Source organism: Heterodontus francisci, chromosome 25 (genome assembly GCF_036365525.1).
Source record: "Heterodontus francisci isolate sHetFra1 chromosome 25, sHetFra1.hap1, whole genome shotgun sequence".
Classification (NCBI taxonomy): domain Eukaryota; kingdom Metazoa; phylum Chordata; class Chondrichthyes; order Heterodontiformes; family Heterodontidae; genus Heterodontus; species Heterodontus francisci.
The window spans coordinates 47,927,448-48,046,697 of record NC_090395.1 but is presented as its reverse complement, the minus strand read 5'-3'; the positions used below and the strand labels follow the sequence as shown (position 1 = coordinate 48,046,697).

General features: G+C 43.2%; 2 protein-coding genes across 4 annotated transcripts; both read right to left on the bottom strand.

The window, feature by feature from the left end:
* Positions 1-37,753: 37,753 nt before the first annotated feature.
* On the bottom strand, positions 37,754-93,960 carry LOC137384093 (peptidase inhibitor 16-like). 3 transcript variants are annotated; one of them, XM_068057695.1, is made up of 10 exons: positions 93,799-93,960; positions 91,559-91,777; positions 82,652-82,761; positions 82,213-82,301; positions 80,317-80,337; positions 78,368-78,397; positions 73,267-73,299; positions 56,399-56,428; positions 51,613-51,642; positions 37,754-40,017 (listed from the first exon to the last, which is right to left on the bottom strand). In XM_068057695.1, exons 1-10 carry the CDS (start codon positions 93,958-93,960, stop codon positions 39,917-39,919), a joined length of 825 nt encoding a protein of 274 aa, XP_067913796.1. In that variant the 3' UTR covers positions 37,754-39,916. The 3 variants fall into 3 exon arrangements, with proteins under 3 accessions (XP_067913796.1, XP_067913797.1, XP_067913799.1); XM_068057696.1 differs by lacking the exon at positions 80,317-80,337; XM_068057698.1 differs by lacking the exons at positions 51,613-51,642; positions 56,399-56,428.
* Positions 93,961-96,617: 2,657 nt separating this feature from the next.
* Positions 96,618-115,433, bottom strand: LOC137383864 (peptidase inhibitor 16-like). Its single transcript, XM_068057195.1, has 6 exons — positions 113,489-115,433; positions 107,177-107,395; positions 105,868-105,977; positions 105,409-105,497; positions 100,486-101,013; positions 96,618-97,625 (listed from the first exon to the last, which is right to left on the bottom strand). The coding sequence occupies exons 1-6, from the start codon at positions 113,639-113,641 to the stop codon at positions 97,534-97,536; spliced, it is 1,191 nt and encodes a 396-aa protein (XP_067913296.1). The 5' UTR covers positions 113,642-115,433; the 3' UTR covers positions 96,618-97,533.
* Between the last annotated feature and the right edge of the window lie 3,817 nt (positions 115,434-119,250).

Genomic DNA, 119,250 nt, shown 5'->3' with positions numbered 1-119,250 from the left:
AGATCAATGAACATTCACACCCAGGTCCCTCTGTTCCTGGACTGGCACCAGTACTGGGAAAGTGGGGGCTGTACCATTGAGACAGACTTCACCTGAACTGTACTGGGACCAGTGTTCTAGTGAGTCATACAACTAGGGAAGTAGAGAGGGCTTTACACTAAATAGAAGGGGAAGGGATCATGTAGGGGAAGATTGGATAATTTAAAGGGAAATGACAAGGCAATAGATCAAGGTAGCTGTTACAATTAGGTGCGGAAGTGTCAGAAGACTCCCCTCTTGTCCTTCTCCTTATTTGACCACAACAGGGTTTATTCCTTTTTAAACAGTGGAGGTGCTTACTGCTTCAGTGCATGTTTAATCTTTTACCTTTGTTATGATCATAAAAGAACAAACTGGATAGGTTTTCTTGAATTTAAACAAGAAAGAGGTGAGTCTATTGTACTTAACCAAAAACCAGATATAAATAAAATAATAAATTAAGCTACACTTTCACTCACACATACACAGACACACACACGCGCGCACACACACACCCGCACACACACACACACACACAAACGCATGAGAACCACACACAGAGTGATGAGGGATAGTTTGGGGTTGGATTAGAGTCCAGAACAAATAAAAAAGGACATACAGTTTGTGGTATGTGTTAACTCCATTGTCTTCCAGCTGAAGTTGTGATCTTGAAGTTTCTGGCTGGTAGAAGTGTACTTTGCAGCTGGCCCACCTGGTTCAGGTTTTTCTTGGAGACAGAGTTGTAGCTGGCTTTCTTCCCCTGAGTCTATGTCTGTAGCAATGGTAGACTTGGATATTTCACAGTCGCAGACAGGTTTCAAAACTTGCAGTATATCTGGAGAAAAAGAGAGAGACAGAGAGAGACACAGCTCCATTGGGGTCTTATCTGGTTAGCACTTGAAGCTTATCTGCTTCAAAGGCTCAGGAGCTTTTCCTTTTGCAAAAGACTGCTAACTTTTCACAGTTGGGGAGGCAGTTACATTGTTGTCCAGTGTCCTTGTTTTCAATTTATATAGATTCAATTAGAGGAATTCTCAATCTCTCTTGGGTCTCATTGTTTCAATGTTAACCTGCTGGAGGTACGTCTCCACTGCTAATGTTCCAAGATGGCTTTGAATGTTTTTTCATTAGAAGTGAAGCCGTTAGCTGATTCCAAATTCATGAGGCATTGTCCTGGATGGGACCTCATCTGAAATGCTTCTCCAATTCGATGTCAAACAAAGAACAAAGAACAGTACAGCACAGGAACAGGCCATTTGGCCCTCCAAGCCTGCACCGATCTTGATGCCTGCCGAAACTAAAACCTTCTGCACTTCCAGGGACCATATCCCTCTATTCCCATACTATTCATGTATTTGTCAAGATGCCTCTTAAACGTCTCTATCGTACCTGCTTCCACCACCTCCCCCGGCAGCAAGTTCCAGGCACTCATCACCCTGTGTGACAAGAACTTGCCTCGCACATCCCCTCTAAACTTTGCCCCTCTCACCTTAAACCTATGTCCCCTAGTAACTGACTCTTCCACCCTGGGAAAAAGCTTCTGACTATCCACTCTGTCCATGCCACTCATAACTTTGTAAACCTCTATCATGTCGCCCCTCCACCTCCGTCGTTCCAGTGAAAAGAATCTGAGTTTATCCAACCTCTCCTCATAGCTAATGCCCTCCAGACCAGGCAACATCCTGGTAAACCTCTTCTGTACCCTCTCCAAAGCCTCCACGTCCTTCTGGGAGTGTGGCGACCAGAATTGCACACAATATTCTAAGTGTGGCCTAACTAAAGTTCTGTACAGCTGCAGCATGACTTGCCAATTTTTATACTCTATGCCCCGACCGATGAAGGCAAGCATGCCGTATGCCTTCTTGACTACCTTATCCACCTGCATTGCCACTTTCAGTGACCTGTGGACCTGTATGCCCAGATCTCTCTGCCTGTCAATACCTCTAAGGGTTCTGCCATTTACTGTATACTTCCCACCTGCATTAAACTTTCCAAATGCATTACCTCACATTTGTCTGGATTAAACTCCATCTGCCATTTCTCCGCCCAAGTCTCCAACCGATCTATATCCTGCTGTATCCTCTGACAATCCTCATCACTGTCAGCATTTCCACCAACCTTTGTATCGTCTGCAAACTTACTAATCAGACCAACTACATTTTCCTCCAAATCATTTATATATACTACAAACAGCAAAGGTCCCAGCACTGATCCCTGCGGAGCACCACTTGTCACATCCCTCCATTCAGAAAAGCACCTTTCCACTGCTACCCTCTGTGTTCTATGACTGAGCCAGTTCTGTATCCATCTTGCCAGCTCACCTCTGATCCCGTGTGACTTCACCTTTTGTACCAGTCTGCCATGGGGGACCTTGTCAAAGGCTTTACTGAAGTCCATATAGATAACATCCACTGCCCTTCCTTCATCAATCATCTTTGTCACTTCCTCAAAAAACTCGATCAAATTAGTGAGACATGACCTCCCCTTCACAAAGCCATGCTGCCTCTCGCTAATAAGTTTGTTTGTTTCCAAATGGGAGTAAATCCTGTCCCGAAGAATCCTCTCTAATAATTTCCCTACCACTGACGTAAGGCTCACCGGCCTATAATTTCCTGGATTATCCTTGCTACCCTTCTTAAACAAAGGAACAACATTGGCTATTCTCCAGTCCTCTGGGACCTCACCTGTAGCCAATGAGAATGCAAAGATTTCTGTCAAGGCCCCAGCAATTTCTTCCCTTGCCTCCCTCAGTATTCTGGGGTAGATCCCATCAGGCCCTGGGGACTTATCTACCTTAATGCTTTGCAAGACACCCAACACCTCCTCCTTTTCGATAATGAGACGACTGAGACTATCTACACTCCCTTCCTTCGGCTCATCATCCACCAAGTCCTTCTCTTTGGTGAATACTGATGCAAAGTACTCATTTAGTACCTCACCCATTTCCTCTGGCTCCACACTTAGATTCCGTTCTCTGTCCTTGAGTGGGCCAACCCTTTCCCTGGTTACCCTCTTGCTGTTTATATACATATAAAAAGCCTTGGGATTTTCCTTAATCCTGTTTGCCAATGACTTTTCATGACCCCTTTTAGCCCTCCTGACTCCTTACTTAAGTTCCTTCCTACTGTCTTTATATTCCTCAAGGGAATCATCTGTTCCTAGCCTTCCAGTCCTTACGAATGCTTCCTTTTTCTTTTTGACTAGGCTCACAATATCCCGCGTTATCCAAGGTTCCCGAAACTTGCCAAACTTATCCTTCTTCCTCACCGGAACATGCTGGTCCTGGATTCTAATCAACTGACATTTGAAAGACTCCCACATGTCAGATGTTGATTTACCCTCAAACAGCCGCCCTCAATCTAAATTCTTCAGTTCCTGCCTAATATTGTTATAATTAGCCTTCCCCCAATTTAGCACCTTCACCCGAGGACTACTCTTATCCTTATCCACAAGTACCTTAAAACTTATGGAATTATGGTCACTGTTCCTGAAATGCTCCCCTACTGAAACTTCGACCACCTGGCCGGGCTCATTCCTCAATACCAGGTCCAGTACGGCCCCATCCCTAGTTGGACTATCTACATATTGTTTCAAGAAGCCCTCCTGGATGCTCCTTACAAATTCTGCCTCATCCAAGCCCCTAGCACTAAGTGAGTCCCAGTCAATATAGGGGAAGTTAAAATCACCCACCACTACAACCCTGTTACCTTTACATCTGTCCTGGAATATGAGGTATTTCAGAGAAAATTGTGATGGTCATTTTGGCTGCCAGCTTTTGAAACGTTAATTGTAGGATCCCAGTTTTCCATTTTAAAAGTTTAATGTAGATTTCCAACCGATGAATTAAAAATCCTCATTTGGCATAGCATGTTTTCTTGACATAGCAATAAAGGTAATGATAATCAGAGTATAGCAGGAAGGGACAGTGATTACAAACTTAAGAATGTGCCAGCAGATAGAGTCACAGTTAACAAAAACAGTAGAACAAACTGAATTAAGGGCTCTGTATCTGAATGCCCACAGCATTTTCTCAGCTCAAAAAGAAATTTATATGTATGACCAGATAGAGGATCTGGATCGGCGCAGGCTTGGAGGGCTGAAGGGCCTGTTCCTGTGCTGTAATTTACTTTGTTCTTTGTTCTTTGACCTGATAGCCATTACCGAGATGTGGCTACAAGGAAACCCAAGCAGGGACCTGAATATCCAAGGGTACGGGAAGGACAGGAAGCTGGGAAAAGGTGGTGGGGTGTGTTAATTAAAGAGGGTATTAATACAGTAGTGAGAGATGACCTTAGTTCTAAAGATCAAGATGTAGAATCAGTTTGGGTGGAACAGCAAAGCACAGAAAACATTGGTGGGAGTTGTTCATAGGCCAAAAAACAGTAGTGGTAATGTGAATCACAGTATAAATCAGGAATTTACAGGTGCGTGTAACAAGGGCAATACAGTAATCATGGATGATTTCAATCCACATATAGATTGGGTAAATCTAATTGGTACTAATGTTGTGGAGGATAAATTCTTGGAATGTATGCAAGATGGTTTTCCAGAGCAGTACGTTGAGGAACCAACAAAGGAACCTGCTATTTTAGATCTAGTATTGTGCAATGAAAAAGGGATAATTAATAATCTTGTTGTAAAGGAGTCTTTAGGAAAGAGTGCCCATAATATGATAGAATTTTACATTAGGTTTGAAAGTGATGTAGTTCAATTGGAAACCAGGGTCTTAAATCTAAGCAAAGGAAACTAAGAAAATATGAGGGGCAAATTGGCTATGCTGGTTTTGGAAACTACGTTAAAATGTATGATAGTAGACAGGCAATGGTTAACGTTTAAAGAATGAATACATAGTTTACAACAAAAATACATTCCTTTAATGCACAAAAACCCAGCAAGGAAAGTGTTTCAACCGTGGCTGACAAAAGAAATCAAGGATTGTATTAGATCAAAGGAAGAGGCGTATAAAGTTGCCAATAAAAGGTAAGTCTGAGGTTTGGGAGCATTTTAGAATTCTGCAAAGGAAGACCAAAAAAAAGAGTAAGAAAGGGAAAATAGAATGTGAGAGTAAACTAGAGGAAAATATAAAAATGGACTGTAAATAGGTATGTAAAAAGAAAAAGACTGGCAAAAACAAATGTGGGTCCATTACAAGCGGAGTCAGAAGAATTTATAATGGGCAATAAGGAAATGGCGGAGAAACTAAACAAATACTTCGGGCTGGATATTATTCTCCCCCAGGCATTGGGTTCCGTGGCAGGGAAGGGTGGGGGGCGGAAAATACCTCCGGGAGAGGACTGCCAAGCACCCCGTGCCGGGAGGGCCTGGCGTGATATTACCAGAGACGGCGAGGCCTCATGGTGGCTCCTCTGCCGCTCGGCGATGGGATCCCAGTTTGAATATTTAAATAAATTTAAATGATTGAATTAATGAAGTTTACATCGCTGCCTCATGTCCCACTACAATCTTCAGCCCAACTGCCAGCACTCCCCGCCATCGGATCCTTGTCCAGGGAAATGAAGCACCACACTGGTGGGGAGTGGGGGAGGTAAAGTTATCAGTGCAGGGGTGGTGGGGGGGGGGGGGGGGGGGTGGCGGGGAAACGGGGTCAAATTAACGTCATGGGTGTAAGGGATCGTGGGAAGGATTGTAGTTTAAAGTTTGTGCAGTTTTGGGGGGGTAAGGTCAGATGGTAAAGGTAAGTATTTTGGAGGGGAATAGGGCAAATAATTCATTTAATTGTTCTGGGGGGTATGGGAGGGGCAAAAGAAATGTTTTTATTTAATTTCATTAAATCTATCTTTAATAATTAAATATGCCAGTAGCGCTTACAGCCCTTTAAAAATGGCGTCAGCTGCCTGCACACAGGCAGCTGACACCATTGCTGGGGACGGACAGCCTGCCCCTCCATGCCATTGGCGGGGGGGGGCCCACCCAGGGGGGGGGCCCACCCTGGCTATTTAAATGAATCACCACAATCTGTGACATGCGGGCCGCCATTTTCTTGCCTGCCGCCGAAATCAGCAGCAGGCATATAAAATTCAGCCCTTCGTGTCTGTCTTCACAGAGGAAAATACTAAAATCTCCCAGAAATAATGGAGAAACAAAGGACGAGTGTAAATGAGGAACTGCAAGATATTAATATTAGTAAAAAAAAAGTACTAGAGAAATTAATGGGACTTACGGTAGATAAATCTCCTGGACCTGATGATCTACATCCCAGAGTGTTGCAAGAGGTGGCTGTAGAGATAGTAGATGCATTAGTGATCAACATCCAAAATTCTATAGACTGTGGAATGCTTCCTGCAGATTGGAAGGTGACAATTGTAGCCCCACTCGTTAAGAAAGGAGGGAGAAAGAAAAGAGGGAACTACAGATGTTAGTCTAACATCAGTCATAGGGAAAATGCTAGAATAAAGGATGTGATAACAGTGCTCTTAGAAAATAATGGTAGGATTGGGCAGAGTCAACATGGATTTATAAAAGGGAAATCTTGTTTAACAAACCTGTTGGAGTTTACTGAGGATGAAACTACCAGAATAGGTAAGGGGAATCGGTGGATGTGGTATATTCAGATTTTCTGAAAGCTTTTGATAAAGTCTCACACAAGAGGCAAGAGGTTAGTAAACAGAATTAGAGCACATGGGATTGGGGGAATACACTGGCATGGATTGAGAACTGGTTAACGGACAGAAAACAGTGAGTAGGAATAACTGGACCATTTTCAGGTTGGCAGACTGTGACTAGCGGGGTAGCGCAAGGATCAGTGCTTGGGCCCCAGCTATTCACGATCTATATCAATGATTTGGATGTGGGGATTAAATGTAATATTTCCAAGTTTGCAGATGCCACAAAACTAGGTGGAAGTGTGAGTTGTGAGGAGGATGTAAAGACGCTTCAAGGGGATTTGGAGATGGTAAGCGAGTGGGCAAAAATTTGGCAGATGGAGTACAATGTGGAGAAATGTGATGTTATCCACATTGGTAGGAAAAACAGAAATATAGAGTATTTCTTAAATGGTGAGAGGCTGGGAAGTGTTGTCCTTCAAAGGGACTTGGGTGTCCATGTTCATGAGTCACTGAAAGCTAACATGCAGCAAGCAATTAAGAAGGCAAATGGTATGTTGGCCTTTATTAGAAGAGGATTTGAGTATCGGAGTAAGGATGTGTTACTGCAATTATATAGAGCCTCGGTGAGACCGCACCTAGATATTGAGCTGGATTTTAAGAGCCTGCTACCGATCGCGGCTATTTGTTATATTTTCCATTTCTAGATGTCATCGGCCTCGGATCTGTATACTCTAATGAGACAGAAATAGTGGCTTGTTAATCCTGAAGCACTCTACTCACAGTCATGTCATACCTGGAGCTGCGTTTTGGCTCACAGATTAGCACCGACTTGGAAGCTACTTTTGTGCGGTGAATACAAATAAAGTGTTTATTGGCAACAACTGCAAATGTCCAGCAGACAAAGCCCAAAGTGAAATTCCAACTTGAAGCCCAAAACCCAAAGTGAAGGCTTACATAAGGAAAACTTCTTGAAGACATTTCTAGTATTAAATGGCCACTTTCTGGAGGCTTTAGAGCATGGTTTATTTTTATTGTTTGTTGCGTTACAGATATTTTATGCACTGACTTGAGTGAAGAAGAAAAAGGGCAGGCAGAAACGTAGTCAAGAAAGTGTTTAAACGGTTTGATTGTTTTATTTTTTGGTGGTTTCTCTTTTCAGAATTTGGCGTTTGAAAAAATTGTTAAGTTGTTTGGCTTTGAAGTATTTGCTTCAAATTTTTCCAAAGTATTTAGTGAACGGAAATTTTCTTTGATTGCTTCACATTTAGTAAATGGAATATTTGAGCCAATCAGTATTGCTCGCTTCATAGAAAATGGCCATTTGAGCCGATCGTAATTTGCCCTGCAGACATGTGACACTTGAGGTTAGTTTAGTTGTGAAGCCTTTGAGTAGTTTGATTCTAAGGATCCATGCTAGATGCAAGGGGCTAGAAATTGGATAATCCCGTTTTTTGGGCGCGGGGCACAATTTGCGGCCTGCCCGTGCCCATTCAGATCAAGGTGAGCAACATGCAAACGGTGTACCCACCTCATCTGATTGTAGCATTGCCCAAGTAGCTCCAATGCTGCTTCTCTCTGTTCCATGCTGCCTGTGGCCTCTGCACTCTTCAGGGGGCTCAGAAGCGTTGTTTGCAGACCACATGGTACAGCCAGCCTCCTCCTCTTAAAGGCTCACTCCCTGTTAAAGGGAGTGTGCACATCTAAACTGAAGGCTGCTCGAAAATCCATTTGGAAGAGTGCAGGATCCAAAATGGCACAGCACAGAGGACACAAGGGAGCACGCTCCCCAGTTCAATGACAATGTCTTGGAGGCTCTGGTGAGCAAGGTGGACTCAAGGGCAGGAAGTCCTCAGGCATCAAACTGAAGAGGGAGTGAAATCGCATCGTCAGGGAGGTCCAATGTCCAGAGTCTAGCCCCTAGAACATGGCAGCAGTGCAGGAAAAAGTACAATGACCTCACATGGGTGGTCAATGTAAGTGAAAGCATCCTCACATTACATCTCATACCCACCGCATCACCAACCTTTCACTCTGCTCAATGCACGACACCCCCATCACTCACCCAGCAGTACTTCCTGGCACTCAGGACACACATCTAACATTCACATACTGAATCTCACCAAAACACAGCTTCCATTGTTGTCAGCATTACACCCACCTCTCACTACCTCCACACGCCTCCAGCTATTCAGCTATGGCAGGGACAGCACCCAAGCACTGTGCCAAACAATCATTGACTGTCTGCCCTCTTCCTTGAATGAAAAAATAGAGCAAAACAACCAGGAGACCCAGAAAACTGGAGTGGGTTCTCCAAGACTCCATAACTTGAATCCCCTAGAGGAGATGGTGCTCAAGATCATGGGCCCAGAGGTGACACAGTCAATGGTACCTGCTGTCACAGGGGCTGTCCAGGATGAAGGTAAGTCACTACCTTATGCCCTTTCCAAACCTCCTTCTCACCCTCATCCTCAGCCTGAGATGTGTCAACAAGTGGAAGCTTCAGATGGTGTGGCCATGGAAGGCTTGTTTTCCTCCCCACCAACTCTTCCATCACTCTAACCCTCTCCTTCTGTTTATGCTTTCAGATGGCCAAGACCTGCTGCCTGTACAGCCTCAGCACAGCACAGGCAGAATCCTTGTGATGTCTCACTGCTGCAGTAGAAACTCAGACATGGGCCATGAGATCCATGATTGCTGCCACTATGGGTGAGGATCTCAAAGAGCTCAAAGGGACATTCAGGCTCTCACTGCAGTCCAGCAATCTGTCCTCCAACAGATTACTAGGATTGCTGAGGTACTCACTGGGGGAGTGGCAGTGACTCCATGGTGCACAAATCTGTTGTCCTCTCTCTCAGGATGACTGCATTCATCCTTCAATGACTGCCACTCTGCCAGTGCCCTTGCTCTTACCTGTCAGACAGCCAGTCCAGACTGCTGCCCCCCATGCTGAGGTGGTGCAGTCTGAAGCCAGGCCCTCAAGGCTCAGAGCTGCTCAGAGGTGTTCTGCAAGGCCATCTGCAGTCTCCCCCACTGAAAGCAGCCTTCCAACAGCCATGCTACCACTACTGGGGTAGCACTGCATCGGAGCACTAGTCCAGGCAGAGGCTTCCGTAAGACAGGCACTAAGGAAATGACAAGAGTGATTAGTTCATTGTTGTTTGTATAATTAGAGGTGTTGTTCTATGAAGATGTTTTGTGAAAGTTCTTGATGGTGGCTTTTATTGTTCAATGTTGGCCGAGAGGATGTTGTGATGGGGAGTGTGAAATGGATGTGATAGTGGGGAATGGAGGCTCTGTGTTAGGATGAGGAAGTTATTGAAGTGGAAGCGGAGCCCCTCAATTCACTCTCTCACAATACATTCACTTATGAGGGGTACGGGATGCTTCCTCCAGATCTCCTCCTCCTCCTGCTTCTTCCTCGCTGATCCGCCCCTTTCTGACTCCTCCATTCCATTTCTTTCTCATGTTGCAGACCAGGAGGCATTGCAACAACTGCTCCTACACCTGGGTCAGGTAGTCATCTCTCCAACTTGGCTGCATTTCACAAATGGCAAAGATCACTTCCAAGAACCCAGCACAGCTTCCATCAATTTTGCCTAAGCAAAGCATACTGAGAAGTGCCTCGGCTGCAATTTGCGGAGTGGCCTTTAATTGGCACAGTTTCCAATACCATCTTGCAGCTGCATGCATGATCTTTGTTGAATGATGAATGAATTTGTGGGTGGGACCTGCAAAATTCAAATTTCCAATCCTGGTGCTGCATCATCCGGTGATATCAGGATAGTGTCCATTCAAGATCTTCCTCCAGGGGACGTACCTGCATGCACCATTCTAATGCAGCAACATCACACTGATCACACAGAGAGCAACGTGCCCCCAGGAAGTGAGGTAAGCCTCGGTTGCACCACTCAAGGCAGTGCTTTGCCAATGAATTTCTAGTCCAAGATACTTAATTATAAATTATATATGCACATTTCTCAATTTTGTCTTCTACTGTTCATCCCGAGCCTGAAGGACTCTTGCCAAGGTATGGTTTCACAGTGGTCAAGAGCCATCTAATAGCTTGCCTATATTCTTTCTGAGTGAAATAAAACAGTGAATATTGGAGAACATTGCAGCCAAGGCTTCTCTAGTCCAGGAGAGTTGAGAGTCCAATTGTTGTTTCAGTTGAGTTCAGCTCCTCAGCAGAGATTGTAAATTGAGCTTGGGCACTTCTGATCTGTATGGAACCTGGGATCTTCAGGTCATATGGCAATTTAAACTTTCACATAGTAAAAAGAGAAGGGAACCAGGTAACTTCATGATTGAACATCACTGTAGAAAAATATTACTTTAAGTATAAATTACAGAAGAACCATCCTATCAAGTATTCCCCTATTTAAATCTAAAAGTAACACAATTCTAATTTCAGGCTACAATAAAACTTTAAAGCATAGCTTTTATCAGTGGCCAATTAAGTACAATTGAAGGTTAATGGCAATGTTGATTCAAGAATAAAGTTAAAAGTCCTGCCTTAGTGACAAACCAGGTTGGAATTCTGACGGCAGAAGCTAGTGTGTGGTGTGAAACGTTTAGTTCCAAGAACAGGTTTTCCACTACAGTACCTGCTATGTTGAGTCTGGCTAAGTAAGGTTCTCTAAGACCATTACCATCTGTTAGTAAGTGGATCAGTTCATCTCCTTCCCCTGGGCTAAGTTCAAAATAGGGTGCGTGATGTTAAAGTGTAGCCACATACTGTGCCTTGCAGCCAACTCGCAATGTTTAGAATTCTGTGAAACGGTAATCCTGACAGTTATTAAAAGAGAAAAGAAACTACAGTGTTGCTTATGAGTGTTAGCATAGAAGCAAGTGTTCCTAAGTGACATTTGTAACAAAGGAAAGTTAATATTCTCAAAAGGTTAATGTTCCTGTTTATGTAAGAGATGCCAGAGTTATGATGTTGCCTTGGATGTGTTAGTCAAATTCCTTTTGCTTGAACAAGGAACATTTTAGTAAACGAATTTAAGTTTAATGTGCTTATGTTCTATTTTTACAAGTTATAATTTTCTGAAGATTGAATCTTGATGAACTTATAAAGGCTGTAGAAAGATACAGACTATTAAATGCAAATTCTGGAATGTTATAGGACCATCTTACACTGTTTAACATTGTTTTGCTAGGAAAACACTGGCAAAGCTGTCTGTTCCACTGCTTAACTTTACCATATATGGAAAATGTAAACAAAAAGTGGGCTTAAAATTGCTCGTATTCTCTGAGAATCCTGGGGATAAAACATAGATTAAAATCCTATCATGCTGTATCTTTCCTATAAAGCAGCAATGGGAAACAGTGGCATGTGGTTAAATACATGATATTTAAATTCTGCCAAACATCCTGGGCGAGATTTTAAACATCAGATGGCCAATGGGTGGTTCCACTGGCTGGCTGATAATGTCAATGGCAGGCTAGGTCCAGTTGGATAACTGGCCCTCCTCGGCATCAGACCAGTGAGCTGCTGGTGGAAGTGAAGTACTCTGGGACAACCCAACGACTCCAGTAATATTGGAGCCCAAAGAAAATCGGCGGGAGATTGAGGGGGAGTGTTCGACCTTGGGGTAACCTGGAGTGACAGCAGCCGAGGCTGGTTTTGTGGAGCCTGGAGAAGCACTTCTACTCCTTTTGATTCTGCAAATATAAACACAGACTTGCCTGTGGGATCCTATTTGGCTAGATGCCTGCTGATACTAGATGGAGCATGCCCGACACCCATTACTTTCCAAAAATTGGAATCTGGGTCCTTTGTACTTCATGGGACCATGATTTGTATTTTATGTGGGCCTACAACTGACTCACAGGGACAAGATGACTACTCAGTGGTAAGCAAGAACGGACCAGCAAGTCATTCCCCAACATTTTTGGGGCACTACTGCCCTGTTCCATTGGACAGGAGGCCTCACATTCTACCTCTCTGTTTCTCTTCTGCCGAAATATTTTTAAACAACAGGAACAAAAATCATACTCCCAATGCAAAGCTCCCATTTCGATTATCAGTTTTGTTGCTGTTGCAAAGTACTATGGAAGTGACAGCTTGCAGATTAAATAGAAATCTTTGCAACAAATGCCATTCTCAAAGATAAACAAAAACAACATGAATTTATACAGTGCCTTTTACATAATAAAACGTCCCAAGGCCCTTTATCAGCGCACTAAGTAAAATTGGTCACCGAGACACATAGTGATATTAGGACAGATGGCCTAAATCTTGGTCAAAGGGAGGTTTTAAGGCGCATCTTAAAGCAGGAAAGGGAGATAGGGAACCAGAGACATTTAGGAAGGGAATTCCAGAGCTTAGGGCCTCAGCAGCTAAACCACGTCCACCAATGGTGGAGCAATTAAAATCGGACTGCTCAACAGGCCAGAAATAGATGAGTGCAGGTATCTTAGAAGTTTTTTGGGCTGGAGGAGATTACAGAGTTAGGGAGGGTTGAAACCATGGAGGAACTTGAAAACATGGATGAAAATTTTAAGATTGAGCTATTGCTTGACCAGGAGCCAATGTAGGTCACACAGCGAGCACACAGGGATGATGGGTGAATGGGACATGGAGTGAATAAGGACATGGCAGTAGTATTTTGGATGACTTCAAGTTTACTGAGGATAGAATATGGGAAACCGGGCAGGAGTGCATTGGAACAGTCAAGTCCAGAGATACCAAAGACATGGATGTAGGTTTCAGCAACAGATGAGTGGAGGCAGGGGCAGAGTTGGGCAACATTACGTAGCTGGAAAGGGTGGTCTTAGTGATGGTATTGATAAGCGGTTGGAAGTTCATCTCAGGGTCAGATATGACACCAAGTTTGTGATCAGTCTCTTTCAACCTCAGACAGTTGCCAGGAAGAGAGATGGAGTCAGTCACTAGGGAACAGAGTTTGTAACGGGGACCAAAGACAGTGGGTGGAATATTATGCTCCCCATTTGGCGGGTTTGGAGGTGGCGAGAGCATAAAACCAGGTGGATGGTGGCTGGGGGGATGCCACCACTATCCGGCCTCCACCAAAATTTATTCTGTGGTGGGAGGGCCTGTGAACGGCCTTCCCACCACACCGGCAATTGAGGCCCTTAACTGGATAATTAACCCCCAATTAAGGGCCTCTTCCTGCCACAGCTGAAATTACCCATGCAGCGGGAGGCCCTGTTGCCACACAGGAAACACAGCACAAAAAATTGTGTGGGCTGCTTCCCAGCTCCGCAGGTGGGATGTTGGTTCCCTAGCTCAAAGGCACTTCGTGCCTGAACAAGGGACCTGGTATCGGGGTGGCGGCGCAGGATCTGCTGAGGGTCAACCCCTTCCATTGCTGCCTCCCTCCTCTGCACTCCCTCCTCCCCTGCGAGACCCCTCCTCCCCTGATCTACCTTAAGCCTGGTTCCAGTGCCGCTTCTCAGTGTCTGGTTGCTACAGCTACAGCAGCAGCCACCACTTCCGCGGTGGCACTGCAACTGCCAGCCTCCGATTGGCCAGCAGCTCTGCAAAGTCGGGATTTTTGGCGACGAGGTCCTAAATCCTATGGAAGGCCTGCTGCTGTCGTTAAGTGCCTGATTAGCACTAGATTCGGCGGGACTTCCGTAGAAGAGGGGACGTGGGGATCTTGGCATCGGCTTGCCCAGACACTGAGAACCTCGTCGCTAGCATAAAATTCCCCCCACTGGCTTCAGTCTTTCCAATATTTAGTTGGAGTAAATTTCGGCTCATCTGCTACTGGATGTCAGAAAAGCTATCCAGTAACTTAGCATGGGTGGAGGAGTCGAGAGAGGTTGCGGCGAGGTACAACTGGATGTCGTCAGCATACAAGTGAAAACTAACATTGTGGGAGAATTTGATGCTCTCTCCCATGACGGGTTTGAAGGCTGGGAGAGCATAAATTCGGGTGCGATGGTGGGGGGAGGGAGGTTGCCGCCACTATCCACCTCCACCAAAATTTAGTCCATGGTGGGAAGGCCTGTAATCGGCCTTCCCACTCCGCTGCCAATTGAGGCTCTTAGTTAGGCAATTAACCCTTAATTAAGGGCCTGTTCCTGCCGCAGCCGCAAATACACGTGCAGCAGGCGGCCCCGTCATCACACAGGATGCACGGGCATAGAAAAGCATGCGGGCTGCTTCCCGGCTTTTGGGGGGGGGTGGTGGTGAGTGATTGGAGGGTCTGTCTTTCAAAGGCACAGTGCCTGAACGAGAGACCCGGCATCGGGAAAGTGATGGGGGGCTAACTGAGGGCCATTCCCCTGCTCTTGCTGCCAATCCTCCCACCCCCCCCCCACTGTCTTCCACGACTCCCACCCTGTGAGACCCCTCCTGTTCTGACCTACTTGAGGCCTGGCTCCAGCGCTGCTCCTCGGCCTCCAGTAGGTGCAGCGACAGCAGCAGCCACTGCCTCCATGGTGGCACTACAGCTGCTGGCCTCTGTTTGGCTGGCAGCTCTCCAAGGGCAGGACTTCCGGCAACGGGGTCCTAAATCCTATGGAAGACCCGGGGCTGTCCACTTAAGTGCCCGATTGGCACTAAATTCAGCGGGCCTTCCAGAAAAGAGGCGAAGCGGGGATTTGTCCAGATTGCCGCCGCCAGCATAAAATTCCCGCTTGTATTTTGGATGATGTCACCAAGGGACAGCATGTAGAGGAGAAATAAGAAATAAACACATATTAAATACTGATGCAAATAGTAAGAAATATGTGGCCAATAAATCAGTTGAAGGAATACTCTTATCTCACATACATCGAATATGGAATTTATTTTTGTGCATCTTACAGAATCATGGACAAGACTATTTAAAGAATGAGTCAGAACATGCAATTATCATTCCTTTCACATTTTATTTATCACTGTCAACTTTTGAAAATACTTTTGCTGAACAATATAACAGTTAGATGTTACTGCAAGAGTTCCTGAGCCCAACAACATGAAGGAGATGGATTATGAGCAGCAAAGATGCAGTCAGTCCTCAGTCAGATCCCCAGTGATTTCATCATCACTTACTGTTCAAACAATCTTATTGTTAGAAAAAGAGACGATCAAGAAAACAATCATAATTTCTTGTAAGTGATTTGTAATGAGGCCCTGATGTTGAACCTCCCTTTGTATGATTCAGTCACCCAGAACAACTCCCAGAGTTTGTACATACACTTTGCCAATCAAAATAATAAAGAAAGGTCTCACACACAGAATGTTATTACAAAGTTACTGGCATGACCTGGAAAATATGTGCCACACAGAATATAGCCTGCTTCCTTTGATAGAGTTTAAAAATCAAAACGCAACCCTAAAAAGAAATAAAAATGGACTAAATATTTCACAAGTAAATAACTGATACTCGTGACACATGTACAATGCATATGGGGTCTGTTCATGCCTGGTGAGTAAACATTGATGGAGAAAAATTGTAGATCGCAGATCTGAGACCCATAAATGGGATAGAGATACAAATTATATATTTGATGAAGCTACTGTACATTTTGATTACAGTGTTTTTGCTGGAGGAGAGTGTTGATACATGCAGAATTCATGGCATGGCTGTGCAGATCAGAGGGTTGAAGCAGCATGTTTGGTCTTCAGTTCTGGGAATTAGTTAGGACTCAAGAGGGTGGGTGAAGGGAGTTCTGTTGGTTGAAGTTTTTGGCCTTCATGATAATGCAAGGGTTGCCTCGAGGCCCCAGACTATTTGGTGTTATGCCACTTCCAGTTGAAGCCAAAAGGATGTTCTTTAATTGCTATTTATCCCACATATGCTTCAGCCACATTTGCCATGAGGAGGGCTGCACTTTGCCAAACTGGGGAGATGAACCTTCTTGCAACTAGAAATAAGAATTTTTTTGCCTATTCATTACAGGAAACCCTTGCTCTCCACTAGGCAGGCCCAGGATGATATGAACCGTGTTCTCCGGGACTGCATGACTGGTTATTTCCCAGACTACCGTCCAGAATGTTTGGATGCTTAAACATGACCACAATATGTGAAAGATTCCCTTCTGGCCACAGCATTCCACCAGTCATATGTTTATGGAATGGGGTGGAACTTGTGGAGCCTGTGTGGGGTCCAGTACGTATGATATATGATCCGATTTGTCCTTCATGCAGATGGTAGTATTGAAGATCTATCTCCATGCCTCTCAACACTCCTTCACTCTTAACTAACAGCTTGAACGTTGTTCCCATGCTTTCTGCCCTGTCTTTGGTCTTTGTAGTGAGCATGGGACACAGTGTGGAAATGCGTCCATCACAGATTGTTGTGGGTGGGGGGGGTGGTGGTAGAGGAATAGTAGTATGTCACCAGTATACAAGAATATTTTGCATTTAGTCCTACTGCCTGTACTCTGTGGATACTTGGATTTTCTCTGATGAAAATTGCCAGAAGTTCCTTGGCCACAGCAAAGTAGAGGAGGAGATATGGGCCCATACTGCCTGGTCCCTCAGTGGAGTGGGAATGCCATTGCTATACAATCTGGATTACATGTTTGAGTACAGGACTTGAATCCACTTTTAGAATGTGTCACTACAGACCATTTTCTTGATTATTGCAAAGAGGAATTTCCAATCATCCCAGTTGAGGGCCCTTTTCTGCATCCAGGGAAGAGTACCAGGGCACGGTGTTGTATTATAACAACAACGTGCATTTATATAGCATCTTTAGCACCAATACACTTTGCAGGAGCATTATTGAACAAAATTTGACAGTAAACCACAGAAGGAGATATTAGGACAGGTGACTAAAAGCTTGGTCGAACTAATAGGTTTTAAGTAGTGTCATAAAGGAAGCAAAAGAGATCGAGAAATGCAGCGGTTTAGGGAGGAAATTCCAGAGCTTAGGATGGAAGATTGGAAGCCAGCCAGAACAGCGTTAATAGTCAAGTCTAGAGTGAACAAAGACATGGATGAGGGTTTCAGCAGTAGATGAGCTGGAGTTGAGCTATGAAATGGAGGTGGAAGTAGCTTGTCTTGGTGATAGCGTGGGTAGGTGACTGGAAGCTCACCTCGGGGTTAAATATGACACCAAGGTTTTGATTGGTCCAGTTCAGCTTCATGACGTTGCCAGAGAGAAAGATGTTTTCCGTGCCTAGGAAACAGAGTTTGTGCTGGGGCTCAAAGCCAATCGTTTCAATCATCCTAAGATTTAGTTGGAGGCAATTTCTGCTCATCCAGTACAGGATGTCAGGCAAGTATTGTTACAGAGAAGAACCACTTGTTTGCTGTTTCTTGACCTATATTGGCTCCCACTTTCACAATGCCTCAATTTTTAAAATTCTCATTTTTATTTTTAAATCCCTCCACAACTTCACCCCTTACTATCTCTGTAACCTCCTCCAGCCCTACAACCCTCCAGGAACTCTGGGCTCCTTCAATTCTGGTCTCTTGCGCCGCCCCGATTTTAATTGCTCCACCATTGGCAGCTGTGTCTTCAGTCGTCTAGGCTGTAAGCTCAGGAATTCCCCCCCAAACTTCATTTCATCTCCTCCTTTCAGACACTGTTTCCATTAACAAATGGTGCAAGGACTAGGGGACACAGATTGAAAGTTTTGTGCAAAGGATGCAGGGGAATATGAGGAAGCACTTTTTTACGCAGCAGGTGGTAATGACCTGGAACTCGCTGCCCGCAAGGGAGATGGAAGCGGAGATGATCAATTACTTCAAGAGGAAGTTGAATGGCCACTTGAGAGAATTAGACTTGCAGGGCTACAGGGATTGAGCTGGGGAGTGGGACTCACTGCATAGCTCTGTGGAGAACCAGCATGGACTCGATGGGCCGAATGGCCTTCTGTGCCATAAATGACTCTATGGTTCTATGACACTCCTCAAATTCTACTTCTTTGACTGATTGTACCAATAGTTTGTTATGTGGTTTGCCATTAAATTTTGTTTGATAATGTTCCTTCGAATCGCCTTGGAATGTTTTACGATATTAAAGATGCTATATAATTCCAAGTTGTTGTTGATTCCTACACTTGAATGACAGGGTAGATGAATCTGTCAACCATGAAAACTGTATTATCTTTAAGTTGTGCCTATCCTGTATTAGATATGAAATTGCTGTTTCTATACTTGTGGAATGTCGAAATAATGTTATAAAGCCTTCAATTAACTCAACATGCAGGGACCACTGTTTTGGATGCTATAAAATCCTGAAAGCCCTTCATATTATGACTAAGGAGTGACTACTGTTCATCAGGGATAACATTCAGCAATGTTCTCAGTTCTAGAGACAGCAAGGAACTTCATACCTGTGTTATGACCTATTTCTGCTGTTCACTCTTAAGGCTGTTGAGTCAGAAGCAGCCTAGGGATATGAAGCTAGCAGGAAAGATGGAAGATAAGATATTGAATGGAAAATGGAAAGGCTCCAGGTTATGAGAGTGTTGTAGTTTTTTTTATTTTCTTTCTGCATTGAATCTTCGGGGGATCTGTATGTAACCTAGCAGTTGCTACTGCAGCCTGACTCTGCAAATACTTTCATTAATATGTGCCCTCTGGTAAAATATTAATGGAACTGATTTATTTTTTGGCATTAATAGAACTATAGTATCTAGTGCATTTATTCCCAGTGGTTGGCAAATCTATATTTATAACTGCTTTAGTCTTCATTGCATAAAAAGCATGCTTGGCAAAACAGCACTCTTGAAAGATATGTAAACTGTAATCTATATATAATGAACAGGTGTTTTCCTATGAATAAGCTAGGAGTTTGATTTAAGCTTAAGAATAAAATGAAGTTGCATTTGTGAGATAACTAATTTCTTAAGAAGACATACATCTGTTTCTTTGACACAGTAAAAATGATTAACCATTAGAAAGCTGGTGATAAGTTTACAAATTTGGCTCCAATCAGGCTGTGTGGGCAGTCAGTGAATATACTCATCCATTGGCAACACTTTCTGTTTCAATGTGCTTTTACATGATATCACATCATAGAGCTAACTGGTCAATTACTATGACCAAACATGAAAAGAGCAGGAGAGGAAACAAGAGAAATTAAGAAATGGTTAAGTAATGTCAAAATTGGATTTTAGAAGACTGTAGATGAAAGAAAGGAAAAATAAACAGAAAAAGAAAGACCTTTATTTCTTTTCTTTCTTTCTTTTGGGCCTCCTTATCTCGAGAGACAATGGATACGCGCCTGGAGGTGGTCAGTGGTTTGTGAAGCAGCGCCTGGAGTGGCTATAAAGGCCAATTCTGGAGTGACAGGCTCTTCCACAGGTGCTGCAGAGAAATTTGTTTGTTGGGGCTGTTGCACAGTTGGCTCTCCCCTTGCGCCTCTGTCTTTTTTCCTGCCAACTACTAAGTCTCTTCGACTCGCCACAATTTAGCCCTGTCTTTATGGCTGCCCGCCAGCTCTGGCGAATGCTGGCAACTGACTCCCACGACTTGTGATCAATGTCACACGATTTCATGTCGCGTTTGCAGACGTCTTTATAACGGAGACATGGACGGCCGGTGGGTCTGATACCAGTGGCGAGCTCGCTGTACAATGTGTCTTTGGGGATCCTGCCATCTTCCATGCGGCTCACATGGCCAAGCCATCTCAAGCGCCGCTGACTCAGTAGTGTGTATAAGCTGGGGATGTTGGCCGCTTTAAGGACTTCTGTGTTGGAGATATAGTCCTGCCACCTGATGCCAAGTATTCTCCGAAGGCAGCGAAGATGGAATGAATTGAGACGTCGCTCTTGGCTGGCATACGTTGTCCAGGCCTCGCTGCCGTAGAGCAAGGTACTGAGGACACAGGCCTGATACACTCGGACTTTTGTGTTCCGTGTCAGTGCGCCATTTTCCCACACTCTTTTGGCCAGTCTGAACATAGCAGTGGAAGCCTTACCCATGCGCTTGTTGATTTCTGCATCTAGAGACAGGTTACTGGTGATAGTTGAGCCTAGGTAGGTGAACTCTTGAACCACTTCCAGAGCGTGGTCGCCAATATTGATGGATGGAGCATTTCTGACATCCTGCCCCATGATGTTCGTTTTCTTGAGGCTGATGGTTAGGCCAAATTCATTGCAGGCAGACGCAAACCTGTCGATGAGACTCTGCAGGCATTCTTCAGTGTGAGATGTTAAAGCAGCATCGTCAGCAAAGAGGTTATGTCTTATGGTTATGTCTTTCATAACCATAGGATGTCCCAAAGCACTTTACAGCCAGTTAAGAACTTTTGAATTGTGGTCGCTATTGGAATGTCGGGATACACAACAACCAAATTGCCCACAAACAGCAATGAGATAATGATCAGTTTATTAACTTGCTTGTAACTGTCCTGTGTTAAATTCCACCCCACAGTTTTGAGGTCATGAGAAAGAATGAGTTAGAATGGGACACAGTAAAATGAGCCCGGGTTTCAACACACTGAGGGTGTCAGGAGAAAGAAGAAACTCTTGGCATTGCATTTAAAACCTTGAAGAAAACAAGAGAGGAAGGTTCAATAGGACAATGCCCACAACAATGTGCTCCAATATTTAGATCAATTACCTATGAAAGCAGCAAACAATGGCCATGTGAATTAAGTGGAGAAGAACCAAATATGATTTGGGTAGCATTTGATAATTTAAAAATCCTCAGGCTTAAAAATTGAATTTAAAAAAGCTTAAAAATTGAGTTTAAAAAAGCTTAATTTATGAATATGATTCCTTCTTTTGAGGTAGTTACTGAATAATAACTAAGGTGCTGCAAGTTATAACTTTGACTTATTTCATTTACAGAATTTAACATTGGGTGTGACAGTATATAATATGGTAACATATGAAAATACTGGGCATGAAATGACAAGACTAAATTAATGTACTAAAGTAGTGACAGATCCTGTTTTTTTTAAAATGAAAACTTGCATTAAGACAGAACATCTGGATGCCCCAAAGAATTTTACAACCAGTGAATTACTTTTAAAGTCAGTCCCTGCTGTGAAATTGGAAAACAAAGTAATCAATTTGAAGATAGCATGATCCCAGAAATAGCAAATTAGTAAATGACCAGATAATCTGTCTTTTTATTTTGGTAGTGTCTGTTGATTGAGAAATGTCAGCCAAGACGCTGTTTCTGCAAATAGTACCACAGTTGCAAGCTGCCTCAATGCAGCTCACGCCTCTAAATCAGTAGATTGTGGGTTCAAGCCTAACTTCAGAGACTTAAACACATAATTCACTTCAATGCAGTACTGAGGGAGTGCTGCACCACCTTTCGGAGGTGCCGTCTTTCAGATGAAATGTTAAACTGCTTTCTAAGATGGATGTGAAAGATTCCATGGCACTATTCGAAGAAGAGCATGGGAATTTTCCACAGTGTTCTGGCCAACATTTATCCCTCAACCACAATATCTAAATTATGATCTGGTCATTATCACATTGCTGTATCTGGGAAATTGTTGATTGCAAAATTCCTACATTATCATTGTGAGTATGCTTCAAAAGTACTTAATTGGCTGTAAAGTGCCGTAGGACATCTTGAGGTTCTGAAAATCATTTTATTTCACAATATCTTTTGTGTCCAACTGAACAGACTGATAGAATTTCAGTTTTCATCCAAAAGACATTTTTTTCTTATGTTAGTTAATTTAACCTGCTTTTAGAATGGTGCTAGAGTGGCATACGAAGGAAGTCAGAAAGTAAGCCCAAAAAAGGCACGAAGGAATTGATACCAATAAATTCAATAAAGAACTCAGGATAAACTTATTTTCCAGAGAGTGGTCAGAATGCTTACCAGTTGAAGTGAATAGCATAGAAGCATTTAAGGGGAAGCTACATAAGTACATGAGGGAGAAAAGAATAGAAAGATATGCAATAGTGTTAGATGAAGTAGGGTGAGATGAGGCTCCGAAGAAGGGTCACTGACCCGAAACGTTAACTCTGCTTCTCTTTCCACAGATGCTGCCAGACCTGCTGAGTGAATCCAGCATTTCTTGTTTTTGTTTGAGATGAGGCTCTTGTGTGGAACATAAATACTAACACAGACTAGTTGCGCCCACTGGCTTCCTTCTGTGCTGTACATTCTATGTAATTTAATTCACTGCTGAATTTATGTTTAGGACCAATATTCAGAGTTCAGTGCTCATAAACAATACATCAACTGCCTCAACTCTAAGAAATGAAACACTAGGATTCCATTTTTTATACTTATGGCATAGTTAATAAAAAATAAAGTAATGGACCACAATTTGCTGTATCAGGGCAACTAATGGCATCTAAATTAAAAGCAAAATACTGCAGATGCTGAAAATCTGAAATAAAAACAAGAAATGCTGGAAATACTCAGCAGGTCTGGCAGCATCTGTGGGGAGAGAAGCAGAGTTCTGATGATGGGTCATTGACCTGAAACGTTAATTCTGTTTCTCTCTCCACAGATGCTGCCTGACCTGCCGAGTATTTCCAGTACTTTATGTTTTTATTACATCTAATGGCATCTGTTGCTAGCTGGACTTACCCTTGCACGTTTGCGTTTTCAAATTTTTTGCATGGCAAGCTGCTGAAAGTGAACTGATAATGTCGCAGGGAGGGAGACAGGACATTTGGGACCTGAATGAACGGGGAAACAGCTGTGTATCTCATTTACCAATAAGAATAAAGGATTGTGAAATTGACAGTGCAAGAAGTGAGAGGGAATTGTAAGTTAGAGTGGGTGAAATTAATGTCAAATCAATTACAGAAAGAAAAATAAAGAAAGGAAAAGAAAGACTGGATTAACAGAGAAAAAAGAAACAAAAAAGAAAAGTAACAGAAAAATAAAATTTTAAAACCTCCAAGACTTAAAACCTGAAGGAATGTAGCTTCCCACTTGTAATAGTTAATTTTCAGTGCCAGCAAGATTGACTGGCAGCAATTAACACTTCTCACATTGTTAAAAGGGTGCTTAGACTTGAAATGAATTGACATAAATTTCTGTGGTGAGTTAGTTTTTATCCACTGTGCAAATACATAACTTCATGCTGTTTAATATATTTCATGGTGAGACAGTCAGCGATATGCCATTTTTGCAAAGCTAATGGCAAATGAGACAGCAACTTTTGGATTTCTGCATTTAACCTCACATTTGCCATAGCATCAAGTTGTAGCATTTGCACAAATAGTGCCATTAGCCTCACCCTTATTTTAACAACAAATTATGGAGCATCATTGTTTTTTAAATAAATAAATTGTACAGTGCCACTTCATCCAACAGGGTCACTTGTAAATGCTTCCATTTTTCCTTAGTCACTCCTCTTCATTTGAACTTTTACCTGATTGCTCTGACTGAGTCAGATACAGTTATGTTTTGGCATATCCTTGTTTATGGGAAATGGACACCACACAGTCAGCTCGAAATAAACTGCAGAGGTCAATTTACTGCCACGTGTTTGCCCGGATTCTGTAAAAAAAAAAGCATGCAAAACTTCCCAGAAGTTCTACCATTTTTTAGATTTCATTAACAATCAGCGTTATCTAAAATTCTTAGTTTTTTCTAGGGAAATCCTTCACTCATTTTAATAAAATTGTATGATAAATAAAATAAGCAACTTTTTTTTAACAATGTATGTTTATCTGTCTGGTAACAACTGGTCATGAGTGAAGTTTTTTGCAGCATAACAGTTAATGTTGTACACATCTAGTTCCACATCTACTTCGTCCACGTGGACATCCAACAGTATATCAGTCTTCTTGGGATTGGGTAGCCTGCTCAATGTGTCAGATGGAATTATGAGGTTTCCAGGTTTGTATTAGACCTCGCAATCATACCACTGTAGTTTGATTAGCAGTCTTTGGAGTCGAGGTGGTGCGCTGGTGAGTGGCTTTTGCCAAGTCATTGCTAATGGCTTGTGATCAGTCTCGACAACAAACCCAAAGAGCTGCAAAGAGAGACTCCCGGAGATCCTGTCCTCAGTGCGTTATGGCAGCTCATCATCAGCGGATGGCCAGGTAAAATGCAAGAGGTTCTCACAGACCTCAGAACTTTTTGGCTGTATCGTAACAAATTAGGGATATTAAATTGAGTCATTTTCAAAGGCACACAAGTATTGATACCAAAAGCAGTTCATCAAGCTATCCTTACCTAATTACATCAAGGTCACATGGGCATTAAAAGATCGAGACAACTTGCATGTGAGACAGTTTATTGGCCAGGGATCAATAATGACATAGAATGAACAGTGAGGATATGCGATGCATGTCAGGAGCATCAGCCAAGTCAATGCAGAGAACAGCTCCATCCTTATGGTGTTCATCACATCCATGTCAAGAATAGCTACTGACTTATTTACTGTCAAAGGTGATGACTTCTTACTTATTACTGCTTACTTCTCCAAATTTCCTATCATTCACCAACTGAGGGATACATCAAGTTCATCAGTAGCAAACACGATGAGTGCAATTTTCAGTCTTTGTGGTTCCCTGGAGGAGATAGTGCTGGAGAATGGTCCACAGCGCACCGGTAAACAATTCCAAGACATGTGCGCAAAGTGGGCTGTAAATCATGTTACTTCATCTCTACACTATCCAAGGTCAAATGGACTAGCAAAAAAAATGGTGTGGACAGTAAAGTTACTAAACTTGCAATGTAAGGAGCCTAATCAAGACATGCAAAGAGCAATGATGCACCTATGAGCAACACCACTAGACATGGGATTAGTATCCCCAGCAGTGATATGTTCAGAAGACAAGCCAGGACAACTCTTCTGAGTCACAATTTGATCATATCATCACCAGTCCAAGATAAATTATTGGTAAGACAAGAGAAAATGAAAATCACTCATGACAAACATGCAGCTGTGCAGTTGCCTCCTCTGCAGGTAGAACAGAAGGTCAGAGTGATCCACCCACAAGAGAAGACATGGTTCCCTGCAGAAGTGTCAAAGATCTCTAATGAACCACAGTCATATGAGGTAACCATCCTGAATGGAGTGATGTTGAGGAGGAATAGATGTCAGCTGAGAGAGTTATCCAACAGCATCAAACCAAACACTCCTGTAGTGTCAAGAACACATTCAAGTTCTAAGAGTGGAGTTAAGAAAGATGATACATATAACACTCAAGTACAAGATAATTGTCAGTCTAGACCAACGAGTCAAGAGAAAGGAATTGATAATTCCAGATCTCAGCAAATTTTCACTGCGACCAGATCAGGTCGAGTCAGCAGACCACTTGAACATTACGGAGACACTTGAATAATTAATGTGAGAGTCCACACATGTGTAAATACTGTTCACAATTAGCTTATTTCATTATGTTATGGCTTATAACTTATGTAATCTTTTTATTTAAGGAAAGGGGTATGTTGTGATATTACTTTAATTCTTTTAATACTAATTAACATACTACTGAATATGTTGTAGGGGAGGCGGTGGTATCGTGGTATTATCGCTGGACTCGTCACCCAGAGACCCAGGGTATTGATCTGGAGACATGGGTTTGAATCCCACCACAGCAGAAGGTGGAATTTGAATTTAATTAATAAATCTGGAATTAAAAGCTAGTCTAATGATGGCCATGAAACCATTGTTGATTGTTGTAAAAACCCACCTGGTTCACGAATGTGAAGGAAGGGAAACAAAGGACATAGGGAAGGAAATCTGCTGTCCTTACCTGGTCTGGCCTACATGTGACTCCAGACCCACAGCAATGTGGTTAACTCTTACATGCCCTATGAAATGGTCTAGCAAACCACTCAGTTGTACCTAACCGCTACGAAGTCAATAAAAAGGAATGAAACCGGACGGACCACCCGGCATCGACCCAGGCACCGGAAATTACAACAGCAAACCCAGCCCTGTCGACCCTGCAAAGTCCTCCTTACTAACATCTGAGGGCTTGTGCCAAAGTTGGGACAGCTGTCCCACAGACTAGTCAAGCAACAGCCTGACATAGTCATACTCACGGAATCATACCTGACAGACAATGTCCCAGACACTGCCATCACCATCCCCGGGTATGTCCTGTCCCACCGGCAGGACAGACCCAGCAGAGGTGGCGGCACAGCGGTCTACAGTTGGGAGGGAGTTGCCCTGAGAGTCCTCAACATTGGCTCCAGACCCCATGAAGTCTCATGGCATCAGGTCAAACATGGGCAAGGTAACACCCTACTGATTACCACCGACCACCCTCCCTCAGCTGATGACTCAGTACCCCTCCATGTTGAACACCACTTGGAGGAAGTACTGAGGGTGACAAGGGCACAAATTGTACTCTGGGTGGGGGACTTCAATGTCCATCACCAAGAGTGGCTCGGTAGCACCACTACTGACTGAGCTGGCCGAGTACTAAAGGACATAGCTGCTAGACTGGGTCTGCGGCAGGTGGTGGGGGAACCAACACGAGGGAAAAACATACTTGACCTCGTCCTCACCAATCTGACTGCCGCAGATGTTTCTGTCCATGACTGTATAGGTAGGAGTGACCACCGCACAGTTCTTGTGGAGACGAAGTCCCGCCTGCACATTGAGGATACCGTCCTTCCTGTTATGTGGCACTACCACTGTGCTAAATGGGATAGATTTTGAACAGATCTAACAATGCAAAACTGGGCATCCATGAGGTGCTGTGGGCCATCAGCAGCAGCAGAATTGTACTCAACAACAATCTGTAACCTCATGGCCCGGCATATCCCCCACTCTAGCATTACCATCAAGCCAGGAGACCAACCCTGATTCAATGGAGACTGCAGGAGGGCATGCCAGGAGCAGCACCAGGCATACCTCAAAATGAGGTGTCGACCTGGTGAAGCTACAACCCAGGACTACTTGCAAGCCAAACTGCATAAGCAGCATGCAATAGACAGAGCAAAGCAATCCCAGAACCAACGGATCAGATCTAAGCTCTGCAGTCCTACCACATCCAGCTGTGAATGGTGGTGGACGATTAAACAATTAACTGGAAGAGGTGGCTCCACAAATATCCCCATCCTCAATGATGGGGGAGCCCAGCACATCAGTGCAAAAGATAAGGCAGAAGCATTTGCAACAATCTTCAGCCAGAAGTGCCGAGTTGATGATCCATCTTGGCCCCCTCCTGAAGTCCCGAGCATTACAGATGCCAGACTTCAGCCAATTCGATTCACTCCATGTGATATCAAGAAACGACTGAAGGCACTGGATACTGCGAAGGCTATGGGACCTGACAATATTCCGGCAATAGTACTGAAGAACTGTACTCCAGAATTTGCCGCGCCCCTAGCTAAGCTGTTCCAGTACAGCGACAACACTGGCATCTACCCAGCAATGTGGAAAATTGCCCAGGCATGTCCTTTACACAAAAAGCAGGAAAAATCTAACCTGGCCAATTACCGCCCCACCAGTCTACTCTCGATTATCAGCAAAGTGATGGAAGGTGTCATCAACAGTGCCATCAAGCAGCATTTGCTTAGCAATAACCTGCTCAGTGATTCCCAGTTTGGGTTCCGACAGGGCTACTCAGCAGCTGACCTCATTACAGCCTTGGTTCAAACATGGACAAAAGAGCTGAACTCAAGAGGTGAGGTGAGAGTGACTGCCCTTGACATCAAGGCAGAATTTGACCGAGTATGGCATCAAGGAGCCCTAGCAAAACTGGAGTCAATGGGAATCAGGGGGAAAACTCTCTGCTGGTTAGAGTCATACCTAGCGCAAAGGAAGATGGCTGTGGTTGTTGGAGGTCAATCATCTCAGCTCCAGGACATCACTGCAGGAGTTCCTCAGGGTAGTGTCGTAGGCCCAAACATCTTCAGCTGCTTCATCAATAACCTTCCTTCAATCATAAGGTCAGAATGGGGATGTTCGCTGATGATTGCACAATTTTCAGCACCATTCGCGACTCCTCAAATACTGAAGCAGTCCATGTAGAAATGCAGCAAGACCACAACAATATCCAGGCTTGGGCTGATAAGTGGCAAGTAACATTTGCACCACACAAGTGCCAGGCAATGACCATCTCCAACAAGAGAGAATCTAACTATCGCCCCTTGACATTCAATGGCATTAACCATCACTGAATCCCCCACTATCAACATCCTAGGGGCTACCATTGACCAGAAACTGAACTGGAGTAGCCATATAAATACCGTTGGCTACAAGAGCAGGTCAGAGGCTAGGAATCCTGCGGCAAGTAACTCACCTCCTGACTCCCCAAAGCCTGTCCACCATCTACAAGGCACAAGTCAGGAGCGTGATGCAATACTCTCCACTTGCCTGGATGGGTGCAGCTCCAACAACACTCAAGAAGCTCGACACCATCCAGGACAAAGCAGCCCGCTTGATTAGCACCCCATCTACAAACATTCACTCCCTCCACCACCGACACACAGTGGCAGCAGTGTGTACCATCTACAAGATGCACTGCAGCAACGCACCAAGGCTCCTTAGACAGCACCTTCCAAACCCGTGATCTCTACCACCTCGAAGGACAAGAGCAGCAGATGCATGGGAACATCATCACCTGCAAGTTCCCGTCCAAGTCACACACCATCCTGACTTGGAACTATATCACCGTTCCTTCACTGTCGTTGGGTCAACTCCCTTTCTAACAGCACTGTGGGTGTACCTACCTCACATGGACTGCAGCAGTTCAAGACGGCAGCTCACCACCACCTTCTCAAGGGCAATTAGGGATGGGCAATAACTGCTGGCATAGCCAGTGATGCCCACATCCCATGAATGAATAAAAAAAAATGTAAATAGTTTAGGATACATTATCACAGGAAGTGATGAAAGTTAACATGTGATACAATATTTGGAGCAGTGTTAGTCAGCTGGTAGTACGTATATTGAAGAGCTCTCCTAGAATCCTGTTATTCTTCAACAAAGAACCCTTTGTTTAGTTTACCAATCCTTATTATAGTGTTCAATACGTTTGTGTTAAGAGCCAATAACACAAAAGTGGGCACCAATTCCTTTTTGATGCTTTCTCTATTAGGATATAGACACCAGGGTTTAAATGTTTCCTTGATCTAACATGGGTTAAAGTATGTGTCAGTTACACACACAAAAAAAAGACAGGCAGAAGAATTTTACAAATTTTTATGGAATTTCTATTCTTTCATATTCTCAGTCTTTGGCCTCGAGGCAGTATTATTTCGACTTTGCCCAGATTTTTGGACATATCAAAAGTCATGACATCCTTTTCTTCAAACTTTTACATGCCCAATTAAAATATATTTAAGTAATCCAAACACCAATACCCTCAGTCCCCATATGAATCAACCTTCCGTTTACAATGGCATGAGAGTCAAAGTTGAGAAACTGAGTGACTTGCTTCCACATCACTATCCTAATTATTCATTTTGACCAGAAACTATCTATGTATATTAAATAGTCATTAACAAAGAAACTGAAATACTTCCTATTAAAGCCCATGTAGTTCCCAGTGATTTACTTCTGGTGATATACAAATATCCAATGCAAACAAAACACATCCATTATTCACGACGACAACATGATCGAGAGTTCTTCTGATTTCCTCCAACATGTGGAACAGTTCCTGGGGGTTTTTACAATTCAGTTTGAATATTTAAAAAGCCTGCTTGGCTTGTGATAGTCACACATTTTACCTGTGATAGTTTGAGCTGCATTGATCTTTGGGACTCCAGGAACAGTAAATAAGTGAGATTCTAAACAAAGCTGTTTATTAGTTTTGAAAAGGTATTTCCCAGCACAAATAACACTTACTATGAAAAAATAACATGTACTAATCTTTCAGTTGAATTGCAAGGAGATTTTATCATGTTATGTATTCATTAATTGTTTAAAACTGATTATCGCTTAAGCCCACATTCAGTTTTAAGTATTCGCCACGTTGTTTGAACATTTACCCAGAAATTGCAGTAATAATGCCAACAACAACAACTTGTGTTTATCTTGTGGGGTGGGGGGAGGGGTTGGAAATTCACTTGCATAGTTCCACACAGAGAGTGGCTGGTGGCACTGCCTGTCCCCGGGGAATTGGTGTAAGTCTGTGTAGCACCGTAAGAAGTGGATGAATGAATTTATTCTCCATAGTGCCTTCAATGTAATAAAATGTCCTGAGGCACATCACAGGAGCATTATCAAACAAAATTTGACCCTGAACCATATAACAAGATATTAGGACTAATGACAAAACAAGAGGTAGGTTTTAAAGGAGATCTTAATGAGGAGACGACGTTGGCAGAGTAGTAATAGTACTGAATTTGTAATCCAGAGGCCCAGGCCAATGCCCTGGGGACATGGGTTCAAATCCCACCACAGCAGCAGGTGGAATTTAAATTCAAGTAATTAATATGTTCAATTAATTAATATAAAGTTTAAACGCTAATCTCAGAAGGGTGCCATATTCATTGATTGTTGTAAAAACCCATCTGGTTCACTAATGTCCTTTAGGGAAGGAAATCAGCTATCCTCAACAGGTCTGGCCTACATGTGACTCCAGACCCACAGCAATGTGGTTGACTCTTAACTGCCCTCTGAAATGGCCTAGCAAGTCACTCAGTTGTCAAGGGCAATTTGGGATGGGCAATAAATGCTGGCCTTGCCAGCAATGCCCACATCCCAGGAAAGAAAATTGAAAGAACAGTAGAGAGGCAGAGAGATTTATGGAAGGAATACTAGGGCTTAGGACCTGGGCAGCTGAAAGCATGGCTGCCAGTGGTGGAGCAATTAAGATCAGAGATGTTAAAGAGACCAAATTTGAGGAATGTTGTTGGGCTAGAGGAGATTAGAGAGATGGGGAGCAGCAAGGCCATGAAGGGATTTGCAAACAAGGATGAGAGTTTTAAAATTACTTAACCGGGAGCCAGGGTAGATCATCGAGCGCAGGGACAATGGGTGAACAGAACTTGTTACGAGTTAGGACATGGGCTGCAGAATTTTTACCAAGTAAAACTGACGGCAACTTCTGCCATCCACACAAGTGCAGTTTAATGCATTAATCCAGAAGTTGGTGTCAGAGATACCCTGCTCCTCCACAGGGTGCGCTGTTGCAGTGTTTGCAAATGGAATCAACATAGAAATTACTGATTTGATATCAAGTTAAACAAATTACACATTATTCTCATTGTAATGACTGATGATAAAGTTAAGCCCTGTTCCATCAGGAGTAACTGAATTTTTAATTGTATACTAAGTCATAATTGCCACTGAGAAACCTCTACGGCCCTCAAAAATGAATCTTTCAAATATGCAGTCTCACTCACTCAGACGATAATTTATTTAAAATTTTAAAGTTTGTCATTTGCTATTTAAGTTTCTCCTTTAATCCCATTTGTATGTCCTAATATTTATTTCACTTCCTGTACAATGATTTAAATGTGATTTATCTTCCCTGCCTTTTACTTTTTGCTTTGCCATCTATGAAAATTCCTCAATGTGCCTTCCCTGTTCCTGAACACCACAGATCCACTGTAGAGGGTATCAAATTCAAACTGACATTGGAATAGAGCATAGTGGGGAAAGTCTTTGCTCGAGTCGCTCTGAACAGGCTCCAGAAGCTGGCCGATCGCGTCTACCCTGAGGCACAGTGTGGCTTTCGTGCAGAGAGATCGACTATTGACATGCTGTTCTCCCTTCGTCAGATACAGGAGAAATGCCGTGAACAACAGATGCCCCTCTACATTGCTTTCATTGATCTCACCAAAGCCTTTGACCTCGTCAGCAGATGTGGTCTCTTCAGACTACTCGAAAAGATCGGATGTCCACCAAAGCTACTAAGTATCATCACCTCATTCCATGACAATATGAAAGGCACAATTCAACATGGTGGCTCCTCATCAGAGCCCTTTCCTATCCTGAGTGGTGTGAAACAGGGCTGTGTTCTCGCACCCACACTTTTTGGGATTTTCTTCTCCCTGCTGCTTTCACATGCGTTCAAATCCTCTGAAGAAGGAATTTTCCTCCACACAAGATCAGGGGGCAGGTTGTTCAACCTTGCCCGTCTAAGAGCGAAGTCCAAAGTACGGAAAGTCCTCATCAGAGAACTCCTCTTTGCTGACGATGCTGCTTTAACATCTCACACTGAAGAATGCCTGCAGAGTCTCATCGACAGGTTTGCGTCTGCCTGCAATGAATTTGGCCTAACCATCAGCCTCAAGAAAACGAACATCATGGGGCAGGATGTCAGAAATGCTCCATCCATCAATATTGGCGACCACGCTCTGGAAGTGGTTCAAGAGTTCACCTACCTAGGCTCAACTATCACCAGTAACCTGTCTCTAGATGCAGAAATCAACAAGCGCATGGGTAAGGCTTCCACTGCTATGTTCAGACTGGCCAAGAGAGTGTGAGAAAATGGCGCACTGACACGGAACACAAAAGTCCGAGTGTATCAGGCCTGTGTCCTCAGTACCTTGCTCTACGGCAGCGAGGCCTGGACAACGTATGCCAGCCAAGAGCGACGTCTCAATTCATTCCATCTTCGCTGCCTTCGGAGAATACTTGGCATCAGGTGGCAGGACTATATCTCCAACACAGAAGTCCTTGAAGCGGCCAACATCCCCAGCTTATACACACTACTGAGTCAGCGGCGCTTGAGATGGCTTGGCCATGTGAGCCGCATGGAAGATGGCAGGATCCCCAAAGACACATTGTACAGCGAGCTCGCCACTGGTATCAGACCCACCGGCCGTCCATGTCTCCGTTATAAAGACGTCTGCAAACGCGACATGAAATCGTGTGACATTGATCACAAGTCGTGGGAGTCAGTTGCCAGCATTCGCCAGAGCTGGCGGGCAGCCATAAAGACAGGGCTAAATTGTGGCGAGTCGAAGAGACTTAGTAGTTGGCAGGAAAAAAGACAGAGGCGCAAGGGGAGAGCCAACTGTGCAACAGCCCCAACAAACAAATTTCTCTGCAGCACCTGTGGAAGAGCCTGTCACTCCAGAATTGGCCTTTATAGCCACTCCAGGCGCTGCTTCACAAACCACTGACCACCTCCAGGCGCGTATCCATTGTCTCTCGAGATAAGGAGGCCCAAAAGAAAGTCATAATTGCCACTGAGAAACCTCTACGGCCCTCAAAAATGAATCTTTCAAATATGCAGTCTCACTCACTCAGACGATAATTTATTTAAAATTTTAAAGTTTGTCATTTGCTATTTAAGTTTCTCCTTTAATCCCATTTGTATGTCCTAATATTTATTTCACTTCCTGTACAATGATTTAAATGTGATTTATCTTCCCTGCCTTTTACTTTTTGCTTTGCCATCTATGAAAATTCCTCAATGTGCCTTCCCTGTTCCTGAACACCACAGATCCACTGTAGAGGGTATCAAATTCAAACTGACATTGGAATAGAGGACATCTGCATTCTAGAGCCCATTGAACCTTTCTGGGCAGCATTTCTCGAGGTCAAAGGTAAACACCATTCGTTCGCTCACTGCAATATCTGGGCTATTAAATTTCACAACTAGTTTCAATGCTATGACTTAAATGGATATAATTCAGAAACAAATTGTGGCAGAGATAAAATAAGCAACAATTAAAGCAACAGACAGAAACATTCATGATAACAAATGTGATTAGTGAACTATCTGAATTTATTTAACAATAATGCCCCACTCCTCCAAATCAGTCCAAATACACAACTTGCATATACATAGAATCATAGAAAGTTTAAGGCACAGAAATAAGCCATTTGGTCCATCGTGTCTGTGCTGACCATAAAACAATCCACCCACTCTAATCCCACTTTCCAGCATTTGGTCCATAGTCCAGCAGATTATGGCACTTGAGATGCATATCCAGACTCCTTTTTAATGGGTTGAGGGTTTCTACCTCAACTACCCGTTCAGGCAGTGAGTTCCAGACCCCCACCACCCTCTGGCTAAAAAGAGTTTTCCTCGTCTCCCCTCTAATCTTTCTACCAATCACTTTAAATCTATGCCCCCTAGTCACTGACCTCTCTGCTAAGGTACATAGGCCCTTCACCTCCACTCTTTCCAGGCTCTCAAAATTTTGTACATTTCAATCAGATCTCCCCTCAGCCTTCTCTGTTCCTAGGAGAACAGCCCCAGCCTATCTAATCTTCCCTCATAGCTGCATTTTTCCAGTCCCTGCAATATCCTCGTAAACCTCCTCTGTACCCTCTCTAGTGCAGTTACATTCTTTCCATAATGAGGTCAGAACTGCACAGTACTCAGATTGTGACCTAACCAATGAGTTACACAATTCCAGCATAACCTCCCTGCTCTTGTATTCAATACCTCGGCAATAAATGAAAGGATTCCATATACCTTCTTAACCACCTTATCAACCTGTCCTGCTACCTTCAGGGATCTATGGGCATTCACGCCAAAGTCCCTCACTTCCTCTACACTTCTCAGTATTTTCCTATTAATCTTGTATTCCTTTGCCTTGTTTGACATCCCCAAGTGCATCACCTCATACTTCTCTGGGTTGAATTCCATTTGCCACTTTTCTGCCTATCTGACCAGATCATCAATATCTTCCTGCAGCCTACAGCTATCCTCCTCGCTATCTACTGCATGGCCAATCTTTCTGTCGTCCACAACTTCTTGATCACGCCCCCTACATTTACATCCAAATCGTTAATATATACCACAAAAAGCAGGAGAGTCCCGCGAACGCTGCTGGAAACAGCCCTCCAGTTGCAAAAACACCCGTCAACAATTACCCATTGTTTCCTGCCACTGAGCCAATTTTGTATCCATCTTGTGGCATTTCCCTGGATCCCATGGGCTTTTTTTTTAAACCAGTCTGCCATGTGGGACCTTGTCAAAAGCCTTGCTAAAATCCATGTAGACCACATCAACTGCACTACCCTCATCCATCTTCCTTGTTACTTCTTCAAAAAATTTGATCAAGTTGGTCAGATAAGATCTTCCCTTAACAAATCCATGCTGACTGTCCTGTATTAATTCATCCCTTTCTATAACCTTCTATAACCAACACTTGCAGAACACAAGAAAATTGCCTGACAAAAAACAGTTTCAATAATTAATTACTAACTTTAACAAATTTTTACAATGATTTAATAATGATTTACAAGAGTATTTAATATAAACATGGATGGTAAAGAAAAATTACCCCCTTGTCCACATTTTGAGGACATTTTCAAATTATACATTTTGCCTACTCTGATCTAGCCTTTTCTTAAACACCTTATACAAAATGGAATGAAACCTTTTGAAGAGCTTGGAGTATGATTTAATTCTGACAGTCTACAGGTAAGGGGTTTGCTCTACAGTATTAGAGATTAGGCCACTTTACCCATCGATCCACAGAATAATGCAACTTAATTTACATAGAAAACACAGATCCTTTGTAGTTAGTGAACCCCTGAACCTCCTTCAAATTGAAAAAGCTAATTATTCTGTCTGAACAATTAGTTATCTTATTTAATCATTTAAGTTTTTAGGGATAAGATCTATTTATTTGTGTGTAAGGCAAAGAAATAAACTGTAGTTCAGTATATTCTACTCTTTCTATACTAAAGTGCGATAATGTCACTGGAGGGAGCTGTAATATTTCATGTAACTCAAGGGAAGCCTCTAGTGGTGACAACCTAATACTACAAAAAATGCAATAACTCACGTCTAAAGAACTGAGTCCAATAAATATTTCAGCTGTATATTTTGCTCAGTACAATGGTAAATGTTAATTATATGTTAATTGTATGCAGAGGTGGACAGTAACTGGGTTACACTTGTGCCCCTATAAAAAGGAACACAGTGGTTGCTGAGTGAGGAGGGTGCATATTTGTAATGTGTATCTCTGTAAATAAATGCATATAAAAGTGTGTGAAGTTTGGCTCTAATTCTATCCTTTCACCTCCTGGCTTTTTGGAATATAACAGTAAAGTCACAGAATAAGCCCATGCTGTGCCAAGCAATATTACGCATATCACAATAATACAATAATATAAATTAGACTAATGTACAGTTAACTTTGTTCCATGGATCACAAAGGATCTATTTTCTTTATTTAGACACTCCAGTTTCTTTACCTGATTCACTTAACAAGTTCTATTCATATAAAAAGATTCTACGCTATTAGTCAATTACATTAAAATAAACCTGGATGGAGTAACAGTTCAACTTTGTACAGCATATTGTTCTGTCACAGGCATCAAAAAACATAGTAGTACAATCTTTTACAGTACAAGTCATGAAGTAGCATAACTACCTGGTAATTAGACTATCTTCCCAATCATACAGTACTATTAAGGCGGAATACCATCACCTTCTCATGCCTTCTTCGCTACATTGTCTGTCATTTTGAACACCATTCTATGTTGTGACCCCTGAGAAGTTCATGTTCCCTCTGTCTGTTATTGGGCTAGTTCTTGTTAGTACAATAGCATTTAATCAGATGATCATTATACCTCCAAAAGTTGTAGAGCAATGGCACTAACAACACATCATGGGGCTACGTGTAGTTCACACGCCACTCACCAAAATACTTAAGAGGCATTGATAGATTTCTTCTTCAATGTGCTTCTGGGCCTCCATTTACTGCCTATCTAACTGACAAAACAGTTTGGGAGAACATTGGGAGAACTCTAATGGAATTTCAGGGTCACCTTTAGGAAAAGACCAGGGCATAATGGACTCGTAAGTGCTCTGTCAAGACTTAGCATAATTTCTGGAGCCTTACATTTTACTATTCTAACTACAAGTACGAGCATTTTACTAATTGTTTGTTCACTTTGATATTTTCAATATCCAAATAAAGTGAAGAAGCAATTTTTAAAATTAATGCTATGATCATATGTGTCGTCAGAACAGTAGAATGCAAGACTCCAGGCTTTACAATACACTGATTCTTAGAGTATTGGGTTCAGGTTTCATCACCTCACAACAAAAACGGAATATAAACATCGGAAAGAGTATGGGGAGACCAACAATGATAATAACAAATATAAAGAACATTAAATATGAATAAATCTCAGAAGCTCAAATTGTACAAATTTCATCAAGTTGAGAAAGATAGTGGGTGGACATGAGGTACCTCCTTAAATCATATGGAACTGTAAATAGATATAAAATAGTCTTAGAACTATGTGCATTTGACTGGCTTTGAATTTTCAAGATATAGTTTATTACCTATGCAAATTCAATTGATTCCCCTAAATTCTATGTGTAGCCTCACTAGGGTGTTGCAGAGTTTGTCACAAAGTATTCTTGGAGTGGTGATACCCGCCCCCCACCCCCCACCCCCACCCCACCTCTCCAATCCTGATCTGTTCAATCAAGGCAGGACCACACATTAGAGTTCTATTGCACTCTCTTTTTCAATCCTGGCTTTGGAGCTGTTGCTGCAATATGAAAATATCCAAGGACCATGGGTTGATAGAGAAATACCAGATGTTCCCATATGTGTATATTAGTTTCCTTTTTGCAGTTGATCCAACTGAAGATACCCTTGATTTGCTTGATGTCTTTGGTAAATTCAAGAGACTTTCTAAATGCAAAACTAAATAGGACAAATTTGAGATGAAAGCAATCACTACCTTTGCTCCCCAAAGGAATTAGTTTCTGTTCTAATGGTGGACGAAACAAGACATGAGATATCCTAGAATCACTTTAAATCTCTTCAGGTGATTAAACATGAACCCTCCTATTAAACCAACAGTAAAGGATAATGAATAATCCTAAAACCCCTATTGTATCTTTAGTTATATATTGAGTCTGTTTCCCCTATCCAGGTTTCATGTATACATATAGTATGTTGAGGTGTACAAAATTATGAGGGGCCTAGATAAAGTAGACCTGTTTCCACTAGCAGACAGGTCAATTACCAGGGGGCACAGATTTAAGGTGATTGGTAGAAGGATTAGAGAGGACATGCGGAAAAGCTTTTTAATACAGAGGGTGGTGGGTGTCTGGAATTCACTGCCTGGATCGGTGCTGGAGGCAGAAACCCTCAATTCAATTAAAAGATACCTGGACATGCACCTAAAGTGCTATCATCTGCAAGGCTATGGACCAGGTGCTGGAAGGTGGGATTAGCTTGGGCAGCTAGTTTTTTCAGCCGGCGCAGACACGATGGGCTGAATAGCCTCCTTTTCTATGGTGCTATATTGAGATTACTTTTTACAGTGGGAATTCACCTCAACAGTCACACTATCCTCCCTGTTCTTTAATCTTTAGGAAAATTTACAATATATAATTTATCTTTTTGCTTCCTTCATGTGCCTTCTTTAGCCTTGTAATGAATATTCCTTCAAGACCTATTAACTTCAACATGGCATACATTAAAATATTATAAACATAACTTGCTAAGAATTGTACATGACAAATTACAAAATATTGTGTGTAAAGTTCTTTGGTTTGGTGGCAGGTTTGCTTTCAACATTTTTATATTTTTGTATATGTCTTCAATACCTCTAGGTCCCAGGGACAGGGGTTGCTGGTGCCTCACTGACTATTCCAGCAAAGGTTGGTGACCTAGATTTTGCAGTAAAAATAATGGCGAGGATGACAGCGTTCACCATTATTAAAGAGTAAACCAGACAGCAACTTCTGGCAACTGCACATGCATTTAAACACGGAAATCAGGAAGTTGCTGTCCGAGTTGCCCTGCTCTTCCAGAAGCTTTGCTTTACCAGTATCTCATTAAGAGACTCAGCATTGAAACACATGGCATGAAGTTGCTCTACCTACCTACTTGATACCCATTAAACTCACTGGAAAATGTTAGGGCTTGTCCGAAGTACATTTTTAACTGCATTTTAAGTTTTAATTTACTGCCAAACAAGCTCTCGGGCACTGAAAATTATCTTTTACAAGTGTGGAATCTCATTCTTTCAGATTTTAGATATTGTTGGAGATTTTTTTTAAATTTAAAAATGTAATCTCTTTTTCCTGTCTTTTATCTTTCTCTTATTCCCATCTTTCGACCCTTCTCTTTATTTCACCCTATGTACAAGATTTGGCATTGAATGAACTATTCAAACAGGCACTTCCTGTTTCAGACTCTGCTTACCTTAAGTAAGGATTCTTCAGTCTGATTGTTAAGGAGATACACAGTTGTTTGCCCTCTTCACACTGGTCCCAGATCCCTAATAGAGGGCACTACACAGAAATGGATTTCTAATCGCAGAAAGTTTTAATGCAAACATCTGTGGGCAAGTGTAAGTGTTATGAATGGCTCGTGCCATTCCTTCGCCACACACCACAAAATCTGGGCCAATAATGTTCATAAGAGGAGGGAGCAAAATGTAGGAAAAATACAGACTCTCCAACCAATAACAGAGATAAAATTGATAGCAACAAGTTTGAGAGGCAAACATTCTTTTAGTTTTTTTCTTATATACTTTTTAGGACTTGAGATTCTTTTTGATCAGTGTATCTATTCGCACTGATCAGATTATCCATTTAAACTTCTCCAAGAAATCTCTCATCAGGAAAACTAAACAAAATCATATTGAGCGTACATTAATTCTAACATATACTGCTCTCTAACTTTATACAGAATATGAAACTGCTAACATCACAAGTGCCAGAACAAAATTATAGCACAGTGCTGAATTCCCATTAGGACGGGTGCTTTCTTCTCCATGAGTATCTGTTGAACACAAAATGGAGATGGTAAGTTCCTCACATTTCACCCAATCTGAATTCTAAAATCAAGCATTACAGTGAAAAATGCAGAATTTGAAGGTAATGCATGCTTTTTTTCCACAACTGTTTAATTTTTTGTGGAAGCCACAAGGAAATATCTGTGCAAGACTGAAATGTTCCCTAGTCATAGTCAGAGGATATTCTGTGCTTGATGACAAAATAACAGAGCTAAGGCTGCTTTTATTCTTGGCTAGTTTAATAATTTAGACATTTTTGGAACTGTTGTAATTTTCTCTTTTTCTCTGAAGCTATTGATTCATGCTGGATTACAGCTTCATGGAAACCAGCAGCTCTCCACTGCCTCGTCCACATGATGATTTTCCTGTGCAATCCCAGAGACTAAGTAGTGACAGGCTGTTCAATCAAGGTAGGAATCACAGCCATGCCTGAGATTCCAGCACGAGATAGTTGATTTTCCTCATCCCTCACCCCACCACCCTCCATCCCTAACCCAGAGATAGTAAAGCCAATTGTAATCCCCAGTTGTTATCTCCCCAACTTCCTACTCTGAATGGCTTAGTGCTAGACAAGGCAGTGACTGTTGTTCATTAATTCGTTAAGTTAGTCCACAGTTGAATACAGAGTAACATTCTCCCTATTTTAATTCAATCACGTTCCTTAATTCCTCCAATCTCAGAAGATCTTCTATAGCAGCTATACAGCGTTTCGGTTCCCAGATCAACTGTGAGAAAAGTATGTTTCTTTTCAGTTGTACAGGCCTTTTAGATTCAAAGCTGTTATCGTTAGCAGTTTTTGTAACTGTCCTAATACAGCTATATCAGAAGACTTTTCATCTACCGTTCATCTTACATTATAGGATCATAGCATGGGAACCATAGTTGACTGTTTCTGCCTATTTTGGAATGTGCAAGGGTGATTAGAAGGCTGCTTGGCTTGGGGAAACATTGAAATCTATTGACATACAGAAACAATAGCAGATTGTGGTTCCTATAACATAATGAGTGATTTAATGTAGATAAGGCAGACATAAAGCATAGAATAATAGAAAATTCTTCGAGCAAAACAGGACATCCTCACATATTATCACAAGACCATTTGAGATCGATCACCTCAAAACTTTGTAGATGCTGACAGGTTGTATCTGCCTTATTTTACCTTGCGAGAAGTATAACCTTCGTATTTTAACATTTTAACTTTTTACTTCTTGTATAACTGTAATAAAACACACTTGTAAAATGCTCCTTCTAGTCTTTAAGTACCAAATATTGAATGTAATATATATTACTCATCCCAGCTATTAATATTATAATGTTAATTGCCACTTTAGGAATAGGTAAGATCTCCCCAAAAAAAACTCAGGAAATGGAAATAGAAATGATTCATATGGTGGAGCTGTCTGGAAAATATGTACCAATAGTAGAGACTGTCAGCAGTTCTTGAGTTGGAGTCATTTTAATATATTTTTTCTATTAATAACCTCAATAACAGTCATTTAGTCTTCAAACAATGACATCCTGCCTATGAATGGGAAAGGCAAATTTGTGCCAAGTATTTGTATTCATTAGAAACTAGGTTTGGTCCGTGGAACTCCCAGAATTCAAACCTATCTTAAATAAGAGAGCTAATTTAGTGTGTTAACTCCCTGCAGCGCCCATTTCCCTTCAGAATAAATATTTTAAGCTTGAATATATTTTGCATAGGGCCACAACTCTTTACAACAGCTAAAAATAGCTGCAAATATTAGATACAAATTTGGCAAATTTCTTAACTAATGAAATTTGATATCACAATTACTGGGAAAATATTGCAGCAAAATTGATATAACAAATCTTGAAGATGGAAAATCTCTTTTTCTTACTTAAGCTTCAAGGTTGTAGATTTTTTATGACTATTATATTTCTCACTGATGTACACTTCACCGTGAATAATTAATCAGAGCCACTGAACAAAATCATATTGAGTGTTCATTCATTCTAGATACAACCCGTGCCTCTTACTTAATATAAATAACATTTTATCATTATGAATTTCAGAATAAAATCATAGCACATTAAGGTCACATCTTCAGTGTTAGTTCATGGTTTTTTGATGCCAATTACAAAATAGAAAGTGTTTGGGTGAGCTACGCACACGATACATTTTCGTAATGCTAAGATTGGAGAATTGCAAGCTAAAGCCTGGTTCGGGTATAAAATTAAAATCCGACCCAGGCCCGACCCAACAACAGCCAACCCGAAGCCGACCCAGACCCAAGCCCTTCAATTTTTTTAAATGCCGGACCCAACCCAAACGCGACACATGTAGTCGGGTTTGGTTGGGTAGCCAGGCTTTACTGCAGAGTGCGGAGTCCGGACTGCACGTTTCCCGCCTTGATGTCCTGAATGTTCATTTGAAGATTGCTTCCCGGAGCAAGGCAGCACTGTCCACGTCCAGCCCAACCCGACCCGAGCCCGAATGCTGGACCCGGAAGAGAGACCCGACCCGAACCTGACACATGTCGTTGGGTCTGGTCGGGTTCGGGTCGGGTAGCCACGCTTTATTGCAAGCAGTCTTCATAGATTGTCACATTAAAATGAAGCTGTCACACACAGGTTGACCTAAAAGGCCAGGTGAAAGATGAACTACTGGGAGGTTTGAGCAGAGATCTGGTGAAAGATCTTCACTTGATTCCTTAGCTTTTGTTCATCTGTTCCATATCAGCATGAATGACCTCACCAAATAGAAAGTAGCAGAGTGCATAAAACACTCCCCATTCATTGAGATTAGGAGGAAATTCTTAACTTGATCCTACACATTTAATGTTCACTGTGGCTTTTTATTTATTTAGACTGAAGTGCATCTTGGCTTTCCTTCCTATTTTGACTATTTTTATCTTGCTCAAAGCAATTCTTACGGGTTCCTTTAAGCTCAGCATATGCAGTGCTTCATGAGATACAATACTGCCAACCTTCAGGATGTAAAAGCCATGTGACAGTATAGACTTGGTCTGTCATGAAGACCATTTTTTCCTCTCTATTAGCACCGCCTTCCCTTTTGAATTCTTTTTCATTACAGCAGAATACTAGTGAGGTATACATGCACAGGTTTGTTCCCAAGTGGCCAGTAAAAGTTAAGTAAATTTATGAATTTTGTCATAAAGTCTGCCCATCATTGCAGTTATACCTCAGTCTGAGATTGACAGATATGAAGTGAAAAACACAAACAACAGGATGAAAGATATTACACACATAGGCAGAACTCTGCTCCTTGAATGCTTTTTTCAATGTCAGGAAAGAACAGGCTGGAGCGTCCAACACTGAGCATCATTAACATTGAATAAGACAAGCACTAAGTTTCCAACGTTCTTAATAATCTAACAGATCACCTGAGCACTTTTTAACCTAACTTCATTTTGTGTTAGAGATACACTCCACCTGGATAAAGTTCAAGTGATGTACGACGACTCCCCGGACATCTGGTTGTCATGCGCTGGGCTGATCAAGACCTGATTTATACTGCCAGTATTACATCTGAAACCACTCCTTAGTGATGCAAAAGTGGCAATAATTATCATGTAAGCTTAAATGTCTACTTTCCACAGTGAGATTCTTTCGAATGAGATTTCTCCATTTTCTCTGGACTGTCAGACTCTAAGAGTATAGCCAAACAAAAACTATCCTTAAATTCAAACTCATGTCCCAAACATGAAAGGACAGAGTATAATTACAGTACACCCTGTCCCCGTGAGAACATCCATTTTAAGGTCACTTATGTTTTGCATTCGACCACAAATCTTTAAAACTATTTCAAAATGGTTGTGATTGCAAAGTACAAAATGATAAATGGCTCTATATGTATATAACCAGATATCAATCACATTTTAGTGGAAATATATTCCTAAACATTAAAATGCAACAACTAAGAAATTCCAATCAATGACACACAAATAAACTGTGCGCAAGAGGTTTGGGAGGTAGGGGTTCTATTACTCTTTCCTTTGCAGTTCAATTATTTGAGTTTCTTTTTATGATCATACAATTCTCACTGAACAGTTTATCTATATACACTTTTACAAGAAATATTCGTTAGCAAGCAAGGCTAAGAGAATAGGGCCAATTCTCTAACTCTTTACTCAAGGAGCAGGTCCACAGATGCAGCACACATGAATCGTGGAGTTGAGCACCTACAGCCCCACACCCTCAATTCCATAATATAAAATTTACAAGTTTTTATGAGCTGCACTGATGGCAAGTTTGGGCTTCATTATATCGCAGAATTTGATGCAAATTACGACTAATCACCCCCATGAGAAATTCCCTGGGGTTTCTTGGCTCCTCGCTCACTGTGTTTGTCCATTCTTGGTTTACATGTTTTTCAGTAATGCACTTCCATTGGAGTCACAGAGTCATAGAGTTATACAGCACAGAAACAGGCCCTTCAGCCCATTGTGTCCATGCTGGCAATCAAGCACCTATCTATTCTAATCCCATTTTCCAGCACTTGGCCTGTAGCCTTGTATGCTATGGAATTTCAAGTGTTCATCTAAATACTTCTTAAATGTTGTAAGGGTTCCTGCCTCTACCACCCAGTCAGGCAGTGCGTTCCAGATTCCAACACCCTCTGGGTGAAAAAAGTTTTCCTTAAATCCCCTCTAAACCTCCTGCCCCTTACCTGAAATCTATGCCCCCTGGTTATTGACCCCTCCGCTAAGGGAAAAAGTTTCTTCCTATCTACCCTATCTATGCCCCTCATAATTTTGTATCAGGACTCCCTCAACCTTCTCTGCTCCTAGGAAAACAACCCTAGCCTATCCCGTCTCTCTTCATAGCTGAAATGCTCCAGCCCAGGCAATATCCTGGTGACTTTCTCCAGTGCAATCACATCTTTCCTATAGTGTGGCAACCAGAACTGTACACAGTACTCCATCTGTGGCCGAACTAGCGTTTTATACAGTTCCATCGTAACCTCCCTGCTCTTATATTCTATGCATCGGCTAATAAAGGCAAGTATCCCATCTGACTTCCTAATCACCTTATCTACCTGTGCTGCTGCCTTCAGTGATCTATGGACAAGTACACCAAGGTCCTTCTGACCCTCTCTACTTCCTAGGGTCCTACCATTCATTGTATATGCCCTGGCCTTGTTAGTCCTCCCAAAATGCATCACCTCACACTTCTCAGGATTAAATTCCATTTGCCACTGCTCCACCCATCTTACCAGCCCATCTATATCGTTCTGTAATCTAAGGCTTTCCTCCTCACTATTTACAACACCACCAATTTTCGTGTCATCTGCGAACTTACTGATCATACCTCCTACGTTCACGTCTAAATCATTAATGTACACTACAAACAACAAGGGTCCCAGTACCGATTCTTAAAGCTGGAACTGACAGTTATTTACCTAGCAGACGTTTGTTGCGTCCTTTGACTTGTCATCTTGTGGTTGCTGCATTATTGATTTTGCATTGCTTTTTGTTTGCTGTTGTCTGCTGAACTTTTGCAACATAGACTCCTGCAAATATCTCTAGTCATAGCATTCGTGCTGCCAGATGTGTCAGTCACATGTCTAACACCATGCTCAGCATGGAGATTTTATTGGACTTGCCAATAGCTGTCATGCATTAGGAGGAAGAGGATTTTACACACAGGTACATTTGTTCACACGGTGTCTGGCACCCTCTAGGAATTGGCCCAAGAACTACATTTGTAGATCGAGACAGACCCACTTAGTCATTTCTCAGGAGGCCTGTTTTCACAATTTCTGTTTCATCAAAGAAGCTGTGTAATGCTGTCTGCTGGGGTCAGACCAGGAGGCAAGATGAAGCAGAGGAACAGCCCTGTATGTTGCCGTGAAAGTCATCACATCATTAAATGTGACTCTTTCAAGCTACCACTGGTGACATTTGCAATATTAGTCAGACTTTGGTTCCTGATGCACAAAGCAGGTTGCACACGCTGGCTTGCCAGGTCAACGTGTTTGTCACGTTCCCCGTGGAAAGGAAGCAAAGGCACATGAAGTGGCTGGTTCCCTGGAGTAGAGGGCCTCATTGATATCACAGACATAGTCATAAAGGCCCTTATCAGCAGCCCTATGGCCTATATGAATAGGAAAAACTTTAATTCTAACAGCGAATGCACAATATTCTTGCAGCAGCCACAATGCCTTCAATTTACTAACCTTACTAACATCTGGGGGCTTGTGCCAAAGTTGGGAGAGTTGTCCCACAGACTAGTCAATCAACAGACTGACAAAGTCACACTCATGGAATCATGCCTTACAGAAATTGTCCCAGACACCACCATCACCATCCCCAGGTATGTCATAGAAAGATACAGCATTGAAACAGGCCCTTCGGCCCACCGAGTCTGTGCCGACCAACAATCACCCATTTATACTAATCCTATATTAACCCCATATTCCCTACCTCATCCCCACCTACCCTCAATTCTCCTACCACCTATCTACACTAGGGGCAATTTACAATGGCCAATTTACCGAGCAACCTGCAAGTCTTTGACTGTGGGAGGAAACCGGAGCACCCGGTGGAAACCCACGCGGTCACAGGGAAAACTTGCAAACTCCACACAAGCAGTACCCAGAACTGAACCCGGGTCGCTGGAGCTGTGAGGCTGCGCCACTGTGCAGTCACAGACCTGAAACGTTAACTCTGCTTCTCGCTTCACTGACGCTGCCTGACCTACTAAGCATTTCCAGCACTTTCTGCTTTTATTTCAGATTTCCATCATCTGCAGTATTTTTCTTTTATTTCTGTCAGTATCACTGTTTCTACTTTAACTGCGCTGGATTAATAAATAATGCAGCAATCATCAAAGAGGAATTTAAGTCACTTTTTCCATGCACTTCACAAACATCAATTTTTAAAAAATAGACACCAAGATTTAAGGAATAAGAGCTAGATGGGCTGAATGGCATTTGTTTGTTTCCCATGTCCTTATGGTCAGTGATTCACAGTTTTAAACTGAAGAGCCAATATATAACAATTACATACAAAGAACATTTGTTTGGGGGTCCAGAACATTACTGCCAAAATCATATTATTTACATTCCAATGACATAACAGAATGGCTACCTTATGGACCTTAGCCCAGAACAATGAAGATGCAACATATGTCCTGTCCCACTGGCAGGACAGACCCAGCAGAGGTGGCGGCACAGTGATCTACAGTAGGGAGGGAGTTGCCCTGGGAGGCCTCAACATTGACTCCAGACCCCATGAAGTCTCATAGCATCAGGTCAAACATGGGCAAAGAAATCTCCTGCTGATTACCACCTCCTGCCCTCCCTCAGCTGATGAGTCAGTATTCTTCCATGTTGAACACCACTTGGAGGAAGCACTGAGGGTGGCAAGGGTGCAGAATGTACTCTGGTGGGGGTAGCACCACTACTAACTGAGCTGGCAGAGTCCTAAAGGACATAGCTGCTAGACTGGGTGTGCAGCAGGTGGTGAGGGAACCAACACGAGGGAAAAACCATACTTGATCTTGTCCTCACCAATCTGACCACCACAAATGCATCTGTCCATGACAGTATTGGTAGGAGTGACCACTGCACAGTCCTTATGGAGATGAAGTCCCGCCTTCACATTGAGAATACCCTCCATCATATTGTGTGGCACTACCACCGTGCAAAATGGGATAGATTTTGAACAGATCTAACAATGCAAAACTGGGCATCCATAGAGGCTCTGTGGGCCATCAGCAACAGCAGAATTGTACTCAACCACAATGTGTAACCTCATGGCCCGGCATATCCCCCAATCTACCATTACCATCAAGCCAGGATACCAACCCTGATTCAATGAAGACTGCAGGAGAGTATGCCAGGAGCAGCACCAGGCATACCTCAAAATGAGGTGTCAACCTGGTGAAGCTACAACACAGGACTACTTGCATGCCAAACTGCATAAGCAGCATGCAATAGACAGAGCAAAGCAATCCCAGAACCAACGGATCAGATCTAAGTTCTGCAGTCCTGCCACATCCTGCCGTGAATGGTGGTGGACAATTAAACAACTAACTGGAGGAGGTGGCTCCACAAATATCCTCATCCTCAATTATGGATCAGCCCAGAACATCAGTGTGAAAGATAAGGCTGAAGCAATTGCAACAATCTTCAGCCAGAAGTGCCGAGTTGATGATCCATCTCGACCTCCTCCTGAAGTCCCCAGCATCACAGATGCCAGACTTCAGCCAATTCGATTCACTCCGCGTGATACGACTAAAGGCACTGGATACTGCAAATGCTATAGGCCCTGACAATATTCTGCAATAGTACTGAAGACCTGTGCTCCAGAACTTGTCGCGCGACTCGCCAAGGTGTTCCAGTACAGCTACGACACTGGCATCTACCCAGCAATGTGGAAAATTGCCCAGGTATGCCCTGCCCACAAAAAGCAGGACAGGTATAACGTGCCAATTACTGTCCCATCAGTCTACTCTCGATCATCAGGAAAGTGATGGAAGGTGTCATCAACAGTGCCATCAAGCGGCACTTGCTTAGCAATAACATGCTCAGTGACGCTCAGTTTGGGTTCCACCAGGGCCACACAGCTCCTGACCTCATTACAGCCTTGGTTCAAACATGGACAAAAGAGCTGAACTCAAGAGGTGAGGTGAGAGTGACTGCCCTTGACATCAAGGCAGCATTTCACCTAGTATGGCATCAAGGAGCCCTAGCAAAACTGAAGTCAGTGGGAATCGGGGGAAAACTCTCCACTGGTTGGAGTCATACCTCGCGCAAAGGAAGTTGTTTGTGGTTGTTGGAGATCAATCATCTCAGCTCCAGGACATCACTGCAGGAGCTCCTCAGGGTAGTGTCTGAGGCCCAAACATCATCAGCTGCTTCATCAATGACCTTCCTTCAATCATAAGGTCAGAAATGGGGATGTTCGCTGATGATTGCACAATGTTCAGCACCATTTGTGACTCCTCAGATACTGAAGCAATCCGTGGAGAAATGCAGCAAGACCCAGACAATATCCAGGCTTAGGCTGATAATTGACAAGTAACATTCGCGCCACACAAGTGCCAGGCAATGACCATCTCCAACAAGAGAGAATCTAACCATCTCCTCTTGACATTCAATGGCATTACGATCGCTGAAGCCCCCACTATCAACATCCTAGGGACAACCATTGACCAGAAACTGAACTAGAGTAGCCATATAAATTCTGTGGCTACACGAGCAGGTCAGAGGCTAGGAATCCTACGGCGAGTAACTCACCTCCTGAATCCCCAAAGCCTATCCACCATCTACAAGGCACAAGTCAGGAGTGTGATACTCTCCACTTGCCTGGATTGGTGCAGCTCCAACAACACTCAAGAAGCTCAATACCATCCAGGCCAAAGCAGCCCGCTTGATTGGCACACCATCAACAAACGTTCACTCCCTACACTGCCGACGCACAGTGGCAGCAGTATGTACCATTTACAAGTCGCACTGCAGCAATGCACCAAGGTTCCTTAGATAGCACCTTCCAAACCCATGACCTCTACCACCTAGAAGGACAAGGACAGGAAATGCATCGGAACACCACCACCTGCAAGTTCCCCTCCAAGTCACATACCATCCTGACTTGGAACTACACCGCCAATCCTTCACTGTCGCTGGGTCAAAATCCTGGAACTCCCTTCCTAACAGTGCTGTGGGTGTACCTACCCCACATGGGCTGCAGGGGTTCAAGAAGGCAGCTCACCACCACCTTCTCAAGGGCAATTAGGAATGGGCAATAAATACTGGCCTAGCCACATCCATGAATGAATAAAAAAAAAAATTTCACCAGTCCATAGTGCCAGCAATACTTCAAGAGTTCAAAAGACTGGCCAGATAGCTGCTGGGGGACGAGGACAATTCTTGGAGTCCTGGCTATTAACATTAGCGAGACTCACCCAAATAGAGCTCAATAGGCAATAGAACGAAGCCGATGCCTCTATTTAAATCCTGATGGAGCATACAATTGGCATGTTAAATCAGAGATTCTGCTCCCTGGACAAATCAGGTGGTGTATTACTCTACAGCCCTGAGAAAATGTCAAAACATTTTAGCAGCTTGTACATGCAGCATAATTTTACTTTTCACAGAGGGGAACCCATTCAGCCAGAGGACCAGGCATCAAGAAATAAATATTTGTAACAGCTAATCATACACTGGGAGGGGAATCAAGTAATGACCAGACTAAAGAAAGAGCGATAGAGAGTTAAAAAAAAACATTCAGACACAAAGAGATAATGACACTTGTGACGGAAACCACACCTGCCAAAATGAGACATATTAATTTCGTCATATGGAACATTATATTTGAACTGTTACCGGACATTGAAATAAGATGTTTAGAAAGTCCACAGAACAGTGGAGTGGCTGAAATCATGGCTGCATATTTGCATTATAAAGGTCAGTGGCATGGAGAGACAATGGGAGTATTCCCTGATCCAAGCAGCCAGATGGGTTTTGTCAACAGTGATGATCAAAAGACATTGAGAGTCATTGAGCCAGCATTCCACACCACCACCCCCACCACACAGAGTATCTGGTAAGCTTGGAGGAATCCACAAATCTCACAGGCAAGGCTGCTCCAAACAAGGAGCCAGAGACATGACTAACCTGCTGGCCACCCTGGGGTTTTTTGAATTGTGCCTGACACAGAACAGTTTTTGGAAAGACTGCAATTGAACTTCAAGAAGAGAGCACCTCTCTCTCTCTCTCTCTCATGCAAAGTTCCAGGGACCCATGGAAGTAACTTAAGCCTCAAGACAGAAGACTCTTGTAACCTTCTAGTACAAGCTAAACAAGTTTGAAAGTGTGCACTGGGCCCCAACGAGAACTACAAGACTTAATCAAAGACTTCAATCAAAAACTTTACATCCAACCCAGAAACAGTAACTGAATTCCATCTATTACTTAAAACCTTTCCCCCTTAATCCTTTCTCTTCCTCTGTCTCTGTTTGTGTGTGTTTATCGTGTATGCATGCTAGTGTAGTCGCATCGCGTATTCTCAGTAGTTTCAATTGAGTTAGAGTTTTAAGGTTAATAAACTTACACCTTTCTTGTTTAAATCTGAGGAAACCTGTCTGGTTGATTTCTTTGCAATTACAATTAGACAGCAGTGAGCAACGACTCACTGAGGGGAAGCTAAAAACACGGTGTTTAAAAAAAAATTAAACCCTGTTACGATCAAACCAGGAAAAGGCTGAGAGGGGAGCCTGAGATCCCTGCTTCACCTGGTCATAACAAACCACAATGAGAAAAATATAGAGAGCCCTATAGAGAATGAGAAAAAGAATGTGTAGAAATCAAATTAAAAGTGAAGAAAAAGAGAGGGTGGGAAAGAAATACAGAAGCAGTCATGGAGACACAATTTTTACTTTGTCAGCTCAACTAGCTCTCATAAAATTATAATCTAAAATTGAAAATGTCTATTAGATCATTTACAGGAATAGATAGTTTTTTTTTGTATAAACTGTTAAGATGGAATGGCCCATGTTGTCAATGGATAGCCCTAGCCCCCAATACACAGAATGATGAAGAGTGGTCTAAAGCTATTGATAGGTAAAAATATAGCACATTGCTCAGTTCTCACCTGTTGTGGTGGTTTGTGGTTTGTTGATACCTATTGAAAAATCAGATAAACGTCACTTTGTAACCAATTTCAAACAGTGGCTGAAGTGACATTTCTGAAAAGGTATTCACCCCTTTCCCCAGCCCAGCAAAATCTTTGAACTGCCCCTTCAATTTACTAACCTTACTAACATCTGGGGGCTTGTGCCAAAGTTGGGAGAGTTGTCCCACAGACTAGTCAATCAACAGCCTGACAAAGTCACACTCATGGAATCATGCCTTACAGAAATTGTCCCAGACACCACCATCACCATCCCCAGGTATGTCCTGTCCCACTGGCAGGACAGACCCAGCAGAGGTGGCGGCACAGTGATCTACAGTAGGGAGGGAGTTGCCCTGGGAGGCCTCAACATTGACTCCAGACCCCATGAAGTCTCATAGCATCAGGTCAAACATGGGCAAAGAAATCTCCTGCTGATTACCACCTACTGCCCTCCCTCAGCTGATGAGTCAGTATTCTTCCATGTTGAACACCACTTGGAGGAAGCACTGAGGGTGGCAAGGGTGCAGAATGTACTCTGGTGGGGGACTTCAATGTCCATCACCAAGAGTGGCTCAGTAGCACCACTACTAACTGAGCTGGCAGAGTCCTAAAGGACATAGCTGCTAGACTGGGTGTGCAGCAGGTGGTGAGGGAACCAACACGAGGGAAAAACCATACTTGATCTTGTCCTCACCAATCTGACCACCACAAATGCATCTGTCCATGACAGTATTGGTAGGAGTGACCACTGCACAGTCCTTATGGAGATGAAGTCCCGCCTTCACATTGAGAATACCCTCCATCATATTGTGTGGCACTACCACCGTGCTAAATGGGATAGATTTTGAACAGATCTAACAATGCAAAACTGGGCATCCATAGAGGCTCTGTGGGCCATCAGCAACAGCAGAATTGTACTCAACCACAATGTGTAACCTCATGGCCCGGCATATCCCCCAATCTACCATTACCATCAAGCCAGGAGACCAACCCTGATTCAATGAAGACTGCAGGAGAGTATGCCAGGAGCAGCACCAGGCATACCTCAAAATGAGGTGTCAACCTGGTGAAGCTACAACACAGGACTACTTGCATGCCAAACTGCATAAGCAGCATGCAATAGACAGAGCAAAGCAATCCCAGAACCAACGGGTCAGATCTAAGTTCTGCAGTCCTGCCACATCCTGCCGTGAATGGTGGTGGACAATTAAACAACTAACTGGAGGAGGTGGCTCCACAAATATCCTCATCCTCAATTATGGATCAGCCCAGAACATCAGTGTGAAAGATAAGGCTGAAGCAATTGCAACAATCTTCAGCCAGAAGTGCCGAGTTGATGATCCATCTCGGCCTCCTCCTGAAGTCCCCAGCATCACAGATGCCAGACTTCAGCCAATTCGATTCACTCCGCGTGATACGACTAAAGGCATTGGATACTGCAAATGCTATAGGCCCTGACAATATTCCGCAATAGTACTGAAGACCTGTGCTCCAGAACTTGTCGCGCGACTCGCCAAGCTGTCCCAGTACAGCTACGACACTGGCATCTACCCAGCAATGTGGAAAATTGCCCAGGTATGCCCTGCCCACAAAAAGCAGGACAGGTATAACGTGCCAATTACTGTCCCATCAGTCTACTCTCGATCATCAGGAAAGTGATGGAAGGTGTCATCAACAGTGCCATCAAGCGGCACTTGCTTAGCAATAACATGCTCAGTGACGCTCAGTTTGGGTTCCACCAGGGCCACACAGCTCCTGACCTCATTACAGCCTTGGTTCAAACATGGACAAAAGAGCTGAACTCAAGAGGTGAGGTGAGAGTGACTGACCTTGACATCAAGGCAGCATTTCACCTAGTATGGCATCAAGGAGCCCTAGCAAAACTGAAGTCAGTGGGAATCGGGGGAAAACTCTCCACTGGTTGGAGTCATACCTCGCGCAAAGGAAGTTGTTTGTGGTTGTTGGAGATCAATCATCTCAGCTCCAGGACATCACTGCAGGAGCTCCTCAGGGTAGTGTCTGAGGCCCAAACATCATCAGCTGCTTCATCAATGACCTTCCTTCAATCATAAGGTCAGAAATGGGGATGTTCGCTGATGATTGCACAATGTTCAGCACCATTTGTGACTCCTCAGATACTGAAGCAATCCGTGGAGAAATGCAGCAAGACCCAGACAATATCCAGGCTTAGGCTGATAATTGACAAGTAACATTCTCGCCACACAAGTGCCAGGCAATGACCATCTCCAACAAGAGAGAATCTAACCATCTCCCCTTGACATTCAATGGCATTATGATCGCTGAAGCCCCCACTATCAACATCCTAGGGACAACCATTGACCAGAAACTGAACTAGAGTAGCCATATAAATTCTGTGGCTACACGAGCAGGTCAGAGGCTAGGAATCCTACGGCGAGTAACTCACCTCCTGAATCCCCAAAGCCTATCCACCATCTACAAGGCACAAGTCAGGAGTGTGATACTTTCCACTTGCCTGGATTGGTGCAGCTCCAACAACACTCAAGAAGCTCAATACCATCCAGGCCAAAGCAGCCCGCTTGATTGGCACACCATCAACAAACGTTCACTCCCTACACTGCCGACGCACAGTGGCAGCAGTATGTACCATTTACAAGTCGCACTGCAGCAATGCACCAAGGTTCCTTAGATAGCACCTTCCAAACCCATGACCTCTACCACCTAGAAGGACAAGGACAGGAAATGCATCGGAACACCACCACCTGCAAGTTCCCCTCCAAGTCACATACCATCCTGACTTGGAACTACACCGCTGTCGCTGGGTCAAAATCCTGGAACTCCCTACCTAACAGTGCTGTGGGTGTACCTACCCCACATGGACTGCAGGGGTTCAAGAAGGCAGCTCACCACCACCTTCTCAAGGGCAATTAGGAATGGGCAATAAATACTGGCCTAGCCACATCCATGAATGAATAAAACAAAAAATTTCACCAGTCCATAGTGCCAGCAATATTTCAAGAGTTCGAAAGACTGGCCAGATAGCTGCTGGAACACGAGGACAATTCTTGGAGTCCTGGCTATTAACATTAGCGAGACTCACCCAAATAGAGCTCAATAGGCAATAGAACGAAGCCGATGCCTCTATTTAAATCCTGATGGAGCATACAATTGGCATGTTAAATCAGAGATTCTGCTCCCTGGACAAATCAGGTGGTGTATTACTCTACAGCCCTGAGAAAATGTCAAAACATTTTAGCAGCTTGTACATACAGCATAATTTTACTTTTCACAGAGGGGAACCCATTCAGCCAGAGGACCAGGCATCAAGAAATAAATATTTGTAACAGCTAATCATACACTGGGAGGGGAATCAAGTAATGACCAGACTAAAGAAAGAGCGATGGAGAGTTAAAAAAAAACATTCAGACACAAAGAGATAATGACACTTGTGACGGAAACCACACCTGCCAAAATGAGACATATTAATTTCGTCATATGGAACATTATATTTGAACTGTTACCGGACATTGAAATAAGATGTTTAGAAAGTCCACAGAACAGTGGAGTGGCTGAAATCATGGCTGCATATTTGCATTATAAAGGTCAGTGGCATGGAGAGACAATGGGAGTATTCCCTGATCCAAGCAGCCAGATGGGTTTTGTCAACAGTGATGATCAAAAGACATTGAGAGTCATTGAGCCAGCATTCCACACCACCACCCCCACCACACAGAGTATCTGGTAAGCTTGGAGGAATCCACAAATCTCACAGGCAAGGCTGCTCCAAACAAGGAGCCAGAGACATGACTAACCTGCTGGCCACCCTGGGGTTTTTTGAATTGTGCCTGACACAGAACAGTTTTTGGAAAGACTGCAATTGAACTTCAAGAAGAGAGCACCTCTCTCTCTCTCTCTCATGCAAAGTTCCAGGGACCCATGGAAGTAACTTAAGCCTCAAGACAGAAGACTCTTGTAACCTTCGAGTACAAGCTAAACAAGTTTGAAAGTGTGCACTGGGCCCCAACGAGAACTACAAGACTTAATCAAAGACTTCAATCAAAAACTTTACATCCAACCCAGAAACAGTAACTGAATTCCATCTATTACTTAAAACCTTTCCCCCTTAATCCTTTCTCTTCCTCTGTCTCTGTTTGTGTGTGTTTATCGTGTATGCATGCTAGTGTAGTCGCATCACGTATTCTCAGTAGTTTCAATTGAGTTAGAGTTTTAAGGTTAATAAACTTACACCTTTCTTGTTTAAATCTGAGGAAACCTGTCTGGTTGATTTCTTTGCAATTACAATTAGACAGCAGTGAGCAACGACTCACTGAGGGGAAGCTAAAAACACGGTGTTTAAAAAAAAATTAAACCCTGTTACGATCAAACCAGGAAAAGGCTGAGAGGGGAGCCTGAGATCCCTGCTTCACCTGGTCATAACAAACCACAATGAGAAAAATATAGAGAGCCCTATAGAGAATGAGAAAAAGAATGTGTAGAAATCAAATTAAAAGTGAAGAAAAAGAGAGGGTGGGAAAGAAATACAGAAGCAGTCATGGAGACACAATTTTTACTTTGTCAGCTCAACTAGCTCTCATAAAATTATAATCTAAAATTGAAAATGTCTATTAGATCATTTACAGGAATAGATAGTTTTTTTTTGTATAAACTGTTAAGATGGAATGGCCCATGTTGTCAATGGATAGCCCTAGCCCCCAATACACAGAATGATGAAGAGTGGTCTAAAGCTATTGATAGGTAAAAATATAGCACATTGCTCAGTTCTCACCTGTTGTGGTGGTTTGTGGTTTGTTGATACCTATTGAAAAATCAGATAAACGTCACTTTGTAACCAATTTCAAACAGTGGCTAAAGTGACATTTCTGAAAAGGTATTCACCCCTTTCCCCAGCCCAGCAAAATCTTTGAACTGCCCCTTCAATTTACTAACCTTACTAACATCTGGGGGCTTGTGCCAAAGTTGGGAGAGTTGTCCCACAGACTAGTCAATCAACAGCCTGACAAAGTCACACTCATGGAATCATGCCTTACAGAAATTGTCCCAGACACCACCATCACCATCCCCAGGTATGTCCTGTCCCACTGGCAGGACAGACCCAGCAGAGGTGGCGGCACAGTGATCTACAGTAGGGAGGGAGTTGCCCTGGGAGGCCTCAACATTGACTCCAGACCCCATGAAGTCTCATAGCATCAGGTCAAACATGGGCAAAGAAATCTCCTGCTGATTACCACCTACTGCCCTCCCTCAGCTGATGAGTCAGTATTCTTCCATGTTGAACACCACTTGGAGGAAGCACTGAGGGTGGCAAGGGTGCAGAATGTACTCTGGTGGGGGACTTCAATGTCCATCACCAAGAGTGGCTCAGTAGCACCACTACTAACTGAGCTGGCAGAGTCCTAAAGGACATAGCTGCTAGACTGGGTGTGCAGCAGGTGGTGAGGGAACCAACACGAGGGAAAAACCATACTTGATCTTGTCCTCACCAATCTGACCACCACAAATGCATCTGTCCATGACAGTATTGGTAGGAATGACCACTGCACAGTCCTTATGGAGATGAAGTCCCGCCTTCACATTGAGAATACCCTCCATCATATTGTGTGGCACTACCACCGTGCTAAATGGGATAGATTTTGAACAGATCTAACAATGCAAAACTGGGCATCCATAGAGGCTCTGTGGGCCATCAGCAACAGCAGAATTGTACTCAACCACAATGTGTAACCTCATGGCCCGGCATATCCCCCAATCTACCATTACCATCAAGCCAGGATACCAACCCTGATTCAATGAAGACTGCAGGAGAGTATGCCAGGAGCAGCACCAGGCATACCTCAAAATGAGGTGTCAACCTGGTGAAGCTACAACACAGGACTACTTGCATGCCAAACTGCATAAGCAGCATGCAATAGACAGAGCAAAGCAATCCCAGAACCAACGGATCAGATCTAAGTTCTGCAGTCCTGCCACATCCTGCCGTGAATGGTGGTGGACAATTAAACAACTAACTGGAGGAGGTGGCTCCACAAATATCCTCATCCTCAATTATGGATCAGCCCAGAACATCAGTGTGAAAGATAAGGCTGAAGCAATTGCAACAATCTTCAGCCAGAAGTGCCGAGTTGATGATCCATCTCGGCCTCCTCCTGAAGTCCCCAGCATCACAGATGCCAGACTTCAGCCAATTCGATTCACTCCGCGTGATACGACTAAAGGCAGTGGATACTGCAAATGCTATAGGCCCTGACAATATTCCGCAATAGTACTGAAGACCTGTGCTCCAGAACTTGTCGCGCGACTCGCCAAGCTGTTCCAGTACAGCTACGACACTGGCATCTACCCAGCAATGTGGAAAATTGCCCAGGTATGCCCTGCCCACAAAAAGCAGGACAGGTATAACGTGCCAATTACTGTCCCATCAGTCTACTCTCGATCATCAGGAAAGTGATGGAAGGTGTCATCAACAGTGCCATCAAGCGGCACTTGCTTAGCAATAACATGCTCAGTGACGCTCAGTTTGGGTTCCACCAGGGCCACACAGCTCCTGACCTCATTACAGCCTTGGTTCAAACATGGACAAAAGAGCTGAACTCAAGAGGTGAGGTGAGAGTGACTGCCCTTGACATCAAGGCAGCATTTCACCTAGTATGGCATCAAGGAGCCCTAGCAAAACTGAAGTCAGTGGGAATCGGGGGAAAACTCTCCACTGGTTGGAGTCATACCTCGCGCAAAGGAAGTTGTTTGTGGTTGTTGGAGATCAATCATCTCAGCTCCAGGACATCACTGCAGGAGCTCCTCAGGGTAGTGTCTGAGGCCCAAACATCATCAGCTGCTTCATCAATGACCTTCCTTCAATCATAAGGTCAGAAATGGGGATGTTCGCTGATGATTGCACAATGTTCAGCACCATTTGTGACTCCTCAGATACTGAAGCAATCCGTGGAGAAATGCAGCAAGACCCAGACAATATCCAGGCATAGGCTGATAATTGACAAGTAACATTCGCGCCACACAAGTGCCAGGCAATGACCATCTCCAACAAGAGAGAATCTAACCATCTCCCCTTGACATTCAATGGCATTACGATCGCTGAAGCCCCCACTATCAACATCCTAGGGACAACCATTGACCAGAAACTGAACTAGAGTAGCCATATAAATTCTGTGGCTACACGAGCAGGTCAGAGGCTAGGAATCCTACGGCGAGTAACTCACCTCCTGAATCCCCAAAGCCTATCCACCATCTACAAGGCACAAGTCAGGAGTGTGATACTCTCCACTTGCCTGGATTGGTGCAGCTCCAACAACACTCAAGAAGCTCAATACCATCCAGGCCAAAGCAGCCCGCTTGATTGGCACACCATCAACAAACGTTCACTCCCTACACTGCCGACGCACAGTGGCAGCAGTATGTACCATTTACAAGTCGCACTGCAGCAATGCACCAAGGTTCCTTAGACAGCACCTTCCAAACCCATGACCTCTACCACCTAGAAGGACAAGGACAGGAAATGCATTGGAACACCACCACCTGCAAGTTCCCCTCCAAGTCACATACCATCCTGACTTGGAACTACACCGCCAATCCTTCACTGTCGCTGGGTCAAAATCCTGGAACTCCCTTCCTAACAGCGCTGTGGGTGTACCTACCCCACATGGACTGCAGGGGTTCAAGAAGGCAGCTCACCACCACCTTCTCAAGGGCAATTAGGAATGGGCAATAAATACTGGCCTAGCCACATCCATGAATGAATAAAAAAAAAAATTTCACCAGTTCATAGTGCCAGCAATATTTCAAGAGTTCGAAAGACTGGCCAGATAGCTGCTGGGGGACGAGGACAATTCTTGGAGTCCTGGCTATTAACATTAGCGAGACTCACCCAAATAGAGCTCAATAGGCAATAGAACGAAGCCGATGCCTCTATTTAAATCCTGATGGAGCATACAATTGGCATGTTAAATCAGAGATTCTGCTCCCTGGACAAATCAGGTGGTGTATTACTCTACAGCCCTGAGAAAATGTCAAAACATTTTAGCAGCTTGTACATACAGCATAATTTTACTTTTCACAGAGGGGAACCCATTCAGCCAGAGGACCAGGCATCAAGAAATAAATATTTGTAACAGCTAATCATACACTGGGAGGGGAATCAAGTAATGACCAGACTAAAGAAAGAGCGATGGAGAGTTAAAAAAAAACATTCAGACACAAAGAGATAATGACACTTGTGACGGAAACCACACCTGCCAAAATGAGACATATTAATTTCGTCATATGGAACATTATATTTGAACTGTTACCGGACATTGAAATAAGATGTTTAGAAAGTCCACAGAACAGTGGAGTGGCTGAAATCATGGCTGCATATTTGCATTATAAAGGTCAGTGGCATGGAGAGACAATGGGAGTATTCCCTGATCCAAGCAGCCAGATGGGTTTTGTCAACAGTGATGATCAAAAGACATTGAGAGTCATTGAGCCAGCATTCCACACCACCACCCCCACCACACAGAGTATCTGGTAAGCTCGGAGGAATCCACAAATCTCACAGGCAAGGCTGCTCCAAACAAGGAGCCAGAGACATGACTAACCTGCTGGCCACCCTGGGGTTTTTTGAATTGTGCCTGACACAGAACAGTTTTTGGAAAGACTGCAATTGAACTTCAAGAAGAGAGCACCTCTCTCTCTCTCTCTCATGCAAAGTTCCAGGGACCCATGGAAGTAACTTAAGCCTCAAGACAGAAGACTCTTGTAACCTTCGAGTACAAGCTAAACAAGTTTGAAAGTGTGCACTGGGCCCCAACGAGAACTACAAGACTTAATCAAAGACTTCAATCAAAAACTTTACATCCAACCCAGAAACAGTAACTGAATTCCATCTATTACTTAAAACCTTTCCCCCTTAATCCTTTCTCTTCCTCTGTCTCTGTTTGTGTGTGTTTATCGTGTATGCATGCTAGTGTAGTCGCATCACGTATTCTCAGTAGTTTCAATTGAGTTAGAGTTTTAAGGTTAATAAACTTACACCTTTCTTGTTTAAATCTGAGGAAACCTGTCTGGTTGATTTCTTTGCAATTACAATTAGACAGCAGTGAGCAACGACTCACTGAGGGGAAGCTAAAAACACGGTGTTTAAAAAAAAATTAAACCCTGTTACGATCAAACCAGGAAAAGGCTGAGAGGGGAGCCTGAGATCCCTGCTTCACCTGGTCATAACAAACCACAATGAGAAAAATATAGAGAGCCCTATAGAGAATGAGAAAAAGAATGTGTAGAAATCAAATTAAAAGTGAAGAAAAAGAGAGGGTGGGAAAGAAATACAGAAGCAGTCATGGAGACACAATTTTTACTTTGTCAGCTCAACTAGCTCTCATAAAATTATAATCTAAAATTGAAAATGTCTATTAGATCATTTACAGGAATAGATAGTTTTTTTTTGTATAAACTGTTAAGATGGAATGGCCCATGTTGTCAATGGATAGCCCTAGCCCCCAATACACAGAATGATGAAGAGTGGTCTAAAGCTATTGATAGGTAAAAATATAGCACATTGCTCAGTTCTCACCTGTTGTGGTGGTTTGTGGTTTGTTAATACCTATTGAAAAATCAGATAAACGTCACTTTGTAACCAATTTGACACAGTGGCTAAAGTGACATTTCTGAAAAGGTATTCACCCCTTTCCCCAGCCCAGCAAAATCTTTGAACTGCCCCTTCAATTTACTAACCTTACTAACATCTGGGGGCTTGTGCCAAAGTTGGGAGAGTTGTCCCACAGACTAGTCAATCAACAGCCTGACAAAGTCACACTCATGGAATCATGCCTTACAGAAATTGTCCCAGACACCACCATCACCATCCCCAGGTATGTCCTGTCCCACTGGCAGGACAGACCCAGCAGAGGTGGCGGCACAGTGATCTACAGTAGGGAGGGAGTTGCCCTGGGAGGCCTCAACATTGACTCCAGACCCCATGAAGTCTCATAGCATCAGGTCAAACATGGGCAAAGAAATCTCCTGCTGATTACCACCTACTGCCCTCCCTCAGCTGATGAGTCAGTATTCTTCCATGTTGAACACCACTTGGAGGAAGCACTGAGGGTGGCAAGGGTGCAGAATGTACTCTGGTGGGGGACTTCAATGTCCATCACCAAGAGTGGCTCAGTAGCACCACTACTAACTGAGCTGGCAGAGTCCTAAAGGACATAGCTGCTAGACTGGGTGTGCAGCAGGTGGTGAGGGAACCAACACGAGGGAAAAACCATACTTGATCTTGTCCTCACCAATCTGACCACCACAAATGCATCTGTCCATGACAGTATTGGTAGGAGTGACCACTGCACAGTCCTTATGGAGATGAAGTCCCGCCTTCACATTGAGAATACCCTCCATCATATTGTGTGGCACTACCACCGTGCTAAATGGGATAGATTTTGAACAGATCTAACAATGCAAAACTGGGCATCCATAGAGGCTCTGTGGGCCATCAGCAACAGCAGAATTGTACTCAACCACAATGTGTAACCTCATGGCCCGGCATATCCCCCAATCTACCATTACCATCAAGCCAGGAGACCAACCCTGATTCAATGAAGACTGCAGGAGAGTATGCCAGGAGCAGCACCAGGCATACCTCAAAATGAGGTGTCAACCTGGTGAAGCTACAACACAGGACTACTTGCATGCCAAACTGCATAAGCAGCATGCAATAGACATAGCAAAGCAATCCCAGAACCAACGGACCAGATCTAAGTTCTGCAGTCCTGCCACATCCTGCCGTGAATGGTGGTGGACAATTAAACAACTAACTGGAGGAGGTGGCTCCACAAATATCCTCATCCTCAATTATGGATCAGCCCAGAACATCAGTGTGAAAGATAAGGCTGAAGCAATTGCAACAATCTTCAGCCAGAAGTGCCGAGTTGATGATCCATCTCGGCCTCCTCCTGAAGTCCCCAGCATCACAGATGCCAGACTTCAGCCAATTTGATTCACTCCGCGTGATACGACTAAAGGCACTGGATACTGCAAATGCTATAGGCCCTGACAATATTCCGCAATAGTACTGAAGACCTGTGCTCCAGAACTTGTCGCGCGACTAGCCAAGCTGTTCCAGTACAGCTACGACACTGGCATCTACCCAGCAATGTGGAAAATTGCCCAGGTATGCCCTGCCCACAAAAAGCAGGACAGGTATAACGTGCCAATTACTGTCCCATCAGTCTACTCTCGATCATCAGGAAAGTGATGGAAGGTGTCATCAACAGTGCCATCAAGCGGCACTTGCTTAGCAATAACATGCTCAGTGACGCTCAGTTTGGGTTCCACCAGGGCCACACAGCTCCTGACCTCATTACAGCCTTGGTTCAAACATGGACAAAAGAGCTGAACTCAAGAGGTGAGGTGAGAGTGACTGCCCTTGACATCAAGGCAGCATTTCACCTAGTATGGCATCAAGGAGCCCTAGCAAAACTGAAGTCAGTGGGAATCGGGGGAAAACTCTCCACTGGTTGGAGTCATACCTCGCGCAAAGGAAGTTGTTTGTGGTTGTTGGAGATCAATCATCTCAGCTCCAGGACATCACTGCAGGAGCTCCTCAGGGTAGTGTCTGAGGCCCAAACATCATCAGCTGCTTCATCAATGACCTTCCTTCAATCATAAGATCAGAAATGGGGATGTTCGCTGATGATTGCACAATGTTCAGCACCATTTGTGACTCCTCAGATACTGAAGCAATCCGTGGAGAAATGCAGCAAGACCCAGACAATATCCAGGCTTAGGCTGATAATTGACAAGTAACATTCGCGCCACACAAGTGCCAGGCAATGACCATCTCCAACAAGAGAGAATCTAACCATCTCCCCTTGACATTCAAGGGCATTACGATCGCTGAAGCCCCCACTATCAACATCCTAGGGACAACCATTGACCAGAAACTGAACTAGAGTAGCCATATAAATTCTGTGGCTACACGAGCAGGTCAGAGGCTAGGAATCCTACGGCGAGTAACTCACCTCCTGAATCCCCAAAGCCTATCCACCATCTACAAGGCACAAGTCAGGAGTGTGATACTCTCCACTTGCCTGGATTGGTGCAGCTCCAACAACACTCAAGAAGCTCAATACCATCCAGGCCAAAGCAGCCCGCTTGATTGGCACACCATCAACAAACGTTCACTCCCTACACTGCCGACGCACAGTGGCAGCAGTATGTACCATTTACAAGTCGCACTGCAGCAATGCACCAAGGTTCCTTAGACAGCACCTTCCAAACCCATGACCTCTACCACCTAGAAGGACGAGGACAGGAAATGCATCGGAACACCACCACCTGCAAGTTCCCCTCCAAGTCACATACCATCCTGACTTGGAACTACACCGCCAATCCTTCACTGTCGCTGGGTCAAAATCCTGGAACTCCCTTCCTAACAGCGCTGTGGGTGTACCTACCCCACATGGGCTGCAGGGGTTCAAGAAGGCAGCTCACCACCACCTTCTCAAGGGCAATTAGGAATGGGCAATAAATACTGGCCTAGCCACATCCATGAATGAATAAAAAAAAAAATTTCACCAGTCCATAGTGCCAGCAATATTTCAAGAGTTCGAAAGACTGGCCAGATAGCTGCTGGGGGACAAGGACAATTCTTGGAGTCCTGGCTATTAACATTAGCGAGACTCACCCAAATAGAGCTCAATAGGCAATAGAACGAAGCCGATGCCTCTATTTAAATCCTGATGGAGCATACAATTGGCATGTTAAATCAGAGATTCTGCTCCCTGGACAAATCAGGTGGTGTATTACTCTACAGCCCTGAGAAAATGTCAAAACATTTTAGCAGCTTGTACATGCAGCATAATTTTACTTTTCACAGAGGGGAACCCATTCAGCCAGAGGACCAGGCATCAAGAAATAAATATTTGTAACAGCTAATCATACACTGGGAGGGGAATCAAGTAATGACCAGACTAAAGAAAGAGCATAGAGAGTTAAAAAAAAACATTCAGACACAAAGAGATAATGACACTTGTGACGGAAACCACACCTGCCAAAATGAGACATATTAATTTCGTCATATGGAACATTATATTTGAACTGTTACCGGACATTGAAATAAGATGTTTAGAAAGTCCACAGAACAGTGGAGTGGCTGAAATCATGGCTGCATATTTGCATTATAAAGGTCAGTGGCATGGAGAGACAATGGGAGTATTCCCTGATCCAAGCAGCCAGATGGGTTTTGTCAACAGTGATGATCAAAAGACATTGAGAGTCGTTGAGCCAGCATTCCACACCACCACCCCCACCACACAGAGTATCTGGTAAGCTTGGAGGAATCCACAAATCTCACAGGCAAGGCTGCTCCAAACAAGGAGCCAGAGACATGACTAACCTGCTGGCCACCCTGGGGTTTTTTGAATTGTGCCTGACACAGAACAGTTTTTGGAAAGACTGCAATTGAACTTCAAGAAGAGAGCACCTCTCTCTCTCTCTCTCATGCAAAGTTCCAGGGACCCATGGAAGTAACTTAAGCCTCAAGACAGAAGACTCTTGTAACCTTCGAGTACAAGCTAAACAAGTTTGAAAGTGTGCACTGGGCCCCAACGAGAACTACAAGACTTAATCAAAGACTTCAATCAAAAACTTTACATCCAACCCAGAAACAGTAACTGAATTTCATCTATTACTTAAAACCTTTCCCCCTTAATCCTTTCTCTTCCTCTGTCTCTGTTTGTGTGTGTTTATCGTGTATGCATGCTAGTGTAGTCGCATCGCGTATTCTCAGTAGTTTCAATTGAGTTAGAGTTTTAAGGTTAATAAACTTACACCTTTCTTGTTTAAATCTGAGAAAACCTGTCTGGTTGATTTCTTTGCAATTACAATTAGACAGCAGTGAGCAACGACTCACTGAGGGGAAGCTAAAAACACGGTGTTTAAAAAAAAATTAACCCTGTTACGATCAAACCAGGAAAAGGCTGAGAGGGGAGCCTGAGATCCCTGCTTCACCTGGTCATAACAAACCACAATGAGAAAAATATAGAGAGCCCTATAGAGAATGAGAAAAAGAATGTGTAGAAATCAAATTAAAAGTGAAGAAAAAGAGAGGGTGGGAAAGAAATACAGAAGCAGTCATGGAGACACAATTTTTACTTTGTCAGCTCAACTAGCTCTCATAAAATTATAATCTAAAATTGAAAATGTCTATTAGATCATTTACAGGAATAGATAGTTTTTTTTTGTATAAACTGTTAAGATGGAATGGCCCATGTTGTCAATGGATAGCCCTAGCCCCCAATACACAGAATGATGAAGAGTGGTCTAAAGCTATTGATAGGTAAAAATATAGCACATTGCTCAGTTCTCACCTGTTGTGGTGGTTTGTGGTTTGTTAATACCTATTGAAAAATCAGATAAACGTCACTTTGTAACCAATTTGACACAGTGGCTAAAGTGACATTTCTGAAAAGGTATTCACCCCTTTCCCCAGCCCAGCAAAATCTTTGAACTGCCCCTTCAATTTACTAACCTTACTAACATCTGGGGGCTTGTGCCAAAGTTGGGAGAGTTGTCCCACAGACTAGTCAATCAACAGCCTGACAAAGTCACACTCATGGAATCATGCCTTACAGAAATTGTCCCAGACACCACCATCACCATCCCCAGGTATGTCCTGTCCCACTGGCAGGACAGACCCAGCAGAGGTGGCGGCACAGTGATCTACAGTAGGGAGGGAGTTGCCCTGGGAGGCCTCAACATTGACTCCAGACCCCATGAAGTCTCATAGCATCAGGTCAAACATGGGCAAAGAAATCTCCTGCTGATTACCACCTACTGCCCTCCCTCAGCTGATGAGTCAGTATTCTTCCATGTTGAACACCACTTGGAGGAAGCACTGAGGGTGGCAAGGGTGCAGAATGTACTCTGGTGGGGGACTTCAATGTCCATCACCAAGAGTGGCTCAGTAGCACCACTACTAACTGAGCTGGCAGAGTCCTAAAGGACATAGCTGCTAGACTGGGTGTGCAGCAGGTGGTGAGGGAACCAACACGAGGGAAAAACCATACTTGATCTTGTCCTCACCAATCTGACCACCACAAATGCATCTGTCCATGACAGTATTGGTAGGAGTGACCACTGCACAGTCCTTATGGAGATGAAGTCCCGCCTTCACATTGAGAATACCCTCCATCATATTGTGTGGCACTACCACCGTGCTAAATGGGATAGATTTTGAACAGATCTAACGATGCAAAACTGGGCATCCATAGAGGCTCTGTGGGCCATCAGCAACAGCAGAATTGTACTCAACCACAATGTGTAACCTCATGGCCCGGCATATCCCCCAATCTACCATTACCATCAAGCCAGGAGACCAACCCTGATTCAATGAAGACTGCAGGAGAGCATGCCAGGAGCAGCACCAGGCATACCTCAAAATGAGGTGTCAACCTGGTGAAGCTACAACACAGGACTACTTGCATGCCAAACTGCATAAGCAGCATGCAATAGACATAGCAAAGCAATCCCAGAACCAACGGACCAGATCTAAGTTCTGCAGTCCTGCCACATCCTGCCGTGAATGGTGGTGGACAATTAAACAACTAACTGGAGGAGGTGGCTCCACAAATATCCTCATCCTCAATTATGGATCAGCCCAGAACATCAGTGTGAAAGATAAGGCTGAAGCAATTGCAACAATCTTCAGCCAGAAGTGCCGAGTTGATGATCCATCTCGGCCTCCTCCTGAAGTCCCCAGCATCACAGATGCCAGACTTCAGCCAATTTGATTCACTCCGCGTGATACGACTAAAGGCACTGGATACTGCAAATGCTATAGGCCCTGACAATATTCCGCAATAGTACTGAAGACCTGTGCTCCAGAACTTGTCGCGCGACTAGCCAAGCTGTTCCAGTACAGCTACGACACTGGCATCTACCCAGCAATGTGGAAAATTGCCCAGGTATGCCCTGCCCACAAAAAGCAGGACAGGTATAACGTGCCAATTACTGTCCCATCAGTCTACTCTCGATCATCAGGAAAGTGATGGAAGGTGTCATCAACAGTGCCATCAAGCGGCACTTGCTTAGCAATAACATGCTCAGTGACGCTCAGTTTGGGTTCCACCAGGGCCACACAGCTCCTGACCTCATTACAGCCTTGGTTCAAACATGGACAAAAGAGCTGAACTCAAGAGGTGAGGTGAGAGTGACTGCCCTTGACATCAAGGCAGCATTTCACCTAGTATGGCATCAAGGAGCCCTAGCAAAACTGAAGTCAGTGGGAATCGGGGGAAAACTCTCCACTGGTTGGAGTCATACCTCGCGCAAAGGAAGTTGTTTGTGGTTGTTGGAGATCAATCATCTCAGCTCCAGGACATCACTGCAGGAGCTCCTCAGGGTAGTGTCTGAGGCCCAAACATCATCAGCTGCTTCATCAATGACCTTCCTTCAATCATAAGGTCAGAAATGGGGATGTTCGCTGATGATTGCACAATGTTCAGCACCATTTGTGACTCCTCAGATACTGAAGCAATCCGTGGAGAAATGCAGCAAGACCCAGACAATATCCAGGCTTAGGCTGATAATTGACAAGTAACATTCGCGCCACACAAGTGCCAGGCAATGACCATCTCCAACAAGAGAGAATCTAACCATCTCCCCTTGACATTCAATGGCATTACGATCGCTGAAGCCCCCACTATCAACATCCTAGAGACAACCATTGACCAGAAACTGAACTAGAGTAGCCATATAAATTCTGTGGCTACACGAGCAGGTCAGAGGCTAGGAATCCTACGGCGAGTAACTCACCTCCTGAATCCCCAAAGCCTATCCACCATCTACAAGGCACAAGTCAGGAGTGTGATACTCTCCACTTGCCTGGATTGGTGCAGCTCCAACAACACTCAAGAAGCTCAATACCATCCAGGCCAAAGCAGCCCGCTTGATTGGCACACCATCAACAAACGTTCACTCCCTACACTGCCGACGCACAGTGGCAGCAGTATGTACCATTTACAAGTCGCACTGCAGCAATGCACCAAGGTTCCTTAGACAGCACCTTCCAAACCCATGACCTCTACCACCTAGAAGGACAAGGACAGGAAATGCATCGGAACACCACCACCTGCAAGTTCCCCTCCAAGTCACATACCATCCTGACTTGGAACTACACCGCCAATCCTTCACTGTCGCTGGGTCAAAATCCTGGAACTCCCTTCCTAACAGCGCTGTGGGTGTACCTACCCCACATGGACTGCAGGGGTTCAAGAAGGCAGCTCACCACCACCTTCTCAAGGGCAATTAGGAATGGGCAATAAATACTGGCCTAGCCACATCCATGAATGAATTAAAAAAAAAAATTCACCAGTCCATAGTGCCAGCAATATTTCAAGAGTTCGAAAGACTGGCCAGATAGCTGCTGGGGGACGAGGACAATTCTTGGAGTCCTGGCTATTAACATTAGCGAGACTCACCCAAATAGAGCTCAATAGGCAATAGAACGAAGCCGATGCCTCTATTTAAATCCTGATGGAGCATACAATTGGCATGTTAAATCAGAGATTCTGCTCCCTGGACAAATCAGGTGGTGTATTACTCTACAGCCCTGAGAAAATGTCAAAACATTTTAGCAGCTTGTACATACAGCATAATTTTACTTTTCACAGAGGGGAACCCATTCAGCCAGAGGACCAGGCATCAAGAAATAAATATTTGTAACAGCTAATCATACACTGGGAGGGGAATCAAGTAATGACCAGACTAAAGAAAGAGCATAGAGAGTTAAAAAAAAACATTCAGACACAAAGAGATAATGACACTTGTGACGGAAACCACACCTGCCAAAATGAGACATATTAATTTCGTCATATGGAACATTATATTTGAACTGTTACCGGACATTGAAATAAGATGTTTAGAAAGTCCACAGAACAGTGGAGTGGCTGAAATCATGGCTGCATATTTGCATTATAAAGGTCAGTGGCATGGAGAGACAATGGGAGTATTCCCTGATCCAAGCAGCCAGATGGGTTTTGTCAACAGTGATGATCAAAAGACATTGAGAGTCATTGAGCCAGCATTCCACACCACCACCCCCACCACACAGAGTATCTGGTAAGCTTGGAGGAATCCACAAATCTCACAGGCAAGGCTGCTCCAAACAAGGAGCCAGAGACATGACTAACCTGCTGGCCACCCTGGGGTTTTTTGAATTGTGCCTGACACAGAACAGTTTTTGGAAAGACTGCAATTGAACTTCAAGAAGAGAGCACCTCTCTCTCTCTCTCTCATGCAAAGTTCCAGGGACCCATGGAAGTAACTTAAGCCTCAAGACAGAAGACTCTTGTAACCTTCGAGTACAAGCTAAACAAGTTTGAAAGTGTGCACTGGGCCCCAACGAGAACTACAAGACTTAATCAAAGACTTCAATCAAAAACTTTACATCCAACCCAGAAACAGTAACTGAATTTCATCTATTACTTAAAACCTTTCCCCCTTAATCCTTTCTCTTCCTCTGTCTCTGTTTGTGTGTGTTTATCGTGTATGCATGCTAGTGTAGTCGCATCGCGTATTCTCAGTAGTTTCAATTGAGTTAGAGTTTTAAGGTTAATAAACTTACACCTTTCTTGTTTAAATCTGAGGAAACCTGTCTGGTTGATTTCTTTGCAATTACAATTAGACAGCAGTGAGCAACGACTCACTGAGGGGAAGCTAAAAACACGGTGTTTAAAAAAAAATTAAACCCTGTTACGATCAAACCAGGAAAAGGCTGAGAGGGGAGCCTGAGATCCCTGCTTCACCTGGTCATAACAAACCACAATGAGAAAAATATAGAGAGCCCTATAGAGAATGAGAAAAAGAATGTGTAGAAATCAAATTAAAAGTGAAGAAAAAGAGAGGGTGGGAAAGAAATACAGAAGCAGTCATGGAGACACAATTTTTACTTTGTCAGCTCAACTAGCTCTCATAAAATTATAATCTAAAATTGAAAATGTCTATTAGATCATTTACAGGAATAGATAGTTTTTTTTTGTATAAACTGTTAAGATGGAATGGCCCATGTTGTCAATGGATAGCCCTAGCCCCCAATACACAGAATGATGAAGAGTGGTCTAAAGCTATTGATAGGTAAAAATATAGCACATTGCTCAGTTCTCACCTGTTGTGGTGGTTTGTGGTTTGTTAATACCTATTGAAAAATCAGATAAACGTCACTTTGTAACCAATTTCAAACAGTGGCTAAAGTGACATTTCTGAAAAGGTATTCACCCCTTTCCCCAGCCCAGCAAAATCTTTGAACTGCCCCTGTAATCTTCATTCTCATCTCCACAACATTTTGTACTATGAACTATTTGCCTTCAGTAATCATTCAATAAACTACATCATAACGATTTATTTTCTTAAAAGGAAATGATAAAGTATGAAAAATTCCTCCATGTGAGTTGGTAACAGGAAAAATCACATTGAGGAATGGCAGACCAAGAGGGGAAGTCTGTTTAATAGAAGCCTAAGAGCTTTTATCTCAAAGGGGCTTGAAATTCAAAGGTGAGCAAGTGATGCTTCAGTTGTACAGAGACTTGGTTGCATTCAGTTTTGGGCTCAGGAAAGATGTATGGTCCTTGGAAAGGTAGGTCATGTCCACCAGAATGATACCAGGGCTAAAAGGGTTAAATTATTAGGTTGCATAAATTTGGCTAGTACTCCCTTAAGATTAGAGGTTTTAGCAGTAATCCTGGTGCTATATCTCTGTGGCTGGAATTTTATGGTGGGCGGTGAGGGAAGCTGTCCACCGACCGAAAAGTCGATGGCAATCCCGTCTCCCCCGGACCTGGGGATCCAGACCGGATTTTACAGTCCCCAGGCCCTTAATTGGTCTTGGGCGGGACTTCCACCTCATTGAGGCAGGAAGACCCGCCTAATGGAGCTGCCGGCCAATCAGAGAGCCAGCAGCTCATTGTCCCAGCAGCGCCACTGGGAACGGTGGCCACTGCTGGAACTACGACCCAGCTGAAGAAAGATGACAAAAAGTACCGGAAAATGGGTACGTTTTTGGGGTGTCACCCGGAGCAATCGGTCGGGCCCCGGTGAAGCAAGGGGGCTCAGTTAGGGTGGGCAGGGGGCGCTTTGGGCATTGGGGGCAGTTGGGGCTTCGGGGGCGGCCCTCTGTCGGGTATTGGGAGCCCGATCAGGAGGGCCCCCCTCTTGAGCCGTCAGAAGACCACCTACTTTTATCAGGCGGCCTCAGCCGCCCACCTGCCAACTGTAAAATCCCCGTGGCAGTGGGCTGAGGCCCTTAAGTGGCTATTAATTGGTCAGTTAAGGGCCTTGATTGGCCTGGGACGGGCAAGCAGTTTCTCGCTGCTGCTTCCCTGCATAAATTGGCAGCAGAAGTGGGAACGGTTTCAAAAGGGCCCCCTGAGCCTCCCACTCCATTTTACGCCCCCGCTCCACCACCAGCCCACCCTTTTGGGGAGCGTAAAATTCTGGCCTATGTTTCTAAAAAACTCTGACTGAAATTTAGAAAACATTTCCCCTTTTGGTTACACAATCTCAATGTGGAGTCATGTTAATGTGATATTGAAAAGTTAAGAACTTGCCACCCTTTATTAGTCTAAAAAAAGAAAAAATGTGAATCTTTCTTAAAATTTCCAAAAGATAGACATATGAGTAGGCCAAGGAAGTGAACAATTATAGATCATTGAAATTGGTGCCATGGTACTCCTTAAAATAAAGAGTCAACATAGGGAAATATAGGCATTTTGACACACCAGTGGGGGAAAAAATCAGCAGAATGTAGAGGATAGTTACCCAACACTTGTTCATCCTTGAATGCACAGCACAATACCTCCAATCTGTGCAGTTACACAGGCCCAGAACTTGCTCTGACCTTTATAAAATGCTGCATACCTAACTCAAACACCCTACCCAACTGTCTCCAAACTGCATGCTTTAATGAAGGGAAGACCTAGAAACTGATAACAGTGAAAGGACATTTTTGAGAGTGACATAAAGAAATTAGGAAAGATAGAAAGTAAAGGGTGGACTTACAGGAAGAGTGATCTCGTGGACAAACATCCAGTCATATATGCTGTCGATTCTCATTTAAAAAAGGAATTTCACTTCCATGTGCTTAACTCCAGTTTCAGAAAGCCACTTTCTGTTGTACCACTGTGCCTTTTCCACTTCCTATAATCATAGTCTTTCTAAATGGGGCAGTCAATTTTGACCAAGGAATGTGCTGATTTGGAACTTGACTGAAACTCACTTCTGTCGGTTTCTTAGAGCTGGGACAAAGTGGGGACTTTTATTCAAGCACAAGTCTCAGACAAGAAAAGATAATTGGAGTCATTCTCTCAACACACACTATTGCTGTTAATGTTACCCGCTCACCACATGTATTAGCAAATCTGGGGCACCGCTCACAGAAAATAGACCCTAGTTTTTTAACTCACTGCATAACTTGGCACCTTGGTCTAAAATGAAAAATGACTGGACGTACACACAATCAGATATCACGCATAATTGGGTGAACATATACAGAGAAGCAGATACGATCTGTGTGTCTTACTTTATACACAATACAAAACTGTTGACCTTACAGTTGTCAGAATAAAATATAACACAGCGTTGGATTCTCACCTATGGTGGTGGTTTGAGGCGGTTTGGTGCCTGCTGAAAAATAGAATGAAGTTCACTTTGTAACCATTTTGGAACAAAAGTCAAAGGGATAGTTGTTATGGAGGAATATTCACCCCTTTCCCTCAGCCCAGCAAAATCCTTGACCTACCTGCGAAACATTTGTTGTTATCCCCATAACTTTTGTACTATAAAATATTTGTCTTTAGCATTCATTTGGTAAGTTTCATCATGGTGTTTTTCTTCTTAAAAGGAAATGATAAAGCATGAATATTTCTTCTGTGTGGATCAATAACAGGAAAGATTACAGGGAAGAAGAGGAGAGAAGTCTGCTTAATATTCCAGTCACTTCCAGTGTTTGCCTAGAACATAGAACCAGACAGCATAGGAGGCTATTCAGCCTATCGTGTCTGTGCTAGCTCTTTGAAATAGTTATCCAACATTTGCTTAACTTGTTAGAGAAGCACTTTGGGACATTTTATCTGCTTTAAAGGTGCTATATAAATATTGTTATTATAAGTTGGTCACAAAAAGCTAGATTGTTCAATTATTCATAGTCAATTTAAACAGAGACAGAAAATCTAAGAGAATCTGACTGTCAACTTCTCTCTGTTATGCACATAGTTCCTTTATTGGTCTCACAATATTAATGTAGTCATGTTGGTAAATGATTTGACAAAGTACATGAAGATCCCCACACCTTGATTTATTTAAAAATAAAGTGCAAATCTCTCAAGGGACCAGATTTTATTCTGGCGACGGGGGTCGTGGCGACAGCCCAGAAGGCGGGAGGAACCGCGCCTCCAGTGTTGTGGGACGACCTTAAGAGTGCACCACGTTAAGGATCTGTAAGTGAAGATCACCGGAGGATGTGATGTTGGTCACACATGACCAGTGAGTTGTGGGTGGAGCCCGACAGAGAAAGAGGTGTTTAGATGTAGCTTGTGCAATAACTGTTTGTATATATATGTTCCAGTTAAAGTACAATGTTTTCTTTGGATATTACTTGCAGCCCTGTGAGTCTTTGAATATTCACACAACAAACAAAGTAATATTAGTCAGACCCCCATTGTTAGCACACAGTGGGCAGCCAATTAACTGCCTGCTGTTGGGGTGTTGTGCCTTTAAGGGACGAGCTCCCACTTCCAGAGCTGCTGACCAATCGGAAGGCTGGCAGATCTGCAGTACTGGCAGCACCACCAGAAGTGCAGTTCAAAGGGTTGCATTGTCTATGCCATGTTCCATTGTTTCTGTGTTCTCAGAAGATTGTCAAATTTAGAAACTGTTTCCTCTGTTGGTCTCAATGTGAAGTCATGCTGATAGTGATATAATAAAGACATGAAGAACTCTACACCCTCTATTATTCTAAGAAAAAATTATGAATCTTTCTTAAAACCTCCATATAAGATATAGATATACACGCAGATCAAGGAAAGGAAACATTTATAGATCATTGAAATTGGTGCTGCAGTGTAGCTTGTAGATGGTACACATTGCTGCCACTGTGTGCCAGTGGTGAAGGGAGTGAATGTTTAAGGTGGTGGATGGGGTGCCAATCAAGTGGGCTACTTTGTCCTGGATGGTGTTGAGTTTCTTGAGTGTTAGGTGAGCTGAACTCATCCAGGCAATTGTAGAGTATTAGGGAGGGAGTTCCAGAGCTTATGGCCTTGGCAGTTGAAGTCACGGCTACCAATGTAATTAAAATCAGGGATGCTCAAGAGACCAGAATTAGTGGAGTGGAAATATCTTGGAAGGTTGTGAGGATGGAGGATATTACTGAGATAGGGAGGGACCAGGCCACAGAGGGATTTACAATCAAGGATTAGAATTTTAGAATCAATGCATTGCTCAAATGGGAGCCAATGTAAGTCAGCGAGCACAAGGGTGAACAGGACTTGGGCCGAGTCAGGACATGGGCAGCAGAGTTTTGGATGAACTCAGGTTTACAGAGTAGAACGTTGGAGGCCAGCCAGGAATGCATTGGAACAGTCAAGTTTAGAGTCAAAAAAGGCACAGATGGGTTTCAACAGCGGATGAGCTGAGGTGCTGCAGAGTCAGGTGCTGTGACAGACGTAGAAATAGACGGTCTCGGTGATGGTGTGGATATGTGATCAGAAGCCCATCTCAGGATCAAATATTATACCAAGCTTGCAGACAGTCTGGTTCAACCTCAGTTTGTTGCCACGCAAGCCCAGCTTGGTGTCACACAGGCTCCAACTGCTGTCATCATGGCAGTGGATGCCAGTGTTCAAAGGGGCTTTCAGGGTTTCATGGCAACCCAGCAATCTGTGATCCAGCAGATTACTAGGATTGCTGAGGTGCTGTCTGGGGGAGTGGCAGTGGCTCCATGGAGCATAAACCTGCTGTCCTCTCTCAGAATGACAGCATTCATGATTTTAACACTGCCACTTGACCAGTGCCCCTGTTGTTGCCTATTATACAGCCAGTCCAGACTGCTGTCAGCCATGCCAAGATGGTGTAGTCTGAAGTCCCCTGAGGAATCCGGGAATTCCCCTTCACAGCACTCAGAAGCCTTCTCATCCCAGAGTTGCTCGAGGGTGTCCTACGAGACCATCTGCAGTGTCTCCCACTGAAAGTCAGCAGATTTGCACCGGCCATGCTGCAGCCATTGGGATAGCACAACGTAGGAGCATGAGGCCAGGCAAAGTCATCCACAAGACAGGCACTAAGGGAATGATTAGTTGACTTCTGTATGGAATATTGAATGGTTTGGAGTAGCTGTTTTGTGATGGCTTTTATTTCAGCATTGTAGCCGGGAGGACGATGTGATGGTCAGTGACAAAGGGATGTAAGGTGTGTGACTGTTGTACCATGGGGATTTAGTTTTGTGTTCACTGGAACTGTAGTCAAATGAGGCAATCACAGATAGCTCGGCTGGAAAGGGGATGTGTCGGTTGCCTCCTACTTTCCTCCTGCTCCTTCTTATGTTCTTCCTCCTCCTCCTCATCCTCCTCTTCATCCTCCTGCTCTTCCTCATCCTTCGCCTGCTCCTTCACCTCCTCCTGAGCTGCTTTTCATATCACTGGTGGCAAAAGCTGTGGCCTCATGATGGCCAGGTTGTGGAGGATACAGCAGACCACTTGAACTGGAACACACATTCTGGCGAGTACTGGAGGGCTCTTCTCGAGCTGTGGAACTGTTGTTTAAGCACGCCAGTGGTCTGCTCTATGATGTTTTATGTGGTAGCATGACTGTCATTGTACCCACGCTGGTAACGTGTGGTTGGGTTGCAGAGTGGAGTCATGAGCAAGGTGTTAAGCGAATATCCCTTGTCACAGAGCAGCCACCTTCTGGTTTGATGTGGCGTCTCAAATACTGAGGGAATAGTGGACTGGCACAGAAAAAAGGCATCATGTCTGCTGCTAGGATAGTGCACATGCAACCAGCATGATATGTTGAGCACGGTCACACACCAACTGTAAATTCAGTGAGCGGTAACCTTTGCGGTTGCCGTACATCTCAAAATTTAGATGCAGTGCCTGTAAGAAAAAAAAATGAAAGACTTGCATGTAGATCGTGCCTTTCACAACCACCAATTGTCTCAACGTGCTTTACGGCCAATGAAGTACTTTTGTTTTGGAAATCTAGCCGCTGTCATAATGAAGGAAGCCACGTGCGTGCAGTCAATGATGCTCTGCACTATGGGGAAGTCCACTATCCTGGCAAAGCCATGTGCAAGCTCCGCCTGCTTCTTTCTGGTCAGAGAGAACACAATGTACTCCCCATGCCTGGCATGGGGTCTGTCACTGCTTTTAAGCAGTGGTGGACTGTGAACTGGAAAATGTGACAGATGTCGGCTGTTCCAGCCTGGGAGGATCCCAACACAAAGAAATTCAGGGCCACGGTCACCTTCACAGCCACTGGCAACACCATTCTTGCCCTGCTCTGAGCTTGTAGGTCTGGTTGCAAGAAGTGGCAGATTTCTGTGAACATCTCCTTCTTAAAACACAGATAATGCACACATTGCTCCTGCTTAGGTTGAGGTCAGAGAAATGCTCCAGAAAGACCCCAGGTGGATAAGCACTCCAGCTGAGAGTCCTTCTCCCTCTCCTCTTCTTCCCTCTTCTGAGCTACTTTTGCTCCATCTCCCCCTCATACTGCAGTCCCAGGGGCAGGTGGTAACTATAGCAGCCATAGCTGGGAGCAAGTGGTCTGACCAGCACAGTTGAAGTCAGAATCAAGGCCTTCTCCACATGCAGTACCATATTCCCTGATGACTTAACCAACTCTAAACAACTCTGCAAACCACCAATCACTTCTACAAACTCAAACAGAACCAGTATAAATTAATTAGCAATAATCCTGAGAGTGGTTGATTAAAACTTTAAATAGCATTGGTTGGGTGGGGGGGGGGGGGGGAAGGGGGATTGGGGGTGGGGTGGTGTCCTTCTGCTGCTAAATGCATGTTCAGCTGTACATGTTTAAGAGAGGCATTAGCTGGAGTGCCACTGGTTTCAAATCAGCATTACATGCTGACTGATGTTACGATCTGCTGACTTTGCATAATTTGGGCTCAATTTAGTCGAGCCAGCGGGGGCTCCTGGCGCTGGGCTGAAAAGGCAAGGGGAGCCCCGCCTCGGCCTTTCGGAGCGCCCCTCCCGCCCCACCCCCCCCCCCCATTCTGTGTAATTCAATGGTGCTCAGGCACTTAAGTGCCCGGTGCCAGGATCCCTGTCCCTTTGAGGATGGGGATCCCGCCTTCAAGAGCTGCTAGCCAATCAGAGGGCCGGCAGCTCAGTAGTAGCAGCAGTGCCACTGGGAGTGGTGGTCACTGTTGGTACTACACCAGGCCAGTGATTATACCTGCTCTTAACCCGCCCAGGGTAGCAAATGAGGGCTGAGGGGAAAAATTGCAGTAGGTTAACAGCAGCATCACATGGACGGGCAGTATTCCCACTCCACATCTAACCTGCCTATGGGAGAGGAATTTAGCTCAGTAAGTCCAATCCTAAATGTACATAATGGTGCAGAATGGTGTATGACTTACATTTTTCAAATTCAACCAGTAACTTATTTAAAACAATACAAAACTGTTAACATTGCAAGCACCAGAATAAAATATTGCACAGCGTTGAGTTCTCACCTTGCATGACGGTTTGCGGTTTTTTGGGACCTGTTGATAAATAGGATGAGGGTCACCTTGTATCTTAAAACAATTGCTCAAGTGAAATTTGTTACAAAAAAGGTATTCCCTTGTGGTCCAACATTTTTGAAAGTTTTTGAACTGACTCTGTAAACTTTAAATGGTTCCATAACCATTTGAAGTGCTCCTATAATCTTTCCTTTCATCCCCAGAACCTTTGGACAAACAACTGAATAATATTGGTATAAGTTAAATGATGGAAAATTGAACACCAGGGCAGAGAGAGGGGTCCAAGGTGATGGATGCAATGCTGGAGGCATTAATGGTGGAGCTGGCAGGAGAGATGCTGTGATTCCACAGGGGGCCAAGGAGGTCCTCGAGGACCACCCTCAGGTGTGAGTGGGAGTAGGTGGCCAGGGAGATCAATTCCTGGCATCTGGACCCGATGGCTTGGCAGCTGAGCCACAAGAAGTCTCATGACCTCATGCGGATGGTCAAGGCCAGTGAATGTAATTTCACATGACATTTCACCACAACATCTTGTCACACTGCTCAGTGCACCACATCCCTATCACTCATCCATCAACACTCCCTGGCACTCAGGACTCATGCCTAACATTCCAATACACCACCTCACCTTCACACACCTACCAGTCTCACACCCAATTCTTGCCATCTCCACATATCTCCAGCTATTCAGCTATGGCAGAAACATCACACAAACACAGTGTTATCTAATCACTGACTTTCTTCCCTCTCTCTTGCAGGACAAGGTGGCTACAATAGAAGGGAACAGAGCAGAACAGGTGGTGGATAAGAATGCCTGAATCTCCTGAGCCCAACAAAGGTGATGGCTCTCAACATCATGGGGCCGGCAGTAACAGCTGACATTATTGAGAACATTGAGGATGATGGTATGTTCCAGTCTTATGTCCAACCTCAACTCCCAGCTCACCCTCATCCAGCTATCTGGATGATGGGCAAGCTGCAGCTTGCTTCCCACCTCACCCCCCTTCAATCACCCCAACCTTCCAATTTCCTGCTTTCAGACACCTGGGAACTGCTGCCTGTCCAGCCACAGGAGCTCAAGGAGGAAGAGAGAGAGCAACAGCTCAGCAATGATGAAGAGGCCCCTTCATTTGACTCACAGTCGCCAGCTCAGATATTGGAACTGCACATCCCTTGGAGTATAGCATTGGGATCAGCACATGGTAAGTGATACTAGCACAAGTGGGCTGCAACCATGACAGGTACAAAGGATGATTCTTTTGCCAACTCCCTGGAGGGCAAGGTCGCAGACGCGTTCTGCTGCAGAGGACTCAAATGAGGATCTCGATGGGGCACATACAGGAGAGTGCTGATGGGCATGCACACTGAGATGCTGGTTGCATTACCTGGCCTGCCACACAGCCTCCTGCCACTGTCAAGGAACATGGAGGATTCGGGCTCCAAGTTGGCAGAGGGCAACTTTCCCTTCTCTGCAGCCTCTGCTCCATCTCCCCTGTTGTGCTGCAGACATAGAGGCACTGCACAGTTGTTCCCATACTTGTTACAGCCTTTGTGTGGATAGCTCACTAAATTTTCTACCCTCTTGTCAGGATGCAGCGACACTCTCTGGCAAATCCATGAACTGACCACAGCATCGCTAAAAACACTCCAGAGTACTTCCAGGCACTTTGCAATAGCAGAAGCTCTCAAAAATTACCTTATTTGCCTTTGTGACCCAAATCTGTGCATTGCACCAGCAAGCCTGCAATTCTTATTCACAATAAATACATTTCCTACTTTCATCTTTCCTCACAGTATTTATTTTTAAAGAACATTATAAAATAGGTTTTTTACACTATGAGGCAATGCAAACTCTAATCTTACTTCCAGCCTGCTTTCAAATCAGTCACATTGCCAGACAGAATATTAGTCATTAATGTCGGTAAAGTATCTTTTCTTACCCTCTGCATTTGATTTAGATGCTGCAAAGAAAACAAAAAAAAACTTCAAAGACTGGTCTAAAAACATATAAAGGCTAATAGGTATGAGTTTTCATACCTGAAAGAGGGCAGGTGTAGGGCCAGGGGAAAACGTTTACAAAACTTCAGTGGTATAACTACAGTAGGGCCTCAAAATTAACAGGTATAAGGAATACAATTATTCCATTGCAGTCTCTCTTTCTCCCTTTTGCTCTCTGCCCCTTTTCAAGCGTTTTGTTAGCTGCTGCAGATTTAGATTTTGTGGCCCAATTTTCCAGCCAGGCTGGAAACTGGCAGGATCTGGTCGAGTGCCCATTTTACACCCTGCTCGATTTTAACCTCTATTGACTTCAGTGGAGAGTAAAACTGGGTAGGGCACAAATAAGAGTCCAACTCAATGTCAGTCTCCCACAGGGTGGGTTAAATTAAAATTATCCCAGTGTCTCTGCCCCTTATTACTGTTTAATGTATTTTATATTCATTCTTGTTAACAGTTTTTTATATTTATGTCTATATATATATGAAACAAATATAAAATAGAAACCACTTTTAAATGTTCTTTTTTTCTCCAAATCTGTTTTTGTCATCCATGTGTATCTGCTTTGTTACAGTCATGGGTGGGCATGATAAATGAAATATTTTAATTTTTGCCTTGTTTGTGATGTCTGAAAATTAACTTTGTACCCATTTTTGAGATTTTTTCTTCTATTTAAAGTTTAGTCTTCCAGTTGATATTTTAAAATAAATTTCATTTCGTGTCCAGATCTCAATGTTCTGAGGAGAGGAATTACTTTTTGCAGACTTTTCCTTGTATTCCAAGTGTTGTGTTGTGAAAATGGTGTTTGGCAATTGCCGAGCAAATTCCATTGTATTTGGTGTTTCTGGGCAGATTCTACTGTTTTTCTGGTGTCATTTTATCTTCTTGTTGCTGCTTCCCTATTCGGGTTGTCAAACCTCTCAGTATGTCAAGGAGTCTCCTGGAATTAAGGTTTGCTCTCCCACGTACTGCTGTTAGTTTACTTTGTGCACCAAAACATTGTGCCTGCACACCTCAGCCACCTCTACCTTCCCTGCAATTCCGTCACTATATTACTTCTGGTGTGCAGTGGGTTCAGCCACAAGGGAATTCCCTGCCTGCTTTGAATTCTGAGAATTTCAACTCTGTTCCCTAACTAACCAGACTGTGAGATTTGTGATCATGATCAGAACTGACAATTGAATTAATAAGAGCTGAGTGAGGGAAAGCAAACAATGTGTCGTTTATATCTGGCTTGGTCTCCAGTGACTGAAGGAGGGAGGGGAATCACTGGCCACTGTGTAGGAGACACATCACTAGAATTTCAGTGATAGGAAGCTGACCCAAAGAGATTTTTAAACAAAGAAAAGTAACATAATATTAAGATCAAATCCAAACGGTGAAATCAAAAAAATTAAAATATTCTATGAGGTTCTCACCAGTCACAGAATCAAACCAGTGAATCAGAATACACTGCATGTTAGTTCTTGAGTTTCATCTAGGTTCAAAACAAGCAGTAAAAAGAATTTTGGCCAGCAGTCATATGCATCCTGAACTGAAATAAATTATAAGAAAAAACTGATTGGGACCAAAATTCATTAGCCCTGCTCCATCATCATAAGCAGGGTGAAGTGGGAATCCCGATGCACCTATGACCCATCGGGGGTCAGCACTATAACTGTCACATGATCAAATATCAAATGATTGAATGTATTCCTGGAGGTTCAATTAGAGTTGGCAACCCTACTCATTATTCCTTTTCTATGAAGGCTTCAGAAAGCTAGACATCAGACACACTAAGTAACAGAGAAAGCAGCATCATTCAAACAATATTTCCAATTATTATATAAAGGAATACTTACTGCAAAGTTTATCAATGCACTGATATCCTGCTGGACATTCACTGCAGGGTTTTCCTCTTTTATATGGTTGCGTACCAACATAGTTACCTCTGGAAATGGAAATATCATGCAAAAGTTTGAGTGGATTGGCAAATTTTCAGTCAAACATTTTACAGAAATAAATCCTGCTCTTGTCGCTTCAGTGCTTTGCAGCCTTTGAATCTGGTGCCAGAAAGTACCAGAATATGTTGGATTTACAGCAATAATTCAAAGAGAAAAGCTACAGTGTTAGCACAGCATGCAATAAATTACAGCAGTAGCACATTACTTTATCTTACAGAATTTAACAAAACGAATCATGTAAATTAGAAATATCATGCAAAAATACCACATATAATATATTTCAATCTAAAAAGGCTTGAGAGCTGTCTGCAGAGATTTCAATAATATTTATACTTACGGAGGTGCATAGTTGCATACCAGAACAGACAGGTTTTTATTTTCCAGACCATGTACTTTATCACAAAAGTGAGTAGCACAGCCCACCTTGTCAGTAGTTGCCCATACAACCTGTAAAATAAATAATCCTAAATGTGGTATAAAATGCAATTGCTAACTGAGAAAATAAGCTGTAAATATGCCATAAAATTGATTAAAGATAAGGGCTGTGGTCAAGATAAAATTTTTTCCCTAGACCAATTCTGATACGTGTTTGTTTTCTTTGCAGATAGGGTACAACAATAAGTTGCTGGTCAGCTGTCGCAAAGCTCTTTCATTTCTGTCAAACACTCTACCTTAACCCAGATACAAATGAAGTATTCACTTGGACATTATGAACATGTTTTCCCACCCAATTTTTCCCTCCTTTCCGAAAATCTCTGGGCTGAATTTTACTAGCCCTCCAATGTTGGGGGCCATGGCGGGGGGGCCAGAAAATTCTTCCAGGAGACGGCCGCCATGACCCCCGATGCCAGGACGTCCCCGCTACATTTTACCAGTGGCGGCGAACCCGGGGTGTGGCCCCACCCACCCCCGGCCACCCCACACCCCACACGGCAGCACAGCCTTCATCTGAATATGCAAATGATGTTACAATTAAAGAATACTGACTTAGCTGGTAGAGACGGCCATCCCACACCAATATCCCGGCTGCTGGCCAGATCTCCCACGCCTTCGGAACTCCGTTCAGAGTTCCAAGGCATGACATGAGTGGGGGGGGGGGGGGGGGGGGGTGGCGGGGGGAGGAGGAGGAGTGAAATTTTCAAGGCAGCGGGGCGGGGAAAACTGTTCCGGTTGGCTGAGGGGATGGCAGGTAGGGGTTGAAGGGCAAAGATTATAAAGTTTGGGGGTGAAAGGTTGGTACTGGCAAAAATGGATTTTCGGGAGGTAGAGGGAATAAATATCTTGCTTGAGCATTGTCGGTGGGGTGGGGGGGAGAGTGTTGGCGGTGGTGGAAGAGGGGCTTTGGTGTTTAATTGACTGTTTTTATTTCAATTTAAAGTGTAAAACTGTTCTCTTTAAAAATTTTAATTGCCGGTAAGGGCTTGAAGTGCTTTAAAAATGGTGTTGTACCTGCGCGGTGGCAGTGGACACCATTGCCGGAAATGGAGCTGCTGCCCGCGTTATGTCACTGGGGCCGCCGGCATTATGCCATTCCACGCCCTCCATTTAAATGAGACCCCGCGCGAAATATCACGATGGCTCAGCGACGCAGAGGTCATGCGTGCGCCACACCTTTCAAACTCGCCAGCTACAAGCTGATAAAATGCAGCCCTCTAACATCTGCTGTGTATGGTAATATGGCTGTCAGCCACCCTATCAAACCTCTCCCAAGTAGCTATTCTTTGTGTCAGAAGATCAAAAGATAATTATGGATGAGGAAGTCTAGTTTATCTGTTTGGCAAAATCCTGAAGTCCTCCAATTGCAGCTTTTACATTGCTCCTTAAATTATTCCAGGATTTTCACCTTCACTACTATATCCAGGAGTCCATTCCTGTGTTAATTACTCTTTGTGAGAAGAACTTTCTAATATCACTCCTACATTTTCATTATACTAGTTTGAATCTGTATCCCAGTCGCAGAAGTTCATTTAAAGTAATTTTCCAGTTAATTATGCATATTTTTAATTATCCATACATCTATAAGATTCCTTCTTAGATACCTCCATTTAAGGCTGAAAAGCCCAAAATTCTCCTCATAACACAGACCTTTGATATTAGTGATGAGCACCATAGCTTTTCTCTGCATTATGTACAATCCCTGAATGTCTCCCTTTGTCTTGGTGATCAGAACTGGAGATAATACTCAAGCTGTGGCATACCAAGAGCACTAGGTAATTTGAACACACTTTTCTCTGACTTATATTCTGCTGCTTTGGCTATATAGTTCAACATTCTATTGACATTATTGACTAATGATTTGCAGTATTTTGACATGTTTTGTGTCAAATCAACTAACACTCCTAGGTCTGTTTCAACTTCACCCTTAGTTATTGCATCCTGTCAAGAAAACCCCATATACCAAATGAGAAATATTAATTTAATCAGTTGGAAACTTACATTCGACCTTTAATGGAAAACACCCTAGAATTAACTTTTTAAAAACTGGCAGCCAAGATGGCCACTGCAATTTGCATCTGAAATACCAGGAGATTGAACTGGAGACAACAATCGAACAAGAAGCCAGCCAAAATTATGCTTTAGCTAACTGAGTAGATTATGCAGATCAACCTCGTTAGTGGGACAGTCAAAGCTATCTTGAGGCATTCATAAGTGGAATCATCCCTCAGGGGGTAGACACTGACAACTCCACCTAAGAGAGGTTTTTGGTTTTAAACTTTGGACATTAAAAACAAAAGGGATTTCGAGAACCATGTGACCGTCTGTCCATCTCTGAAAAAACTGGGGGTTTTGTTACATTCACAGAAGACAAGCAGTAACGGAGTGTGCAGCAGCAGAGAAAGCCGTGTGCTTCCCTTTCTCTCTCACTCTCTCTCTCTCTCTCTCCAGAAAACATCAAGTTGAGAACCACCTGTGACTGTGGACTCTCCAAGCCTACAGAGTGCTATAGCCAAAGACCATAGGAAGAGAGTCAACTACCAGTCTGCCTTCGGGAAAACCCTGAACAAAGCAGGCTAGGCACAAAGTGCACTTTGACCAGCCAAGGACTTCAAGAATACAGCTTCAGCTGGAAGACCACCAAATCATCCACTTCACAGACTGTGTATTTAAGTTCCATTTGTTCTGGACTCTAATATAACCACCAAATCTATTTTTCCCTCTGTAATCTATTTGTGCATGTGTGTGATTCTCGTATGAATGCATGCGTGGATGAGTAGCATATTTTTTAATTATTTTTAAATCAGGGTTAGAGTGTTAAGTATAATAAACTTACCTCTTTCTTGTTTAAACTCAAGAAAATCTGTCTGATCGTGAAAGAACCAATCACATTAAAGGAAAAAGGTAAAACACTCACTGAGGTGGTAAGCACAACCACTGTTTAAAAAAGGAATAAACACTGTTACAGTCAAACAAGAGGAAGAGCGAAAGGGGAGTTTGAGACCCCCTCCTCACCTGGCCATAACAATCCCCATTCAAGCAGTATGTATGTCACAGCTTTTCCTTCCTAGGTACAGAACTTCATACCTGTTCATGTTAAATTTAAGCTGCCATTTTTTGGTCCACTTACATAGTTTGTCCAATTCATTTTGTAATTTCTAAGCTGATTCCTCTCTTTTCACTGCCCCTTCTAGTTTGGTATAAACTGCAAATGCGAACAATTTGCACTGAATTTCTCAATCTGAGTATATAATGCAAATCAGAAACTGTAAGACTTCTTTTGCAGATAGAGGAAGTGATATTCAAGAATTTGGAATAGTCAACCCAGTATAAATGTACATTGTTAGAATGCCTCAAGAGCAATTTGGTTAATTTTGTGCAAACAGAAGTGTATGCATGAGTAAGTCAGATGAGCCCTGGGGAGAGACAGTCGATGGTTAGTTCTCATTGGGTGTTTTTTTAGGGTTTATTTGCCCCTCTGTCCTTTATGTGTTTGGGTCTAGAACAAAAGGATTTGGTTAAGGAAGTAAATGGTCATTTGGAAGGGGAGAGTAAAGGAATTGTAGTTATATTACACCATGGAAAACATTATATAAATGACAGGATGTGGGTAGTCCTCTTCTTCTTAGACAGCCCCTCGAGGCCCACCCAGCGGAACTTTTTGGATGATTAGCACCTTGATGCTGTGCAGGTTGGCTTGGCAGAGGACGCTGCTGTTGGCCCTCCTTTCTTGCCACTGGATTAGGAGGATATTGCGGAGGCGCCTCTTGTGGTACTTCTTCAGTGTTTTGAGGTTCCTGATGTAGGTTGTCCAAGTCTCCAAACCATATAGGACACAAAGATCACTGCTGCCTGATAAACCATGATTTTAATCTTGGGTTTGAGATCCTGATCCTCAAATACTCTCTTCCTCAGTCAGCCAAAGGCTGAGTTGGCACATTGGAGGCAGTGAAAAACCTCATCGTCTATGTCTGCCTTTGCTAAGATAAGGCTCCCAAGATATGGAAAATGTTTTACATTTTCCAGGATCTAGCCATTGATCTTGATTGATGGGTGGGGGGGGGGGGGGGGGGGGCGGGGTGCGCTGGTTGGAAGATGACCTTCGTTTTCCGAGTGTTTAGTGAAAGACGCATTTTCTCACATGCTTCGGAGAATGAGTCAATGATCTGGAGCTCAGGTTTCACAGTAAGCGCACAAGCAAGCATCATCTGCATACTGAAGCTTGACAACTGAGGTTGGTGTGATTTTGGTTTTGGATCGAAAGTGGTGTTGGTTGAACCATTTCCTGTCTGTTCTGTAGATTATCTTCACACCTGCAGGGAATTTTCAGGGGGTGAGATGTAGCATTGCAGCGAGGAAAATGGAAAAGAGGGTTGGTGTGATGACCTTGCTTGACTCAAGTCTTGACTGAGATAGGGTCTGTGGTGGTTCCGTTGGTGAGTATCATGGCTTGCATGTCAAAATGGAATAGACAGAGGATGGTGACAAACTTCTGAGGGCAGCTAAATTTGAGTAGGAGGTTCCACAAGACTTTGCGGTTGACAGAGTCAAAGGCTTTTGTGAGGTCAAAAAGGCCATGTACAGCAGTTGGCGTTGCTCCCTGCATTTTTCTTGGATTTGCCGCACAGTGAAGATCATGTCTGTGGTGCCTCCCGGTGGGCGAAAAACACACCGCGGCTCCAGAAGGAGCTCTTCAGCGACTGGGTGGAGGCGATTGAGGAGAATCCTGGTTATGATCTCCCCTGTGGCAGACAGCAGGGAGATTCCTCTGTAGTGCCACAATCAGTTGTCTCTGTTTTTCTTATTTTATTTATTTTAGAGATACAGCACTGAAACATGCCCTTCGGCCCACCGGGTCTGTGCCGACCAAGAACCACCCATTTATACTAATCCTACAGTAATCCCATATTCCCTACCACCTACCTACACTAGGGGCAATTTACAATGGCCAATTTACCTATCACCTGCAAGTCTTTGGCTGTGGGAGGAAACCGGAGCACCCGGCGAAAACCCACGCGGTCACAGGGAGAACTTGCAAACTCCGCACAGGCAGTACCCAGAATTGAACCCAGGTCCCTGGAGCTGTGAGACTGCGGTGCTAGCCACTGCGCCACTGTGCTGCCCCTTGTGTTCTTGAATAGAGTTATGATCGGTGTCCCTAAATTCTCCCAAAAAGCACCAGATGAGGGATATGAGGCTGTGCACTCAGGCCAGGAGTGCATCGCCACCATGTTTCAAGATTTTGGCAGGGATTCCGCCTGATTCAGAGGCCTTGTGGTTCTTTAGCTGTTGAATGGCTTTTTCAACCTCGCTCCAGGCTGGAGTAGCACCAAGACTGAACCAAACGGGGTATTGAGTGATGGAGTTGAGGACATGCAAGTCGAAAACAGAGTTTCAGTTAAGGAGTTCTTCAAAATATTCCCTCCAGCGAGCACTGACTGCCTCCCTGTCCTCGATGAGTTCTCCTCCATGTTTGGCTCTCAGCGAGGTGGGCCATTGAGTACTTGGGCCATAGATCACCCTGACGGCGCTGAAGAAACTGTGCATGTCATTGGTGTCCGCAAGTTGCTGGATCTCTTGCGGTCTTTCCAGCCACCATTTGTTTTTTTTATGTCCCAGGTTTTATGCTGCACTGCTGCCTTAAGGAGACTTTACCTTGGATGTGTGGTGAAGTTTCCAGTCTGCAAAGGCTTTGCGCTTATGCTTGGTTAGGTCCTGTATTACCTGGTCGTTCTTGTCAAACCAGTCACAATGCTTCCTGGTGGGGAAACCAAAAACCTCTTTGCAGGTCCTTGTAATTGTGGCCTTTAGCGTCGACCAGGCATTAATGGCACACAATGGTTCCTGGTGGTTGGAGGTTGAGAAGTTGGCAGTAAGGTGCTGACTGAAAAGAGTTGCTTTAGCGAGATCTTTGAGGCCTTCAATGGTAATTTTCTTGCAACATTGCTTTTGCTGCATCCGCTGCTTGGGGGCTAGGCTGATGGAGATGGTAGATCAGATAAGGCAGTGGTCAGTCCAGCAGTCGTCAGTATCTATCATGGTGTGGGTGATTTAGACATCTCTGCAGTCCCTCCCTCGAACGCTGATGTAGTCGAGTAGGTGCCAGTGTTTAGACTGCAGGTGTTGTCACAAGGTCTTGTATTTGTCCTTCTGGCAGAACAAGGTGTTAGTTATGACGAGGTCATGCTCAAGGTATTTCACCAGGAGGAGGACTCCATTGAAGTTTGCTTTCTCTACTCCTTCCTTGCCAATTACCCCCCTTCCAGAGATTCGCATCCTTCCCAACTCTGGCATTGAAGTCTTTGAGGTGGATCAGTTTGTTGTCTGCTGGGACCCGGGCTAGGCATTACTCAAGGTCAGTGTAGAATCCTTCCTTGGCCTTGGTTGTTGCCTCAAGAGTAGAAGCATATGCACGGATGACAGCAGCATGCTGGTTTCTTGTTAGGGTGAGCCGGGCAGCCATGAGGCACTAGCTTAATCCTAAAGAAGCATATATTTAAGGTGAAGGGAACACAGGTAATTGTTTCAGGATTGTTACCAGTCATCAATAGATCCTCTTAAAGGAATAGTTGAATTAATGGTTTTAATGATTGACTGGAGATGGAGTTAAAAACATTTTGGGCTGAATTTTTCCAGGTTCAAAGCGGTTTCGCCACTGGGGCCGAAAGTGGGAGCTCACCCCGTGCCAGCAGGCAGCAGAACCCTGGGGTAACATTTTACCAGTGGCAGCCAACTAACAGGATGTCTCCGGGAGTGCCATCCAATTGAGGCTGGCAGCCTGCCTCCCAAAGCTGCCTGCGCAATTAAAAGACCAGCAGCTCAGCAGTCTCAGCATCCAACCACTAGCGGTGGCCACTGCTGAAGCTGCAGGATGAGGAAGAGGGCACCTCCATGGCAAAGACCAAGTAAGTTCATTTTAAACAGTTGGGGCCAAGCAGGCCCCTGGCAATCAGGGGAATGGGGGTCAGCTTCAAGCAGCAGCACTGTAGCCTTAGGGGTGGCCATTGCCACCGGGGACCCCCCTCCGTGAGCCATGGAGCAGCCATAAAGGAGGACCCCCACGTGGACCTCACTGGAAGGCCACCAGTGTTTACCTAGTGGTCTCCCCACACAGTGGCAGGCCCTCCCAACGCAGGCTAAATGCCAGCGGAGGTGAGACAGCCCTTAATTGGCTCAATTGGCCACCTGATGACCACCTGCGTTGCTGAGGTTTGTGCCGCTGGTAAAATGCCATTGCAGCAGCACGATGTTAGGCTCCCCTCCTGATGTCTTCCCCTCCCCCACCATATTACCAGTCCTCCCACCTCCCAGCCCATCACCATAGGACTGGTAAAATTCAGCCCTATGTTTTGACTGAAAATGAGAGAAGGGAATTTGTATGAAAAATAAAATAATGATCGATGGCTTAGATTTAAATGGATTAAGGGATAAAGGACTGGTACAGGGCGTTGATTGATATTTTCCAACCAAACAATCTAGTCAGGCTAGATGATAAGATAACTCACCAAATGTGTAACATTTTTCATTTAGAGGAAAGTGAGACAGATAATAGTGAAAAAATCAACTAGTTGAAATAATATGTGAAGATGTAATTTAGGAAACAGAGCAAGCTTTGCAAGGAGCCCTAAGAAATCATTGATGCGTTTCTAGCTTTTGCACTGGAAATTCTTGTCAGACAACACTCCAAAAAGTGCAGTGCCCTTTAAAGAGCATCTGGTACCTGTGTGAATAGGGGAAGTAACTGTGTAGCCCCTTGACCAATCAGGTAGAAGAATCATTAATAATCAGCACAGAGTCTGAACCAGAAAGTGTCAGTTAGAATATTAAATTCAATGTCAAATCAGGCAGCAGTTTGTTAAACTGATGAGAAGCTTGCCTGGCCACTTCAGAGGCAGTTAAAAGTCACATGTAGGCCAGACTGGGTAAGGACAGCAGATTTCTTCCCCTGAAGGACATGAATGAGTCAGATGGGTCTTTATGACAATCTGGTAGGTTCACAGTCATTATTAATGAGATTAGCATTTTATTCCAGATTTATTGATTGAATTTAACTCCTCCAGTTGCCATGGTGGGATTTAAACTTGTTTTCAGTGTATTAGTCTGGACCTCTGGATTACTAGTCCAATAACCTTACCAATATGCCACCGTCCCCTATATAGTAAGCAAAACAAAAAAGAGAGAAAGATTACATTGAAAGAGATATAAAAGAGAAAGTAAAAAAGTCAAATGTTTTTATCTTTTAAATCTCTGAATAATTAAAATCTGAAAGAATGAGACTCAACACTTGTAAAAGTTCATTTTCAGTACCAGAGATGTTGTTTAGCAGTAATTATGACTTATCCTACAATTAAAAGCGTACTTACACTAGAATGGGCAAGCACTAACTTTTTGAGAAGTTTCGTTCGAACATACCAGGTAAGCAGAGCAACTCCACACCTTTTCATCTATTTGAATGATGAGTTCCTCAATGAGATATTGTTGCGCTGCAACTTTTGGAGGAGCATTTTGAACAGCAACTTTCTGATTTACATATTTAACTGCGCATGTGCGATTGCTGGAAGTTGTCCGATTTGTAAATAACGGTGACTGCTGTCAGCTTCATTAGTATATATAACACAAAATCCAGTCCATTATATTTTTGAGACCTTGACAGAAGCATTGAAACTTCCTAAATGCTATGCAGACCACAAATAAAATTGATTGCCACTGACAGGAAGCTCCTTAACTATAACAGAAAATCTTAGATGTGATCTGTAATAAAACGAAGACAGCAATCTGCCAGTTCTGAGAAGTAAATAAGAGTTCATACCTGTGTATAATGTCCACACATCTTCCCTGGAGTACAGCTCGTATTCTCATATGTGTAATCAATAATTTCTAAATACCAGTTCTCAACTCCTGTTGCTGGGATCATTGGCCCATTCGTTGCAAACAAATTTTCTCCCACTCTCCCTCTGTTTGGATTGTGTTTCCACAGGCATTTATTTGCGTATTTCTTAGCAATTTTTTCCAAGTGATTATCCCATTTCTAAAAGTAAATGAATTCAGAGATAATATTCACAGAGGCAGTACAGAATTGATGAGTATACAGAATGCTTAAAGTTAGGACAAATTTGAACGGAATCTACTTGAATCGAAATATGAGTGATAGCTCAGTCATATTCCAAGGAATATGAAATCTTGTCCATGACCAACACTTTCAGAGATCAGTTAATACCATTATGCAAAACAGTTGTTATCGGTACTGCGAATTGATCAATGCAATTTCACAGTATTCAAAATTTGACAAATTTCCTACAGCCAATTTTTTTTCTCAACTCTTTATTGAGGATCTAATGGATTTAGAGAATTTCAACAAAATAAACGAAAAAAAGTTTTTCTTATTCCAATGAATTGATAGCAATTACATTGCAATATAACTCACATCAAGTTAATATTAACCCACCAAGCACCGTGGGTGAGTTTATTCATTCAACTATTGCTGGATTCGGGAATGATGGGCCCCATTATCAATTCTGTACTTCTGCTCGACCATAACACAATACAGATTTGTCTCTCTTCAGAATCGGTAAGGAAAAAAATAGAAAGTCATCTGCTCGCCCCAACACCACCAGAGATCAGATACAGACAGACAATTGTGCTGGAACCATTGTTACATGGTCAGCTTGCATCTATGAAGCAGGGAAAAGCAGACATTTATATATGAGCACTCAAATGCATGTACAGCATATAATGCCCCAGTTTATGGCTCAATTTTCTGTTAAGTAATTTATATTTATATAATGTTTTTCATGTCCTCAAATCTTCCCAAAGTACCACCGATAATAGAATATTTTTGAGCTGTTGTTTTGTAGTCAAATGCAGCAGCCAATTAGCATGTAGTGAGAGCACACAAAGAGAAAATGAGCTAAATGACAAGTTCATCTGTTTTGACAGTGTTGGTTGAGGAATGAATATTGACCAGGACACTGGGAGAATGCCCTACTTTTTTTTCAAATAGCATTGCAGAATTTCTTATAACCTCCAGGCAGTCTCTGTATAATTTCTCAATCAAAAGATGGTAGCTGACACTGCAGAAATCCCTCACTGCTGCACATGAGTATCAGTTTAGATTATACACTACAGTGGGACTTGAACCCACACCTTTCCGACGCAGAGGTAACAGTTCAAAGCTGAGCTACGTGGCTGCATCAGCTCTTCAATCAAGAATGAAAAGTGGTTAGATACCCTGTCAATTTTATAAAAGTTTATATGTGATTTAAGCTGGGCTTCCCAATACTGATAGTGAAACTGCTTTAAATGTAATATAAAATAAAGTAAAACCCTTTCCTGGCATTACCATATAACAGAGCATTAATCTGATCAGCCAGTAAAATATAATTAGATACATATTTGAGTAGGCTCAATCTGACAGAGGAAACAAGTGGGTAATCATCATTTGACCACCAAGGACTGGACAGTCTCCAACTAGATTACTGAGTAGTTACAAAAACCGATTACCTAATTCGTTATAATCCACCTAAGATTACATCCTTTTACATGCACAGTCTTCCTGACTTCTTCCCAAGTGCAGGACACAACGTTCACTCACTTCTTATCTCCCCCCATGCTTGACATACCATCTGTCTGCTGGTTGCATGCCTTTTGGTTCCTATAAGCTAAATTGCCATTCACTCCATCTATAGGAATCTTCAGTGTAGCATAACTGCATCTTGCTTTTTTGCTTGCTCCACTCTGAATAAATTTCCCCAGTGACAAGCTTGACCGTAAGAAAGTGTGTGCCCTGCATTACTTAAAAGTCTCATTAGATCATCGGCAAGCGGCTCAGCAGCGGAATTTGCGGGAGGCTTCGATCCTCCAGGCGTATTTGTGCGTGTGTTAAATCCAACCCTATCTAACCTGTTGGAAATCTTCCCCACAACAGAACTTTGAAAAGATTCAGCGCAGTACAATCAACTTTCAGCTGAGGCATTCCTCCCCCCCCCCCCACACCCTCAGATTTTCTTCACTTTTCTTTGAAGTCATTGTGAAAGAATCAATCCCACTTACCATTTTCAGCATGTTGGTTGCATCGGGTACCGCAGAGCGAAACTTGTTGTGTGCATCAACCAGACTGTTCCTGTCTGCTTTGGTCAGAGAGTGGGTCGGCTCAGGGAGTGTTAGAGACATGAGCAGCAGCACGGCTGGCAGGCTCAGTGATCCGGCTGCCATCCTTCCTCGCAGATCCTGTGACAGCTCGGGCTTGACTTTATAAGCGGGGAGTCCCGGTCAGAGGGTGAGGAAAGGAAGCGCAATGCCCGTGATTATGACCGTGGAAACAATGACGCGACCACTTTATGACGCCTCCACATTATTTCGCTGTGCTGTTTGATATTAACGTTTAGGAGAGCTAAATGTTGAAGGATTAAGCTAAGAGTCAGCTCCAGAAACGGAGGATCTTTAGCCTTCAGTGAAGGTGGCATGATACTGAAATGAACATCTGGAGCACTACTTGTGGAATGCAATTCTCAGACCTGACTAATTTCTGCTAATGACATGTCCAATCGGAAGCAAGTTAGGATCTTCTCTTTACACAAGTATACAAACAAATTCTTATTCGATAGAGTTCCTATATTTTGCAGTATATTGCACAAAATACGAGGACTGTATAATAAAAGTAGAGACTGTGGACTCTGCAATCATTATGTAATATAGTAAAAATTAAGTTAAAATATACGATAAAATTACAAGAATAAAATTAAAACAAATTTCAGACACACTAATAATTTCCTACAAATTTGCAATTGTCTAGGCTGCCTTTTATATGTAGATGTATTATCGTTCTAAATGCAAGACCTCTGTTAGAACACACACAGATCGGCTGCAGCGCTTTACTATCAAACCAATGTGCAGCCTAGCCCGGAATATAAGGTGGTAAAAAAGCATCTTCACAAATTTCTGTTTGCGCTTATGATCACATTCCAGGTAATACAGTTGACATTTTCCACCCCGTGTTTATCTGGGAATTGATTTTTCTTTTCACTTTTGACATTCCGGGATGCTTTTACAAGCAGGGGTGTTAATCTTGAAATTTTCCTCATTTGATTCTGTGGCACGGTGCACGAGAATATCAATCGCACAGTGTTTGCAGGGCGGAGTCTCGCAGAATTGGGAAAGCATGCTCTTCCCTCATTCCTTTCTGGCTTGCAAACCTTTGCTTTTTTTGTGCTGGACTGGCTGTGCTGCTTTCATGCTTTTACCTCACGAAGATTCCCGATTCGTTGCTCCAATATGTAAATGAATACCTCTGGGACTTGTTTCAGGTATACTATATTTTTATTACAAGGAAAACTTGGGCAATTGAAAGCTTGAGTAAGAATCGGCTTGTTATATTTTATTGTGGCGATGCCCATGGTAACTTTTTAGTATTTTTTTATTGGTCATTTTTTCAGTCTTCTGATATTTTTTTGATTTGAAAAAATTTCGAGCAAATTTATTTTAAACTATGAATGTAAGTTTGTTTTTAAAATGCCCCAAATACAGTATTTCATGGGTGAGGTTGTATAAAATGAAGTGAGGAATATCATGGACATCAGCACCACAGATTATATCTGCAGACCTTTGCATAACAACCTGTCAATGACCAAGGTCAGCTCTGCCAGAGTTACCTGGCAGTCAGTTGCATAGCTTTTCCATATGCAAGAAGGATTCCACAACCATGTCATAATTTTCAGATGTCACTGTCCTCAATTGTCATGCCGGTAGCTCATTGTCAGCTAGGACAGGCCAGCAGAGTGTGTTCATGTCTGAAACCTTGGAAAATGTGAGCGTGGCAAGTCTTTGCTTTGTAAGTTGCAGCTTGAATGTGTGTCCTGCAATGTACGGGTGTGCATGCAATGCAATGTAAGTGGTTTAAGATTGTGCGAAGACTTGGCATGGATGAGCAATAACTGTGGAAAGATTGAAAGGCAACATTCTGTGGCATGAATTCTTGGCCCATTGTGGTACATTTAGGTTATGTTACTTGGTACATTTCTTAAAGTAGACCATATTCACCCACATTTGTTCTTGGGTCCTTCAGATCCTGTGCACAGCATTTAAAGTGATCCCATTCCCTGCCAAACATAGTGCACTGTTACTTTGTGGAGAAGATGCCCTTACACACCAAATAGTCCAATCCCCCCTTGTACCCAGCACATCCACTTCACCAGCTATCATACATGATCAGGATGCTGCATGGTTCCAACAATTCCTCACATACTCTGTTTCATGCCCTGACATGAAGTTTCCCTTCCCTTGCTTCTGGCCTGCCAATTTCTTTTCTCCCCCTCACCAATAAAGCCTTTAGAAAAACAGGCAAATATTTAAAAAGTTTTTTCACCTTCTCCATAGAAGAATTTTTGCCCTCCTATGTACTTGCTTACCTTTAAATTGCCACTCATTTAAATCATTGCAACCTTTAAACTCTTCTGGTCCCATTCATCATCACCCCTGTGTTCACTCACCTACATAGGCTCCCAATCAAGCAACACCTTGTTTTTTTGTATTCAATGGCCTCGCCTCTCCCTATTTCTGGAATCTCCTCCAGCCCTCTGAGATAACTGCACTCATTTAATTCTGATTTTAATTGCTTCATCATTGGTGCCTTCAGCTGCCTAGGCCCTAAGTTCTGGAATTCCCTCCCTAAAACTCTCTGCCTCTCTACACCTTTTTCCTTCTTTGAGATACTTCTTAAAACCTACCTCTTTTTTGACCAAGCTTTTGCATATTTCCATAATATCACCTTATGTGTCTCTATTTTGCTTTATAATGTTCCTGTGAAGTGCCTTGGGACATTTTATTATGTTAAAGGTGCCAAATAAATACAAGTTGTTGCTGTTGTTGTTATAATGATTTATTTAAGCAACCAGAATGTCATAGTCTCCATTTTGCTTGAGGAAGAGTGAAATATACAGCATAGTAGCACATGGAAATTTTTAACCATATCCTGCTTATTTTTTAAAGTGTCCTTGAGCTGAGCACAGCTCAGCTGACTGAAATGGCAGTCCTTGTGAGCAAAACAGTAAATTAGAGGCCCAATAGTAATCAATGGGATGGATGTTCAGTCTCTGAAGTTGCCTGTGTTACCACTAATGGAAACACTAAACCAACTAATGTAACAATAATAGTAAATTCCATGTTGAACATGCACTCTACCAAAAGGTTTAGCTGTTCCATCATTGCATTAACCCCTCTCAGTTGATGAGCTATTTGCTGCCTGGTTATTTAATATCCATCAGTAACAGGCTGTTTGATCTTTGACTATAAACTTATTAATAAGCTTTCAAGGGCTTTAATGAGCAATAGATCTATTTTTAAAAAGTTCACTCCCCTGATTTTTTAGGTGAATATCAAGAAGTAGCATAGAAAACAAAATAGTGGTTTTACTTTATCTCCTGTTTTTCCACCCAATTTAATGTTCATCTCAGCTGTTGCTATTAAACAACAGCAGAAAAAAAACTCCCTTGGTCTAAAATCACAAGTTTACAAGTTTGTTATCTGAACAGCCAATGGTAACATGAACATGAGAATCAAATTACAGCAATCTCAAAAATTTCAAGAAATTTGTTTAAAGATCCAGTAATAAAACTGATCAAGCTAAAGTATTTGGGGAATTAGCCTTCTTCCATTTTTTTAAAACTCAATTTGAAAATTTTTATAACTGGTATATTTATAATAGATGTATTTACCTACACAAACTTTTCCAAGGAAGATGTTCCATCAGGGAAGCCTAAGGGAATGTTACTGAAAGTACGATCATTATTTCTATATAGAGTACAAAACCAATAACATGAATGTCAGAATAATACTAGAGCAGAGTGCTAAGTTTCCACTATTGACAGTAGCCTTTTGTCCACCTGTTGAAAAATAGGATGAAAGTAGTTAGTTCCTCATATTTTAACATTAGAAATAAAATAAATTATTACTGTCAAAAGTACTTAGCAGAACTAGTACAGTTTTCTGTCTCAAAAATGTACAATTCTGTGTTGGATACAACGGTCACTCCCTTATTCATAGTCATTGGCAGGAAGCTGTCTGCTTAATAATCACAAAGTGCCCCACCTGTCTTATCATTTGTAAAGCTGGTCTGTTTTGGTCTTTCTTCACAATTTTAAATTATTTTGTCAATTTCAATCAGTTTTTGTGGACTCTGTAAAGCTCAGTACATACAGTATCAACAACTTCCAGAGTGCAAAGTTCATAAAGCCCTCATAAAGAATTATATGTTTGACATTTAAAATTAAAAGCAGAGCGTTGGATGCAGAAGAGCAAACAAGGAACAGAATTCCAGGCATACAGACAGACTCCAGAGACAGAAAGTGAAATAAAGAAAAAGAAAGAAGGAAAAAAAACTGTACACTGAAGGAAGCAAAAAAGCAAGAAAATTAGAATAGCAAAGAAGAGAGAGGGCAAGAAGACAATGGATCTTCTTTACATGGACAACAAGTTGCATTTATATGGTGTCATTATCATAATGAAATAATCCAAGATATGTAAGTCCTGGAACTCCCTATCCAATAGCATTGTGGAAGCAACTTCACCAAACAGACTGCAGTGATTCAACAAGAAGGCTCGCCAACACCTTCTCAAGGGCAAGTAAGGATAGGCGATAAATGTGCCCCTTGCCACTGTCATTCATCCCATGAACAAATAAAAATATCCTGTTGAATTCTGAAGCTAGCAGAATGTCCTTAATTGATCTCATGCCCTGCCAGTGATGCTCACACTCGAAAATGAACAAGCAGAGTTTTTATAGGAACAAGGATAAAACATAGTAATCACAAACATAATAAAGGAAATGAATTGTAAGAGTTTTAAAGGAAAGGGGTGTGCAGGTGAGGATAACTGATAGAAAGGTGCAGGGGTTTGGGGAGTGAATTCCAAAGAGCAGGACCAAGATGATTTTAAGACCCTGCCAGCAATTTTATTCATCACTGCTCCTATCTCATAACCTTACACTATCTTACATGTTACGAGTGCATATCAGGGGTTTAGGACTATGCATGAATTGACAACATGGGCTGAATTTTCCCAGCCCTATGATGATGTGCTGGGAGGTTGGAGGGCTGGTAATATGGTGGGGGAAGATGTCGGGCTCTCATCCCGGTGTCTTCCCGCCACCAAGACATATTAATAGTGATAGAAACCTTAGTGGAGTGGCTGCCCACCAGGCAGCTAGTTGAGCCACTGAAGAGCCCAATTAAGGCCCACTTCCTACCCCTGCCAGCATTTTGCCTGTGTCGGGAGGGCTCGCTGCATTGGGAAACTGCCAAGTAAAGTCTGAGGGCCTCCCAGTGGGTTCCTGAGGGGAGGGCCCTCCTTAAAGGCTGTTCATGGCTAACAGAGGGACCTCCAGGAGTAATGGCTGCCCCTACAGTCACAGCACTACCATTTGAAGAACAGCACCTCTCTCCCCACCTATGCCAATTGCTGGGGCCTACCTGTCTGTCCCTGACTCTTTAAAACAGTTCTTCAAGGCCCATGGTCCAGCCTCCCGCCACCGGGGAGTCGGATTCTGCTTTTAGCTAAGGCGGTAGGACTTGATCCTCCTTAGAAAACTTCAGCCTTGTGTTCACCACATGCAAAGCTCTGTACTGGCTGTGTCGAAGATGACAATTTGTCTTCAAAAGATTATTAAGGCAGATCTTTCAATTTCATCAGGACACAAAATGGGCTGTAGCAGATCGGAGATCCTGCCCAATATTCCTTTCTATTGAAGTCACTGGAAAGTAAAATTGGGTGGGGGTATAATGAGCGGCCGATCCATGATTGCACATTCTACTCACCACAAAAGTTGCAAGTTCCTCTAATTGTCACTTACTTCATACAGAATACAGAACTGTGAACATTATTAGTGTCTGAACAACACTATAGCACAGTGCTGAATTCCCACCTTTGATGATGCTTCCTCGTTACTGAGTAACTGGTGAAAAATAGGATGTGGATGGTAAGTTCCTTACATAATAAAGACTGAAATAAAATTACATAATTGCAGCCAAAATAGCTGAGTAGAATTAGACAATTGCTTACTTCTTCCACAAATATTTAATACTTTGTAAGGGTTCCAGAGTCAGAAGTGGGAACAGTGCGTGTAAGAGAGAGAGAGGGAGAAGAGAAAGACAGGGAAAAGAAAGCCTTTGCTGGACAGAAGAGGAATAAAGAAGAAACATAAAACTGAACAAAATTTAAAAAGCAGACTCAGAATAAAATAAAAATACAGAGCGAGGCAGTATGTATGTGTAATGAAGCGATTACTTGCTATATTTAGAAGTTCTCATCTCTTACTCAACACATTGATGGCAAAAGAGGTATTTCAGCCCTGATACTGGCTACTCAATCTTGATTCATATTATTTTCTTTTTCTGTAAATATAAGTTATGAGTGTTTTAAAAACTTACTTTTTCATTTGAAATCTAAATTTCCCAAGATGAGTTATTACTGGGAAAAAGAAGTTTAGAGATGAAAAAGTGGATTATTAAAAAAAGCTTTAATTTTGAGTTGCTTATTTTGAGTGGGAGGCAACTAAGAGGGAAATTCAACATTTATTTAGGTGGATAAAAGCAGGAACTTCATTGTTGGTAGGTGGGAAGAGACACTGGAGAGAGAGTGGGTGGAGAAAGGCACTCACTGGGAATCTGGAAGAAAACAAATTAGTGAGGAGGAGCTTGATACGAAGAGAGAGATGAAAACATCAAGAGATAAAGGAAGATTTCTTACTTCTGGTCTTGAACTTTGTCACTGTCAGTTTTGACTTCAGTTTTGGCTTTGTCTCAGACTTCAATTTTGGCTCTAGTGTTGACACGGTCCCTGGCTCCCATTTTGTTTCTACCTCTGTTTTTGGCTCTGTTTTTATTTCTGACTGTGTGGTTTTCTCCAGTTTTGTCTCTGGCTTTGTTTCCAGCTTTGTATTTGGCTCTGCCTCCAGTTTTGGCTGTGGTTGTGTCTCTGCCTCTGGCTCTGGCTCTGCCTCTGGCAGTGGCTCTGGCTGTGGTTCTTCCTCTGGCTCTGGCTGTGGTTCTGCCTCTGGCTCTGACTCTGGCTGTGGTTCTGCCTCTGGCTCTGACTCTGGCTGTGGTTCTTCCTCTGGTTCTGGCTCTGGCTGTGGTTCTTCCTCTGGCTCTGGCTGTGGTTCTGCCTCTGGCTCTGACTCTGGCTGTGGTTCTGCCTCTGGCTCTGGCTGTGGTTCTGCCTCTGGCTCTGACTCTGGCTGTGGTTCTGCCTCTGGTTCTGGCTCTGGCTCAGATGCTGTAAAAGAAATTTAAAAAGCAACTTCTAAATTGATCTGAAAATATTTGTTCTCAGTAACTGTAATTTCTAATGCCCAAACTAAGACTTTAAAGAAAACTAAAGAAAAACACATTTCGCAATAATATGAATAAATGTATTGTCTTTTGTGCCTTTTAGTGCATTTATTAGAGCTTTTCCTTGTAAAGTTTCTGCCCCTTCAAAGGAAAGTTTGGCCTACAATCAGCACCAGTAAAGAGCTGAATGTCAGAGGAGGGGACAGTTGCTGCACTTCCCATCAAGGCAGCATTTCACCGATGTTACGGATAGGTGGTAAGTGGTGTGGGTAACTTCCACTTTTCACCTCCCAACTGACCGCAGTAGTGTTTTGTTAAAAATGGTGCGTCAGCCCCTGAGAGTTTTAGGGTCAAATAAACAGACAAACCTCAAGTTTTCTCATAGGTTTAAAAAAATGAAGATTACATTTTTGTTTAAACAGCAAAACACGAATCATTTACAATCTTCACCCACTCCCACATTCACACACACACACGCATACACAAGAGTAGATAGACAGAGAGAAAATAGGGGTAAGATGCAATTAAAGTCCAAAGTGATATAACAGTTCATGGATCACAAAAGCCTGTTGGATCTTCTTGGGAGGAAAGCCTTTTCAAAGGGTGCAGGCCTGGATGTTTATATTCATAAAACTACTGAGGTGTTGTAGATATCTGGTGGTTAAAACTTCAGACCAGAGGCGGTGGTCATTTTTAGGTTCTCTGCTGCAGCAAGCTGAAGTATAGTATCAGCAGCAGGACTTCTCCCTTGTGCTGGACAGATCAAACAGCCTTTGGCTGGAGCTGGCTTTTGGTGCTCTTTTCTTGATCTCCCCTCTCTTTCCAGAAGGCTACCTTTTAAGGTAAAAATCCACCATATTTGAGTCTCTGTCTGGTGTCACAGGTCCCTCTTCCCTGGTGTGACCATGCAATGGTCCAGGAAATGGAAACTATTGTTATCTTGATGCCTGGATGGGGAACATTCTGTTACAATGGTGCTACTTCATAACCATTCACCTGGGTTTGGGCTGTGGAGTCAGTCAGTCTTAGAGAATCTTTGTTAGTCCCATTTCTGCAGGTAGGATACAGCAACATGTAATGGGCTCCTTTTCAATTTCAGTGGGTTATCCCCAGAGCTAATTCAGGCACAGTTAATGAGGTTCATATTTTCAGACTGGCTATTTGATTCCCAGTACAGGAGGGGTCACCTGACCTCTACTACCTTTTGTCTGTGGTGCAGATATGCTCATTTTCTTGTGGTTCAGTTTACCAGTTGACATTTTATTGTCATAATTCCACCAGTTCATTGTTTATTTCATCAGGACTCCTTCCGAGCATGACACCAAGTATTACATAGAGGAGCCCTGGCAAGCTTAAAGTCAATGGAGGTCAAAGAGAAATTCCTCCAGTTGCTGGAGCCATGCTTGGCAAAAAGGAAATTGGCTTTGGTTTCCAGTGGCAGGTCATTCATATTTCCATGGCATCAAGTGAAAGAGTTCCTCAGGAAAATGACCTCAGCCCAACATCAGGTGCTTCATCAATGACCTTATCAAGTAGTTTCAGGACTGGGGCTGCTCCTTGATGATTCCACAGTGTTCAGCTCCATTCACAACTCCTCCAATCATGAACATCATGCCAGCCTACAGAAGACCTGAGTGGCATCTAGACTTGGACGGACAAGTGACAGATGACATTTGCACAACATAAGTGCCAGGTAATGGCCATCTCAAACAAGAGAAATATCAGCCTTTAACTTTAATTATATTACCATCACCAAGTACCCCACTATCAACATCTTGGGGTCACCATTAACCAGAAGGTACTGAATCTGCCATATCAACAATGTGGCAACAAGAGCAGGACAGACTCTGAGTATTGAGCATGGCTCACCTTTTGACCCCTCAAAGACTATCTACCACCTACAAGGCTCAAGTAAGGAGTGTGAAAGAATACTCACCATTCATCTCGATAGGTGCAGCTGCAACAACACTCAAGAAGCTTAGTACCATCCAGGGACATGGCGGCACACATGATTGGTATCCCTGCCACTGCACTTAATACCTGTTCCACCACCAAGGCACTGTGGCTGCAGTATGTATTATTTACATGATGCATTGCAATTTACCAAGGTTACTTCAACAGTACCTCTCTACTTTGCAGCTAACAAGAAGGACAAGAGCAGCATCATCTCAAGGCTCATCTCCGAAACAACACGCCTTCACCACAATGATTGCAGCAGTTCAAAGAGAAGACCCACCACCATCTTCTCGCAGTAACTATGAACAGGCAATAAATGTGGCCTTGCCAGCATCATCATGAACAAATAAAGAAACCTATTGAATTTTGATGCTGGCAGAAAGTCTCTAATGTTTTTGAATTCATTTATGGGGTATGAATGTTGCTGGCAAGACCATCATTTATTACCAATCCCTAGTTGCCCTTGTGGAGCTAGTGGTGAGTTGCCTTCTTAAACCACTGCAGTCTGTGTGGTGAAGGTACTCCCATTGTTCTGATAGGTAGGGAATTCTAGGATTTTGACTCTGTGATGATGAATAATGATAAGATATTTCCAAGCCAGGATGGCATGTAAATTGGAGGGAAACTTGAAGGTAGTGGTTTTCCCATGTGTCTGCTGCCCTTGTCCTTCTAGGTGGTAGGGGGTCTCAGGTTTGGAAGGTGCTGTTGAAGAAGCTTTGCTACAGTTCATCTTGTAGATGTTACTCACTGCAGCCATGGTGCACTCGTGATGAAGGGAGTGAATGTTTATGATGGTGGATGGGGTGCCATTTGACAGGTTGCTTTGTCCTGGATGGTGTCGAGCTTCTTGAATGTTATTGGAGCTTCCTTCATCGAGCCAAATGGAGAGTATTCCATCACACTTCTGCCTTGTGCCATGTAGACGATGGGAAGGCTTTGGGGAGTCAGGGGTGAGTTACTCACCAAAGAATGCCAGTCTCTGACCTGTTTTTGTAGCCACAGTACATGTGGTTGGTCCAGTAAAGTATCTGGTCAATGTTAACCCCAGGATGTTGATGGTGGGGAATTCAGTGATGGTAAAGTCATTGAATGCCAAGGGGAGCTGATTAGAATCTCTCTTGTCGCGGATGGCCATTGTCTGCTACTTGTATGACGCGAATGTTACTTGCGACTTATAAGCCCAAGCCTGAATGTTATCCAGGTCTTGCTGCATGCGGGCACAGGCTGTTTCATTATCTGAGGAACTGCAAATGGAACTGAACACTGCAATTATCAGCAAAAATCAGTCCTTATGAAGGAGGGAAGGTCTTGATGAAGCAGTGATGATGAATTCATCTCGTGTATTTTGTTGACTTGAGAAGAATTGAAAGATTTTAACTGGTAACAGAAGAGTTAATTTTAACTCCTGCCAGGCTCAACATCTGGGGTCCCCAGGCAGGTGGCACATCTAGAAGTTATGAAGGAAGCAAGTCAGGCCAATTTCAACAGACAGGCCTCATTTAGATTCTTAAATCTGTCTCTTGCACAATGCCAACAGGAATGACATCAGGGCCAGTAGGCAGGTGCAGGAATTGGGACTGGAGCCGGACACTGCCGGGACCTAAGGGAAGATATGAAATTGAAGGGCAGGGTTGCCAAGCAGATGTTGTTCATGGGAGAAGAAAGGCATGGCTGGAGAAGAGGAGGCTCGAGTACTCCGAGGCAGCACTCCTCCCCCACATATAAGTAAAATTTTCAACTTATCTTGGCCTCATCTGACCACTCCATAGGGTTCTGCTGTGGTACAACTGTTAAGATTTGGCCTCTTGTGGGACTCCCAAATGCCAAAATTAAAATGCTGTCACAGCACTGATGATGTTATGACTTTTAGATTTTAAGTTAGGTCCCTGTCTGTCTGCAGAGGAAAACTTGGCCAACAATAAAGTCAGTGAAGATAAAATGTCCAGGAACACTCCCTTCACTGCTCCCAAATTGCAGGACTAATAGGGAATATCATTTGTAATGCTCTTCAGTGTGCAGTGTACAATCACACACAGACAAAGCAACTGAGAATGTCATGAGAGCAAAATGGACTTGCTGTCTTAAAACAAGGTCAGACTGCAGGAAACAACTTTGCCTCTGACTCTAGCTCAAGATCAAACTGTAGATGGGTGGATCTTGATTCTGGTGTACCGTCAGTGCTGTTTCAGGATAGCAGGCCTGGTAAAGACCCAGAAACAATTTCAATAACATTTAAATGATGGGAAATCGTGGGATGTGCATCCCTGAATTCCCAAAACATGATCTTGGCAGGTAAGGTTCCCTGTTAGGGGAGTAATTTTGTAGAATCAACCCTTAGATCTAACTAACATAAATTCAAAATATTATATAAATAGATACTCACTACAAAGTTTATCAATGCACTTTGTGCCATCTGTGCATTCACTGCAGGGAATGCCTTTCTTGTATGGATTTTCTCCAATTATATTACCTCTGGAAATAGATATATCATGAAATGGTTTGAGTGGATTTGCAAATACTCTGCCAAACGTTACACAGATAAACATGTTAAAGAAAGAAACCTGCTTTTACCACTTCAGGGCTGTATGACTTTTAAATGTGGTATCACAAAACATCAGAATACAGTAGCTTCACAGAAGCAGTGAAATAGAGAATTATTTCCAGCTACAGTGTTAACACATCATGTAAAAAATTACTGCAGTATCATAGCATTACTTTACCTTGCAGAATTTAACTGTAAGCCACCAGCGTTTAATGCAAAAATAATACTCATATTTCAGATTTTAACTTGGAATGGCTAAAAATGGCTGTCTGTAGAGATTTCAGTAATATTTATACTTACGGAGGTAAATAGTTGCATACCAGAATAGACAGGTTTTTATAATCCAGGCCTTGCAATTCATCACAAAAGTGACTACCACAGCCCACTTTATCGCTATTTGCCCAGACAAGCTGAAAACATCATATAACCATAGGTTTAAGATGAATTAAAATGTGAATTTGAAAGGCTTTATGGCATCAAATGTTGTTACTGACAATAAACTTTAAATATTGTGCTTTAAAATTAAATGATCAAGATTAAACTCTTTTCCTACAGCAATTCAAATATGTGGGTACAGCTACAATAAGTTGCTGATCACTTGTAGTATAGCCTTGGATATGTTAGCCGTTCCCATCATGGTAAAGTTGCACCATCAAATACCCAGTCAAAATGAACACAATGATCACCTTTGGGGGTCGGAGAGACATTTCCCCGAGTTTTCTCTTAAATTGGCCGAAGGATCGTTCTCTGTTTTTTGCTTCTCCCGGGAGATTTTGTGTCTGCTGGTTGCGAGATGGCAACAATTGGAGTTCATGGTGTGCGAACTCTAATCTTTTCCCCCTCCTCTCTTGAAGGTGCTGACTTATGTTGGGGTATGGTTTCATAGACACATGGAGCATACTGGTAACAGTCCTACAGGGCCATTCCTCATATGTGGGCTATGCATAGAGTATTTGCAGGTTACTCACCATGTGGGAGCATCACAGCTAAACTCTTCAATAATCACAGACTCATTTTCTAGCCATTATTATTGGATATCAATCAGAAATAAGCCTTTCTGAGGCCAGGGTGGTGAAGGCAGGTGTACTACTCCAAACGAGATTAAATCAATTTGAACAACCTAACCCATTGGCTCAGTTCTTCACGCTACAGTGTCTTTACTCATTATACAGTGAGTGGGCCATTAGCAAATTAGTTTTTTTCCCCCTATCTGGTCAATTTATGGGACCCGGTGTGTGAATTTATCAGTTTTGATCAATGACTACCCAGTCAATTTATTCTGCATATTATCAGAGGTCCCATAAGGATTATAGTAAGGGGCAGCACAGGCACAGAGAAACAATGAGTAAAATAGCGAAAAGTAGCATTTTTTTAAAGAAAGGCAATGGGGAATGATTACTGTTGCAGTGATTCATTTTTGAGATCTATGACATATCCAAAGGTGTGAATTTCTATGTTTTCCTAATTGTTTTGCAGATTGTAGTTAAAATTGGTTCTGCCAATCTTGAGAAGTACCTTAGTTGCAATGGAAAACGTTAAATATGCTCTGTAACCGGGTCAATAAAAGCCATCTATTATTGATACATAGAATTAAGTTAAAATTTCGTACCTGCGTGTAGTGACCACACAGCTTCTGTGCAGTACAATCCATAGTTTCATATTTATAATCTGCAACTTCTAAATACCATTTCTTCACTGCTTCTGTCAGATTGAGTGTGCCAGTAACCGCATATAAATTTTCTCCAGTTCTTCCTCTGTCTTTATTGTGCCCCCAGATACATTCCTGTGCATATTTAACAGCGATTTCTCCCAACTCTTTGTCCCAATTCTAAAAAATGAAGGAATTCATGGATAGACAAACATGTATGAATGAGTTACTGCAAAATATCGAAACAATCGGTTGTAAATCATCCATTTAAATTCGGAGTTAAATTGAATTCAGATTCGCCTCATCCGAATGGCATAAAGCCAATAGTAGGTCAGTCAGAATCGAAGGAGATAAATGTGTTAGCACAAATTAGTAATCGAAATTTGCCAAATCAGAGCAAGGAACAGACGCGAAAGACCCGCTGTACAATGTACATTAAATAGGTTAAAGATATAGTCACTTGTAAATTATGATGTTGGGCTCATACAATGGATAAATATTGTCATCCGTGTATTTTCTGTAATATCTGCCGTCAAATAAGACATTTCTGCCTTGACATTGGGCCACAGGCAGTAAGTACACATTCCTCCAGTCCCTGTACAGCATATGAAACAACGCCAGTCCTGGTAGAACCTAACTTTTGTAGGTTTTGAGAATGGAGCTCGGAAGTACGGAAAGCAACAGTCGTTTCTACTCACTGACAATTCCGTGCAGTATACACATCCAGCAGTGACATGTTGCAGAAGTAAAAGGGTTCTATTCCGCCGCACCCTCCCCCCCCCCCCCCACAACGCTGATCTGGGACTCAGGCACACAAATAAGAATTCTAAAATAAAATTACAAACGGAGCAAATGACATGGACGAGAATGACCGAGAAAGACAGAACCAACAGGTTATTATAAATTCGTTCATGGGATGTGGGCATGGCTGACAAGGCCAGAATTTATTGCCCATCCCTAATTGTCCTTGAGAAGGTGAGCTGCCTTCTTGAACCACTGCAGTCCACGTGAGGTAGGTACACCAGCAGTGCAGTTAGGAAGGGAGTTCCAGGATTTTGACCCAGCCACAGTGAAGGAACTGCGATATAGTTCCAAGTCAGGATGGCGTGTGACTTGCAAGTTCTCCTCCAAGCCACACACCATCTTGATTTGGAACTATATTGCCCTCCTTCACTGTCGCTGGGTGAAAGTCCTGGAACTTCTTTCCTAATAGCACTGTTGGTGTACCTACACCCCAAGGACTGCAGCAGTTCAAGAAGGCAACTCACCACCACCTTCTCAAGGGCAATTAGAGATGGGCAATAAATGCTGGCCTAGGCAGCCACACCCACATCCCAGGAACAAATTTTAAAAAGGATATCATGGACTTCTTTGTCACTGAGATTGAGACCATCTGATAATCTGCCTCTGCCCTCCCTTCCCCTCATGCATCAGGACAAACTTCCTCTAAAGATTCCTACTGATCTTGCGTTGAACTCTAGTTTCTGTCCAATCTCCCCTCATGCTCTCTCTGAGCTTATCTTGTTCATGAGACCCACCTCCTGCTCCCTTAACCCTATTCCTACTAAACTGCTGGCCACCCAACTTCCTTTCCTGGTTTCCATGTTAACTGATATTGTTAATCGTTCTCTCTGTTTAGGTACTGTACCGTTCTCCCTCCAAATCTGTCATCACCATCTCTATCCTCAAAAAAAGCTTGACCCCACTATCCTGTCAAACTACCGCCCCATCTCCAACATCCCTTTCCTCTCCAAAATCCTTAAATGCGTGGTTGCCTCCCAAATCGATTCCCATTTTTCCCTGAACTCTGTATTTAAATCCCTCCAATCAAGTTTTTGCCCACTACAGTACCAAAAGGGCTATCAAAGTTACAAATGGCATCCTAGTTGCCTGCAACAAAGGTAAATTATCTTTCCTCGTCCTGTCTTCAGCCTTTGACACAGTTGACCATACCATTCTCCTCCAATCCCTTTTCACCATCATTCATCCATCTGGGTGGGATTCATTTTCCTGGTTCCATTCTTATCTATCTAATCATAGCCAGAGAATCACCTACAATGGCTTCTCTTCCCACTCCTGCACCAATAACTCTGGTGTCTCCCCAAGAGCTATCTTTGGCCTTTTCTTATTTCTCATTTACATGCTGCCCCTTAGCATCAGTTTTCACACATACACTGATGACAGCCAGATCTATCTCACCACCATCTTTTCCCATCTCTAAATTTACTTATTTAGAGATACAGCACTGAAACAGGCCCTTCAGCCCACCAAGTCTGTGCTGACCATCAACCACCCATTTATACTAATCCTACCCCTACCACCTACCTATACTAGGGGCAATTTATAATGGCCAACTTACCTATCAACCTGCAAGTCTTTGGCTGTGGGAGGAAACCAGAGCACCCGGCGAAAATCCACGCAGTCACAGGGAGAACTTGCAAACTCCGCACAGGCAGTCCCCAGAATTGAATCCTGGTCGCTGGAGCTGTGAGGCTGCGGTGCTAACCACTGCGCCACTGTGCTGCCCCACAGACTGCTTGTCCAATATCAAATACTGGATGAGCAGAAATTTCCTCCAATCAAATATTGGAAAGAGCAAAGCCATTGTGTTCGGTCCCATTTACAAATTCTGTTCCCTAGCAACTGACCCCATACCTCTCCCTGGCAACTCTGTGAGGCAGAACCAGACTGTTAGCAAACGTGGTGTTATATTTGAACTTGAGATGAGCTTCAGACCACATATACATGCCACCACTACGACTGCCTCAGCTCATCAACAGCTGCAATCCTCATCCATGCCTTTGTTACCTCTAGATGTGACTATTCCAATGCATTCCTGGTCAGCCTCCCATGTTCTATCCTCTGTAAGCTTGAAGCCTTCCAAAGCTCTGCTGCCACATCCTTACGCAACAAGTGCTGTTCACCCATCACTCCTTTGCCTGCCAACCTACATTGGCTCCCAGTTAAGCAATGCTTTACTTTAAAGTTTTCGTCCTTGTTTTCAAATCCCTCCATGGACTCACCCTCCCCAATTCCATAATCTCTTCCAGCTCCACAACCCTTCAAGATATCTGTGTTCCTCTAACTCTAGCCTCTTGAGCATCCCTAATTTGAATTTTTAGTTGCTCTACTATTGGTGGCTGTGCCTTCAGCTGCTTAGGCCCTAAGCTCTGGAATTTCCTCCCTAACCCTTTCTGCCTCTCTTTCCTCCTTTAAATCGCTCCTTAAAATCTACCTCTTCGACCAAGCTTTTGGTCATCTGTCCTAATATCTCATGTGGCTTGATGTCAAATTTTGCTTTATAATGCTGCTCTGGAGAGCCTTGGGAATTTTTTATTACATTAAAAGTGCTATGTAAATACAATATAAATACATTGTTGTTGTATCTGCAAGTATAGGCTTGGTTTCCACATACCTAGCTCTCCAGCACCATCATTGAGTCCAAGGCTGTTACTATATTATGCAACTGTTCATCATGGAAGAGTTATCATTTCCTTCAATTCAGTGTCAGGAAATCCCAATGCTTTCTTGTTGGGCCCCTGTTAGACCTTTATGTCTCTAACTGCAACTCCACCATTCTTCCTGCCTGCCAATCTGGCTAAATCCACCTCCACATTCTGTTTGATCCTGAGCTGAGTTTTTTATACCACACCTCGTTCATTTGCAAGATCCATTCTTCCACATCCAGATCATTGCATCTTTTTGCCACTAACTCTTAATCACCATTATTGCAACCATGCAATGTACAGGGTAACCCTTGATCTCCCAAGATCTACTCAGATATTTGCTTTTCTCTGTGAAAAATTCTGGGCACAATGGACTATCTTACAATGAAGGCATTTCTGTAGGAACAGATTACTTACATGTATGTATATAAGATTGGAATCCTTTGTTAATGATGTGCATGATGGCATTAATCAAGGGTGCATGAATGGCTTGTGGGTGAAATCTATTACTTCTTGAACCTTTAAGAATTATGCCACTTTAAAATTTTAGTATCCTGTTATCCTGCCAGCTGTGGTCCATGAACTAGATTGCTCTGGCAACTTGCATTTTTGCATGTGTGTACGGGTTAGCAATTGCTATTGTTGCTCCCGCTGCTCGTCTGGAGTGAAGCTGTAGCATAAAAACATAGGGCCGTTAGGATCTATGTAGCCACTGGCAGTGCTACGGTGGATGGAGCTGGGTCATGGGTCAGGTTGCAGTGTGTGGCATCTGTCATTGGTGGCTTCCTTTTTAAAGCAACCTCCACAAGCACTACTCTGGAGGTAGCTGGAGGTAGTAGGACCTTGGTTTGTAGCTGACATACCCAGAAGGTGATACCTTGCTCCTCCAGTGATGCCTTTCCAACCTTCTATTACTGCTTCTCCTACAAAAATTAAACAAAGTGCTATTCCCTCTGGAAATAAAATTTACAACCTCCTTAGAATGAGGGAAAGCAAGGGGCCTCATTTTGGCAGTATTGGGATAGGTCTCATGATTTGATAGCATTTTGAGTGGGGTCTCATACTACTGGGAATACTAGTTGGAAAGGTTCTAAGAGCAAGGGGCAGATGGTAGTATTTGAAATCAGTCCGAGAATGATGCTGTGATTTGGGGGCATTGGGGAGGTTGCCTCAGGGCCTGAAAGCATTTGGAAGTTTCTGGATCAGGAGACACTGGGAACACAGTCTAAGGAATTGTGATTGCTGAGTGTGGTTGTGGAAGTGGAAGGATTTGTGGGACCTGGGAGAGGTTTTCTGTGGTCCAATGGGATTCAGAAGGATATTTGGAACTTTCAAGTGGAGCAGAGTCCAACAGCATTGCTGGTTGCTGATATTGGATAGTATGCTGAGAAAAGAATCAAACTGCCTTGTGTGAAAGTGGAGGAGTACTGGAATAGGACCCAAACTGCCATTGTCCCCGTTTGATACATCAAGGCCCAAACCCCTGCAATGCTCAGAATGCACAGATCCCTCAAACTGCAATGGATGTGCTTGAAAGATCTCTAAGGTAAAATTATGATTGAAGTGTAAGTTTGTAATAGAAGCCGAGGCCTTGTAGTATTTTTTATGAAGGTATCAAACCAAAAAAAGGGTAATCTGATGAATGCATTTAACACTGTGAGACGTTTAATGCTTGTTTTATTTTGTGCAGTAGTAACGAGTTACAGGAGACATTTTTTCGTGAAAAAGCATTTTGAGTGATTTGATTGGTTCATCAACAAGGACACAGGAAAATCGAATGTAAAATGTGGACATAGGAATTTACAATGAGAAAAAATGGCACAAAAGTGACAAAAACATGACAAGTTAGATTTGTAGACAGGAAATGTGCAGAGACATGATTTATATCTTATTAAAACAATTATCCACAATGACAAATAAATAAACGTTCAATGAAACTTTCAGAACAGCTGCTGGGCTCTTGATAAATCTAATTCCATCCATTCCTAACCAACTAACAATACTGGGCACGCATTTTACATCAGGGTGATTTGGATCAACCAGGCAGCAATTTTGAAAATGTCTTTATGGTGTCACTACCATGACCAATTTTAGGCTGGGCGCCTTCAGCATCGGCATAATAACAGACAATTGGAGCAGTGACAAAATGTGTGTGACTGTTCCCCACCCGATTTCCTGGCCCCACCCATCAGAATACTGTCCGAAGAAATCCTGATTTAGGTCGGTATTTGGTTTACACCCATGCCCCCTGTTTCCGTAGATTATAGTCAGGTGGTTCACAGATAGAAGAAAGTAACCCCCCACCCAACAGGGAGATACTGAGTTTATCACTCTGGCTGGGATTGTCCAGTTTCTGAAAGTAACCTGTTCCCTATCCATTCATGGCTGCTCCATTTCCACTCCCCATCCCTCCCAACACAAAAGAAACAGAAAAGATTAGCAATTAATAGGATATCTCGATTTTTTTTTTTTTAAAACTGTTGGAATGTTAGATATTTGTTTCAAGACGTAATTTGAAAAATTAATTTTATGTAGAGAGATAAGGTAGAGGACAACTTTGTTGGCATGATCGCAATGAAAATAAATGTTATAGCCGAGTATAAAAGTTTGGGTAACTAGATAATTGTATTGCGGACCTGCTGAATTTCCCCTTCCTAAAAAAAAAGGGCGATAGCATTCTTCCTGCAAAAGTTTTCAAATATATTTATTCAATTCAATGTCAATATTACCAAGCTGAGGAATAATATGCAAATAACTTTTAGCCTCTAAAACTATTGTGCAGTAAAGGAAAGGTTTCCTTAAACTCTGAAGGAATCAAGCTCCTTACCATTTTCAGCATGTTGGTTGCATCATGTACCTCAGAGCGATACTTATTGTGAGCATCAACCAGATCCTTCTTGTCTGCTTCAGATAGAGCGCGGCTCGGCTCGGGTAATGTTAGAGAAATGAGCAGCAGCACTTTCAATGATCCAGCTGCCATTCTTCCTCAGATCCTGTGGCAGCTCTGGAGCAGATCAACCAGTCAGAAGTCCAGTGTTCATGCTTATAACCGTGGAAACAATGAGGCGAGCACTTTCTTTTGCTGTGCAGTTTTAATACTAAAGCTGCTGCAAATTTATATTGGTTTTTGGTTCCAAAACAATTGGCGTGTAATAGGAGATAAGGAATGGCAAAGAAAGCACCCAGGGGAGTGGGAGGGGGAATCAAGTCATGTAATCTCCAACTAAATTCATAAATCTAAAATGCATTTGCCTATTCTGTGTCCCCGTCTCACAACATAACACAATTAAATTCAGGCAAGATTCACTCATCTTAGTGGTAAATCTTACCCAGGATATCAGAGAAATAGTGGGTTTTATGGAATCAGTCGATGTACGAGGACAAGTCAGGCCACATTCTGAATGGATTGCAAGTGCTACAGGGGAAGATACGAATTAGGAGCAGAAGTTGGCCATTTGGCCCCCCGAGCCTGCTCTGCCATTCAATATCATGACTGATCTGTTAGTGTCTCGAATTCCACACTTCCATCTGCCCCCGACAACCTTTGATTCTCCTGCCTAACAAGAATCTATCTCAGCCTTAAAAATATTCAATGACCCCGCCTCCACCACCTTCTGAGGCAGAGAGTTCCAAAGTGGCACAACCCTCAGTGAAAACATTTCTCACCTCTGTCCTAAAAGAGCAACTGCTAATTTTAAGACAGTGCCCCCTAGTTCTGGACTCATCCACTAGAGGAAACATCCTTTCCACATCCACCTTGTCAAGACCATTCAGAATCTTATAAACTTCAATCAAGTCTCCCCTCACTCTTTAAACTCCAGTGAAAATAAGACCAGTCTGTCCTACCTTTCCTCATAAGACAACCTGCTTATTCCAGGTATCAATCTAGTAAACCTCCTCTGAACCAGCTCCAACACATTTACATCCTGCCTTAAATAGAGACCAAAACGGCACACCGTATTCGAGATGTGGTCTCACCAATACCCTGTATAACTGAAGCACAACATCCTTACTTTTATTTTCAATTCCTCTTGTAAAAAAGGATAGCATTCTATTTGCCTTCTTTATGACTTGCTGTACCTGCATACTAACATTTTGTGACTCATGCACTAGAACACCTAGATCCCTCTGCACCTTGCAATTCTGCAGTTGTTCTCCATTTAAGTAATACTCTGCTTTTTTATTCTTTCTGTCACAACTACTTCACATTTCCCCACATTATACTCCATTTTCTAGATCTTTGCCTACTCACTCAACTTATTTATATCGATCTGCAACCTCCTTATGTCCTCTTCATAACATACTTTCCAATCTTTGTGTCATCTGCAAATTTAGCTACCATGCCATTGCTTCCCTCATCTAAGTCATTGATATAAATTGTAAAAAGTTGAGGCCCCAGCACAGACCCCTGCAGGACTCCACTCGTCGCATCCCACTAATCAGAAAAGGATCCATTTATGCATACTCTCTGTTTTCTGCCAGCCAGCCAATCTTCTGTCTATGCTAATATGTTACCCACTGCTCCTACCTTTTATGTGGCACATTGTCAAATGCCTTCTTGGAAATTGAAGTACAGTCCATCAATGGGCTCCCCTTTATCAACAGTGCATGGTACTCCTTCAAAGAACTCCAATAAATTGGTTAAACATGATTTCCCTTTCACAAAACCCTGCTTCCTATTCCCGATCAACTTGAGTTTTTCTAAGTGCCCAGCTGTAGCATCCTTAATGGTCAATTCCAACACCTCCCCCATGACAGACGTCAAGCTAACTGGCCTGTCATTACCTGTTTTCTGTCTCCCCCACCCCCCGCCTTTCTTGAACATTTGCTACTTTCCAGGCTAATGGAACCTTTCCAGAGTCCAGTGAATTTTGGAAAATTAACACCAACGCATCTACTACCTCATTAGCCACCTCTTCTCAGACCCTAGGATGAAGCTCATCAGGACCTGGGGACTTGTCAACTAGCAACTCCATCAGTTTGCTCAGTACCGCTTCTTTGGCGATTGTAATTTCACCAAGTTCCTCTCTTCCTTCCACCTGCTGATTTACAGCTATTACTGGAATGTTTTTTGTATCCTCTATAGTGAAGACAGAAGCAAAATATTTGTTCATTGCAGCTGCCATTTCCTTATTATCTATTAACTCCCCATTCTCACTTTCTAAAGGACCAACACTCACTTTACTTACTCTTTTCCTTTTTAAATACCTATGGAAACTCTTGCTATCTGCTTTTTATATTTCTAGCTAGCTTCCTCTCATACTCGAATTTCTTTCTTCTGATTAACCTTTTAGTCATTCTCTGCTGCTCTTTATATTCTGACCAATCATCTGACCTGCCACTCATCTTTGTGCAATTATATGCTTTTTCCTTCAGTCTGATGCTTTCCTTAACTTCTTTAGTTAACCATGCATGGTGGGTCCTTTTTCTTTATAGCAGGAATATACTTATTCTGAGCATTCTGAAATATCCCCTTAAATGTCTGCCACTGCTTCTCTATTGATCTATCCCCTAGCCTAGTAACCCAGTTCACTTCAGCTGGATCAGCTTTCATGCCCACTTAATTGCCCTTATTTAAATTTAGAATACTAGTCTTAGACCCACTTTTTTCTCTTTCAAACTGGATGTAAAATTCAATCATATTGTGGTCGCTACTGCCCAGAGCTGCCTTTACTCTGAGGTCATTAATTAATCCTGTCACATTACACAAAACCAAGTCTAATATAACCTGCTCTCTGGTTGGTTCCAGAACATGCTGCTCTAAGAAACTATCTTGAAAACATTCTATGAACTCATCATCCAGGCTATTATTACCAATCTGAATTTTCTAGTTTATATGTATATTAAAATCATCCATGATTATTGCCGTCCCTTTATCACAAGCACCCAATATTTCTTCTTGTATACTTTGTCCTACGTTGTGATGACTGTTAGGAAGATATGAGAACATGCCCACCCCCAAACTGAGAAAACCAAAGGAAAATTAAATACATTAATGATTAGATGGAGTCCTAAACAGGCTAAAAAGGCCAACAAATCACTGGAGATAGTATTAATTCAAGAGTGCTAAGAGATATTAGTGAGGACATTTGTGAGGCATTGACAAGAATAAACTTTAGAAGCATATTAACTCGCAAATATCAGCCAACATAGATTAAGGAGGGGAAGATCCTGTCTGGCCAACTTTCTTGATTTCTTTTGAGAAACTAAAATACCAATATACTGCAGACAGCCCTAAATGGCTTAGAACCTCAGCTCAGCCTTCACTATGGCGGGCAGAATATGCATGCACATTTTCAGCAGAAAGTACACCAACCACCAGTTTGAATAAGATAGTTGTGCTGGTGTCGTTGGGAATGTTCAAAAGATAGAAACAATTTATCTAAATTAGGGCCCTGCTCTTCTTGCAGAACCCATTCTCCATTGTGGAACACACCAACATTTCACTCACCACCTACTGAACTCAGCACAACATACCGCTATTCAGCAAAAAGGCCCTCACACTTATCTGAATGTGGTGTCAGAAGCAGGAGTGCTCCTCATAAACTCACAATAAAAGGTGATCCACTTCCCACCAACCTCCCCCAGCACTAGCCCTCTCAACAGCCCCAAACACCAGACATCCAACAACTCCTTCTCCCTACCCCAGCCACTGAGATCCCCCACCTTCAACCCCAGAACAATTCACATCCCTTTCCCAGCCACTAACCTGACCAATTGCACCCTTCCCAAGCACAGTAACCCCTGCCCCTGCCCCCAACCCCAACCAAACTCAGTGGCCTCACTTAGCTGAGGGCTGCTTTTAGTATCACAGTGACCTGATCTTCAATGATGCTTCATCAGGCAAACCGCCTGGGCTGGATTTTAAGCTCCCTAGCTGTTGGGAATGGGGGCCTGTAGGAAACAGGAAATCTAGAAGTGCAGTGAGTCAGTGGATTTTTAAACTCAGCCACTGCATTACCATAATAAAAGCAAAATACTGCAGCTGCTGGAAATCTGAAATAAAACCAAAAAGTGCTGGAATTACTCAGCAGGTCTGGCAGCATCTGTGGAGAGAGCAGCAAAGGTCAGTGACCTTTCATCAGAACTAGCAAAGGTTAGAAATGCAATAGGTTTTAAGCAAACAAAGTGGGGGTGGGGCAAACGAGAACAAATGGGAAGGTGTTGATAGGACAGAGGGTCACAGAGAATAACTGACAAGGAGGTCATGGGGCAAAGACAAAGAGTGTGTTAACGGTGTGGTGAAAGACAAAGTATTAGTGCAGAGAGGGTGTTAAATGACAGAATAATGAAAGCCCTTGCCAAACACAAAAACATGAAAAAACAGTGGGCACGCACATAGTAAAAAAAAAAAGTGTAATGCTGAAACAAACTAAAATAAAATGAAATAAGAAATAAAAAATACAACATAAAATAAAAAAAGGGGGGCCGTCATGCTCTGAAATTATTGAGCTCAATGTTCAGGCCAGTAGGCTGTAGCGTGCCTGATTGGTAAATGAGGTGCTGTTCCTTGAGCTTGTGTTGATGTTCGCTGGAACACTGCAGCAATCCCAGGCCACAGATGTTGGCATGAGAGCAGGGGGGGGTGCATTGAAATGGCAAGTGACAGGAAGCTTGGGGTCATGTTTTCAGACTGAGCAGAGGTGTTCCGCAAAGCGATCACCCAATCTGCGTTTGGTCTTCTCAAGGTAGAGGAGACCACATTGTGAACAGTGAATACAGTATACTAAATTGAAAGAAGTACAAGTAAATCGCTGCTTCACCTGAAAGGAGTATTTGGGGCCTTGGATAGTGAGGAGAGAGGAGGTAAAAGGGCAGGTATTACACCTCCTGCGATTGCATGGAAAGGTGCCGTGGGAAGGGGATGAGATGGTGGGGGTAATGGAGGAGTGGACCAGGGTGTCGTGGAGGGAACGATCCCTTCAGAATGCTGACAGGAGAGGGGAGGGGAAGATGCATTTGGTAGTGGCATCATGCTGGATGTTAGAGGCCTGCTCAGGTTGGGAAAAAGGAACCCGACCCGAACACGACTGAACCACAGCGGACCTGAGCCCGACCCGACCCGAGTCCCTCCAATTTAGCCCCGTGCCCAACCCGACGCAAGCCTGACCTAAGCATCCCTTTACTTACCTTTTGACAGGGAAGTTCCACAACGCTGTAGCGCAAGTGTGATGACGTCACAGTGATGTCACTCGCTCACTGCACAGACTCAGTTTCGCCCCGGACTCCTAGCTCAGGTAAGTTTTTTTAATTTCAATACTTGCCAGCAGAGCACCTACCCTGACCAACCCGACTCGACCTGGACACGGCCTGACCAGAGCCCGAAAGCCGGATCCTGAAGCTGGGCTCAACCCGACCCGAACCTGACACGTCATCGGGACCCGTCGGGTTCGGGTCAGGTAGTAGGCCTCTACTGGAAGTGGCAGAAATGGTGGAAGATGATCCTTTGGACTTGGAGGCTGGTGGGGTGGAAAGCAAGGACAAGAGGAACCTTGTCGCAGTTCTGGGAGGGGTGTGAGCCAATATGGTTGAGGGCCCTTTCAACCACAGTGGGGGAAAATCCTCGGTTAAGGAAAAAGGAAGACATAT

What these genes read in the sequence shown, in the direction of transcription:
- LOC137383864 (XM_068057195.1), bottom strand. Translation starts at nt 113,641, where the DNA reads ATGGCAGCTGGATCATTGAAAGTGCTGCTGCTCATTTCTCTAACATTA. An exon ending in CAACCAACATGCTGAAAATG is followed by an intron (nt 107,396 to 113,488) that starts GTAAGGAGCTTG and finishes TTCATTTTTTAG; the next exon opens with AATTGGGACAAAGAGTTGGG. An exon ending in GTATGCAACTATTTACCTCC is followed by an intron (nt 105,498 to 105,867) that starts GTAAGTATAAAT and finishes ATCTATTTCCAG; the next exon opens with AGGTAATATAATTGGAGAAA.
- LOC137384093 (XM_068057695.1), bottom strand. Translation starts at nt 93,960, where the DNA reads ATGGCAGCCGGATCACTGAGCCTGCCAGCCGTGCTGCTGCTCATGTCT. An exon ending in GTGCATTGATAAACTTTGCA is followed by an intron (nt 80,338 to 82,212) that starts GTAAGTATTCCT and finishes TTTTCTTTGCAG; the next exon opens with CATCTAAATCAAATGCAGAG. An exon ending in ACCGCAAACCGTCATGCAAG is followed by an intron (nt 73,300 to 78,367) that starts GTGAGAACTCAA and finishes TCTATTTTTCAG; the next exon opens with CAGGCACCAAACCGCCTCAA.